We start from the raw sequence: 139,096 nt of genomic DNA on the forward strand, positions 1-139,096 counted from the left end.
AATAGCAGATCCCCCAACATGCTGATACCATCAGGGGTAAAATCAAGCACACTGTGGTGTTTATTTGTGGGTTTGTGGGCGCTGTGGTGAGGAAGTGGGCTTGTCTGAAGAAAACTGGGTTTAATCTCACTGGTATTCAGCAGTAGTGTTCGAGGGGGGGGAGCTCAAAGATGAAGTGGAGCTGTATTCAAAAGGGACAAGAAAGTGTTTTTCTATCGGTGTCAGCGGAGCGAGCAAAAGGCTGAAGCGAGGGGGAGGTTGGAGCTAATACGGCTGCAGAACTTTAACAACCGACATTGTTTTCACGGGTCCAAAGGAGCAAAGAGAGTTTCCGAGGTGGGACGAATGCCCTGCAAGCTCGGCAGAAAGAGGCGGATGATCGGAGAAGAATGAAGGCCACAGAGACAGCCCCCTCTGCCTGGTTTCTTGTGCTCGCTTTAAGACGCCTTTTCTATGCACACTTTTAAAAGGTGAATAAAAGAGCTTGTCAGGAGCGACAAAGCAGAGAGGTAACTCATGTCCTGTGTGCCAGAGTTAAAACAAAGAAACACCTGCAGTGGAAAATGAGTTTTTCTCTTGGAAAACAGCTCTCCCACTAGTCCAACTGAAGTAAAGACAGAGGAGTTAAAGGATAAGTTCACGCAAAAATGAAAATTTCAGTCTTTAACTGCTCACCCTCATGCTGATGGAAAGTCCACAAGACATTTCTGGAGCTTCACAGCAAAACAGCGATTCTCCTAAACAAACGGTGTTGGGGTAACGCGCTACGAACTAACAAGTTACAGTAAAACATTTTTACTTTAAGCAGTAATAGAGTAATATAATCACGTTTCTAATAGGAGTTCCAGTATTATTGTTACAGTTACTGTGTCCAGTACTGTGTTACCACCTAAAATGAAGTGTTTATGATGTGGCTCCAAGCCCAAAGTTTTTGCAGTGAGGTCGTCTTTTTCCAATTGATTTCTAAATGCAATGAGTTGCGAATAGTAATATTGTTAAGAAACGTATTACTTTCAAAGGATAGTAACTAGCAATATGTGATACATTACTTTTTTTTTAACATTTTAAAACAAGTCCCCATCTACTTGAGTTGTTTAGGAGGACGCTGCACCGCTGTTTTGCTGTGAAGCTCCAGAAACGTTTTGTGGACTACGAAACTTCACCTGACTTTCCCTCAGCATAAGGGAGAGAAGATAATGATTCATTTCGGGGGCAACTGTTCCTTTAACTCCTCTGACTTTACTTGTATTTGCACTAGTCAGATAATTGTTTTTCAAAATCTTTTTCTCAGGGAAAACTTATCTCCACTGCAGGTGTTTCTTTCTTTTTAATCCCGGGCTGTTTGGTGGACTTTCGACATGAGGTGAGTAGATAAAGACTACATCTAAATTTTTGAGTGAACTTTTCCTTCAGCTAGAGAAGCAGTGTTGTGAATGTAGGGCGTGACTCAGACTTTGCCTCATACACCTTAAACAACATTGACTTTTGGGGAGTTTATCACAAAGGTGACCTTACACAATATCTGGAATGACACCAACACCATGTGTGTTTTCAGCTGCCTTTGTCCAAAGCAAAGAGATTTAACCTCATACTTTGGATTTAGTTAAATTCCCTCAGATTTTATTTGACCAGACATTTGTTTGATTCTGAACCGTCTAAATCTGGTGGTTCCTGCGAGTCGGTGGGGGCTCATTGTGGCTCCACCAGCTGCGTGTCGCTCTGCACGTCTTTTGGTGAGCGTCCCGGCAGCAGACGGCACTCGGTTGCGAGAGCCAGAATTTGAATAACAAGTGTTCAGGAATGGGCCAACTGTTTGGAGCCCTCACAAGGTCAGCGAGGAACAATAGGGGCTGTTTTTTCTGAGCTCACAGTCGGCTGGATCCAAACGGCTTCACAGGTCTGACTGCAGCTTCAGAGCTCAGAGTGTGTGAGTGATGCAGGTGCGGCTTTAACACACCTTTCCTGCTGTTTTGTTTTCCTTGGGTCAATCTTTTACTCACACTATCTCCAAAAGCCAAACTGAACTACATGTTAGTGACACACAGAGAGTCACGACCACGCCTCTTTGCTGCGTCACTGGCCGGCATGCTGCGTTCAAGGACCTCCCACGAGGCGTGGCCAGCGTGGAAGCTTATAAATGCCCCTTCTTTTCTATTCATCCATATGTGATTGAGCCATGCACCCTGACGGACGCGTCGTTTAAAAGGAAACATTAATTAAAAAAGCACCATATGGACTTTGCTTTGGAGTTTCGTCGCGCCGCTTCATAGTTTTTAGTCTTTTTTTTTTTTTTTTTGGGTTTAATCATGTTGAAGAATAATGGAAAGAAGACAGCCATCACTGCAGCCAGCGCAGCCTGCGTCTGCCTGCTGCTGCTGGTGGTCGCCGTGCAGCAGCAGCATCACCGGGCTCAGCTGGATGAGGAGCCGAGCGCGGAGCAGGACGCAGGGACGCGCGCTCTGCTCCAAGAGGAGGACGCGCCGGTGAAGAGCGGGTTCTCCGCCTACTTCACCAAGCTGACCCGGGGCCGCAGGGAGGTGGAGAGGCCCGCACGCTCCCCCGCGTCCTCCGCAGACCCGCCTCCAGCCGAGGACATCAGCGCGGATGACATCTTCATCGCCGTGAAGACCACCAAGAAGTTCCATCAGTCCAGGCTGAACCTGCTGCTGGACACGTGGATCTCCAGGAACATGCAGCAGGTAAAGGACGAGTGCAAAATCAATTCTTGAAATCAGTCATGTTTTGTGCACAAGTAACTGTTGATGTGAGGGGATGGCGAGGAGGTGATGTGTGTTTCATGGCTGCATTGTTCCTCCTGACACACTGCTGAGTTTCTCCAGCTCTGTCACTTTTTATTCTCCTCTGAGTGATGTCCCTGAGAACGGAGGGAGCAGTTTCAGCTCTCCCTCTTCTCCCTCCCCTCTCTCCCCACTCTCTATTATCCCTCCTCCTCTTTGGGTGTCCCTGTGAATGCCCCCGGTGCAATGGATGCTTCACAGCACCAAACTCCAGCGCTGTCCCCCTTCCAGGACTAACAAAGCGTCTTTCTGAAGGGGGAAGAAAAGCTTTCCCAGCCCCTTGTCTCCCCTCTCTCCATGGGAACGTGGGAGCCGAGTCTGGGTCAAGCTTTGCTGGAGGGATGGGAAAACTGGGGGGCTTCGTTAAGGGGATGCTTGGGGGGACAAAGGGGCGCATCTATAGGCAAGTTTGTGCCGGGAAGCGAGCTGCACAAAGACATGCTCGGCTGTAGTCAAAGTGATTTTATCCAGCACCCAGAGGCGTCACATGTGCTTCTTTCTGAAGTCTTTTTAATTTGCCTCGGGCGCTGTCACACACAGGGTTTCTCTCTTTTATCTCGAGCGCCACTAAAGTTTCCTCTCTGGAGGATAATCACAGGCTGTCAGTCCCCGATCAGACAGAATCACCTGCAACATCTGCTCACACTGCACAGGTTGATGTTAAGTTAACCCACCCAACAGCAGGGCTCACGGGCAGGGAGGCAGCTGGCGGGGTGGCTGCGTGGACAAAAAGGACAGACTGAGCCCACAATGCAAGAGGGAGTTCCTGCAGGAAGGGTGACAGGTGGTCAGGAGAGGGTAACAAAGGACGGCCTTAATGCCAGCCATATGATGCTCCCAGTTCCCACAATGTACATATGGTGCATCCTCAGTGTTCAGGTTTGATTCTCACGCTCAGCTGACGAACATCTGCGGAGTTTGGATCGCTTTTAGAGACACAAGGGAGAAAAGTATTGTTTCTGCAAAGACTCTGTTATTTCTCACTGCTGTTGGTGAGATCCCTTCTCCTGTATGCAGATGGAGCTGCTGCTATCTGCTGCTGTTTGCATGAGAAGAGGGAGGGAAGATTATCTCAGTGATAGCTGTGTTGACACAATAGTGCCTGTGGCCTTCTTAATCTTTGAGCCCATTCAGAGAGTAAACAGCATTTATGTGAAAAGATCTCCTTTGTGGCGAGAACCAAACCCAAAGACTGAAGTCATTTTTTAAAATCAGTACCTCTTCCCCAACAACAAGGCTTCAGAACTGTAAAACAAAAGAACAAAATTGCCCGCAATACTTCTCGTTCCACAGCGTTGATCGGCCACAAATTGATCTCTAAATCTGGCAAGTAGCAGCTGCTTCTATCAGAGCGTGAATTCATTTTGCAGCTGGCACCTCCATCTTCATGGTGTGCCATGCATTCCTCTCTTAAGAGTATGATAATTAGCCAGCAACCCAACAAAGAGCGCTTTTAGCGTTTAGAAGAAAAACACTTGGCCGAGTTGTCGAGTTAATCAGAAGGATTCAGAAGCCTGGGGTCGAAAAAAATCTGTGCCTGCTCTTCATCCTTTACTGTCCGCGCTGCGGCCATTCAGGCACTCTGATGTCCATTTCATTTGTCCTGATAGAAAAATGCTTTGAATTTCTTGGACAGAAGGGGGAAGTGTTTGATGGAGGGAGGGGAGCGATGCCCTTCCTTCCCGTGGAGCTGGAGACAGCCAGCCAGGCACCACGTTCAGCTCAGACAGGGCCGTGCCAGGCCTTCCTGTGGTCAGGAGTGCAGCCCCCTCCTCCTCCACCCTGTCGCCTCTTATCTCTGCTTCAAACTCTTTCTTTCTTTTCGGTAGGAATTAGTATTCACTCAAAGTAACTGTTCTTTTAAGTTTCAGTTAAGAAACAAAGGCGGACTTTCCCGGGAGGTTTCTCTTTAGTTAACTCCTGCAGCTGTATGCAAATGCTGGCAAACATATTTCGAATTTACCCAGTGGAGACTTTACCCAGCATGAAAACTCGCAGCATTGTTCTATTCAAGAGGCTCTGCTTGGAGGGGAGGAGGGGGGGCAGGATAGAGGGTGAAGTGGGGGTGAATGGCCACACATGGTTTTCGATTTACTAATCAGCAGTGAGACCCCCCCTCCTCCTCCTCCTCTCTCCATCCTCCCTCCCTCCCTCCCTCCCTCTGTCAGTGCCCTGGCAGCTCTGGCAGCTGCCTCAGTGATTAGGCTGTCTATTCAACGGGCTTTAAAGCAAACAGCGCCAGCCTCTGATCCCTTCACCAGCGAAAACCACCACCCTTCCTTAAACAAATACAAGCATCGAGCTACATCTGCTGGGAGTTTGCTCCACAAATAAAAAGTTTGGGCGGAAAAGAAAGAAAAAGCATGAAAAGTGGCCCAGCAGCAGCACCGTGCCGAACTTCTGTCAGCGAGGGGCTGAGGCGCCACGACCTGGCATGTAGAGACACGTGGCGTAGATAAGGTAGCGTGATGCTCGGCAGGTGCTGCCTCACCTGAGGTGAAGAGTAAACACACCACTGGCGGTTACAAAGCTCAGCGCCGGCGGCCTTTTCATCATCACCATTCAGCAGCTTGCACCTGCTCAGTCTAATCTCCCCCTGCTCCTTTTGAAAGTGTGTTCCCGTCTCTTTGTTGTTAACTCCTTTTTATGAGTAGCTGCTACATTTAACAAGCGCCTGCAGGCTCGTGGTTCAATTCTTGAGTCTGTCAGTCATACAGCAGCGAGCACACACACAGAGGATTGTGTTGCTGGTCTGTCAGACCTGTTTGCTGCTGTTGAAGCCCGGCAGCAGGTCCAGCAGAGCGATGGGGGCTCAGCCGGGGGATGGGGCGCATGAATGGGGTGTGCGTGGGGGCGGACAGTCTGCCTCCTGCTTTGTTCTATGTCTGGGATGCTTCGGGACGGCTGCATAGTTGCCATGGAGAGAGTGAAACACGGGACAAAAGGGCTTTATTAGAGCCGGGGGTTGTTTAACTCGACGTGTTTTCCACTGCATAAAAGGCACGTCGATTGATGCTAATCGCACCGGGCTGGATGCGAGGAGGAAGGACTTTGGAAGCACTGTTGAATGTCATCGTGTGATCGCGCCACATGATCACCCAAAGTCGTTTTGATTTTATGGATTTAAAGAGCAAGTGCACTTATCTGTGTTGTCTCTTTGTTTGTTCACAGTCGTACATCTTCACAGACGGAGAAGACGAGGAACTTAAAAAGAAAATTGGTGAGTTTCATGAGGGGGATTTCATGTTGGGAACAGAGAGGCGCTTTGAGAAACTGCATCACACGTCATTAACGATGATAAAAATTTTGCTTCGAGCTTTTTTTCTTCTGTGAGCCTCCACTGATATATCTCTTTTATCGTCGCCACAGGGAGTCATGCAATCAACACCAACTGCTCTGCAGCTCACAGCCGGCAAGCTCTGTCTTGCAAGATGGCGGTGGAGTACGACAAGTTCATCGAGTCGGGGAAAAAGTAAGCATCTCCGACGCTTGATTTTTATTTTTAATGCTGGTTTCTTCATCAGTCTGGATCTAATGAGTCCTCTGTGTCTGCTGCGTAGGTGGTTCTGTCATGTGGACGACGACAACTACGTGAATGTTCGGACTCTGGTGAAGCTCCTGTCCCAGTACCCTCACACCCAGGACATGTACCTCGGTAAACCAAGCCTGGACCGGCCCATCGAGGCCACAGAGAGGCTGGGCGACAATAAGATGGTACGCAGAAGATTCTTACTTTTGGTGTCAGATCATATACATTTGTCAGGTTATTTTGTGTTGACAAACTTATTCTGTGTCCTTCTAGAAACCAGTCAACTTCTGGTTCGCTACCGGAGGAGCAGGCTTCTGTGTGAGCCGGGGCCTGGCGCTGAAGATGAGCCCGTGGGCCAGGTGAGACACAGATACAGATGTACTTGCTTTTCAAAATAAAACTGTGTTCAGTCTCAAGAATAATCAGCTCTAACCAGATGTCTATTTTTTCGTCCCTCCAGCGGTGGTCACTTCATGAACACGGCAGAGAAGATCCGCCTGCCCGACGACTGCACCATCGGCTACATCATCGAGTCGGTTCTGGGGGTTCCTCTGACCCGCAGCAACCTGTTCCACTCCCACCTGGAGAACCTGCAACAGGTGTCAAGATCTGAGATTCACAAGCAGGTGAGAGGCGTGGAAGCTCATCTTTCTCCCCAGGATGAAGTCATGAGTCAGGTGTTTTTTCTGTGATATTTATATTCTGTCTGTATCTTATCCTCCAGATCACTCTCAGTTATGGGATGTTCGAAAATAAGAGCAACATCATCAATTTGAAAGGGGCTTTTCCTGTGGAGGAGGATCCATCGAGGTGAGAGACTGTTCTGTATTTAAAGGGCAACTCCACCAGTTTTACACGTTAAAGTCCGTTTACAGGCGACAAAAGTAGCATAAAGCCTTTTGTGTCCTGCTGCCTACATCACCCACAATGCAACTTAGCCAATGAGTGACATCACTGGGGGCAATTTATCAGATAACATGCAGCTTCCTCTGGAGCCACAAAAGTGCTTATACTACTTTTTTCAAATATGCAGTAGTTCTCTTCACGACTTGTAAACTTCATTGTAAAATTGGCGGAGTGACCCTTTAATGAAGTTTCACAGATTTAATCTCAGTTTTAAGACTTTGCAGCAAATCTAACTCCAACTCTCTCATCTCTGTCTTCCAGGTTCAAGTCTGTGCACTGTCTCCTGTACCCAGACACCCCCTGGTGTCCCCCCCAGGTTGCCTTCTAGGGCGACCGCTCCTTTCTCATCCTCGTCCCCGTCCTGCCTCGGTATCTGAAAGGCTCGTGGGGACCAGTGTTTGGTATCAGACCGCGCCGCTGCTGTATTGCAGTTGTTTGCGGTCTTTAATAGTTTTACTGGGCTGCTGTGCGGCCCGCCTCGGGACTATATTCCTTCCTGTCCTGGAGCCTGGACCTCGTCTCCAGCTCCCGGCAGGAAGTAGCTTTCAGCGCTAAGCTTTGCAGGCAATCAGTTGAGCTTTGTGATGTATATGTTGCTTGTAAATGTATCTGCAATTCTCATAGAATGTATTGTCATATATTCAAGCCTTTTTGCCAGCTTTACATTAACATTTATTTTGTTTCTTTGCGCTTTTTAAAAGACGGTCTTCGCTTGTAGGCTTTTATCACATATAATTTGGCGATTTTTGTTTCACTCCGATGACTCCGGACAAACGCTCTAATATGAAGATGTTGTTGTGCTTTTGAGTTAACAGTGTTATTTCTCCCACAAGCTGAGCTGGCAGTAGGCAGATCTCCAAATGCATCCTTAACTGAAGCATATCAGGACGAAGCACTTTTTGATATTTTTTAGCAAACTGACCTAATTTACGTCCTTTAACGACATGCTTCAGATTTGTGTCCAAACTAACGGAAAATTAACTAATAACCCCTCAAAATCTCAATATCTATTCTAAGTTTTATGTATTTAATAAGACTCCTTGCATTTGTCACAATCAGGGAAGAATAACGAGTGGAAGAGATTTTGATTTCGGGGTTGCAATCAGCTTTGAAAAGTTTATTTTTGTTTTGTTTTATAATTGCACAGCTGAGTTTCAAATGAGCTGGTATTTGCTCCTGGAAAGACGCTCACCTCACGAGGCTCGACAGTGGCGAATTAGTGACTTTCGTCTCGGATGTAAGCCAGTTGGCATCTAAATAATAACCACATGTGTAATCTGAGCCGCAGTCTATAATAGTTTGCACAAAAGACTGATGTGCCTCCTGTTATTATAAAATTCATGTTCTTTATTTACACACAACACTGGCTGGTTACTGTCGAGGCCTGCGAGGTGAGAACTTAACAAGAGCAACATCAGTGTTTCCACATGGAGGTGTCTGTTCCCTCCGTGTCCTCTCTCACCCATATTGGGTTGCGCTGTACATCTTGATGACAGTATTGTGTACTGTGTTTAAATTCGTAGTGATTGTATAATGTGTAGAATGTAATTCGTGGTTTACGTACGCTTTTAATGACCTGGACATGATTTTTTTTTTTGTACTGCTTTGAACTGTGTTACATGACTGTGGTGTTTATTCTCCAGTATCTGGAGGGTCTGAGCAGTTCATTCCCAATACTGGCTTCTCAGGGATTATGAGCTGATCCTGGTATTAACTACCATGGGACCCACGGTGGGACCTAAAACTTTGAATAAAAGTGCATAACCACTGAGAAACATTACATATTTTGTCATGTTTTTATTTGCCTGTCTTCTACGCACCTTTCATATTCCACAAGATTACTTTTTTAAGTTACTGGTTACTTACTCCACTACATTTCAGTGGGAGTTACAGTACTTTTTACTTTGCAGTTTATATGAAGGGTTTAGTTACTACTAGTACCTTTTGTAACAATAACACAGCTACATTTGCTAAATGTGAAGCTACAGCAAGCAGCCAGGGCGGCTAACAAGCACCTCTAAAGTTCAGTATTTAATACATTATATATAGTTTATTAATATGTTATAAAACAGTAAAGTGTAAAATCGACTTGGTGTTATGTAGCCTAACTTCCTGGAGTTACTAATTATTTACCTTCTTAAGATTTTATAAGCCGGGGCGCCGTTAAGCTCGGTTGGTAGAGCAGGAGTCCCATGTACAGGGGCCCCGTCTTCACTGCAGCCGCCCAGGTTCGATCTGTGGCCATGAGCAGGTAAAATCAACTCCTGCTAACATTAAAAATGCTGTTCACATCAACACATAAGTCTAATTATATAATATATGTAATGTCACTCTGTCAGGAATCCTTGTAGACTTTTACTTGTGATGGATTATTTTTACAATGTGAGAAAAATGCTATAAATTTTAAGACTATAAAAGCCTCTTGTAGGATTTTACACTCTTATGTTCTGGTGAAAAACACTGAATACTTGTAATTCTTCTAATTGTTATCCTCAATTCCATTAAAAAAAAAAGTTATTAGTCTGAAAGCACGCTGGATGAACTCTAGCAGACCCAGAGCTGAAGATCCATCACCAAAGCCTCGCATGGGAGACAAATTACTTGGAGCAAACATCCCCACCACAAACCATAATCACAGCTTTGCCTTCCAGAAATGTATAGTGGGAAAAACGGCAAGTCTTTTATGTGTCTAAATCTCATGTTCAAACAGACATCAGTCATCTGTGCCCCTCTTTCTTCTCCCAGATCACTCACAAAATGTTTCCAATTAATCTGTACGGTAGTTTCAAATCATACAGGGTACGAAATAGCACAAGAGGAGCAGTTTGATTGGTAGCTTTAACCATTTCTTCAGCCTCAGCCAGACGGCTAACAAGAGGAAGAGACAGATCCCTCCTCTGGCACTGCACCCATGGGAAAAGAGGGCATGTGGCTTAAGCATAAAACTCTTGTATTATTAAATTGGCAAGCTGTGAAAGTGCAAACAGTAATCGGATCAGCAGCAGTTTGATCTTTTCCTACAACAGAGGAAGGTTTTTACACAAATAAATCATTAGTGTGTTGGTGTAATCTGCCTCTTTTAAAGCTTAAACTCTCAAAACTGTCTCTTGTATGTAACATTTTTAAAGTCATAACCAAAGAGACACTATCAAATGGTTAAAAGGTAACGAAGCATTGCAATGAGAGGAAATAAAGGAGGCGTATGAGATTTAAATTCGCCTATAAGCATTTCCTCCAGCTTATTTATAATCCTCACGCATCAGTGATCCCTTAAACATACCAGTCTGTCACATCTGTGAGCAACTTTGAATGAATTGTAGTTTTTCCTCTGTTTATTTTTCCTTAATGTTTGCTGTTGCAATTATGTCTGTTCCCATACAGCAGCTGCAGAACAATAAATACAGTGAGACTGAGCTCTAAAGTGTACGCTATCAGAATTTCAATTTACACCCCAAGGCTGAGGCCAAGATTTTCAGGAGACAGTTTGGACAGATTACAGAGAGGAGGGACCACTTGAGACACTAAGAGGGACTTCAGATCTGGTACTAACGTCCCTCCTGAGTGATGGGACAAACGGGACAAACGGACCTGATGTTTCTTAAACAAAGAAAGGAATATCTGCATGCTTAGCATTTGCCGTATTAACAAGACGGCCAAAATAGTCATTTGTTTTTGTAAACAGCATTTAACAGAGTTTATAAAGTTCCTCCTGATGCAACAACTCTCAAAATTGAGCGTTTTTTAAAGGGAGTCTGGAGACTTTCTCACCTGGAAGCAAAGAAGCTGCCTATATGATCGATGTTTACTGTATTTGTGAAATTTGACGTTTCCTGCCATTTTGTGTAAATGTTGGCAGGTAAAGACACACTTTAGACACAGAGGTGGACTGGCTGCTACAGCGCTGTCACAACAAACTGAACATTTTTATAAGGAAAGAAACAACTTAATGTATTTCATTTAATGCCGAATTTACAGGAAGGTACAAATGATTTAGAATATGCTGTAGCTGTCTCACAAGGTTTGTTAAGCTCCTCCTCACGCAACAACTCTTAAAATCACAACATCTGTAAGGGAGTCTGGGGTTGTTGCCGTTACTTGTTCAATGATTATATCAGTTTGAACAGTGTGTCCATAAAAAACATCTGCTAAAATCTTTGGCAGGTCTTTAAATAGGAAGTCAGAAGGCCTATCGTGATTGACTCAGGTGTAACGTCTGTTGCTCAACTCTTACAGTGGAGTGATTTCAGTAACGCAGTTTTGCATATGTATGCTGTGGCAACAGGTGAGAGACTACAAGAACACAAACCTCCAACTGCAGACTTCCACCACGTGTCGACCGTCTAACTGTCAGTTGTGGACTGTGGTGAAATATGACTGGAGGCTGTTGCTGATTATCTTCCAGTGATAGAAGATCCCGTATCCAAAATGTCAATCATGTTCTGTTTACAAAACATAAACGACCTGCTTGATTTGTTTCTGTCTGAGTCATACCACCTACATATTTTCCCCCCAGGGAGAAACCAAATTAAAAACCACAGAGTGTCCTGTCTGCCATCCGCGTACTGACCTGACAGCCTGAGCTGAGAGCCGTTTTATCATTGTTGTGACTACAGCTCATATATTTCTGGATGGTAAAGAGGGCTGACCACCCCTGGTAGTTGTCTTATTTGTATCATGGAGGGATTACTGAACAGACCTTTCATTTATAGACCCAGAGCCCCAGGAACAGAGCCGCTGTACGTTTCTGTTAACATTTGCTGTTGGAAAGTAAATCAAACGACCACAAAGAGACGCAAAAGAGCTACAAACCGACTACAAAGTGACACAAGACAACTTCAAAAAGACACAAAATGACTACAAAGTGACACAAAATGAAAACAAAGAGACACGATACAACTGTAAAAAACAACAAAACGACTTCACAGACATAAAACGACAGCAAAAAGAGACACAAATCAATGAGATGCAAAACAAGACACAAAATGACAACAAAGAGAAACAAAAAAACTGCCAAAAGACATAAAGCGACTGCAAAAAGATGCAAAGAGACTAACAAATGGTCGTTGAATTACTAAAAGAGACACAAAATGATCACAGAGGCACAAAGTGACGACAAGGAGATGCAAAATAAGATGCAATGACAACAAAAATGACACATAATTATGAAAAGACTACAAATAGATGCTCACAAAGAGACAAAACAACAAAATGCAAAAATATACAACTGACTATAGAGTGACACAAAACTACATCAAACAGATACAAAATGACTTCAAAGAGACACAAAGTGACACACAACTTCAACAAAGTTACATAAAATGACAACAAAGAGACAAAAAACAGAGAGACACAAAACAAAGTACAAGGAGATGCAAAATAAGATGAAATACTCAAAAGAGATATCAAATTCCTATAATTTCTATGTAATAAAGTGTAAGAACATGTTTAAACTCTGGATATTTGAGGCCTCACAGGTCTGAACAGTGACATCGTGTCAGCCCGTCTGAAGGTGACAGGAAACACCGCTGCTTGTAATAAGTCTGTTAACAGTTTGAACCCTGCTGATTAAAACACAAACACGTGGGTGTGCCTTCTTGCACCTCCCATCAGCGCTCTCAGTGGAATATGTGAAGTTTCACAGCTCTGTAAAGTCGCTCTCTTTGTGTTTGTCCGGCTCTGAAACAAAACAGCGGCTCTGACTGTCAGTAAAATGAAAACCCCCTGAGTGGGAGGTGAGGAGCTGGAGTAATCTGGTGAAGTCTGGACGGCTGCCACAGAGGGACATTCCTGAGAGTGCAGAGGATTACAGAGACGCTGGCCACTCACACATTGTCTTCATGACTGGCCTTTGCTATATCAGTCAGTCTCCAATTAACAGCCTGCATTGTCTGCAGGATTAGGAGCGGCGGGACAAGTCCCACTGGCCCACAGAGAGATCTCACAGCAACTGGCACAGACATTAATCCTGCTCAACATGTGCTCTACAGGCAGACGAAGTGGCTGTTTACGATAATCCAGGTATCACATATCCCCGCCAGAGAAGGACTTGAACTTCATAGTAAGGAGCACTTGAGTGGAGGACTTGAGGAATGTGGAGGAGGACCAGCCTGAGTGGCTGAAGCTGACCAGGAGCTTTTTTTTTTCTTTTTCTCAGTTGGTTTGCAGGAAATGTTTGATTTTCACATTAAAAGTCAGTTGATCCTGAGTTTTTGGATTATTTTTAACATTCAAGTGTTTGTAATTTTACAGCATTTTACACAGTTATAACTCTTTTAGTGAAGATATTTCTGTCATATTGTCATTCATTTCCTGTTTTGCCTCATATTAGTACTCATCTACTTCAGTTGTTTAGGAAAATGCCACAATGCTGCTTTGCTGTGAAGCTGTGTTTTGTGGACAATGACATTTTGGGTGAACTGATCCTTTAAACTTGCTGCTAACTACCTCCAAAATCACTTTAAAAGACCCTGTTTCTGCTAACAATGACATTATAGCACATTTTAAACCATTTCTCAAACATTTATATGCTTCAAATGACTAAAAAAATAGGTTGTTTTTCACTTTTAAAAACTTTTTATGTCAGTAAAAGGTCAAAGTGTTAAACTGACAAAGCGTTTATAGTTTAAACGGCAACATAAAATGTATTAAATGAAGGTAATTTGCATCAAGGTGGGATAACTGAGTCATGATGCTTGACAGAAATGCAAATCAGGATGCAAATGTTGCTGGAGAACCTCAGGCAGTCGTCACTCATCACTATTATTATACAAAAAAGGAAACATGGACTGAAAGTACTGACAGACTAAAGCTTTAATGCAGCCATTTAGATTTACTTTAAAAGAACAGGGAGGAAAGTTCTTGAAGCGTCGCGGTGAGCAGGAGCAGGACAGCTCCATAAATCCTTCACCGGGTCCTACGTGCTCCCTCTGACTGGTCCGGGTGATGAGCACAAAGGAGGAGGTGAGGTGTAAATAACGTGAGCGGTGACTCCCAGGACACAGCTGCCTCCCTGTGAGCCCCCGGCCACAAAGGAGACAAACCAGGCACCCTGTCTCCTCCACTCCCTCTCCCTCCCGAGCATGGCAGCACACAAAGCAGCAGCAGTTCCCTCCAGAAAATGAGACACAAAGGTGCTCACGTCCTGCGTTTGCATTCAGGGTTCACCTGCCTCATCTGTCCTGACATGTAACAACCGCTCTTTCTTTTCCTTGGACAGAACCAGGACGGCCATGACATGATCCTTTCCTAACCCCGATCAAGTGTTTTTTGTGCCTAAACCTGAGCAGACCATAAGCCCCCAACCTAAATACACATAAAGTTGCGACACAATGGAAACGCCGGGTTTCAACATATCCGTTGGCTTGACCGAAAGGTAAATTCCCAACATTTATTCCAGTGGTTGGGTTGTGACCGTCCACTGTGAGTGTCTTTAGTTTGTTGGTCTCATGAAAGGAGTGGAAGCATGTAGTAGTCAGAAAGTTAGGAAGTACATCTAAATATTTATGGCACGCTGTTTAGGAAAATGCCAGTCAGTAAACTTACGGTAGACATGATTTATATCTGCTCAGTCTGACTCATCGTTTGTTGTGGGTACGGAGACCAGAATTTCATCTGCACGAGGAGTCAGAACCCGCAAGGTCTCAATTAAAAAAGGTCTGTGATGTTCCTGGCCTCATTAAACGGGTGCATTTTCTAATGGAAGTCTGGTGCAGCCCTAACTCTCTCGTGTGTCTCCTGGCCGTCATGCAGCTGCCTGGCAGTGAGGAGAAGGAGAGCCGTGGTCTGACCACCTGGCAGAGAGCCTGGCCAGACTCAGGAAGTGTCTGTGTGTGTGTGTGTGTGTGTGTGTCCTCCCCCCTCCGCCTCCCCTCCCTCTCCATTCAGCTCCTCACCTCAAAGCATTAGTAATGCATTCCTCCAGAGCAGCAACAAGCAGGGTAATTCAATTTCCTCGACAGTGAGACCGTGTGAAATTTCATTTGCATCTCTGGGCCTGTGTGTAAGACGGGTTGTAAAAACCTCTCTGCCTCCATCGCGCTTTGTTTACTGCTTTGTTTAGCTCGGCCCACACAATAAACAGCAGGTAACCTCGCGGGATGCTGTAATCTCTGGATTCATCTTTTGAGACAGAAAATACCCTGAAAGATTAAAGAAAAATGTTGGATTTAGAGCCAAAAACATGGTGGATTTGGGATTTTTTAGTGTTTTGTTTGTAGGTTTTACCCAAAAGACTCAAGTTTAATGAAACATTTAAAGCCTGAACAATCAAAATAGATCAAAATCAAGAGTCAGGTGATAAAAACAATGTTTTAAAGATAAAGGAAGTCGACTCCAACAATCTTATATAATATAATCCATTTTATCCCCCAGACTTCCTCATGAGACGTCAGTGTTTGGGGGCGACAGCAGCTGGCTGGCGGTATGAAGGAAGTTGACAAAACCAGACTGGTGGCCCGGTGCTGACACTGACCTCTCGCCTGCTGTCGGCCCAGAGAGGTCACAAACACAAAACTGCCTTTCTGCTCTGCTCAAAGTCGTCTGTAGACAGGCCTGAGGTCCGTGTCTGCACTGCAAGACCAGCAAACACCAACATACACATCTCCAGGAGGAATAGCACCACTACCATCTCCAGGAATCCAACAGATTCTGCATGAAGTGTTGACAAAATCAATCTGAAACCTTTAGAAGTAGAGTTTCTTCAGCTTCTAGTTATGTGATTATGCGGCTTATGTTCATGTTGAAGTAATGAAGTCAGACATAGTGACATTTTCTTTGTGTTACAGGCCCCACATCATCTACAGATGATCTTCTGTTTCATGAGGAACAGAATTCATTGTTTAAAATAGTCACGTTTTGTTGGGCTGAAGCTGTGATTGTTGCAAAATTTCAAGTTTCACCTGTTTTGCTGCCATTTTGATCAGGTCTCTCTTGTAACAAAGATAATCTCACCTCTAATGTATCACTGGTTAAAAAACTATGATTATTCATTGGATCCCATTTGTCATCTGTTATACACTCTCTCTATTCTGTTTTCATTCTCATTTTAAAGGATACATTCACCCAAAAATGAAAATTCAGTCATCATCTAGTCACCCCCATGCTGATGCTGAAGTCAGGTGAAGTTTCGTAGTCCACAAAACATTTCTGGAGCTTATCCGCAAAACAACAATGCAGCATTCTCCTAAACAACTGAGGTAGATGGGGACTTGTTTTAAAATGTAAAAAACAGTGAAAAAAAGCTGCTACAGTAAAGATTTTGGCCTCAAAATGGTGTAAATAACATTTTTTTTCAAATCAATTTGGTATCTCAAGGCTTCCAGAGACTTGGATTACACCGTATGAGCTGTTTGGAGCCATTAAATGTGTTTTTTAGTTGGTTTTTTAATGTTTTAAAACAAGTTCCCATCCACTTTAGTTGTGTAGGAGAACACTGCAACGCTGTCTTGCTGTGAAGCTCCAATATGTTTGGTGAACTTCAAAATTTCACCCGGGGGTGAATAGATAATGCCTTAAATTTATTTATACGTTTTTGGGTGAACTGTTCCTTTAACTATTATTATCAAGTCAGTTTTCTTCTCCGTCGTATTTCATATCTTCATTCATTATGTTGTTTTTATGTGAAGCACTTGGATGCAATTTCATTGTTGCAGCATGTCTTGAGGTTATTAATCATGTGTATTGGTTTTCATAATTTTATATTTTGTATCGTTCAACTTGTCAAGAGTTGTAATTTCTGTGTTGCACTTGTTGACCCGATCATAAATAGCTTTAATAAAAAACAAAGATGACCAGTTCACCTCTGCATCAGCAGATGGGGGTGAGAAGAGAGCTGCAGTGGAGTTGTGCTGCTCCCTGGTGTCTGTCCCAAGAAATCCACAGAGCAGCCGCTCTACAGTTAAGGATTGTTTAATTTTAAAACACAGCATTCAAGCTCAAGATAACCACAGGTTTAACATGTACACATTTTAGAGACTGCAAAAATGATGTAGAAAATAAAAAACAAAATACATCTACAGTGATTTTTTCCAGAAAAAAAAAAAAAAAAAAAAATCAATGAAAATTAAAATCTATTAACTGTATTCACATTAATGAAGCAACACATTGTGCTTGCTACAGATTCTAAAATGAAATAAAAAAAAACAACAAAGAGCAAATCAAATAAAAAATCTTTTTTTTATCTTAAAAAAAGCCTTTTAAGAAATTAAAAATGAAACGTCGATTTCAGCCACTTTTTTTTCTTCACTTTGTAAATGTTTATCATCTGTACAACGGCCTCGCGTCACAAACAACAAAGAGAATATGACTTCTACCCTAAAAACAGAAAGATTGCGTCGGTGTAATAATGTTTTACAGAGCGTAAATGATGTGAAAAAGTCAGGCTCGTTTTCTCGTTTGACTGTCGACTGTACAAACTGGCCTCAAGTAAAGACATTGAAAAAGATATTCAGATAGTAAAAGAGTTTGTGCTTCACACAGCACGGGGAGCAAAAAGCACAGCTAGGGGAAGAAGCGAGTACAAACATTTCACTCCACGTTTGAAGGATCGTCATGCTTCAACAGGAACGTCGGCAGAATTCCTCTTTATCGCAGAGAGAGCGGAGTCATCGCAATCCCTTCACAGCATCCACTCACTCTTACCTACTGCTGTTTTAAATGCTAAAACACATTTGTGAGACACTGCATTGCCAATGCATCATGTTTCATATGCATATTTTCACATACACTTGCATTAAGATTCTTGTTGGAATAATCAGGGAGAGGAATTTCTGCTGCATTTGGTCGAGAAGATCAGAGTCAAGGGTGTGTGTGTGTGTGTGTGTGTGGACAATTCCCACTTCTGTTCAGGGAGATGAGGCTCTACATCTCAACGGGAACGTGGAGAGACTAACAAGCAGTCTGGTGAAGAGGCAAATTATCGTTAAAAAGCACAAGTCTGTCCTCTGCGTCAACATCGTCTTCAAAGAGCTGTAAAAACAACGTTTCTGCTCCAGTAGTATAAAATCTTCAAGCTCATGACGGTTTAGTTCTTTTCATTTTCTCATCCCGCTGATCTTTGTCCTCGTCAGATCCTCTGAGAGCATGTGCCTGAATTATCTTCACAGCTTCGAATGTGTGGAATAGTGGCTCGTCAATGTTTATTTGATTTTTTTTTAAAAAAGAAACGCCACAGGAAGTAAAAGTGTCCCAGTAAGGGAAAAAAAAAAAAAAAAAAATCAGTTTCAGACCTGTAAGATGTGCAACTGTGCAGGAAAACTGGTCCCAGACATTAGATTAAAAACAAAAAACAACAACATCAACTGGAGAATAATGTAAATCTTAACTTGTTGCATTTCAAGTCCCACAGGCAGAAATAAAACCTGAAGAGTTGTTGCGCTGTGACATTAATCTATTCTACAGTTCGACCTACGCTGACTGTGAGAAATAACGCTTCTGAAAACAGCTGATTCCTCTCGAATTTGTATGTAAGGCATTTCTCTGAATCTCCCACAGCGACGAGATGAGAGACGCAGTACGGTACTTTACAAAATAGAACAACAACCAGTAGTTATCATCAGTGTTAGTCTGTGAGCACTGCCGGAGTCCTCAACACTGCAATGCCTTGTTAGGTGTACATGTCGTGGTGCGTTTGTGTGTACAGAAACATTTTAAAAAATAACGTGTGGAGTGTAAAAGTCGGTCCAGGCTCGAGTTTCAGATGAATTCCCAGCACCTGTGATGAATCTTGCAGTCGAGGATTGTGGGTATTAAGAGAAAAAGCACGTCCCGATGTCCTAACGAGATGAGTTGATGATCTGCAGGAAGTTTTGCTTCAACCAGCCAGCGAAAGCACATTTGGTTTTTTTTCCCATTTTAAGTCAAGTGACACGTCGGAGGAGAGCAGAAGAAGGAGAAATAACGACTGGAGGACTGGATGAGTGCTCGGTGGAGTCCAGTGTGGTCTACTGCGCAGGAGGGTTGTTGGGATCGGGTCGGCTGTTGGCCAGGTACTTGGCCCGCATGCTGGAGGTGTACTGTGGAGAGAAACGGACAATGACACACAGAAGAAAACATGAATCATGACTTCACTGTTCAAAGCAAAAACAGCTCAACTCAAAAAAAGGTTAAAATCGCTCCCGTCTTTTACTTTATAACAAATTCCCTGTAGGATTCTCTCGGCCTGGAATAAATATAAATGTTGGCATATCAAACAGATTCAAAGGCTCAGTGCTTTGTTGAGTAAGATGAAAAAACTCCTTTTAACTGAAACATCAAAAGCAGCAGCGGATAAATTCAGTCCATTTATCAGATCAGAGAAAATCCTACAGATTACCTTCCAAACTATTTGCTCCAGAGTGCTGAAAACTAAAGGGGTCGTAAATTATTCAAGTACAGAGAGAACATGACAGAAACAGCTACAGAGGACGAGGACATCATAGAACAAGGAATTGTTTAAATATACACCAGTTTCAGAGGCACTTCTTTCCATTTGCTGTTTGCAAAAGGAGAATCCTGGTATTTTTAAACCTGGGCCCCTATATTTATATGTTTTGGTATGTAAATAATTTATTGTTTGGGATTTGGTGCATTAGATCACCTCAGCCAGCAGCTGTGACCGGGCTGCAGTGGTTGCAACGTGATCCTTTAGGGCATCTCTGACCGTCAGTCACGTCCACTAACTTTATATTTGACTTTTTGCCACCGATAGGCTGAATTTGTTAGGATATGTTCAGACTGCAAATCAGAGTGTCCGCACTGTTATCTGCAAGTGATTAGATCACTCTGAATGCAATCTGGATGTGCCAAAGATCAAATGTTGGCTGGCAGGCTGAACATAGCCTCAGTGTCTGACAACTTTACAGGAACGACTGCTTCAGAGACGAACCTTGTTGTTAAAGAGTAAGATCCTTGACAGAGCGATGACAGTGGAAATGTGAGTCAGAGTTTGAGAGAGGAGTTTATGTCCAAAGTCAAGGCTGAATATTCAGCGAGTCTTAAGTGGTGAGACAATCTAGATGAGACAACAGCTGGTTTGTTTCCGGTTGTTGCCTCATCTAGCTAAATATTCAGCCGTGACTTTGGACATTAAGTCTTGTTGGCGATTCCTCCGAGTAAACTCCAAACTCCTCTCTCCAACTCTGACTCATGTTTCCACTGTCGGCTTTCTGCAACAACTTACCTCTCGCAAGATTTCAGAGTGAGACTTCTGGTTACATCATTTGACAAAAATCTCTCTCTCAGGAATTGTTTCCGTAACGAGCTGCCCCAGTAGATTATGTTGCCGTTGCGAGCCGAGACGATCTACTGGGCCGATTCATTTACACTCCTAAATATGTAAACATGAAACCCTGGTTTAAAAATAACAGATTTTCCCTTTCACCCTTGTTGCACATCGGCATATCCAATCATTCATAAACATTTAGGATGCACCCATGCATTTTGTAATACAGGCGATACAAGCACAAAGAGGCTGCAATTCAAACTCATACGCAAACGTTTAGTTGATCTGGTTGTTTTTCAGGCATATGGTATATTTTTTATATGTTGCGATCAACCTTCAGAGCCTCTCATACGGGCTCAATGAAACAACAGACTTACCTCGGATGTTAACTGTTCACGGACTCCAGATTTTTAAATAATAATAAAACAAATTGGGCTAATGTGTGTTGCTATCTTTGTAGATATATCACAAAATCCAGTGGCAGACACCGACAAAAAAAAAGGGACCTCCCAGTGCCACACACCAAAAAACTGAATCCTACACACCCCTAAATATTTGACTCTTAACCCCCCATGAGTTCAACCTCAAACCAAAGAATCAAGACAAAGCAGATCCACATGATCAGTGAAAAAGTGTAACAGCTTCTTAATCTGACTCGTAGATCCCAGTGAGCCCCGGGGTTCACATGTTCCTCCCAGTATATCTGTGGTGCAGAGGGGTCAGGGAACATGCAGCCCAGGGCCACAGGAAACAAACATCAGGTGAGACACCAGGTGGGACACTAGCAAGAGTCAGGACAGACGGGGAGTGGTGGGGGGGAGGAGGGGGTCCAGCAGCCCTGGTGGGACCTTAATAGAGGGTGAATAGAGCTGGGAGTTTGGGAGGTGGTACAGAGGAGGAACAGGCCAGCAGGTGGAGGAGGCGGGCATGTTTTGTACCTGTTAGGATAGCAGATGAGGTTACCAAAACGATCTTGAACTCGCCGAAGGCTTTAACTGCCAGCTCTGACCGCTGTTACTGTCGGCGGCAGTCAAATACAACTGTATGGATCCGCAGAAACAAAAAAACGACAAGAAGAGAGTATAGAGAAGATACACAAAGCAGCGTCTAGGTCCGGGCAGACACACAGACACCAGGGAGGGCAGGATCTCTGGTAGAGGTTCAGGCTAGGGGGGCAGGAGGGAATGACTGAGGCTCGTCCCGAATACATATGAAGTCTCTACCTCTGAAAACGTCATCGTCAACTGGTAACAGGTCGAAATTTCCAAAAAAGTTCTCGCCCACAGCAACAAGATCAAAAACACTTAGAAAGAAAACAAAGAATCCCACACATCATCATTTGTGGCCCTTTTACTAATTATTTATAGGCTCTCACCAGGGAAAAAGCAGGCAGAGACCACCAGAAACACCCCCCAGTGAGCATACAGTACAAATATAGTTTTCAAATATAAAAATAAAGGACACTGAGCTCTTTTTCCTGGGTGAGAGTATATCATTGCTGTCTGTCTGTAAGACCTTTGCTGGCAAAAACATTATCAATAACATGAAAAGGTGATTGACAGTGTGCAGGATTATCTATTTTCTTTCCACCATGACCACAAACTGCCATATAAAGATACGTTTCATGTCAGGTGACCGTCTGACACTATATCAATTTTTGTTTTGCATCCCTATCGATAACAACGATCAAGAACAGTGCTGCCAAAGCTGGAAGAGGGTCAGTGTGTCACTGTGTTTAGCTCATGGAAACAAGAGCTCTATACGACGAATCCTAAGTACTTAAAGGATAAGTTCACCCCAAGATGTAAATTCAATTACCCTCTACTCTTCCCCATGCCAATGGAAAGTCTGGTGAAGTCAGAAAGCATTTCTGGAGCTAAACAACTGAAGTAGATATAGAAATGTTTTAAAAAATAAAGAAAAAAAACCCCAACAGTTGGAAAACATAAAATGGCTCCATACAGTTCTGCTGGTGTAATCCAAGTCTCCAGAAGCCCTGAGATCCCAAAAGTGATTTTTAAAAGACAGTATTTACTCCCACGTCGAGCTTGTGCACCAACTTCAGACAGAATGCGTTCTAACGCTTTTATCTGAGCGGCTACAGTGTTGTTTGTGACTTTAAAAAGAGTGTGAATAACTTATTTTCAAATCAAGTTGGGCTCTCAGGGCTTGGATTACACCAGATGAACAGTATGGAGCCATTTTATGTTTTTTATCAGTTGTGCCAACTTCAGTTGTTTAGGAGAATGCTGCAACTCTGTTGGTTGTCAGGCTCCAGAAATGTTTTGAGGACTATGAAACTTTACCTGATTTCTTGATAATTCAGTCATTGTCCACTTACAAGTAGACAATGACTGAATTTTCATTTGTGGAAGAACTTATCTTTAATATGTATGCTCTTCTTATGAAGTACAGTGATACACAGCAGAAAATGGGGCTCTGTGTTGTTAAATAGGGCGTTTACAATGCAGCAACTTTCCTTGGAAACCAAGAACCTTTGAGGAACTAGAGGAACTAAACCCGTGTTTCAACCAGAAGACTAAATTTGGTTCCAGGTATAAAAAAAAAAAAAAGATTCTTGAGATATTGGAGCTGACTGTCACTGATTGGTCCTACATGTGTACCACCTCATTCTCAAAACAAGGAAGTACTAGGTGTTACTAGTCTCGACATTAGGATGAGGGGCAGACATCTACTCACGATCATTAACAAAACAAAGTGAGGCTTTGAGAGACAGGAAGCTGCGGTGGAGTGAACTGCAAACAAGGTGAGTGAAGGCGAGTCATAAACAATTTTCAGATGATTTCATGGTGGTTATTTTCTAAAACAGAAACAAATCAGATGATCTGAAACACAGATCAGATGATTTGGACTTTCCAGCCTCCTTTTCCTCCTCTGCCTTTCTACTTTGGATTCATTCATCACATCAAACTCAAACATCAAAGTCACTCCACAGTTAACAGGATGACTGTGTGCCTGTGTTTCAAACACTGACGCTGTTCTTTAATCCGTTACGAGTCTAATTTGCCAAATCTTCACGGTTCTTCAGATGAGGTGGAAGCAGCAAAGTTTAGTTCCTGAGTTAAGTTCCTCTGGTTCCTGGAACGCTTTGGTCTCAAAGGGCTAACGGCCAGTCCCTCACAAAAAGAAAATGCCGAATGAGCCAGAGGTGTTCCTATAGCTCTCGTGTTTTGCACAGGAAATGCAACACTTACCGAGGGGGGAGGAGACTCTCGTCCTATCAGAGGCGTGTTTTCACAGCGAGAGTTCTGAAAGTTGGCGTTCTGAGCCCTGTTAAAGGCAAGGAAAGGCAAGTTTATTTATATAATGCCATGCAGACACAATTCAAAGTGAAAATTTTTACAATAAAACGAGAGTAAGCGAATAAAAAAGAGAGAACAAGACAGATTTAAAAGAGATGAATGTGATTATTTAAAAGCCACAGTGAACAGTAAATGTTTTACGCCCTGATTAAATGAGTTTTAGTAGACCTCAGGTATTCATGAAGCTTCTGAGTAAGTCAGTGAGTAACCCTGGATGCTTCGTAATGTACAAGTTTACCATGAGACCATTTAGTATTTCATTGACAAGTAATAATTTTTTATCATTTTAAAATCTATCCTTTGACACACAGTGTGCAGTGATTTAAGCTCTGGTGTAATGTGCTCTATCTTCTTGGTGTTAAACAAGAGGGGAGATCAAATGAAACATGTATACATGAAGCCAGTTTTCTGCATACCAAGGCTTTACGAAACAAGGGTACCCCCTCCCCCAGTTTCTCTACCACGGAGCTTCACTCATGAGGCAGAGAGCGTTGTGTTTCATCACAGCTGGAGAGCAACAGCTGCATTTTCTGGACACTGCATGACTTTCTATAGGAGGGCTTAGCTCCCATAAAAACTGGCTCCCGAGTACATGTGGTATCTAATGTCAGCTGCACTGTGAACAACCCGGGCTGGGTTATGAGAATAAATCATCAAACACTTGTGCCTCTCACTTAGTGCAGCTTTCTGTACACATTTCAGAGGTGGGAAGTACAAATACTTTGTTACTATACTTAAATAGATTTTTCTGGTATCTGCACTTTACTTGAGTATTTATTTTTAACTTTGCACAGAAATGGCCGGTAAAAAAATATCCTTTAGAGGAAAACTTTGTACTTTTATACTTTAAGTACATTTCAGAGCTTGTACTTTTTTACTTTTACTTGAGTAAAGACATTGAATCAGTACTTCTTCTTTTACTACTTACATGTACTCAGTGACAGGTGCGTTGCTGACGGTGTGGGCTGCAGCAGGGATGGAGGTCTCGCTGCCGTAGCTGCTACCACAGCTGTACAGGCTGGGCATGTGGACCCGGTACAGGTTATCGTGGTTTTGCCTTCCCCCGTGGCTCAGAGACTCGTCCTCACTGTCATCATCCGTCCTGCAGACATCACATAACACTGTAACACCACCACCACCAGAGGGACCCCCTGTCCCATCTGACTGACAACAAAGCAGCAGAGAAGCTGCCATGTGGTCACATTTTGTTCGATGTTTGATTCACTTTCCTCACTGCCTGAGGGGGAAAAAGAAGATGAATTCTGTGCTGTGAGAAGAAAAGATGACGCAGTTTTTCACAAAGCCGTTAAAAATAGCCTCCTGCAATCGGTTCAGTGTCTGCAGGAGAATTAGAAGCTCTGCTTTTGCATCGGGACAATAAACACATCCATTCATGCTGTCAAATCAGTATCTTTTTTCTCTACACCAAGATGCAATTCCACTTGATTCTTTTCTAACAATGAAGCTCGAGAGTGTTAGTGAGTTAACAACAACATACTGAACATGGTGGGTCAAAACAGCAACAATGACATGACATCATGGAGCCTGTCTCCCTCTAGTGTTCATCTCACAAGCTGTTTCCTGCATATTCAATCAATGAGATCATTGAATTTCATTCAGAGCAACTTTCAACATGTATTCACCTCAGTATACATATCAGAGATAGGAGGTAATAATTCTTTAATCAATTAATGATAATACTCTAGAAATGTCAACCTTGAATTTAATCCTAAACCTTTTTATAATAGATCTGTATGCTTCTATCACTACAACAGTAAAAACAGAACATCCCTGCATAGGGATCACTAGAACAGCAGCCTGGTAGCGTGTAAGCCTTTGCTTTACAACAGGAAGCGCCAGCTGAGATCAAACTGATAAACATGCCCCCCAATGGTTAGGAGGGATCAGTTAATTATGTGGTGCAGCTGAGCTGACGGCTGTGCCTGAGAAGCCACTTTCCCCCGTTAGCCGTCCTGCAAACCTTATCTGCTGCCGATAGGACAAAGTAATCAGAGTAATTTCACCCCTCAGCTGCAGAAAAAGACACCAGCTCCGGCAGTGGTGGTGGTTATGATAGATTTAGGCCAACTCGGCACAATTAGGGGGGATAGCGGGAAGCAATCTATTTGAGGAAGCAGCTGGAGCCTTCTGGACAACTCCCAGTGGTAAACAGCCAGTCTTTGAACTCAAACACAAAAACAATCATGTTTCTGTATCTGTGTAGATTTATCTGAAATTACTTTGTCTGCTTCACTCCCATGTCGCGTGAAAACAAGTGCTGTAGATGCTATAAATTCATAATTAATTGATAGGCCTATCCTCGTGAATTATTTCTCACTGTATACACACAGTCCTGCATACAAACTTGGCTTAAAAGCTTTTGGTTCCTATGTTGAGTTGATGGGTGTATATGCAGCCATTTACCTCTTGGCGTTCCACGTGTGAGGGACACTGCAGACGATTGAGCTGAACATGAGAGCAGTGACGAAGGAGAAGAAGACGAGGTAGATGAGGCCTTCCAGTCCGTCATAACACATTCCTGTCATGGCCTGGACGTAGTCCTGCACAAAGGGGAGACATGGTTTTATTTATAGCAGGTAGAATCAGATCAGAGTCTCAAACATCTAATGAAGAGGAAAGAGCAGAAATGTCTGAATGTAGATTTTAAGAGGGTCTTTAAAATGCATCTGCTGTGATTCTTCATTTAATCTAGGTCAAACCAATGAGCTCAGGGTTGGCAAACGAGAAGGAAGTCAGTGTATTTTTACCCCGGTTCGTTCCACAACATCATGATTGAAAATCTTCATTCTGTATGCTCTGCACAGCAGAAACACTGTTTGTATTCTGCTGAATTCTACTTTCATTTTCAGGAAATAATAAGCTTTGGCACAAGAGAGGCCAGAGCAGAAAGTGCTCCACTTGCACGTGTGCACTTAGAATTTGGAAGCCGCTGAGGAACAATCCTCCAAAGCGCTGCGATGGCCAAGTACTTGTCATTCAGGCAGCTTCATAAATGGAGGATAGCCAGCATCAATTGGACAAGAAGTCGCATACAGGAAGACAAATGTTATTTATGGTGACAGGTGTAGTCAGCTGCACAAGCATAAAAGAGGGGTTTGCTTTATGCAACTAAGCTGCACTACAAAGATGTCACAATAAATCAGTCTCCATCAGACATGGAGCAACTCCACAGTCGTCTCCTCCTTGCTCACCATGTGCAGGCTACGACAGTCCACCAGAGCGGTGAGCTGATGTAGACTGATCTCTGTGGTGTTCAGGATCCCCTGGATCTCTTCCAAACTTCCCTGGAGATGAAAGAGGAAAAAAATGTTGAAACAGGCTTAACTTGACATCCAACTTTGGCACCCACAACCAACTAAAACAAAGCCGTTTGGAAACAAAATAAGTGACTATTATCGTCATTGTCTACAAATGCAACTAAGTGTTAGTTTCCTACGGTTGAAGGTGTAATTAATAAAATATTTGCCAGAATTCAAGCTCCAATAATAGAGGGGGCAGCATATCACCAAAGTAACCCACAAGTTTACTAGCTATCCTTGGATATGGCTAACGTCCTCTAGCTAATTAACTCATGGCTCAGTTAGCTGTGGAGCCAGTCGTGCTTCAGTTTGCCTGGGCAAATTATTTGCAGCTGCTCAGACCAGAACAATGACTTCTGGGACGACAAGACCGAAGACATCGCAGCAACACGGTACGTAGACGTCTTAGACATAGCATCAACACTGAAACACATTTTAAAACATCTTTTCAACTATAATTCTGGCAATATCTCACGAATTGCTCCTTCAAACAGTGTAAATATTACTAAAAACATTTGCAAAAAGGAAGCAAACTGCAATTTTGTGATTAACTGATTAATTCACTGATTCTACATTCCATGCACGCTGGACACGGATGTGTCTTTCATCAATATTCAACAGTACACAGCAGGTCCAGCTGAAAAAGCAGATTTTAATGTACGATACATTTTAATTTCCTGTTTCCCTTCTTCCTCCAGTTCTCATTACAGCTCAGACGGAAAATGCGTCTGATTGCCTGATAGAAGCGTTTCCACCACCTCAGCACATTTCTCTGTGTGGCTATGTGAAGTGAAATATGCCCCTCTCTATTCCCAATGTCAGCTCTCATTTGTGCCTCTGTCAACACAGTGTAAGGACCAGCGCCAGACAATACCACAGTGTTGTATTGACAAGGGCCAGTGAAAGCCTAATGCGGTAAAATGGACATAATGCAGGTCCCAGGTGGGCTGTCAGCAGATCTTTATGTGGACAGGTGCACTTCACTTCTCTGCAGGTCGGTCGTTTTGGTCCCTTTCACTGAGATATTCTGTCATCACAAATAATACAATAGTGCAGGACAGCTTGTGGCCTGGAGGTAGGGGGTGTTTAGTAGCTACCCTGTTATGTAATGTAATGTAAAGAGTGCGTTTGTGTTGATGGGGCTGGAAACATACCTTAGTTTGTTTATACTCTCCAGTGGCAGAGCGCAGCAGTTCAGACACGTCATCCTGCATCTCCACTAATGCTTTGTGGCTCCCGGAAAGCTTCTGAAATAAAGTAGGAATACCGTAGCAGCCCAGCACATCTCAAAAGCATTTCCATTTTTTGAATCATTACAGAGGGGCTTCAGTTGTCTCCCTTTGTATTCAAGTAGACATCTGGTGCTTGCAAGCTGACAGTTTATAGATGAGAGCTAAAAGGCTTACATACTTTATATAGCGTCCTTTTCTTTATAGTCGTACTAACAATAGATGCCTGGACTTCAGCAGCACTCAGAAGTTTTGATTTATTCATGTGGTTGGTGGGACAATATGCAGGTAGTCCATTAAAGCAAACTATAGATTCACAATAAAAGTGGCATTCTGCTTCTCTAAGCTTCCAATGAAGCGGACACACAAGAAAAGCTGCTCTGCATCAGTTTTCCTGCTGGCAGAAAGGGAAGTATTGTACTATTGCATGAAAAAAGTCCTTCCATGAGGCAATGGGAGTGACTCACTGTACCCACTTAAATTCCCACCAATTATAATGTCATACATCACTCAGACATCGAGCTAGTAAGCTACAAGTCAGACATCTTATTGGTATTCATCTTAAGGACAAACGGTTTGATTTAACATGTTACAAACTCAAACATGCAGAAACATATTTAGTTATATATGCAACAAACCTGCTGGAAGGGGTTGGTTTGATCCAAACTGCAACTAAGGTAGTACTGCAGGATGTCTGTGAATAAAAGGACAGAATGTGTTAGCGGAGCCACATAAATTCACATGCAGGCCTGCAACTGGAGTAAAATACTGTATGTGGCTGACAAACACTTAAAAAAAGAAAAGTGATGGGGTAGGACGTTGACAACAAATCCACCGATACCCATATAATCATCCAACTGATCAGGTTCAAGTCAATATTTTTCATTTTTGCTTGAAAAAAATGACAAAATCCATTACTCTATCAAAGACGTTGCTGATTTTTCTGTTGTGCAGCTGACTGAGAAATTCACCAACTGTGTAATCAAATGAAAGACACCCACTCAAACAACAGCCAAGCTCACGAAACATGAAATTTGTTTGACCCGTGAAATCTCAACTACATCATGATTTTGTTCGAGGCTGGGCTGGTTCTGTCTTTTCCAAATGCCATGACATCTATACACAGGATATGTAATTTCTATTGTGAGAGGTCTCTTTATCAAAACAAAAGAGGTTTGCTGAGTGATGTGTGGGGAGGGGGGCACAGCCAGACCTTCTGGAGAAATAAACACCCAAACACAGTGGACTCTGTTCTGATCTGGAGAAGTTTATGACTGGAGGAGAGCTCAGGGATTCCTGTTTATCAGCCTGACTGCAGCAGGCGGCAGCATGTTCTGTTATGTTGACTGCTGACAGGAGCTGGAGGGGAAATGTACGCTACATCATGTTACAGAGAGGAGAGGGCAAAGAGAAGACAGCGAACCGGAGTGACTGGTGAGTGCTGAGTCCAGTGATCGACCTGAATTCAAACCCACAGATACACACAACCTCTGTGTGTCCTTGCTTGCTAGCTTACGGCTAATGTGTAGTAATCTGGCTGTTATGCGAGTACTGCGAATAAACACAAATGATCCCGTGGCCAAACTCAAACTTCTAAAGAACCAGCACTGCTGATGAAAATCTATCTGACATGACTCGGGCATAGTTTGTCTCTTATTTCACATTGCATCGAGCGCTTTAGTCATCACTGTTTCGGTCTGGGAAAGAGCCCAATAAGGCAAGCAACAAACTGATGCAGAGATATTTTTAATTTTCTAGTTCTGGCTTGTCGTGTTCCCTGCCGCCCTGTTAAAGCTTGACTGCTTTTGTAACAGTGCACACGCTGAGCTAATCCTGAGCTCTGACGGCGAAATGTTCCCAAAGAATAAAGTTCACACGTGCTGTAACAGTCTAAATGAATGTTTTTTGCCTTTAACGCAGCAGCAAACGAGAGGCTTAGGTATAACCCTTCTTACTGCACAAAGACGGTTACATCATCTCCGGAGTTATTGTTAAATAACAACATGACCAAACTTGTCTTCTGTTCACAGTACACCACAAACCTAAGCAGATTGTAATTAAGATTTTGGACTTTGCTATTACAACCCACTCTCGCTACTTTTCCCGACTCACAGCAGTGAGTAGGAGTCGATGAGAAATCCTGAGGGACTTAAAAGCTACTGCAACATCCACAAATACAAGCTGTGAGAACACCACCGCCAACTTAACACACAGTGTAGTTAACGTCCACACTCACTGCTGTGTCAGGAGTTTGTTTCCCACACAGTTGAACAAACTCATGGGAGGGGAGGAGGATTTCCGGGGCAGAGAGGCACATATCGAGCAAGCTTCTGTCACACATACGCCCACAGACATAACTACGAGGAGGAGCAGATTTCTTAGAGTCTGACTTGTGGTAATGGAAATACTGATGCCTCATCATGGGGCCGGGTTCAGTTCTTGTGCCAAATACAGCTAATTTATTATGGATGCACCAATTGCGTGGATACTGATGTTTAAAAGGGACAGTTCATCCCAAAATCAAAAATGTGTATTTTTCCTCTCACCTGCAGTAGATGGCACTTGTCTTGTGGTGCTCAAAGCGCCAAAAAAGAGATTATCACTATTTTCTTTCTACCAATCTACACCCACCAACTGTATCACCACACAGAAGGAAACATGCATCTACTCATGGATATGAGGCTCGTGACAGCGCAGGTGGTAAAAAAATGATTGCCGTCCTCCTCGCCTGACCTATAACGTTAGCTAGACACTGGTCCATGTGTGGATGGATGCTTCGTTCGGTGCGGGGGAAACAAAAAGAAAAGTTTCTACATGAAACTGCTCACGACAAGAGTCTGTGGATTATCTTGAGCAACCCCGTCATGACTTCTGTAAACGGACACTCCTGGCGAGTTTTAACATCACATCTAGTTGCATTATGTTCTAGAGAAGGCAGACATCTCTACGACTGATAGCTCAACTCAAACCTAATCTGTATGATTAAATAGCGCTACAGGTTACAGTCAAAATATGTATTTTTAATTTTCGGCGTGAACTGTTCTTTTAAACACCTGTATCTGCCAAGAATTTCTAAATCTGTGGATTCCTACCCTTTCCCTTGTGCCAGGGAAACAAAGAAATCTTAATTAAAATGAAATAACTCAACAGTTTTAAAGCACACTTGCAGACTGATGGCAGAGATGCCACGAGCCGCCACGAGCCAGCAGCTCATGAATGTGCCAGCGCAAAATTGATGTGACACATCAGAAAAAAACATTTCCCACAGCTATTGGTGAATGTCATCTTTTCAGTAGCAGTCAACAAGGTGAATATCATCTAATACATCGCTGCATCCCTCTAATTAATGGCTCATAATGATCAAACAAGTGTCAGGAAACAATTTATATACTGTCATGCATGGTTTCATGTAGACAGTGAAGAATTTGTTTTGCCTACAACTCAGGTAAACCTCAGCGCAAAGCTTCAGTTACAATGACTTGGACGACACCAGAATATTGTTCTGTTTCACAAAGGGATTGATTAACTGTGAGCTGTGGTCACAAGACTGCTTGTGTGCTGGACAGAGATTTGGCAGCACATCAGCCTGCCAGGTGGAAAGTTTGGCAGGGTGAGGGAGGCACAATAAATCTGGTCCCAGTCCCCGGAGCTTCAGTGAAGTTACTCTCTGAGGATTTTTGTTATCAAGCTGTGTGTTGTTTTGAAAGCATGAAAAACTGTGACGTCAACCAAAACAGGCTCAGAGGATATAAATATTTTAATGTAGCTACCTTCAGTTTTGAAGTTTTACTTTTTTCTAAGATGCAGATCATCTTTGTCACTGCTGGTATCATTTCAGTATTTTCCAAAGAAAGCCACCGGAGTAACAGAGAAATACCGGCTGCAACATGACAGATTTCAGACACTAACTCTCACTCTATGTTTGGATTAACAGCATGTGTTTGACACTATTGTGCAACAAGGAGAAAGCGAGGGGAATGAGAAATAAGAAGGAGGGTTGTTGAAATGATGCATGTTGGAAAAAATATAACAGCTATCCGGGGGAGGAAAGCAATAAATCCACTGTAGTAATAACACTCTTCATCCTATCTAGAGATTTGTCTGCTGCAATTTTCAGCAAAGAGCTGGAAGAGAAAATATACAAAAACTGAGTAAGATGCTCCCTTTCCAAGGCCTACATCTGGCATCTAGCATGAACTGAATTCAATTGTCAACATAAAATAAAGGCTTCTTTCATAGCTGAATAGTTAACATGTGTTAGAGGGAAAAAATAGAACAGAAAACCCCCATACTGCATGAATCAGCCTGGAGGCAGAATAGTGCTTCAGCTGCTGCAGCATAATACAGTTTAGTGCATAGAGTTAGCTCAGATAAAATCCCAGCATTTACAGCTGATGCTCTGCCTTTAGCAACTAAAATCTTGAGCAATTCAGCAAGTATCATATTTTCTAGAAGACCGCAGAAAAGACAAACTGTGAAGCTGATGGTGGGGGGAAAAAGCACATTTCTAAGCACCATCTTCTGTTTTTTTTCCAAGGGCTGAAGACAGATGCAGGAAATACATGGTGCCTCTGATCCTCTTCTCCACTGCTCTTATCTCCCTCATACACTCGACTTCACACACACACATGCACACAAGGCATGATAGCTTCTTCCATTACACGCATCCCATCACGGGACAGATTGGACAATTACCAAAACGAGACATGTCAGAGAGGCGTCTGTCCTGCTTTAAAAGGCAACCAATTGCCCTCTTGACACTGCCGCAGATGTGGCAGTAATTTTTAGAGGCTTTTTTTATGGTCCATGAACAAGACCAAGCCCCTCTCTCTTTAGAACAATGTCGTCTCACTGCTGCACAGTAATCATCACTGAGCCCAGGAAGGGGGAGGAGAATCAACAATTCAGCCGTCCTCTACAATTTGAGATGACTGATATTCACCATTGTAAAGGGTCAACATGCTGAAACCTCAGTACCATATGAATTGTACTTTGTGAATGTGATTCATACCTTGATTGACGACGCCATACTGGTTTGCCACTTTGGTGACATACGTGTCAGGAGCAACGCAGAAGTCACTGGAAGTCTGGAAAAACAAGAGAAACAAAGCCTTTAAAATGAGTAAGAGACAGCCGAGTCTTTAAGGACACACCACTAGATGAGGGTTATTGATCGCAGCTTTACAATGTGGCAGGCTGACTCCGTCTCAGCTGAGAGCTATAACACAACAACAACAACTAAAATGGGCATCAGTAAAATAGCTATTGTCCAAATTAGCCACGTTGCTCTGTGTTGCGTTCAATGCTTGTCATGTAAATAACAAACCCAGGCACTTAACAGGACATAAAGCCCCAACACAGACAGTAGGTCCATCCCTTAATATCTCTTATTTTTACACTACGTTTTTACTTAAAGAACTTTGAAGCAGCATGTCAGTTCACACGACCCAGACACCATTTCCAATTTTTTGTCTGAACTAGGATTTGGGTCCGGTATCCATGATTTAATCTGTGGGGGATCCTTCAGGTTGTATTCACAGCTTTGCATTACATCATTCCTATTTTTCTTTACCAACATCCTGACTCCTCGTATTTAATGATTAAGAGAAACAAAATGGTTCTACAAAAGGCCAAATCCTGCAGTCTTTGGCTGTGCACACAGAAATCGTGTTATCCAATAATACATAATTAACGGTGCAGTTCTACCTGGAAAACAGGATCATGCTCTGATGGAGACACTTACTGCTGAGACAGCCAACTCCAGCCCCAGGGAGACCCAGCTGATTACCAGAGCCACCACGCCAAACAAGCACACCCTGGAGAGAGAGAGAGGTGATGAGAAAGTCAAGTACTTTTAACCTGCAGTGTTAAAGCTATACTGTTCATATTTACAACAACAGTTGAACTGATAAAGCGTAGAGGGGGAAATGTTTAAGCTGATTAAGTTGGTCCTTTAGTATGTATCAAGCCTTCTCATGAATCACATTGGACCAGTTTTCTTTTCTAAGTGAAACACTGATCTGATTTCCAAACACTGTAATGACATTGCTTGTAGATTAGTATTAACTTACTATGTCCAAATAAATTAAATTATGCTTTTATCTGCTACTAAAGGAAAAAACACTGGGTGGTCTAAATGAATGGCTTTCTTTGGCAGACTTTATTGCATTTACTGAAATTATTTTTTCTGTCTATAACATGCAAATTGAGTTTTTATAGCCGTTCTATTATTCAAACGGAAAGCAAAAGTATGAAATCAAATCAGTGTCATTAGGATAACAGTGTGTGATGCTTATTCTAACTGAACTGTGGGCTGATATTTTACCAGACATCAATTCATGCCGACTAAACTGTAATGACAAGGTGGCCCTGATCAGTTGAAGGCTTCATGTGCAGCTCAAATAATTTCTCCCGAGCAGCAGACTAATTTCCCCTGAAGTGACCATGAACTCATGATGAGACTCACCCTACAAGCGTTCCCTTGGAGTTGCGAATGAGGCCGAACAGCACCAGAAGGCAGATGAGGACATCGAACAGTAGCAGGCCTATGTAGCCCAGCCACCTGTGAAGACAAATGTCATTAACGACAAATGGCCAAGAGCAGCACAGCATACCATCTCCCAATGCAAAAAAGAGCCTCTTCTTTAGAGCAAGCACTAAAACACTTAGCTCATAAAGCAAAGGTCTTATTCTATAAAACGATGCCAAAAACATAGGCATACAAGTGAGCAAACTCACTACAGCCCAGGCGGATTTAACACGACTCTTCTATATTTTCTACCTAACAGGGAAACTCAATGCAGGTCTTAGATTATCGGAGAGCCAGCTGCCTAATGATATGCTGAACGAGTACGACTCATTCCTTGTTGTCTGTGCTCGCATTTGCTTCCCGCTTCAGATTCACTCTGAGATTTTCATTCAAAAACATTGCAGCAGACAACGTCTAGGGAGTAACTGACAGCTTTTTGACAACGTATAAACTCCTGAAGAGTGTGCGTCTCCAATGAAGTTTGTAGATGACTTAAAGGACTCACTCTGCAGCATCAGACAATCTGTGATCATTTGCTAATACTTTTTGACATATACTCAATTTAAAACGGTGCAAAGACAATATATTTAATGTTTTACCTCATCAGCTTCATTGAGTTTTGGAAATTTATGCTTATTCTGAGTTTGATGCCAGCAACATGTCTCAAACAAGTCGGGGAACAAAAGGAGTTCACGACAATATTCTTCACAATAATAATTATTTTTTTGATCGGGGTTGCATTGTTTTGTCGGGCACTCTTTTTGTTTGAATGACTGCTTGATTACTGTCTTACCTGTACCAGTCATACAGCTCAATCGTGACGGCCAGTTCCTCCAAGGAGATGTTGGTGTTGTCCCAGAAGGGAATCTCCACCATCTGCCTGACCAGCTCATCCAGCTGGCCCTGCAGCTTTTGGACGATGGACAGGTAGTCCGCTTGCTGTGCGTATTGGCCCTCAAGCTGTTGCAGATTGTCTTCTACGGTCTGGTTCAATGAGGATGTACTGTCATATACCTAGACCGGACGCAAACAAGGTCATGATGGAGTTGCGGGGAAGAAGAAGAAGGACTCACTACACTACACAGCTTTCATGTTAGGGGAAACCGGGAATGCTCATGGCAGAAGGGCGATGAATTATTAAACATGCTGGTACAGTTTGTGCTCTCAGTCTTACCAGCTTCTGCACCCCAGTGATTGTGCGGTTAGCATGGCGCAGGGAATACGTCAGCCGATTCACTCCATCACAAGTCTCGCCGTTCCCATAGAAACCGACAGCAATGCCAGCGCTGAGGGGAGACAAAAGGAAGGGAGGGGAGACAGGGTGGTGAGGAGGAGGGATTAGCTAAAAAAGACACAGAGAGGAGACAGAGAAGAGAGCGAGCGAGAGGGGATAGCGAGGCGTGTGAACTCTCCATTAACCCTGTCGGTTCAGACCCCAGTCAACAGGCTCCTTTCAGCTGCGGCAGAAAGACCCCATACAGAACCATGGAAACACAGAGGAATGGACCAGCTATGCCGCAAACCCCACACTATGGCTGACAAAGGCTGTACTGAGGCAGGAGATCAGCTCCCATTTGCTCAGACAGGCCTCAGGTTGCAGGAAAACTGTTCTGGCAACTGCATGGGAAACAGTTGCTATCGGTTCATTGACCCAATATTTATCAGTTTATCAATCCTATTTCTTTACAGATAGTGGAGAGTTAAAGCTACTCACAGGGATATCACTTTGTATGTTCTCCATATTTTAGTGACATAAACAAACTCCCTTTCTGTTCTCTGAGAAGCAGTCTGAAGTAAGAACTGGTATCTCCTCCCGTCTTGCAGCTGTTGGTCTTTTTGCTGACCCTCATCTAGTGCCAGGGCAAATAGGATGACGATAAAGGGAATCACTCCAAGTCAAGTCAGACTAAGTCTAACAGCCTTTAGCCAGCAGCACTCAGTGTATCAATGGGTTTTCTCTCTTCCTGGAGGGCTGCTAATCTCTTCCTCTCACAGTCTGCAGTGTGAAAAAGGTGAACAGGGGCAGAGTCACAGCAAAAACAAAAAGCAAACTCCCCGCTGAGATGTGAACCTGTGGAAACTCTCGACTGCTCTTTCAATATTGGAGGAAGCAACAAACCGCACAGAGATAAAAGACAACATAATCTCATTATCTTTAAAAGCGGTGCAGCGCAAAACAAAACAAAGCATAAATATGTATGATCTCTACAACTGGTTCTCCTGCTTTTACCACAACAAATTTGTGTGTGGATACGAGCACACACAGATACAATGATTGGGATTCAGTCCTTGTACTCATCAGGTCCCCGAGCTCTTTGTGCAACTCTGATTCAGCCGTGATGGCTCTCCAGTGGCCCATCAACGGGACGAGGAAAACAGGAAACAAATGCAGTGTTCAAGGATAGAAAGCATGTCCAGATGGTACAGTTCTCACACTGTCTACTTCAAAAATAACAGAACATTAATCTGAAGCCAGTGTATACAGCACCCCTGTAGTCTGTGCACTTCCAAGTATACATTCCCTCACAGTCCCAGCAGGACTGTAGATTTTGGAGTGAGCAGAAGTTTTCTTTAAAAATTGCAAAAAAGCTGATATCTTACTTCCATCTATGCAATTTTGCAGCAGTCAGTCTGGCTGTACAGTACGTCTGGTCTTGGATACTTTGTTTATAAAAATCTGTTGGGTCACAGCTGAGAATCTGTTTTATTGTAATGTGATTACAATGTGATTTGAGCTTAGATCATTTTGTGTGGTAAACTGTGGTCATTTGCCAAATATGTAATCATGTTTTTGTTGGCAATTTATATGAAATATTAACTGGATTGGACAAAATGTAAAAACTCTGCAAATGTGAAGATTTACTAAATTTAGCCTATTATTGAGATTAGAAAACTGCATGTTCCTGGAGTTATTGCAGGTTGGCATCTTAAAAAAGGGGCCTGAAAACAAAAACAACCTCTGTAGAGATGAGCACTTTAAAAACCCACACTAACACACCTGAAAATGCACATCACATGGTCATTCACCACAGCCATTTCGTCTCTTTTCCATCATCGTATTATCAATATCTGTTGGTGACTTTCTAAATAAAGACAATATAACACCCTTTCCATCAATGTAAAAACTCAAATACTCCATAATATCATACTAGCCTCCACAATCCAAGTTTACATTTATCAAATAATGCACAGATAAGACCCGGCTAATCTTGGTGTCTGCATCTTCGTTTCTAAAAAACGTTTCTGTCCAGACACAAACACTGGTCGGAGTTTTCAATGATCTAAAACCACATTTACGTGCATTCAAAATGTCAAAACATAGAACAGCAGAACAAAACATAGCAAAACTTCATGTTAACAAATATCTGTGTATATGTAGACAGGGCCTCAGACTAGTTTGTGCCCCTCTATAGATATGTAGCTTCTTATTGTGTGCAGTGCTGACCGCATTATTTACATATTTATCCAAGATTTCTAAGCTGTTGACGATCTCTTCCTGCATGTTTATGTCTGGGTGAGTGAATGCAAAGCAGCTCACATCACCAATACGACTGGTGAGCGCCAATCTGATCCCGTGTTTACACTGACCTGCAGACGAGTGTTGCGATGATGACACACCAGGCTGTGCAGCAGCAGTCAGCGTTGGGCTGCTCCTCATTTTTGTTCCGCCGGCAGCACAGACAAATAGAATAAATGAACAGGAACAGCAGGTCGAGGGCCAGACAGGCGAGCGCCACACCTCCCAGTAACAGGATGGACTGGAGAACAGAGAGACGGGGTTATGGAAAATTCAATGCTGATACAACTTTCGAGTCGTTAACAGTCGGTGTAATGGGCTCTCCAAATGTCCAACAGGGGACACCACACAGCACACTGGAATCTTAATGCAGGGTAAATGATAAATAAATGATTACTTAATTGATTTGTGTGCAGAGGCTTTAATAAATACATTACACTGGTTGCATTAGGTATGTGGAAGACTTAGGTGGATGTATTTGGCAGGTTTTCCCTCAAGTAGAAGTTTAAATTTCTCAATAAAAAATATGCACTTTCACATCGTCTGGGATCATTACTATTACCATATCTGTGTAGGAAAAGTTGGAAAAGCTAGAGCAGTAAAAATAAGACACAACATGCTCAACTCACATAATAACTTGCTAAATCCCTCTTGCAGTGAGGTAGGCAGAAAGACTAATCAAGGACAGCACTCACATGGACATTTCGGGCAAGACACCCTTCTTCAGCGTGTGCTTGGCAAACTCACAATCAACCTACATAGGCGTGTTAATTATAGGTTACCACAATCTGCACAACAGGTACGTCCCAATACAGGGAGCTGCATCATTTTCAATGAGAGCACATGACTAAAAAGACTGGAGCAGATAACGAATAAACAAGACCAAAAAAGTCCACTGGGACCAACAACAACTGTTAGATCAGGGGAAAGCCATTTAGTTAGTTTTGATGCTGCATCCAAGCCTAATATTTTTTTTAGTTTGCTTTATACTCTTTGCAACACAGGAGCTTACGACTGACTTCATTTTTGTCCTAAGTGAAAATGAAGGCTAATTTTGTGCACAGGAGAGTGGACGATGCTTTATAATCAGGAGAAAACATCTCTAAAGTGAGACGTCTCGGCTTTCTCTGTGAGTTGAAAAGAAAAAGCTCTTTGATTTTAATGAAGTGCAGAACAGGCAGTTAATTTAAGCACAATAAATACGGCACTAAACATGGACTGATCTCTTTGAGACAAATGAAAAACAACAGCGATATTTTAAAGCCCTACTTTAAGCAAATTAAGTACTACAATTTAAAAGTAAAAGAAGAATGGCAGGATAAATACTTTCTGAAAAACTCAACAAAACTGCTAATAGCTGCTACATATTACAACTACCAACATTACACACTGGCAGCATTTCAAAGCTAGCAGTAGAGGAATATACCGCCACAGTCGAACCTCTCAGCCAACAGCAGCACTTCCTATGTAGGTCAGACAGACGGCCTCTGTGTTCACTGTATACTCCTGAGGATTCGCGGCTGGGGCAGATTTCTATCCTGCCACTTTTGTTTAGGAAGTACACGAGGTCGTTCTATTCGTTCGGTCTCCTCAACGATGCATCACAGTGACTGACACGCCCTGATGTAGTGGTTGTCTGTCTGTTCATGGCAGCGAGTGAACTCACTTATAGAACAATTGCAGGCTCAAAGCACCAGTCTTCTCGACAACATAATATTTGGTTAAACGCCATTTAGTGACTGACGCTAGGAGTAAAAAACTGCACATCAGCTGCGCAAGAGGAAAGAGTGACAAATGAAAAGGCCCACAAGGCTGCATCATCCTGACGTAGACCTATAGTGAGCACCGCTGACAGCTCAGCCATCTGGACAAGTCTTCTCCTAAAGCCTGAGTGAGAGCGTTTCATTGACAATAATTACCAGCCTGTCATCACAGTGGGTTAATAATTATGGTTTAGTGAGTCGGCCTAATGATTACCTCTCTTGTTTTGCTCTTGCTGTGTCATGTGTGTAAAGGGAGTGATATCATGTGCTCCAGCAGTGGTATGCATTTTAATAAAATGTCCATTATTCTATATAGTCTGTTTCCAGTGAGTATCCTTTTAAGAATGATGCCGTTTGCATTGGATTTCTAGCTGTACACACTTGGCTCAAACACATACAGCTGCAACCATTATCCAGCCAATGAACCCTTCCTGTATCCTCCCAGGAAACGGCCCAATAATACGTCAGAGAGCTGGACAATAACAACTGTGTGTGGTACAATGATGATCCTTTTTAGCTAATGGACTCTGGTGAAACCTCAGGTAAACAATATATTCCTTAAAGTCCTTTTTTTTCTTTTTAACTAGAGCTCAACCTTTCTACTAATTCATGGATGAACTAAAGGAACCTAAAAAGGAAACATCTGACAACATTTGACCTGTTAGATTAGGTTTATTTTCAACAGGCTGATGCATGTCTGGAACACATCTTCCCCTTTTCTCAGGAATCAAGATTCACTTCTTGATTTTCTGAATCATACTTCCACAGAAAAAGAGAAGCGCTGTTACCTCATGACTCCCACCCATGTCTGCCACTGCCAATTTTTACTTTTGTTAAAATTAGCCCAGTCACTGCGAACCTTTAGAGAAACCACAGCACCATAAAAGATTTGGTGGTGACGCATTTTTAAAATAAAAAGACTTCAAAGATAATTGTTTTGTTTTTTTAGGGTGAAATGCCTTCAGGACATTTGACTCTTCACGCCCATGACATCATAAAAAGAAACAAAAAACATCCCAGTGCACAAGACAACAGGTCAACTTCCCTTAACTTTAGACAGCGTGACATTCACAGATGTTGGAATATCTTTGTTTAATTTAAAACCAAAAAGTCGATCACATTTTTCTCTTTTTCAAAAAAAGAAAAAGAGGCAAAACTTTGGCCGACTAAAGGAGGATAACAGAAACCAAAAGCATCAGGATAAATGAGAGCATAGCGAGGAAAGCTAAGAAAACCAAGTATCACTTAACCTAAATTTAGAGATTCTCTTTAATGCCGCTTGTGTGTCAAATCCACCGAGGTCAACATAGGTGGCTTGGATCACACTACACAATGCCAGCTGGTTGCAGTCTGACAGAGTTCAAGCCCTGGATGTAACAGCTAGACACAGATGGTGACATGGATCCTGAGGTGAAGAGACATAACATGTGCAAACAGGTCATCTGTCATTGAGAAAACTCTTAATCTGTACCTTAAATGTAAGGCTGCAGACTTTGAGAAGCACTGAAAACAATCACATTTCCCTTATTATTCTGCTCCTGAATCAAACATTAGCTGTAAACACGTCTTTTTGATGCCTGGGAATCACAACTTCTTTGGTAATCTGACACAATGCAAAGTAGGTCAGTGGGGTATTGTTACCTGTTGATATGTCCAGTCCTCTGGTTGGAAATCACTGCTCGTTTGCTCGAACTTAAGGTTGAAATGGGGAAGTCTGTGCAGGAGGTTCACCCACCATGGTGGAGAGTAGCTAACCACAGCTGCCATGGCGAGTAAATGTCAACGAGATCCACTCACCGGGCAGGCAAGCAAGCGAGGATGCTCGAAACTGTAAACACAGAAGGGAGCCCACTTCAGAAAGTCTCACTGTGTCCGGGGTGAAACACAAAAACAGACGCTCATCTAGCAGGAGAGGAAGTTAGCAAGCTAGCTAGACATACTAGTAAAGCTGACTTATTATTATGATAAAGCCAATTAAAATGATTACATTCCACTTAAAGGCAATCAATCAATAATTTAAAGGCGTGTGGTACTCTATCTTATCGCTTAAGTGCGACCACAACGACTGCTCGCTAACCTGACAAACACCGACTTAGCTAGTAGCTTGCTAACATTAACTAGTAGCTGTAACCTCTGCGACCTGAAAGCTTAGTTAGCTTGTTAGCTTGTTAACCTCTCAACTTAAGTCAATGTTGCGTATCTAGCCGGGACCCTCCTATACCGTCACCGTGGTCCATTTACATTTTGTTAAAAATAAACAGTGAGTTTTTAAAAGCTGGTTATACCCGTGAAGTAGCTAGCGTTAACTCAGCTAGCGTTAGCCGGTTTAGCTGCTGGTTAGTTCAGTCCGCCGAGACTCTGGCACGGAGGCGAATAACAAGAAGAAGTCTCTTTTATTCCACTTGACATTCTGCTCTGCGGTTAGTTACATCCTGTTTTGCTCGGCTGGTACTTCCTCACTTCATCTCCCGCAGTCTTCTGCCACCGCATCCGATAAAACAAGCTCCTCCGAGTAGAAAAAAAAAAATCCATCCAGTTATCAGCGGAGTGTCGGGAGACTGGAGCCAACTAGGCGGCCGTCCACGACATCCACTCAGCTGGCAGTTTACCCGGCCCCGGCCCGCACACAGCCCACCTCGCCTCACCGGCGGAAAGATGGCCCCGCAGCGCCATCCAGAGGCGCCATGTTGTTGGGCTGGTGGGAGGTTCAGGGGGTGTCGGAAATATCAATGATAGATAGATAGATAGATAGATAGATAGATAGATAGATACTTTATTAATATACCACACATACAGAACACAAATGAAGGAGTATACAAACAAAATGGGAACACAATATAAGGATAGAAATATTAACAGGAATATAATAAAAATGATGCAGTCCGATGACACAGTGCAGGATAAATAAAAGTATTTGTCGAGTAAAAATGGCTTTTTTTATTGTATTTTTTCCATATCTTGTAGCTTCATTTCTAATCTGCATACTCTTATTGTGGAGTGTGATGTATTTAAGACTTTAGAAACACAGGAGTTGGAATTTACGAGGGGTCCTTCAAGGCAGCGTTTCTTTGGTTAAGAAGAATGAGGAACAAAATCAAGTGAAGTTTAACTCACACAAGTGAAACAAGGAAACAAACAGGTATAAAAATAAAAACATGTCTCTTGAGTATTCTGTGAAATCCAGACCTCGTGATCAGAGCTGCCGATTCAGAAAACCCCCCAGCGCTTCTTGCTTGTCGTCACCTTTAAAGATTTAAAAGTTAGTATTACTTCAGGTAATGGCAGACAGTCATTTGCTCCCAGTGCATCTGAGGTGTCAGGTTTTTTTTATTGCCCTCCTCCTCCTCCTCCTGACTTGGACTTTACCCAGCAGCTCGCTACAACTTTAAGAAATAAATTACTTGTTTTTTCTTTTCTGCAGGAAATCACATGGAGGTGCTCTTGTGCTCACATGACAGTCTGAACCATGGCTGGAGAGATCAATGAAGGTACAGTACGAACAAACTTCTCGCTCTCCTCTGAACACAACGCTGTGTTATCGTTTCGTTATTGCTTTTGCTTTTTCTCGTTTGGCGTCGCGTTGTCAAACCCGGTGAAAACTACAGTAGCAGACGTTTTTTTTTTTTCTTTTAAAACGTGGATGTGTTTGCGTGGTGAAGTCCCGATGGGAGCTGACCAGTGAGAACTTTTGGGTACATGAAGATCTCATGAAGCTGCTCCATCTAAAAACCGCTCATGAGTGATTTATTTTCATTTAATCTCCTGTTTATGCCTCCTTGTGCTTCAGTAATAGTGAATGTTATTGTTAGAGATGATGCAAACGGTTTATTAAAGTTTTTTTTTTTCACCTGCCACGTGATAAACTGTCACTTGTGCATCGCAGTGTTTTTTTTAAGCAATCTATCCTGGATTAATGACTTAATCTGATCTACTCCTCACTGCTGTAAATCTCTGATAAGGTTACTGAAGCTTTAGTGTTGTCTTGGAAACTCTAACATGTTTTTTTATACCTTTTATTTTTAAATGATCTGATGTGTGAGGGATGATATGAAGTCATGTGATTGGAATGAAATGAGTAACTAAGTCCCATAAAAGGTGATAAGATCATCTAACTCAGCTGTTAGTCCTGCTGACTGACTGACCTGCTCTTTTATTAAACGTGATGTGTGATGAGGGGGGATGCTGCTCTTGTAAGCCTGCTTGTGGGGTTGTGATGCCATGTAGGTGTTGTTCCTCTTTTAGGCTCAGTTCCTGCCTATTACAGGGAAGTGTATGAGGCCATCCGCTGTAGGACAGATGAGAGAGTGCAGGTTGAAGTTTTTCTGCGGTTGCTCCAAAGGACCGATCTCTCCAAGGTGGTGTTAGGCCAGGTGAGGGGCTCATACTTTACTTGTGCTGTGGGAGCAGGGGGGCGGTTTGATTCAGAGGCACCATAAAAACAACAATAAATCACATTTTCACTGTTTCAAAGTAAGGCTAACTAAGGCTGAGACTTGTGTTTTTCTAATCACGAGGGATCCATTCTCAAGTTAAACACTTGACTATGTGATATCTTTGTGCAAATATGTGTTTAATTCTGATAAGACAGTATGTGTTGGGACTTAACTTATCAGGGGACTACAGATAACGTGGGCCATGATATAGTTGTGATATCGACAGGATGTTAGAAAAGCTTTGTGGGGGTTAGCAGGTTGTTAAAGGGGCTCTGTGGACCTGGAACTTTTCATTTGATTATGTTAATGGACTCTATTTCTGTTGTTGATATCTGAGAAGCACCGAGACGAGACACTCGTGCTTAAAGTCACATCCGTTGTATTGTCACGGAAAATCCGACCCGAGTCCTTCTCAAAGAAATCCACAGTCCAGCAGCGTTGAACCGCCAAACAAATCATCCACAGGCTCGTACAGGAAACCCATAAGGACTCATTCTTCATGTCAGTTACAATCCGCTCATGTATCGCCAATAAAAAAGTGAATAATACATGAAAATTGTTACATAGAGCCCCTTTAAAGACAAAATTCAGTCAGTATCTCCTCACCCTCCTAAACAGCTGAAGCAGATGGAGACTTGTTTTAAAATGTAAACAAACAAAAATGAAACAAAATGGCTCCACACAGCTCCGCTGGCTTAATCCAAGTGTCCAGAGGCCCCGAGATCCCAGATTGATTTAGAAAAGACAATATTTATGCACATACAACCACTTCAGTTGGTGTGTGCGCTAGTGCTTTTAGCTTAGCAGCTACCATGAAGATTTCTGCTCTAAAGTGTTGTTAATGACGTCTTTTCAATCAATGTGGGATCTCGGGGCTCCAAAGACTTTTACATCTTGAAACAAGTCCCCATCTCCTTCAGTTGTTACAAGAATAACAAGAATTACAAGAATGTTGTGACACTGTTTTGCTTTGAAGGTCCATAAATCTTTTGTGGACTACGAAACTTCACGAGGGTGAAGTATTTAATGACTGAATTTAAATTTTTGGGTGAACTTATCCTTTAAATAATTGGCATCTGTCAGATTTGCCCCCTGTAATGCTGAGATATCGTCATATGTTACAACACATGTCTTGGGAGTATTTGAGGGCCAGCTCATAGTTCAGCAGAATTTCCCGTTTCCTGACTCTTCAGCGTATCATCGCCTTTGTGTCTAGTGAGCACTTTTTGCATGAAGGAATGCAAACCACAGTTGAATTTAGATGCCGCACTGAAAAACGGTGACCTTTGACGTCATGTTGTCTCTGTCCCTCTCAGATTGCTGAGCATGTTGACTCCACAGATGGATTCCTGAGCAAGTTGTCCCTCTATAAAGCGCTCGCTTTGATCGCTCTTGCTCAGCAAGGGAAGCAACCCAGCCCCAAACTCTTGGAGAACTGCATACAGGGTATGTGACAGCAGAGCAATAAAGCTTTTTGCTTAATGAGTAGCTTGATCATAACCTCCAAACCCCAGTCATCCCTCTGCCGCTATGATATGTCATCTGTACGGGGCAAATGTCACTCTTTTATTGGCTCATGTATACAAGGTTTCATTTCTTATAGAGTTTCTCTATGACAGATAACCAAGGATACACCCACCTAGTGTTATAAAGTGACAGGAGGACTTTTGGGAGTATTTATATAAAAAGAATTGGTACAAAATATACATCTTCTCCCACACTTTTTGTTTCTTTTACAACAGAATAAAAGCTAGAATTTGATATGATTAAGCTTCATTTGTTTTGTTTTATTTTATTTTGGTAGAGAAGTGCGCTATGTTTAAGTGTTGCATTCTTTCACTAGTCTGACAGTGGGAAGATGATAGAGGGGAATTTTATGGTTTTCATAGAGGTAGCCATTATGCTGGCTTGACTTAGATCCATTCCCAACCTTCTGTGATTATTTAAGGCTCTCTGTTATTTCAGGTGTGGCTAGTATGGCAGCTTGCTGCATGCCACTTCCTCCTCTGTGCAAGAACAAGTTTTCTGCGTTTGTCGCAGTGCATTACATTCAGATTCATGACCTTCTTGGAATGAATAACATAACATGGCGCAGGAACACCAGGCACAATACTGAGCCGACTAGAGACAAATAGAGCAAGACACGTAGTAATCTGTGGTTTTAACAGCAGCATTCCTCACTGTGAGGAAATTCATTTCATTCTAGATTTATCATTAACAAAACAAATATTAGAAGATATTCAGTGCTGGTTTTGTGCTCGACAGAGTTTCCAAAACCTCAGCTCGGGGAGCCGAGGGACTTGAGTGCGCTGAGGATGCAGCCGGCTCAGGAGGACGTACTGACGGTGTCCCAGACGCTGGACAAACTGCTGGTCCAAGACACAGTCCAGGTGGAGCTCATACCTGAGAAGAAGGGCCTGTTCCTCAAACATGTGGAGTACCAGGTCACCAGCCAGGCAAGAGACCCCAAACATCATACTGCATTCAAATTGTTGTGTTAGAATAAATGTGTTGCAGTATTTTTGTTTTACCCTTAATCTTTCATGCACTAGCCCATTTTCTGATCATTTTCGTCCTTTGCTTCATGTTTTCTAGCGGTATAAAATATCAGTTTACCGACGCTACAGCGATTTTGACGTCTTCCACGAGGTTTTGCTCCAGAGATTTGCCTACAGAATGGTGCCGGCACTGCCACCTAAAAGGATGTTGAAGGGAGGTGAGTTTACCCTGAACTCTGACATCCACACAGCTACGATTGTATTTCTTTGTTTTTATGCATTTCCTCCATCTTAGATTCACTACTCCGAGCCCATTATTTGAGATTATATACTTAACTGGAAGGTCGGCTGTTAATATCCAGGGGGTTCTGGTAGCTCGGTAGTTTTATGGCTGATAAATAATAAATGTTCAATTTTAATAGAAACTGGTATTCCTGCAGGTTCTTTTGTTTCAAACACAGTCGTCCCCATTCATCAAAGTTATTGCCTGAAAGAAACAGGGAAACTAGTGATGTGTAAAATGAGGCTGTTTCAGTTCACAAGGACTTATTGTTGCTTTGGAATGATAATTAAGTCAACACACACACACACACACACACACAGTGAGGGATCCTAGCAAAACACTTCATTAGACAGATCTTCATCAAGTACAGAATATATCGAAAAAGATACCAAACAGATAAATCCAACATCCTGCCTACTGTGCTGTTTTCCTCTGATATGTGCAGCACAAGATCTGCTTCAATATGTGCATATATAAGATTATTTCTTGGTTCACTAATTGGCACACAGTGAGAACATGCTGTTCTTTGAAAGACTACTCGACCAGTTTTAGTATCGTGCTTCCACAACATTGTTAAAATCACAAGTGACATCACCGGAGGCAGTTTATCCGATTTCACAGTACAATTAGTGGACGGAGCTTCCGTGTCCATGCAGAAGTGCCTTGAACCTGCATTCTTTCTACTGACCAGCAGGGGGCACCTCCACTGGTTGCAAAAAGAGGAACAATTGTATATAAGCTTATGAGAAAATGACCCTACTTCTCACTTCACCTGTCACCTTAGTAAACAGTTTCCTAATGAGTTTACGGACTCAATCCATAGTTTAAAGTCGCCTTCATTACAGAACGATGTTCATTTTGTAAATTATGGTCCCATTTAGTGTAAAATATAGGATCAAGCAGGGTATGCTTTAGGGGGAATGCTTGAACGGGATGCTACCAAAGGTCTTTTAGGCAAGTCTTGCCACTTGGCGACCATCTTGAAAACGCATAAATCTGATTAAAAAACACTTAAAAAGTTCAGTGACTTCGCCCCAAAATAAGGTTTGAAATACTCAGTGCAACAATACAATTTGCTGACATGTTTCCCGGTTCAGCAGACAATTGGCTTTTGGGGGGGAAGGGGCAGGATATGTGTCATACAACCGCCAACTCTGGCATTACAGAGGTTTCTATTCATGAAGCTTTAAGTGGGTTGTTTCCCCTCTTATAACGTCTTTGATGCTACATTATATAAATTGGCCTTAAACAATGATTTCAGTTTATTATTTATCAGATTGCTTTATGTGTCCTCGCGGTCCACTTATTTCCCACTGAAATGTATCCAATGGTTTTTGTTTCTCTGGTGTCCGTCCACAGTCCTGACCAACGTCTCTGAGCGCGAGTTCATCGAGGGCAGGAGACGCGCTCTCGGCAGATTCATCAACCTGGTGGCGCGGCATCCCTTCTTCTCAGAGGACGAGCTGGTCAAGACCTTCCTCACCTTCAGTGGCTCCGTATGTGGTACTTTTGTAACTCACTGCTGCCTTGCTCTGTGGCTGTTGCGCAATAAGCATTATCGTCACGATGACTGACAGTGAAATGCTTCCTGTTCCAGCTACTCAGTGTCTTTTTCCACTCACACCTCTTCCCAAACAGGATGTTCAGACTAAGCTGCGTGACACTTACAAGAAAACCGGCGATGAGTTCATGACCAACAGAATCGCAACCCTGGCAAAGGTTTGTCACGTGAACAATGGGAAGAAAACCCCAAACTGTTACCACTTAACCAGGTGTCTTTAAGAGCTGTGCTGTATCTGTTGTGTAGGAATATCTCCCCGCTGACATCCAGGCTCAGTTCTCAACAAGCAGAGAGCTGATTAGAAATATTCACAACAGCTTCCATAAGCTGCGGGACAGAGCTGAGAAAATGGCGGAGCGCTCGAAGGAGAATGCAACTGATCTCCTCATGTTTGGCAAAGAGCTCAGGTATTTCATTATTATGGATCTAACGTTGAAGTCTGTCTCTAGTTTCCAGAGCTTTTGGACTCCGAAAACAAATGTTAATAAGACTCCAAATCCTCTGTGTTGTTGTGTCTCTTCATGGTTGTTACCTTGAAATGAGTTTGGCAGCTCAGACAACACAATGTTCCTTTCTGCCCCTGTAATAATGCTGTTTTCCTCAGTACGCTGGGCTCAGATGCTTCATCTCTTCCCTCCTTGGCCTCCTCACAAAGCACCTGGGGGACCCTGCGTCAGTCTCTGAAGAGTCTGTCTGTGGAGTTCGCCGTGCTGTCTGACAAAGCTGCTCAGCAGGTACAGCCCTCAGTCCTTCATCCCCACCTCCTGCTGTCCAAAACCGGCACTGGGTAGTAAATGTTGTTGTGCTAATGTCCTCAGGGCAGACGGGAGGAGGACGATGTTGTGGAAAAACTCAATCTTTTCCTGGATTTGCTGCAATCGTACAGAGTGAGTCAGTTACACCCTTTTGAGTTTTTTGAGTCCACCTTCAGGTGTCAACAACCTCTTCATGACAGGTGATTTTATTTTGACGTTTGCATGTTTCTCGTCGCAGGCGTAATGATACTGTAAGTGGTCTGGAGTCTTTTCTTTTTCATGCCACTCTCTACTTCTACTCTGCTGCATTTCAGGGGGAATTTTTGTACTTTTTAGGTTTCTTGTTACACAAAACACATGAACAGTTTTTAAAATCTGATATTTTTACAGATTATACAATTACAGCTGAAACAATTAGGCGATTAATCAATTAGTAGATCGACAGAAATCAGTTGATTAGTGGAGAAAATAATCAGCAGATTCATCCACAATGAAATAAAATAAAATAATGGATCTAACTTTATGAAGCACTGAGACAGCATGAGATGCTGTGTATTCAAGTTCACGCCACAAGACTTTATCCCTGATCTTCCACTTGCTGAAGATTTTTGGGGATCGCTGACAAAAAGCCCGAAATCAGAGGCAGATTGTTGGAGCTCCAGTGAATGACAGTTGTTATGTCTGAACTGTTCAAATGAGCGATGTGCGCCGATGTCTGCTGGATATCTAGCGGGATGAATATCTGGTTAAATTGCTGACGGGTCGAGCAACAAGGAACGAGCTTCAGCCAATGCCACTCGTCTCCTTTCTCCCTCTCTCATCTGCTGTCATCCACAGCAGCTCTCTGAACCCGGTCTAACCAAGCATCCATTTGTATGGAACGAGCACATCAGAATATAAACACTGTGTCGACCTCGCTGAACCACAACACGAGCAGGCAATTTTTCAGTTCAGTTCCTTTTCAGTGCACAAATAACACGGACTGTTTGGACTGCGTCTTGGGTGATCTTCTGATCTATGACCATCCGTCGCTGATCAGTCGTGGACTGTGCAAACCACAAAGACCTCAAGACTCCCGATTACAAGACAGGAAGTAATTAGTAACTAGATTCAGGATTATGTAATACTAGAAGGGGACTGGTGGGCAGTTAAAGCCGCGTATACCACAATCTATTAACTCCGATATATATGGTCATTTCATATTTTGCACAAACAGTTCTCCCATCATCCTCGGCTGTTGTGCGTGACTGTTCTGTCTATATCCGTTGCCCTTTTGAGGCAGTTGAGGAGAACTGCATGTGACTGCGTTTTGTCTCCAGGATCTCTGTGAGCGCCACGAGAAGGGCGTCCTCCACGAGCACCAGAGAGCTCTGCACAAGTACAGCGTGATGAAGAGGCAGATGATGAGCGCCACAGTGCAGCCCAAAGAGCAGGCGTCTGTGGAGCAGCTGGAGTCACGGATCGTTCAGGTGACCCGACAGTTTCACATTTTATAAGGCTTCCTGACCGTTTTTAAGTCTTTCAGCACTTGATAAATAAAATGTTAAATTGGCCTGAGTGTATTTACTGCTAACACACTCACACCATCCACTGGGTGTAATTAATACCAAAATATTCTCACACTATCAGTAACCATAAAGTCTCTTTTAATTGAATTTAAACCGTTGCACATTTTCAAGCACAAACACCTCTCATGCTTCAGCATACTTCCTGTCCCTGATCGTCTATTGAAACGCTCGACGCAGGGGGGCAGATACGATATTATAACTGAATGAATAAGAGCAACTTTGAATGGAGCGAATCGCAGTTTCACACATGGGTGGAAACATGAGTCACATTAGGTTTCATATCAATTAACAGCATTTGTCAACTTGCTGTCTCCCTGCTGGTTTCATCTTGTGACTGTACTTCCTCTCAGTCAGTGTGGTTTGTCCGTGTTTGGCGTACGTGGTTAGAAATTGAATGAAATTGTTTTCTGATCAGTTTAGCTTCAGTTTTTTTTTTTTTTTTTTTTACACATTATGATGGTTTTTTGTTAAGTGTGTATGATTATTCTGTTAACAGCAAGAAAACGCCATTCAGACGATGGAGCTGCGTAACTACTTCTCCCTGTTCTGCCTCCATCAAGAGACGCAGCTCATCTTCATCTACCTTCCCATCACATCCCACATTCTCGGGGCTTTTGTTAACTCCCAGGTCCAAGGACACAGAGAGGTGAGGGAACCATCTTCTCTGCAGTTTCTTCTCTGTCGCTCCGAGAGGTCAAATCAGCTTTTAAATTGGCTTCCAGTGAAAGGACTAATAATGATGGATGGTATCACCGGAGGAATAATCTCCTCATCGAGGGTTCCAGCTTGTTTACAGTTCACACGAACAAATGAATGTCCCACACAAGCCTTTGCCTATTTATTTGTTTGTATTGAAATATTTATTTAAAAATCAAATGAAGCAAACAGGTTAGACGCCTCTATCTGAATTTAATCTTTTTCACTCAACCGCCAATATGGAAGGGCTGGGCAATATATTCATGTGTCATTATCGTGAAAATGAAACTGTATATCATCTTAGATTTAGGATATCATTTTATTGTGATATGACATAAGTGTTGTCTTCTCCTGCTTTCTCTCCAGATGGGAGCGGTGTGGAATGAACTCCAGCCGAAGCTCGGATGTCTCTTCGGCGGTAATAACGGATTGAAACGTCCCATCTGAGACCTAAAAACACACAAGTGGAAGGAGGGAAACGCTGCAGCGGACGAGGATCACAAACTGGAAAAGAACTTAAAAAATGTAGAGTGCACAACTTTTCGTCGTCTTATTACGCAGTATACATTCCATTCAATAAGAGGATCGTTAATGTAAATGGATTCTCAACTTCTCGACTTATTTCGGGTTTGATCATCGACCATGTAAATGGAAGACACAGTGGGCTCATAAATCTGCCATTTCATGCTCCGCTTGATGAGCAAATTATTTCCTTTTCCAAATGAAGGAGGGAAAATCCTCTAACTGTTATTTTATAAAGGGAGCAGTCAGCATGTCAGCCTCGAGGATGACGGCAAACTCATGCATTCCCACTCATTTCCTGAAGCACCTGTTTATAACTTTTTAAGAGGTTTTGTACACTAAGATAGCTGAGGAAGAATAGCGCTGGACAGACAGTTTGACTTTGTTAAAGGATGGGATTATTTTAAATCTCCAGTCATGAAGGTTTTTGCTGAATAACTTTAGACCAATGGATTTTTGATACAGATTTGTAGTTTATGAAGACGTGTCGCAGCATACTTTACATGTTTATGGACAATTGTGCTACTTCTCTCACTGTTATGGTATTTACTTCTTTGCTTTCTCCGCTTACATTGTTTGAAGACTCTCAGTTTTATTTTATAAGCTACTTTGAAAGGCTTACACTCAGAGGACAAATACTACAAAGGGCAGATATTTGAGATTTATTGATTAAAAAAACAACAACCTCTGGCACTAGTGTCAAAAATAACACTATAAGCTATTGATTTACTACCAAAGATATATAATATAAATTCACTAAAACACACAGCTGTGCAATAAGTCATTTAACGAGATTCCTAAGCAGTTAAAATTTAATAATCACTAACTTTTTTTAAGACATTTGGCCAAATCACCTTATAGAGTATTTTTTTCACAGTTGCAGATTTAAATTTGTTTAATGATGTGTATCAGGGCAAAGAGACGGTAGCCCTGAGCGGCCATGGGTAAAACATATTGTTTCCTCTTTTTTCCCCATGATAACGAAGTGAATTTTATTTGTTTTCTCACAGTCATGATAAATTATCCCATTATTTGGGGAAAACAACTTTGCATTAACTTAGCACAGGAAAACTGAGAAAGTAATATGTTTGACTCATGTCTCTTTTGGGCTTCCGTATCTACCGAAACAGTCAAGATTCAAACATTATTTTCTGTTTTTCTCTGATAACAAGTTATTTAACTTTGTCATTATCACAGAAATAATTCCAGAGAAAACAAGCTTTTTTTTTTTTAAGATAACGACAAAAAAAATCCGTTATCATAAGAAGAAAAGCTTGTTCCCTCTTTTGACTTATAGCCTAATGTTTATTAGATTATCGGTGCCATGATTTGATTTCTGTGAGGAAATGATTCACCTGAAAACATCTCGTGTTATCTCATGATAGATTATCTCGCTATCTTGGGAAAACAACATTTTTTATGATGTGATGATGGCATATAAAAGTTTGTTTTCTCCAAACCTTGAGAAAATGATCCCATTGTCTCAGAAAAACATTTTTACTCTGTGATAATGACATGAATAACTCATGATCTTGAGAAACCAAAAATAAATTTAACATGTTATCATGAAAACGAGGAGGAAACACATGTCTGACCCATGGCTGTTTCGCGCTTCCGTACAAAGATCCATAATATTACTACTTTTTAGATATTTGGCATGAAAACCATGATACATATTTGTGACTGTACACATGTAGTTTATCAGAGCATAATATATATATGGATACATATATTTTTCAATTCAAAAGGGACAATTTGCCACATACGGGCTCATGTTTTTAAAGTTACCTCACAAATTCTCATCGAATTGACTGTGTTGAAATGAACAAAGCCGGAGAGTAAATCGGGACGTGCACGTAGGTCAACTTTTATTTTATAAAGAAACTGAAATATTGTGCATACAGTATGAAACACATTTGAAAAAAAAACAGTATCAGGAATCAGGTTGACTTGCACAGAATATGAACCCAATAAAATTATGACTGTAGATATTGTAAATATTTTATCTAAGAAATCCTTGCTGAATTGTGTAAAATCAATTATCCTGAAAAATAAAAAGACAGAATGGATTTTTCTTTCACTGTATTGATGCTCTGCTTCTTTTTTTCCATCCGTAACAGTTATTTTACAAGTAAACACAGTAAAAAAGGAACAAACAACAATCACTGAACACTTTATAAAGATATCTTCAGCATTTAAAGAAGAAATCTGGAAGGCCGATACTTTTAATAAATGTCCTCAGAAACGCAGTTCCTGCCTCTCACAGTCGCTCCACCTCCTCCAGTTTGTGGCTGAGGATCACATCGTGACCCTGAAACTTAAAGTAGCCAACGAATTTCTTCTTCTGGAGCATCAGCGGGAACCACAAGATGTCATCTGGCCACATTTGACTGAAGGGAATCTGGTGACATTCAAACCACTGAGGCCTCATTTCTGGGAAACAGCAGAGAATAATTAGCAGACCTCCTAAAAAGCACACACTCATTTTAATGAATGAAGTGTTGCACAGTACCGAGGATTACGAGTATTGTTTTGAGACAGATTTAAAAAAAATGTGAACCTACCCTTTAAGTTCACTATATTGACGCACAATTCTTTCGAAGTAGGTAAACAACTGAGCAGATTTAAGATTTTAGAAACGTATGAAAGACATCAACCTTTGGCACCACGGCTCGACTTCTCCCGTCACTACACTGTTTAAAGACACGTAGCTAACTTTCCTCTCCCGTGGATGAAGTAGAAAATCACCACTTGCTGAGACAGCTTGTAAAACTTTAAAGCCATACTAGTATTGACGGCAAGTTTCAGCACCATTTCTCTCTCCTCCCGCCGGCTGTTTGACTCCTCCTGCCCTCCCTCAGGTCCAGTGTTAACGTCTGACTCCTCGACGAGCTGCACTTTGCTGTGCCTCCACTTCACCCTGTTGACCTTGACTAAATTCTCAGGAAGCGCAGATCACTGCAGGCCTCTGCATTCCTTCCTGTGAGGGCCTCTTCTTTCCTTTGTGAATTTACAGTCTTTTAAACTTAACTGCTGAGAGCATATTCATCGATTCCTCCCCTGAACTCGAGTGCTCTCGTTGCTCTCAGCCATGTCTGTGAAAAAGTTCCCATATAAATGTTTCAATTATTCACTCAGTGGGATCGTTATGGTCTGTTTTCTTTCAAAGGTGATTTCCAAAAACATGAACTACACACTGTGAACCGAAACTATTGATTCTCAGAAGGCATCGTTATCTCAGCTTTAAGGACGAGACTAGAACTCCCACAAAGCCTGGACTGGTATTGAGATAACAATAATAATAGGAAGTTCGAGATTAAGGAGAACCAAAAGTGAAAAGGGAATTTTATTAACTGGATAACGGTTTGTTTTGTTGGTCAGTTACTTGGAATCTTGTACAACAAAAATAGACGTTCCTCTTTATCTTCTAAGTGCATGCATCGTGATGAGACGTGTTTCCCCCACGGGAACTTTCCCCAGGGAAGAGAAACATTTGGAAGAACCAGGGTCCTAATGAAGTTCTGGAGATACAGTATCAGGCATTTTCAAGTTCTTAGACCAGAGAACTGTGAGTGATATAAGTGTAGAGTTATTGGTTGATGTCAGGAGCTGACATCAAGTGCTGGCGAACACCATTTTTAAAATCCTGCCAGCTGTGCGAAAAAGTAAATGAGAGCTTGTAAAGAAAAAAGCTGGCTGGCTTATGCACTTCATGGTTCCTGTTTGCAGTGTGAATGCCACAGAAAAAAACCCAAAACAAAATCCAAAACAAACATCATTAAAAGGTGTATTGTTCCTCACTGGGCAGTTCCTCTTGGGGAGTACCCACAACTGTCTGGTCGGGGAATGCCTCTTATTTGACCCCTTTGCTTGTGGGGTGGTACTTTCCAAAAGCACGGGAAATGTGGGGGCGGGGCTTGAAGCACTCAACAGCTCTGATAGGTTGAGCAACTTTATTTCAGCAACCATTTAAAAAAAAGTGCAGCTGCAAACTAGTCTGCAGCTGCAGAAAAAAAGCACATGACTGATGACTTTTTCACGGATCTTTGACCGCGATGAGACAACAACGGGCTCAAGGGACCTTTTATTCTCTGAAATGTAGTTCTGGGTACTTTTGGTGGAAATGCGGCTTCAGTTGTTCCCCTTCACCTCCAACGTTATGACACGTCTATTTTCTAAGTCATCGTTTTAAAACTATTTTTACATTATGAGTTATTGTCATTAAAAGATGCCAGTGTTGTTTTGAGCCGATACAGTAACTCTGTCGTCCCACAGCTGTCTCACTATTTCCCTATTAACATAAAACCTAGGTACAAACACACTGGAATTATCCTTCACCACTACCCGCTTTCATGTCCTCCAGTTCAGCGTGTTGCCGTGGAAACATACCCTCTGATTCGGTCGGTTCTCCGTTATAATCGTCGGCTCTGAAAATATGGACGTCCAGCAGCTGTGTTTCTCCAACAAATTCAAATTTGATGTTTCCGACCTTCTCCAGGGCGTCCACCGTGAGGCCGCTCTCCTCCAGCAGTTCTCTGTGGAGGACATCGTCACATGAATATTTGATAACGTGTCTTTTAGAAATAAAGTCAGAGTACACTTCACACAGACACTAACAGCAGGTTCAGATTGTAAAGTGTTGACACAAAGTGAGTCAACCACACTCACCGATGGAGGCAGGAAGTGAGAGACAATCTAGTAGGACGATCTTTGAGTTTGCAAAATCTTTTTTCTTTCACAGATGTTCACACGGCTGGAGAATTATTAATCGATTATAAAAAAAGTAGGCCATTGATTTTATAGTTTACAGCTAGTTGATTAACTGTTGCTGCTCCAATGTTTGCAATAAGACTAATAAGGTAGAGCTAAATATATTAATCAATAATACTACGATTCAAAACATGAGATGTTTTCACATCACAGTATTTCATGAACTCCAGCTCAGAGAGCTTTTGTTGAAAAGCTTTTGAGATTTTTCAAAACTCTTTACACACAATGCAGGTCCGCGATTGACCCCCGAGAGAAAACAGTTTGGGACTCGGCCTGATTGCTTTCAGAACTTCCTTCCTTTAGCTTGGGAACAAACATCCTGCTGATGACTGATGATCACACACACTCCAGACTCAACGCTCATTTATTCTGTCAAGCCGACAAAAAACATTTTAAAAAGGCAAATATTTCATCTTTCTTCTGTCCTGCAGAGTGATTTTAAATGCACAGATCTCCATCTTGTTTTCATGAATACATGTTAGAGGTGTAATGATGTCTACCATGGCTATGTCATGTCTTACACAATGTACAGTGAAGATTTCAACTTGAATAATTTGTTCATCAAGACCTGATGTGTGAGTAAAGTGTTCCCTTCATTTTTTTGAGCAGTGTAGCTATGACTTCTGACCCGTATGTATGTTTCAAAGTGTCTGATAACCATGTTTATAGGATAATAGCAAAAAATCTGTGCAAATCAGCTGTTGTCAGAATTTTTTTTTTTACTCGTTTTATTCATGTTTACTCACTTATGGAAAAGGTTTCTTTTATTTCCTCATTGATATTGTAAAGAATTAAAATTCTGAGTTTGTATTTCTTCTCTAAAACTACATAGTGCCCCTTTAAAGCTGATAAATGCTTTGTTTTTCACGCTTCATACTGACGGTAAAATAATATTAAATTCATTACAGCCTTTACTGCTTGTTTCCCTTCAGACTTTGTCAGAAATGTGTTGTGGACCTGCATCACACCAAACACACACTGTCTGCTCCTGTCTGACTCCGTGTGCATCACACTGAACTTCCTCAGTGCAGGTTCATGGAGACAGACAGCTGAGGAGATGACTTTACCTCCGTGCACCATCCTCAATGGTTTCTCCTTGGTCAACTTTGCCCCCGAAGCCGTTCCACTTCCCAGCCCCGAACCCTCTCTTCTTCATGCCGAGCAGCACTCTGCCGGGCCGGACCACCAGCACCAGGGTCAGCAGCTTGGGGCTCATCATGTCGCCAGTCTGACAGGAAGAGAGGAGGCACAACTTTACAGAAACAAGATGTCAACACCGCCTGAGCAAAGCACCGTGAGCTAACACCCTCACCTGTTCAGTGTCTGCCTGTCCCTGCACGTGACTCTATAAAAAGCGCGAAACTGGATTAAAAAAATAAAAATGAAGGAAATGATGAATAACAAACTCCCGCGTGCAGCGTCACAGACGTGATCACATGACGCACTGATGCGTGAGAGCCCGGATCGGTCTGAACATCATCAGACTGGACACAAGAGTCCCATCATGTGTTTGGTAAATCTGTTTAGGTCTGTGTTACTTTCAAATATGTTCGACTAGAAACTGCAGGCGTAATGTTTATCAACGTGTCATTCAGTCACACAACTGTTCAGATGATCTACGTTGTGATTAAACAATGGGGGGAAAAAGTTTAAATATTGTATATTAATATATATCATATATAATGTGTCAATATATCATGACAATTTCATCTTCTCTATCCAAAGCCCCTGCAAATATAACTGGGGAAAAGTGCTTTATTATTATCATTATTATTATTATTATTAATTGTTGTTATTTGTGGTAGGTAACAAAACAAACATATAATGAAACTCTTTGTATTTTCATTACAACTAATCTTGAATATAAAAATATAAAGTATTGATATATATGTAATAAAAAGTCAAAATTATGAGTTAAAAAATAAAATATTTATGTAATAATTTTGACTTTTTATTACATAATTATGACTTTGTAACGCATCATTTCACCTTTTTCATAATTATGACTTATGGGAATATTTTTTTCTTTGACAGACAGAAATGGACTTCCATACGAAACAGCCACGATAACAACGTCATAATTATTTTTTCTATAATTAAATTGTACTTTATTTTATGTCCCTCACATTGGTGGTTTTTCATTTTTCTGCTCTCAATTATCTTTTTTTAAAAATTATTATTCAGGCCTGAGCTTGATAGAATAATGAACAGATAGACCTACAGCACATGTAAAGCGATTTAGTAAAAGAAAAAAAGGACAAAATGAATGGATGAGCAGAAAGAAGCATGACTTCCTCAGGTAGGAACTATTGTTGTCAGTCTTCACAGTGAGGGGACATATAAATGTGTTACGCTCAGAGTTCGTCTTTGACCAATCAGGAGTTGTCGTTCCACGCAGGCGCAGTTGACCGTACACTGCACATGACCTCTCTCAGTCAAAACAATGTGGTGGTCGCCCGTCCAGAGGAGAGGGCTGCACTGCTCGTCCTGTCTGATGAAGAAGCTGAAGAGTAAGACTCCCGCCGGGCAGCGCTGGCTGCAGCGGCAGCTCAGAGACCCGTACGTCAAGGCTGCTCACCAACAAAACTTCCGGTGCAGGAGCGCCTTCAAGCTGCTGGAGATGGACGACAAGTTCCGGCTCTTACAGCCCGGATACAGCGTGGTGGACTGCGGGGCTGCACCTGGAGCCTGGAGCCAGGTGGCGGTACACAGGGTCAACTCAGCAGGGACAGGTGAGACAGGAGGCTGAGGACACACACACACACACACACACACACACACACACACACACACACACACACACACACACACACACACACACAAGGGTGGACAAAATAACAGAGACACCTGACAGAGCATGATACAAAATCAGTGCAGTGTTAATACCTGCAGTTCATCACCTGTGGATTTGTGTCACATGACCATATTGCTGTGTTAAGTAACACGTTCAGATACCACTGAAACACCTCCTAGTTAATTACAAAATGTTTTCCTGCATCCTAGATCCAGAGGTACCGTGTGGCACAGTTGTTGGCATTGATCTGCTGAACATACCAGCTCTGGACGGCGCCCACTTCCTGTCCTGTCATGACGTCACTGACCCCGCCACACACGCCAAGCTGCTGCAGCTGCTCCCCGACGGCCAGGCTCACGTCATCCTGAGCGACATGGCGCCCAACGCCAGCGGTTTCCGAGAGATGGACCACGAGAGACTCATCACGATGTGTTTGTCTTTGGCGGACTTGGCTGAGAAGATTTTACGGCCGGGGGGCTCTCTGCTTTGTAAATACTGGGATGGGATCCTCGCTCATAAACTCCAGGAGAAACTCTCGAGTGTGTTCGGGAGTGTTCAGACTTTAAAGCCAAACTCCAGCAGGAAGGATTCAGCTGAGAGATATTTCTTTGCTAAAATGTACAGAAAGGCAGTAAAAAGATCATAATTCTTTTTTATTTTTCTACATTGTGTCCTAAAATGAAGATGATGATGTTTTCTGGAGATTCATGAGCTGCACACACACACACACACACACACACACTGTGTTTTTGATGAGTGAACATGAAGAGGAGGCTTAGTAATGACTTTGATCAAAAGGTGGCACTGTTGAGGCATCAGAAAGGCTCCCAGCTGCAGACACAGACACATTACATACTGTTGATGCTGTTTTTTATCCATTCAAACTTAACACAGCAGCGGCAGTGAATGTGTAATATGTAAACCTATGCAAGAATCATCAGTGTGGTGTTCCTCAAGAGCCCAGTGATGCTGTGTTTCCTCTCAACTTATTGTTTGCCCCTCTGTTTGTTCTACAGAGTCGGTTTGGTGTTTGCTTTGTCACAGAAAGTCATTTACCAGTGCTGCTCATGCTAATAATTTGCACTGGCAGCCATGTAGAAATATGTAATCATTCTCTCAATGAGAGCTTATGAAGGGAAAACCTAATACATAAGAGTCACATACAGCATGACTAATGGGAAGTGGGATGATGCTGCAGCTTGGCACGCAGCGAGTGTTGCCGGGCTCTGCTCTCCGACAGCGGAGAGATGTCCATTTCCTGGGAAAACGTTTTCAGCCCGGTAGACAGATTTTCTTTAAAGATTCCTCTGTAAATGACGGTGCTGAACACTTTGGAGAGTATTCTTTATTTTTTATTTTTTGGGTTTCCGTGCTCTGTCATACTGATTACCGTCTTGTCAGAATTTTGAAACAGTGGCAATGAAATAAAAGGATGTTTCCGTTCCGTACATTTTAAAACACACACGTCGTATTTTTGCTGTCACAGAAACCAATATAGGGATCCACAGTATAGTTCTTGCTAGATAACATAAAACCCTTTATTCCAAAAAAGTTTGGGTGCTGTGTAAAATGTTAATAAAAATGGAATGCGATCATTTGGAAATGAGTTGTGTTGACACAGCGGTTTGACGAAGCGTTTAATCATCAAACGTGGTGAACCTCACCCCATCCTTGCTTGTGAAAGACTTTGAAGGACGCCCCTTTTATACTCAATCATGAAACTATCAACTGTGAGTGTGAGTACAGTTACATTGCTATTACAATATTACTCAATTACGATTAAAATAGCTTTTAATGAAGGGGTTTGGTTGGACTGGGATCATAAAACAACTATATTTTCTGGCCTCTACCCTGAGAAAGTACTACTGCATTTCAAAATAAAAGACAAGATTCGACTATAGTCCTGATTGAAAGTTCTGGCTCATAGTGCTCACTCTTTTGTTGTAAATCTTTCACTGTAAAGTGAAGCAAAAGTTTGCTGACTCCACTGACTCGATGAGCTCACTTTTGTCTCACATCCTCAGTAATGTGGGAATATGGAGCAAAGGGGATGCTAACCTAAGCTGCTAACACTAGGTAGCTAGGTTCAAGCCTCATGCTAAAACAGGTGCAAGCAAGTTTTTTCGAAAGACGGATACATAATTTAGAGTAGTTTCCCCTCAAAATATCTTTATTAATGTCTTGTTTTCTCTTTGCTAGCCTACTTCAGTTGTTTGAAAGACAGGTTGCTTGAAGGTTTTCACTGTAAAAGCATTAGTGCTATCACCATGGTTTCCAGTGGACTAAACCATTTGCTGCTTCTAAAAGGAGGGGGGGACGGTGAGAGGCTCAAACTTTGTTATAGATTAAATGATAAACAAACAAAACAGACACTCAGACTAGTATATTGAGCCACAGATGATAATATACTAAAGAGGCAAACCACGTCAAAGTGTCAAAATGGCAGACACAAGCAAAACCAGAGCACTGCCCTCCCTTCTTCCATTCACAGATTAATAACAAGCCTGATCAGAACAGTGAGGATGTCTTGGTCTATGGATGCTGTGTATAAATGGAAACCTTTTTGAGAAAAGGTGAATATAAATGTGTATCAGTCTTGTGTTTAAGAAGTAAACGTGGAAGAAAAATCATTAAATATTGAATTTTAACTCAACAAGCATTTGTGTTACATTTCAGAGTTGCCCACGAGCAAATAAAGTCCCTTTTACATTCCCAGCTGCTGTGTGTAATTGGAAAATCTTTCTTTTCTTATAAACAACAAACAAATTAATGATAAATTATCATCGTTATTGAAATCATTATTCCTAAATTGCTGTTTAAAGTTTGATCATTCCACAAAATGAAAATTGGACGCCTAATCAAGACTGAATTTGCATGTATGGCAGCAAAGGAAGAGATGGCTCACATGAATAAATTAAACAGGCTGCTATTTAGCCTTTCTGTCTCGGGAGTGATGAGCAACACAGTATGAACTGAGACATTCATGCCTCTTGGTAAAATTAACTGCATTGAAGGGGGACTGACCTCCAAAGATGATTGTTTGGAGTGAATGGGAGTCGGCCATGCCTGTTTGATGAAGCTGATAGTGAAAGATGTGAACAGATGACCAATTTTACTTCTCATTACTTGTTGATTATTCAGCCCTTTGCTATTTAGATTTAAATTATTCTAAAATTACTGCAGGATTTATGTAAATTCCACTGTGGCCGAGCACCCGGGCTCGGGATGAATGATGATTCATTCACAGGTTAATTCATTCTTCACCGGCCAGCTGCAGGTTCAGATGTAAATATTAGTAAATTAAGAGGGAGAATCTGATGGAGAGCTGCAGATATTAAATTCAGATTTGATGGCTCTATTATCGTCTGCGTTTGGAAAACAATCTACTGCACCAAAACCTCTTTTAAATGCTTTTATTTTGTTGTATTTTGTATGGATTTATAAGATGAAATATTTCTATACTTTTTTTCAAAATATCACAAAGCTGCCTCCCTGTTTTCTGCCAGTTTATGTGTAAGAAATCATTCATGATCAAATTACGAGGAAGAAGACGAGTATAATCAGCCACCACTTAGTGTCAGCGTAATCAAGTGTTACCTGGGAATTTCTCAGCATTAACTCAAAAAAAAGTGTGCACTTGACTGAATTCTTATTAGTCCTGTGTGCTCTGACGTTATTTGCTGTGGTGTCACAGGTCTGCAGAAGACATAAAATTAGAAAATGGTTTGAAATCCGAATTGATTTGTTCCACCGCATGCGGGCTTTTATGAAAACTGCACGCCTGCTGGCCTTTGGAGTGATTTTGAAAATGTCATTGTAGTAAAATGATGTTTATGAGATGCAACAGGGCTCTTACACTGGGCACATTTTGTGATGAAGGAATGTTTTCTTTTTTAAATCATGCTCAGTCTCAATAATAAAAACAAACCGACTCTCTCTAATATTAAGTCTCAAATTGACAGGAAATTAAAGAAATGGTAATATCATTCCTCACCATCGTCCCATTCATTCCCTTGGCTGACCTGAGTTGCCAAAATGAATTGCTCGTCTGACAACATTCATTACTCCCTGAGCCTGTCTGCGAATGTTAGCAGGCCAAGCCAAGCAGCCATTCACCGACACAAAGTAATGACTACTATTATGATGATAATTTCATACCATCCACACAAATAAATGAATCTGAAATCTTGGGATACTATGATGACTGCTACTCTGTTTTTATCGGTACCACTCTCAGTTTATGATGCGGATGTTTTGGGGAGACATTTGACATAATGAAAACTGGAAATGTCCCTGTAAACAACCGAGTTTCTCAGAAAATGTGGGAGTTTAAAAAACGAAGCGTGCAATTAAAATATTCATGCCTGTTCAAACATGATATTGGAGGTGCAGCGCTTCAGTGCGTCTCCCTCCATGGTGTGCTAAAGTCTGCCAAAAACTTCCAGGTGTTTTGTTTCTGCCTCTCTGGCGCTATCATACAAAAGGACACATGTCAGTGAATAATCAAGCAATCTCCCCGTGATCTTTGCTGGGTTTTTTGGGGTTTTCTTTTTTATTCTTTTCCTTTTCAATGTTGCCACAGTCCTGCGGAAAAATGTCAGGAACATTACTGCAAACAAGGTGAAGGATGGCTGTGGGAGGAGGGTTACAAAAGAGACAATGGAAAATAAAAGAAGCAGCGGCTACAGAGAACAAACAAAGCACATGTTGCACTCAGTGGCACCGTTTTCCATCCTCACATTAGCTAAGCCTGCCATTTATTCAAAAGTATGGAAAATGACTGCAGATTGAAACTGAAAGATAATGACCTTATGTTAACATTTGGAGTTCCTTCTGGTGATTTTTAAGTTTAGAAGGATTTAGCATTGAAAAAGCGTCTTTAAATGGATGTGTGGTAGAAACAGAGGAAGAGGAGGAAGGGGATTTTTCTCCCATTGATAGATTAACTAGTCACTACGGTATAATCTGATGAAACTTGATGTCTGAAAGTGGCAGCTCCCTTTATCACACCCTTCAAACATGAGTATAGTTTTAAACCCTCTGCAGCTCATGAATAGTAATTCTTCATTATCATCGTCAGCTATCCTTTGAAGACCAGAAAGACCACTTATCAGTCATTGTAAACACCCCAAGCATCTATAACTGTTAGATCTTAATACCATGTTTCCGATGAATCAGCTAATGTATGAATTTGACTTGCTCCCTCTTTCGCTACACTCAGTTTTTCTTGTGAAGGCATCGTCCGTACCTAATCTGTGTAACACCAGATGACTTGTCTTTTCAAGATGCTGATTTTAGTTTCTGTACTTCATTTACAACACCATGCAGGAGGGCAGTCAAGAGTCAACTTCACAATCAAAAAACAGAACGAGAAAAGCTTATCTAGACAAAGACCGTGCCCGTGTTTACTGACGTCCAACAGTGAAGCACTGCCATTTCAGATTATGCAACTTCTATCTCGCTGTGTGGGGCTACATTTTTAATCAGCTCAGCATCAGCTCAGAGCAAACAGGTCACTGGATCACGGGTGATGTCGAGAACTGAAGTGAAATGAGACACAAAAAGCTGCATGAAGGCTGCTGCTGGTAGTTTTCAGAAATGGGTGAATCATCTGGATAACAAATAACCAATCTCACTCCCTTTTTTGCTGCACTTCAGCCCCACCTATAAATATTTAGATTCAAACTACCTGACTACTATGTTTTTTTAAGAGCCAAGTCAATTTTGTACATAAGGCACAAAATCACAAACCACAATGCCTACGGGGGACTGTAGAGTGTGTGACACCCTCTGTCCTCTGACCCTCGACAGACCAACAATATCACAATTTCTGATGTGAAGAATATAGAACCAGGACGACGACCGAGCAGCTCGAGGTGTCACCTGGTTGCGCCTGCACCACACAACCTCCTCCCCACCATGGTGACCTGGATGAGGACAGGCCGCACGAAGAAAATGAGCATGCGATAGGATCACACTAGCCATGTCTCCTGTCAGCGTGTTCACCTTGCGACCTGTGAGTCCTCAGTAGTAATTACTACATAATTACATGGTGATTGAGGCGAGAGTCTGCCAAGCCAGTTACTGCAGTTCCAAACTGAGTGTACAACATTTGTAAGTGAGACACGACAGGATATTTCTGAGGCGACCTCACGACAATTTCCAGACGTTTTTGTGGTGACAAAACCAGATACTTTTGAGGAGACCTTGGGACATCTCCAGCAGTGTTAATGTTAGTGTCTGAAACAGGTATTTTGAACCAAATATCTGTTAAAAATTCCCTAACCAAGTGGTTTTTGTGCCTAAACCATTTCTTTCTGGTGATTGGGTTGCATATAAACAACTGGCTAAGTGCTCAAAACTGCTTCTGTGGTAGTACTTCCACTGCAAAAGCTGTCTCCAAGAACACATTTTGACATAGTGGCACACACACACACACACACACCAGCCGACACTGGTGCGGCTGTAACAAATGTCGATGACAAAAAAACAGATATTTTCTGACTGGAAAACACAAGTGAGCGATGATCCATGACAGGGCTCCACGGGGGGCGACGATCCAGATCCAACATCTGTACGAGACACTGACATCCAGGAGAGAGAGAGCGGTTCCTGGGCAGCCTGTGGTCCAGCGGAGAAGAGCCTGAGTGAAAACAGAGGAGAAGGAGAGGGACCCCGGGTACAGTACACTGACACCTCAAACAAACCTCTCCTTCAAATTTCTTTCAGTTGTAGTTGTGACAGGTTTTTAGATAGAAAGATGAAAACACTAACAGTGTTACTGATTTAGATTTGTCATTTGTTGACTGTTGTCTTTTTCTTAATATGGTCTTATTTCTGAGTGAATTTGAATCAGGGAACAAAAAAGTATGATGTTTCCTCATAGACATGTTTATTGTTGATCTGTGTACCAAGGCAGTCATGCTATCTGTATGGGTTGTATATTCAATGATAAAATACAAATGGCATTGAAATTCTCGACAACATTAATAACATAATACAGAATACTCAGTCTGGGCAAGATTGGGTTTCAGGATTTCTCCCCGTCTGTTCATTCAGCTCTGTTCCATCTGTGTTTTTTTTTTTTCACAGGGTCAGAAACCACTGATGTTGTGACTATTTCTGCCTTCATTTTGACTGTGGATAGTAGTGAGGTGACAGGGACTGAGGAAAAAAGAGAGGAGGGATGTCATGCAACAAAGGTCTGCGGTCAGATTGGAGCTGGGGATGCTGCGATCACATAGTTAGAGAGTCTTTAAAGCCCAGAGCTGTCGTGACACTCCAGTGTTGTTGCTCCGCTGAGACATTGTTTATGATTTTGGGCTATACAATAAACTTGACTTGAGTTGACATGGCTGCAGCGATTGCAGTTTCATCTTTCTTTTACATCTCTGCAAATTCCACTTTGTTTAGTGGTTGTGGGGCATTTTTCTTACCTCACCATGTAAGAAACAAATCGTTTGTTGTGCTGGTTCTGAGCGAACGACGTGCCTGACGATGAATCATTACCGTCTCAGAGGACGCAACAGTAGAACTACATGCATGCAATGTTTCTGTTTAAGTGCTCTGTAAATAAAAACAAGCAGAAATCTAAGTTTTAATTGGGTTTTTTCTTTTCTTTTCCATTTAATTAACTTGTCATGGGACACATGGGGAGCGGTCTTGTGGGAATCGTGCGGCCGATCTGCTTTCTGCTGGATAGAAGAATGAGAGAAGTGCAACTGGGAGTGAAGGCTGGGCAGAAGACAGATGGTGCAAGGGCTAATTGTATGACATCTCACTTCATGTATCTGTTTACATATTGGACGGAGGAGCTTACATCATCTGTGGTAACACTCGAGTGGCTGATTTGGGGAAAAATACTGAAAATGTGAATTTGGGAAAAAAACAGTTATTATTTACTCACACAGACACATTTTCTCTCAGCCAGATTTAATGTTGAAAAATGTTTTAGTGGTTTGGGCAAAAATACACTTGTGTCTCCTCTATTTAGACTGTAATTATATAAATTAAGATCAAATCCAAGACTTTGAAGTCATATTCACCCACTTAGCGTCTCAGGTGATGGCTGAAACCCCCCTGGATTACTTAGAGAGCGAGCGAGGAAGCAGGGGAGTCTTTTGGTCTTTTTGCTCATTAATCTTTCTGAAGATGCTGAAGGCTCACGTTGACATGGTTGTGCAGCGGCTACCCCTTGGGTTCATGTCAGCGCTGTGTGGAGAGCCGCTTGTACAGCCAGAGGCGCTGTGTTGGGTTTTGTTTTTCTTGGAGACGGATGGAGCGAGCTGTCTGCGTGCTCCCACAGTGCTCCACTGGCTGTTATGGTCGACTTGTCTCGTTCCTGGAAGGTGCAAAACTTCACCTATTGGGGGAGTTGTCATTCTACCAGCAGGAGAGGAACACAACACTTTTGGCAAAGCATCCAAACACTCCCTGAGACTTGAGGAGCAGCGGGAGGTTGATGAATGCGAAAGAAAAACATCTTTGTTGTTATGCAAGAAGACTGAATTAAAGTTGTTACTATTTCAGAGTTTTGGTTGATTCAAGCTGCGATTTTAAATATTCATATAATTTGCGACGATTGTGTGTTAACATGGAAGACCTTTCCTTTTCAAGATTATCACTATCTGTGTTGACATGCAATAATCTACCAAAACAAACACAGATAAAACAAAAAATAAAATCCAGCTCATTGAATGACTTAAAGCTATTTAATGTGCTTTATGTGTGGAAAAAAGTCAACTGGTTGGCCTATTTAAAGCCTGTTCGCATGGGACTACTATCACCAGGGACCTCATGTGAGTTAGACATTACATCCCCCCTGGCAGGATTGTATTTCATGTAGCGCATTAACACAGTGAACTGTATTTATTCATATTTACTGACATTATCTCCTGGATATGCTGTCAAGGCTCCATGTAACGTCAACTTTCAGAAGCAAAGCGGCTGTTCTTCAGCAACCACCTAATTAAAGGAGACTTATTATGCTCATTTTCATGTTCATAATTTTATTTTGCGCTACTAGTAGAAAAGGTTAACCTGCTTTAATGCTCAAAGAACACATCAGTTTTGCCATACTGTACCGTACGTACTCCCGTCTCTTTAAGGCCCTCCCTCCTGAACACCCAGTCTGCTCTGATTGGTCGGCTCACACACGCCTGAGCCAGCATCGCTCACAGTGTCTCCGTCGGCTCTGTTGTGTTTTCTGAAGGTCTGAGGTCCCCAATACACGTCCCATGCAAATAGGGCTTTAGAAAGTAAAAAAATAAAGTAATAAAGTATTTGTATTGACCATAACAAGATATTATTCTTAGTTAGAGCCAGTAGCTGCAAAAAGCATAATTAACTGCTAATAAATGAATAATAAAGTATGTATTAAACTCAATAAAGCAACAGAAAAAGCTTAGTAAAGGTTAAAAATGACATATTAAGTTAGTTAAAATCATAAGAAACTCATAATGTTCATAAGCAGTGCTTATAAATGTGTTATAATAAAACAATAAACCTGTTAATGATGCGATAATAATGCTTACATATTCGTATTCAGTAAGCATCTTCTTATTGGGTCTTATAAGGGCCTTATTACCTCTTCAGCAAATTTTCAAACACATCAATGTGAAAGGAATGAAAATGAGACAAGAAAAAGATGGATGTGTGTGGCGAGCAGGCCGAGCTGTGTTGTCGGTCAGGAGGCGGGCAGAGGTGAGGGGCGGCCTGATGAGACAACGAGCAGCACCTGAGTCCCATTAAGTCTCTATATCTGTCGCCGTCCTCCTGCACAGTCACAACCTGTCGCCACTGCTTCACCATATGGTGGCTTCACCTTTCGCTGCACAGGCTTCATTTAATGAAAATAGGCTTTTACTGCCGTCCTCTGCTTCAGGTGCAGGAGAGCCTCAGCAGGGAACACTGTTTTGAAAAACTTCTCCTTTGTGACAGGAGTCGCCTCCAGGACGAGCAGTCGCTTTGTTTCCGGGTTTATTGTTCTGATTTTGTTTCAGAATGGCTCTATCATCCATTTTCCTCAGCCTGCTGTTAAATGAATTAACATTTCCTGCCATGGTCCTTTGGTTTTGTGAAATAAAAGAGGAAAGAAAGAGCAAAGCTCCGGCAAAAAGAAAACATGTTGCAGGGAAAACAACTCTATGGTACTTTGAGCTTATTGCTCTGTGCCTCTTTTCCCAGGGGCATCATTGTAGTTTTACTGGGCTTAGTCAAGGTTGCTGAGATGGTAGAATGGAAGAGAAGGAGATGCCAGGAGCTAGGTGGTTACTATCAGGAGAGTTGTAATATGGGAAGCTGTATAGGACATAATTAAACGATTGTCATTTTTAATCGTGACGCTAACTTACCAAACATTAAAAAGTCTGCATCACCTCTCCCTCTCCTCTAACCTGTGGCAATGACGGATCAGGGCTGAAGACAGGGTCCCCAAACCCCACACAGTTAAATACATTTTATATTTTTACCATTACAATAGTGGCAACTTTCACAGAGGAGCATCCTGACTGAAATCATCACAAACAGGCTGGTTTGTGCACGGCCCAGGACAGAAAGGCTCTACAGCAGGTGATTTAAACCGCCCAGAACATCTTTGGTACCCATCTACAGAGCATCAGTGACATCGGTATCCGCTGTCATACCACCAGACTACAGATCGCACACAATTTTTTTTTTATTTCTTATGTTGCATAAAGGGACTTTACATTTCTCTCTACAACCCTGGTGTTGTAAAATGACTATTAAATTAAACGTTGACCCACTGGACGGTCGAATAATCTTTTGTTTGTCAAGAAATACATGTTTATCCAAAACAAATGCATTTTTATTAAGTCTTATTTGTGTATTATTATTTTTCCAGCAGCTTGTTTGTCAGGCTGTTTACCCTTTTTTTCCTTGTTAGTTCGTTATTTCCTTGGTTCCCCCTCAGCTTCCTCTGTTAGGACTGTTGTGAAACCACCCCACCGCCATTTTTCACATGCTGAGATAGAAATGATGCTGTATAATTTCCATGATTAAGTCTTAAACTAAAACTAATGGAGCCTAATGGTGAAAAATCACCTTTGTCAAGGCAGCCAAAATGAATCGATCTTTCATCAACACAATAACTGTACAGGTCGCTTTGTCCTTGCCTTATTCTGCCGTCACGTTCCTTCCAGATAAACTGGGACTCTCACATATATTCAGTGTACTGTAGAGCCTCCTATATTTGCATGATTATCTTTCAGGATTATGTGCCTGTATTTCATATTTCCTCAGTCACTTTTACGTTTGAAATGCTTTTTTTCTGTGTATAGTTTTCCAGGAATTACTTCATTTTAATGTCTGCTTTTGAGGCCTAGATTTTTTTTTTCATGTAACATAATTGTGTTGCAATTTTCCCATGGATCCTCTAAAAAAATGACTTTAATCTCAAAAAACCTGGGCAAGAAAACAAAGAATGAGTCCATAAAGACAGCAAAGATCTGTCTGCACCAACATAGTCATAGACACCACAGGCAGAGGTTTGTCTGCATGAGTTGCAGCAGCGTAACACCTCATATCCCTATTTTATAATCGATATTGTAATTTGCAGTGTGACCACAAATGATTCTTCCCACTTTGACAGTAATATGGAACAGGATTTGATGCATAGAAGTATCTTATCTCCTGGTGAAAATGATCCCAGACCGGGTGAATAACAAACTCCCTCAGAGATTGAATTTCCTGTTCTTTTATGCAGCAGGTGCAGGAAGTGGAGCCTGGGTCCTGTCTAAGGTTTAGTGTCCATACTGCTTATTAAGAGAGGTGTGATTTAATATTCATACGAGTGCACGGCTGTGACACTACGGCCACTACATGTGATGCATCAGAATGCCTTAATTATCATCATAATCAATTCGGATTTCTTCTACCAGCGACTCGACCATATATATTATGCAATGAATATTAAAACTTAAATCAACCTGGATAACTTCAGCCAGATACCTTTGCTGCTGGAGCAGTAGCATTCAACATTCAGGTCCAGACTGAAAAATCTCACCAACTATTTTAATGATATCTATGAAATTCTGTACTTGTAGTACTCGAGATCAGTCTTGGTCTGAGGGTCACAGTCTCGCTTCCGACTCTCTGACAAAGAGAACTCTGGATTTTTATTTCAAGACCAGTCAGGAACACGACTGCAGGGATATATATCAGTGTTTGACACCGTACCTACTTAATGATGGTTTCTACGAGACAAGAGTCGCCTGAAACGCTTGCACAAAAAATTGTATTGTGTTACATGGATGGTAAAACATGGAGAAGGAGTGTTGAATAAAAACTGTTTCGTTAATTTTCAGCTCCTCAGGGTTTGTTTGTATTTGTTGCTCGTGGAAAACAAAGCAAAATTCCCACACATGAAATTCAAAGTGATTATTTTATCAAGACACATACTTATTGCGCAACCCAACCGATTTTTGGGGCCAATACCAATGACGACATGAAGGAGTAGAGAATTCTGATATTGATTAATCAATATGATCAGTGACGTTGTATATTGCGACCAACTAAATATCCCTCGTCTCACCCTCCCCATCAGTGGCTGCTGAAAACGCAAACAAAATGAATTAATAAAAACGATTGTCAGTGATTTGTTTGGCCGATCTCAGCTACTGTAGAAACATGTCAGACTCTGCTGAAGAGGATTGCCTCCCTCTGTAGATGTAAAAGCTCATTCTAAGGTAACGAAAACACAACAATTCTTAGTTTTAGGTGATTGTGCACTCATGATAACATACTTATGAATATTATATTCCATTTTTGCCCCTAAATGACACCTAATCCACACACTGGACCGCTTAAAACAATTAATTTTTGCAGTGCGACAACAGTATCTTTTAAATCACTTTGTTGTTGTAGTATATCTGGAAAAAATCAATATAAACTGTATATCAGTCGTCATAAATGTGTGCAGTCGTCTGCTGACTTTCCTTGAAATAATTCCGGTGTTTAATCGACCGTGTCAGGAATAAAGCATTTCCTGCATTTTGTTGGTGTTCATGTGGAACAATTGGCTGTTTTTCTCAACGGGAGATGTGGTTTGATTGTATATTAATGAAAACAAAAAGTGACTAATGAAGCAAAAATTTTGACCTCTGCTGAGAAAGGCCCCACGTTTGTCTGGCTGGGTAAATGATCGATGCAGGCCTGTTGTCAGCTTGCGCCCGCAGACTTGATGGCACGCTGCTGGAGACCAGAACACTGACGTCTGGCGAGACTGTTGAGAAGTTTAATCAGATTCCACTGCCTGTACATCAGTCTCTGATGCCGTGTGTGGACTAATACATCTTAACATTTCCATTACTGTGGAGCCACTGCTTCAGATTACGGGCTACCTTGAAACCATGATAGTTATTGTTGGAAGAAACCTCAACCACAGTAACCATTCCTACCAGGCTCTCAGGCAGCTCTTCCATCCATCACATTAACTGTAGCTGACATTCACTGTCAATGCCGCAGCTTACCAGTCCAAGTGAGATTTGTGTCTCTGCCGTTAAGAGAGAAGAGCGGTCCACTTTCCCTCAAAAGAACTACATCATTTTGAAGTGAGCTCGGCCTGAAAGTCATGGGAATAACATGTCTCAGTTCTTTTAATGAAGGGGGCTTGTCACAGTAATTGGCCAGCTTTATTTCGTCTCTATTACAAAGACGTGTAGTTCATCAGTCGACTACAAAGAGCCAAAACTTGAGATTCCAAAAGATTTAAGAGCTTAGAAACGGGAACGTGAATACAATGGTAAAGCTTTGAATTAAATTAAGTGGTACTGATGCAATTTAAGCAGATTATGAGGGCACTTTTGGTTGCGTAATGTTGAAAATATAGTCTCGCAGTAGAAAAAGCATGACAAGCCTCGCCACAAGCCATCTTATAATGTATACTAATATGTTTTATAGCAGACATGCAGAATTTACCACATAATCTGGAATCTGCAATGGCACTACAATAAATGATCATGTTGTCGGTGCTAAAAATACAACCCAGGATCATGTGACTGTTTAACAAACAGAGAGGGTCATCGATTGAGGCGAGGACGGAAACAAGCCCGTGAGAGTAGATCCAAATGAAGTGAGTTAATCAAAGGAGCAAGTTGCGGATAGAACGTCCATATTATTGACGTTCCATAAATAAGAGGCATATATCTTAGCTTCTGACAGGCTTCCTAGTTACTGAGCTCTTTCGGATCAGAACATCATTAGAACTGGACAGAATATGATGCTAGTGCTACTTGCAGACATGAGTTTTAGTACCGATGGTTTTCTCTACATGTTTGGAGGAATGTTCTTGGCAGAAACCAGTTTGATATTTGGTAAAAATCCAAATGAATGGGTGTGATGTGAGACAGTGGGCCCCTTATGCTCCTTTGTAGATGCTTGGCATCTCTTTGTGTTTCTTTGTGGTTATTAGCAGCCACAACAGTGTCGGCTGCTAATGCTTTCACTGTGTGTGTGTGTGTGTGTGTGTGTGTGTGTGTGTGTGTGTGTGTGTGTCTCATCATGGCAAAATGTGGTCCTGGAGACACCTTGGAGCTGGAACTATACCACAGAAACAGATTGCTAGGTCTGTCTGTGCAAGATACACTCACAAAAACATAACAGCTGTGTAGCTGAGATCAACGTCAAGGCCATGTTCAGAGATGAGTGTGATCCGACACATGAATACTGAGCACTCATGGGTCGGACATGGGTCAACATGTTGTTCATCGCAAGATGGCCTCTAGTTTAGCTTGTCTTATCTTTGTAGTTGTTTGTGACTCTTTTTTGTATCTCTATGTAGTTTGTCTCTTTGTGTCTTTGTAGTTGTTTGCGCCTTCTTGTGGTCATTTAATGTATCTTGTAGTTTTGCATCTTTTGTGACATTTTGTGTATCTCATCTGGTTTGCATCTTTGTGGTTGTTTTGCATCTCCTTGTGGTTGTTTTGTGTATCTTTGTAGTTATATCTTTGTGGTTGTTTCACATCTCTTTGCAGTGGTCTGTGTTTTGTTTTGTGCGGTTGTTTTTTGTGTACGTTTGTAGCTGTTTGTGTTTTCGTGTTTTGGAGGCATAGGCAAAACTCACAATACAATATGAGGCTCAAACAGAAAACAAAGTGTGTGAAATAAATCATGTTTGCGAAAAAGCGGAGGGGGTCAAGCTTGAACTGAAGATTCCTCCCATTATGGATTGTTGGGTGCGCAGCCTTCACTTAACAAAGGGCTGAGCCACTGTACTGCCGGCAGAGCAGAGAGAGAGCGATGAGCCTTTCTAATCACGTTGTAGCAGCTCCAGCCTTTCCCTCGGGTTAATGGTCAGTTTTCATAGGTGGGGGAGGAGAGAGGGAGAAAGTCTAGGTGAGCCACAGTAAATCCAGGATGTCCAACATTGTTCGAAGATCTTGTTATGTTCAGCCAGAAAAAGACTCACCTGAACAGACAAGCTTCTTACAAGCCTCTGGGTAGAAATCCAAGCAATGCGGGTTGCTTGCTACTCTTTTAACAACTAATTTGACGGCCTGCTTGTAAGCTTGCTGAGTGAATCTCTCCCCTGATCACCTGATGGGCTGCTGGTGTGACCACTGCCATGTGCTCAGTGGCTGCAATACCTCTACTGGACAAAACTCTCCCTCTATCACCTCCCCCAATCTGAGTTTGTGGCTCCGGCTCCAGTACTAACTGGACTGTTTCCTCTGGTTTGCCTCGCTGTTCCTCTTTTGTGGTCATTTTGTGTATCTTTTTGTTTTGTTTTGCACGTCTTTGTGGTTGTTTTGCGTCTCTTTGTGGATGTTGGATCAGCTATCTAACAAGAAGTGTTAGAAATATTAAGAAATGTCACTTTATGGAGCAGCTCTGGTCTTTGGGCCCCTGGACATGTGCCTGTTAAACCCATTCAGTCACCTATCTGTGGTTACAGACGGTGTTGGTGTGGAGCATTTTTGTGCACATGAAATCAAATTTGGAGCTGTTGGACAGAAGCTTTTCCAAAAGAACTTAATAGATTCTCAGAAACAATGCTGCATATCTACTATACAGAAACCAGACTAGCAATTTTCAGTTGTACAGATTTATGTAGTTTAGTGCTCCTCATGCATCGAGCTGTGGACAGTGATGCACCTTCAGCCTGATAGTCTGTTAAAGGAACGGCCTCAACTCTTTTCATTCAATGTGACCAATTGAGGCAAGAATGAGGAAGCCAGAATCCTCTGGGACCCACAGCCTCGAATTATGTTACATTGTTGAGAACTGTGCTAAAGCCCCGTTCAATCCCTCATTCAGGACGTGAAGAGACTGTTTCCAAACAGTGGCTGTGCTTCTCTGGAAAGAAGCAGGCATTGGCTCGCCTGCGTGTTGATGAAACATTGCAGCCTGGGCCAGTGATAGCAAACACAACAACACGATTTGCCTGATTAATTTGAAGCTTTATTACTCAAGAGTGAAAGTTTATATTGCTTGCAGTCATGGTGATAACACAATTGCTCTGCTGCCGCGTGTTAAAATAAGGCTTTTCGGTCAATAATGCCGCATTTGCCCCACATTTACATCACAAAAACTCAGTCAATAACAGCAGAAACATACTGATGAGAAAACAAAACAAATAAGTAAAAAACGGTGTTGAGTGTAAAGTGAAAATGGTCTGTATCAGTGACCTCACACACACACACACACACACACACACACACACACACACACACACACACACACACACACACACACACACACACACACACACACACAAGAGCCACGGCTCAGTAGAAGGAAACGGTAAACAACTACAGGTTGTTTTTACATGGCTGGTTTGGAAAAGTCATTACTGTTTTGAAGTAAACTGTTGTGTTTTATATGGAAGCCAATCTAGCAATATTGACTCATGTGAATATCAAACAATAATTTAACTACAAGCTTGAAAGCACCATTGGAGAAAAAAAATAATGCTGCTGTTGACTGAGAGTTTGAGGATAAGGTGACTGAAATGTAAAATACTGAAAAAAAAGAACGAAAGCAAAAGAGATGCACACTTACTCAAGTGAGGATCTGGCTCATGGATGGTGTCACATTCAATGCATTAAAGGTTGAGCCTGCTTTTTTGTGAAACAACCCTGCACTTCTTTTGTTGGCAGAGCCCTCTGTGTTGGCACCATGAATATCTGCACAACTCCATCCAGTATTTGATGAGATATTTCAGTCTGGACCACCGTTGCATCTCACATTGGTTTGTGGACTGCAGCTTTGAGTTATCATTACAGCCATCGCCATCTTTGTTTTTTGGAGCCAGAAGTGAAGACATTTGAATGAGACAGTGGAGCTGGGGAGGATCCTGATTGGATCTAAGAACCCAGAGGACACAGCTGTCATGTTTCCCTCCTGTATTCCTGTGCTCCTCCCCCAGCCCATATTTCTCTCCTTACCTGCCCTACATCAGCTTCGTTAGCACTGCCCTGTTCCCAGTGTTCGTGTATTCCTGTGCTCCTTCCCAGCATGCTTTTTCCTCCACACCTGTCTTACATCCTGTTTGTTAGCCCTGCCCTGTTCCCAGTGTTCGGTTTCCCTGCTGTGTTCCTGTGCTCCTTCCCAGCCTGATTTTCCCTCCCACACCTTTCTTACATCAGCCTCGTAAGCCTGCCCTGCTCCTAGTTTTTTCCCGAGCTTATCAGCTCCTACCCTGCTTTTCTTTTCTCCAATCATTCCCCTAACCTGTGTTTCTACGCCTCTCTCCGCCTGCATCGCATCCCCTCGTTATTTTGTAAGTCCAGTCATTAGTACCGTCTTTGTCGGGTTGTCTGTTGTGTTCGCCTGTTCTGTTAACAAGCTCCTGTGATTCCTCTTGAATAAAGTTCGCCGTCGATCTACCTAAACCAGAACCTGATGTTCACAGCAGGAGGTGGAGAGGATAGCTGTGTTTGAGGGGATAAAAAAATCATATCCTTCAGTCTTTTGACAAGAAGTTGGGACATCTCAGTAAAATGTCCAGCCATATTTGTTGCCAACCAGAAGATTTTTAAGCCAAAACATGACCTTTTCCAAACTCCAACCAAGTGGTTTTTGTGCCTAAACCTAACCAGAGCATGAGCACAGTGCTGTCACAAGCCAAAATTGAACATATTTGTGATTTGCAGAAACATTTTTTGCCACCGTTTAGTTTCCACCATGCTAGATAAATGGCACACTATTTTCACATTAGCTCTAGACGTTGGCATCAGAGATAGTTCGTTAAGTGCAGAGTCACCCAGTACTAAGAAATCATTTCAGAGGAGACTGAACTGGCTTGTTCCATATTTCCCTCAGTGACAGACTTGAGACTGACAAATAACTTCTCATCATGGAAAGAGTCCGTTGAGCATTCTGACTGTCTTAGTGGCACATAGCAATATAACAATCAGGTCGGCCGCAGCGGCGGACTTGAAAAGAGCTGCATCTTCTCAGCAGGAGTGTGGGCAGATATTACTGGTTGTCTACCGGCAAAATAAAATGAAAATAAGTGCAACGAGCACTGCTTCTTCCTCTGCAGGATGCCAGCACGATTTCAAGACACTCAACTTGATTCGTGGCTGTAGTGGCAGAGCAAACTCATTGATTATTCTCGGCCCAAAGTCTTGTGTGTTTACGTGAAGCAGGAAATCTGTCTCCAGCCCAGCGGTGCATCGGCGTTCAATGAAATCCTGAGGCTGTGTGTTCATCCAAATATGTCAGTCATGTAGCTGAAAGTTGTTTCTCATCACCGGGTCTGCAACGACCCGCCGACACACAAGCACAAACACGATCCTGCTGTCCATCTTGTTTTGTGCACTGCTGTTTGTTGTCTACATGTTCACACTGTAGCACGGAAAGCAATTGGAAGTTATGGAAGAAAAAAATGAAATGAAGTGTCACTATCAATCAATGTAATTGTGGACGCTGATAGAAGTAGAAGAAGAAGATAAAACCGATGATCTGGTGCCAAACGTGGGTGTACTGGTGCTGAGCTCGAGTCAGTACGCAGCCACGACACCGTGTGACTCCTCGTTTATGATACCAGTGTGTATTTGTTTTTAAATACCCTGTCAGGGATGATTTATTTGTTGGTACTTTGATAGATGTTTTGTTGAGATCCAGCAGCAGAAAATCAGGTGGCATTATCCATGTCAAAATTTAAATTAGCTTATTCTCAATCTTCACACTGGATGTGCAATCACAGTGACAATGGATGAGTAACCTATCATCAGGAGGCCCGTCTTGAACTGGGAGACAAAAACAAATCTACCCTGGATGAGCAATTTTCTGTATCACCTTAATTGCATTCCTAAAACTTGCGAGAAGTCAAGTCGCTCCTGCCAATATTTTAAGACTGATTATTATTTAAAACATTGAAAATGTATGATTGATATAAACCCACTTTCAGTTTCACGACTGTTAAATCACGTTTAGACTGATCTTGAGGGTAATGAATGTTTGACAGTGATTATGTGATTAGTTTTGATCTTAAAGTGAAAATAAACTTTTTAAATCCCCCCTCTTAGCGTGTCCCTCTTGTATTACTGTTGCAAAGACCGCATTAGCAAGATGGCTAACGGTAGCAGCCTGGCTACTGTCCAGAGCAAAATGGCATATGGTTTTGAATCATCTCAGACCCACTGGTAAGAGGAAACACATATCAGCAGGGGAACAGACTTTGACACAACACCGGCCCTCTTTATGAGTGAATGCCTGTCCGTTCTCTTCTTTGCCTCCTTCATCAGCAGGGTTCTTTGTCTTTTGCATTGTAGAGTTTCCACAGTTGTTCCAGTTCTTCCACCTTTAACTGAAGATAGCGACCACGGAAAACAATGCCTTTTCCTTCCTTTGTGCCAAAATACAACCTTCATTTTTAGGGGAAAAATCCAGCCCGATGGCAGACTGAATAGCTCAGTGAAAGCGTGTTACAGTACATCTGCTTCTGCTGACACTCCCACAACGTTGCCACTTCCCCAGTGTCTCTCTGCCTCATCCTGCCTCAGTAAATAGCCTACGCTACCAGCCATATTATACTGTTTCCTCTTGCCTGTGAACGTGACGTTTGCTCAGATTTCCTCTGTCTAACCCTAACCCGAAAATAAACACGTCATCGATTGAAGCTTCTGTGTTGCACTGGAAGCTGGTTGTTAGTTTACGCTAGCGGACTCCATTTTTAAACTAATGTTAGCTACTGTTGCTCTCTGACAGAGGAGTGGAGAGAGGCACTGGGACGAGGCACTCGAGAACGTGCATGAAGTCACATCTTTGGATTTGTCCTTCACAAAGAAATCCACAGGGCAGCAGCATTACATAACTTAGACAAATGGTCCACAGACTTATAGGCAACCCAGAGAAGGTCTCAATCTTCAAGTCACGTTGCAATCTGCACACATGTGGCCAATAAAAAGGAAAGCTTTATACATGAAAAATGTTACATAGAGCCACTTTAAGTCTATTCACGTCTGTCACTCGATTTCAGCCTCCTGGACTGTATTCATCCATTTTGCTGAGCCTACTTTAGTCTTAAAAGGCTCTCTCTCTCTCTCTTTTTTTTTTTTTTTTACAATATTCTGCCTGAAGCGGTGCGAAACTGACAGAAAATGCTCAAAGTACAGTCTGTCCTTTTCCCACAGCACAGCCAAATTCATCACACGGCTAATTCAGGTCAGCAGTCAGGCACTCGTCCCATGTATCTTTGGCGGCGACTATAAGCGAGTGGAGCTCTACGTGTTTCAAGGCATGTTTAAAACTTCTGCAGATAGGTTGCATTTGCAGGTGACCTATGAGCTGCAGACTGTCCGATAGACCTTCAGCTGAGCATGTGTTGCATGTTGTTACATCTCTTTATGCACTGCTCTAACCATTTTTACTCGTTTGTGAAATGTTCCCCCAGCTTCACCAATTAAATTCATTCTCTGCCTCATTTTTGACAGGAAGCAGGCAAGCTGTTTTCAGTTAAAAAGCCCAATGTCCAGCACCAAACAGCAGATCAACACAGTTAGGGACTAAGTGGTAAAAAGTGGAGCATTTAGCAGTCATATTGCCAGATGTTTCCCTCAAGGATTGTGAATACTTTAGTTATATTTGTGAGATGAAAACACATGCTAACATGTGCCAATAAGCCACTAATTGCTGACAAGTTTGCCATATGGACTTCTGTTTAAAGCTTGTTGGACTGCTAAGTGACCAAATACATCAGTTAATGCAAGTCTGATTTTTTTGGTACAGGATATGATCAACTTAAAGCCAGCCACACAGCCAATATTATATCAAAATAGTTTCATTTTCATCAAAATATGCAAATTACATAACATTTTATGGGGCAATAAAATGTGGCGAGGAAAGGCAAATTTATTTATATCTCACAGTACATACACAAGGCAGTGGCAAATAAAGTGTGAACAGACAAATTGGGAGATATTACTGATAAGAAATGAAAATAAAGACATAAAAAACAAATAAAGGTGATGAACAGCATTAGAAGGCAGCAGTAAATAACACGTTTTTCTTTTTAAAGTAAGCTGAAAACCCAGAGAGTCTGGTAATTGAATTTAAAAGTCCCATCTTTGTGCTAATGTTTTGAAGAGGATCCAAAACGAGAAGTTGTCAGTACATGAGCAAGGAACATTATCTGCATTGTGATGTCTTTCCATGTAACTGAACCAGTAGTCATGGTGTTCTGCTTGAGGCATAATCAATAACTACATCCATCATACTGAGGGGAAAGCCTCAAGATATCCCTGGTTGCATATTTGTGGGTTTAAGATAATCTGTAATGTTATATTTTGGTTTGATTTCCTTGTAACTTGACAATTTCTGAATTTAGAGGATAATGGTGCAGTGCCTGCCCAAAACATGCTGCTCGGCCCACATTATGTGATGGGTTCACAGATCCAGTGCCTAGACTCATCGGGTCCACCGGGATAATATCAACCATGATTGATATTTATGATTTTAAAAAATGGGTCATTATATCGGACCATTACTGCTTTCTTAGAGTCATCCTTGGGCAGCTGACGGTGCTGCCAAGCAACGGTAAACGTTAGCTGGCATACTAATGTTCACGGAAAAAAAATCTCACCTGTCGTTCTTGCTGAAGAACAGAAAACCCGTGTTGACCGTGCCTCCCGACTTATCCAGACTCGTTTAACTCTTTTCTTTTTTTTTCTGACTGCAATGTGTTACTACAGAAAGTTGCCACAAATCTACATGGTGTTTACGTCTGCTTCACCATGAGATCACACGAGAGCCCAGCTTCAGTCTGCAGAGTGAAGCCAGAGTGCTGCGGCCCATACTTGCCAACCTTGAGACCTCACAAGTAGGGAGAATTTAGAAACGGAAGTGTGTTTCTGGATACCTTGAGATTCAAGCACTGTGTTTCCTGCGTTCTGGTGACATTTAAGGAAAGAAAATAACAGCAACATAAGTCAAATGCAACAGCATTTTTATGTCAAACTTGGATGTACTTTGAATTCTCAGAAAACGCTGCAGAATAATTTGCCCTCTGGCGTAAACTTGTGTAAAGCTTTGGCATAAAGTAGTATTTATCACTTTTCATTCATTTTTTGCCCCTGCCCTTTAGAGAGTCGCGTCACTGCCCTGTGTTTGTCAGCGTCTCGATGAGGATTGATAGGGCATCTGAAATTTGTTTAAATATTCTTTCGCCTCTTTCTTCTCTGTCTCTTACTCAACTGAGGGGGACGAGGTGCAACAGTAAAGCAGTAGGTTATGCACGCTGAACGGTGCCAGAAACTGGTTGTGATAACTAAGAGGGCAAAAGGTGTGCAAAATTGTCATACATCAGGAGAAATATGGGAGAATTGTGAAATGAAAAATGCAAAACAGGAGTCTCAAGGGAAAATTAGGAGGGATGGCAAGTCTGCTGAAGCCATGCCCCCGCTGCTGCACAGAGCAGTGTTCGCTGTCAATTCAAAATCTATTAATATTGAATGTGTCACGTGTCCAAATTGCACCAAACTCGACACTGTGGTCGCCTCGGTCCTCAGCAACAGACCTGCCAAGTGTGAAGTAGATCAGGTGAACGGTTCTTGAGCTAAGCGGATAACATCCAGACAGACAGACAGAGATTATTTCCTTTAGTTTGATATGGGAGTTCAGAGAGTCGGTGCTGAACCCACACATCAACTTCACGAGTTGCAAAATGTTAAAAGACAGAACACGTAACTTTATTACTAACCATTTTTCCAACCTACACTGTGGGCCTGCACCAATTCTGAGCTTGTTCAATGAAGTCGTGGAACCTGTAACTCATCTGGAGGGCAATAGTCTCATTATATGAAAGTTCACAAAATAGTATTTCTCCTCCTTCTTTATGTGATTTCCGCCGAGGTTTATGACTGGAAGAGGCGCTGATCCCCATATTACAGAGATAGATTTGAATAACTGCCATGTGCAGTCATTACAATGAACCTAATGGTCGTGTTATCTCTTATTGTAAAAAACCGGAGGAGGATGCATTTTGAGCACTCGCTGTCTGAAGCATGCCACAGCTCCTTTGGTCGTGGCAATTTATGACTTTTATGTTTTACACCGAAATCCAATAATGCCAGAGATTTATACTTGCAATAACAAGTGGTTCACAAAATGCTGCACCTTCACAAGCATCTATGAAACACTTAGCTATTGGCTAAATTGGACTATAATTAAAATGATATGAAATAAAACAGTCATCAACTCAATATACAGCCCGTAATAGGTTTGGGGGTTAATAAGAGCACGCCACAAGTTAGTAGAACAGCACTACTTTCACCAATTATCTCCACAAACTGAACAAATAAAGGCTAATGTACATCATAATTGGTTTGGATTCACCAATAAATATGCTGCTGAAAAGAGAGAAAACAAATAGCAACAAAAACGTATCTTCAGGCTGAATTTAAATGGGGGAAAAAATAATGAACCAAACCTGCTGCACTTGAATGGGATCCGTAGTTAGAGCAGTTATGTGCCTAAATGTCTACCAGGTGTCTACCACATTACATAATCCTTTATCTATATTAGAAGTGACATGATAATCTGCCGTTCATTAAGCCGCAACAGGGTAGTTAGGGATTATCCCCGGTTTTTCATGATGTAGCAGCAAATTGCAGAAGGAGTCTTAAATGGATTAAAGTTAATTAAAGTGAAAGATAAAGTGATACCTACCATGTTCCTGAACACTCTTTATTATCATACAGGCACGCTTTTTTTAAAACCTGGCATTTTTTGTTCGATTCAATTTAAACCATCAATCACAGATTGGCATGTCAGTTATGATTTCTTCATTGCGCTGATTGAACGTTGAGGTGAAGCTGAAAACTTTGGTCCCTCGCAGAGGAAATGTTGGCTTTAAGGATATAAAAAACAGTCTGTTGACATACACATAATTATTTCCTTATCTTTCAGATAGGCGCTCAAATTTACATCTTTTCTCTCCACACACTTCATATTCAGCGGAGCTTGAGACAAACATTTCACTTACTTTCGGTGGGTTTATGTGACAGTTTCTTTACTCTTCCTCGTATCGTAATCGCATCTAAACCGAGCTCCTATTTTATGGTACACAGTACACGCAGTGCAAGCTCCACTATTCGACAACCTTAATCTTAAAGTCATGTACTGATGGTCATCTGCAGCTTATCATCGCTTCATAACATTTCATGAGTGAAGAATATCTGCTACAAGACATGAATATTGAGATGCAAATACCTGCTTCTGCTGCTGCATATCAGGTCGAATCTGGTGTTTAGATTTGTGTGCCCGTCTCTCACACGCTAACTTCCACTGAATGGCTGTTTATCTCGGTTTTTAAGGCAGTATTGTATCTAATGCAATATTGGTGGGGATTTTATTATGGATATTCTAATCTCTCTGCTATGCTATGCTTGGTGTGTGAGGTGAATGAAGATGGCAGAGCCTGCAAGCCAAATATCAATATAGTACTCTGTATTCACATAACAAATCCAGCCTATATGAGCTGGCTAATGCAGTTAGCTACCAATATTTTATTAAATACAAAAATCTCTTTAAGAACTTTTTTCCATCAAAATTAAAGCAAACATTAATGTGTTATACCGCTATATCTATATATCCATCGTGCCTATTTCTCTACAAACATTGACTGTAGGTGCAAGTATTAATGTGTAACTTTACTGTGTGTTTGTAAAGGTCTCACACATGCAAGTGTGCAGTTAATGTCACACATTAGTGTGCAGTTCATTTCTCATTACCAGCAACCCAAAGGTAGCTTCCACTGCAAAAAATAAAATTAACGCCATGGGAGAACTTTAAAGAATTTATTACAAGCAATAAAATCCAGTGAAAATGCTCGTAAGAGAAGTTTAAAAGCAGCCACTTAAAGATACCAAAATAAAAGACAGCCAGAAGCATCAGAATGTAGTTAAACAGGTTAAAAATGGTTGAATTTACCTAAAATGTACCCAGGATAAAAAAAAAAGAGTAAAAACACTAAACCATTTCAATCAGGAGAGACTCGTAATTTTCTTGAGCGAACATGAAGATTTATTGCCATGTGTACAAAAAAGAAAAAGACAGTTTGGCGTAATATTTAGGGAGGTGATGAAGCTGTGCGTAGAATAGGAAACCCCCTGATGGCGTCTAGACACTGGTGGTGGTGATGGAGGAAGAAGGATCCTGGAGATCTGACGACGGGGGAGTTGATTCTGGTGAGTAGGACCTATCAACTAGATGACAGCTGACAGCAGCAGAGAGGAGAGCTGTTTTAAGTTTGACAGCAGAGACATGATTGGCTGATAGTGTTTGTGGCAGAATCTAATGGAGGGAGAGTACATGAAGAAACACCCACGTCAGGTGAATGGAGGGAGCAGGGAGAGAGGTGAACTTACGCTGAGCTTCATGCAATATTATCAAACTAGTCAAACCAATCTGGAACAAACTGTAATTTCTTCCATTCCAGTGTTGCTGCAGTCGCAAAGTTTGCTCAGATCAGTGGAGAAGATACTCTAAATGTGGTTTAATGTAAAACTTTGGTTTCGTAAGTGTTCAATGAAGCCGTCGTTATGCTTTCATCATCGGCTCCTGACGGACTACTGAGAGCTGCCACAAAATTGCTCCAGTCGTCGCTTTGAAGAGCAACAATGACTCATGAAATGTGACAGAAACAACTTTAAAGTCTCCTCGACGTTATAAAAGCATACTCGTGCCTTTGGAGAATTTCCTGCGGAAGATCTCAGACGCTGCGATGATGTGGGATATCACACAGAAGTGTCAAACGTTAGAGTTTCACTTTCATCTTTAAGTTGGTTTGTGGGCGATGTTTCATATTCATTTGTCAGAATGAAATGCTCTTATGTATGAAAAGTGGAAAATGACAACAACCACATTATCTCTGACTCATAATTGTTCAATTTTATTTTCACCACCGCTGGAAACTACTTTGTCCTGTTGCTCGTAAACGTATTATGTCGATGCATTGACAGCACAAAGGAAATATTGTGGATCTGAAAAAGAACATTTTAATGAACTACATTTTTAACGGTCTCAGGACATTTCCCTTGAAACTGGACAGAGGAGACTATCACTAATGGATCCAACAGCAAAATATACAGTATTCAGTAGAAAACAGAGAACAGCCTGAAGGATTTGTTTCGATAATTGCCACCCAATTAATGAGCTAACTAAAACAGTGTGTCCTGCAGCAGTTTCCTCTGCTTTGTCCTCAAATTCGAGCCCTATTAAATTGTGTCTAAATTCAAATGACACATGTCCTTTGAAAGATAAACATTCCCTTTATTAGTCGACGCTCCTGGCCCATTAATTCCTGCTTGTTGTTGTGTGAAGCAATCCCCAGTGTGTTTCTCCGTCATATCAGACAGCACCCATTTCATATTTTCAATTACAAAATATACGAAAAGTCTTTTTAATAACACATTTGTAGTTTAATGAAATGGTTCAGCACAGAAATTCCTCATCCATATTTGTTTAAGCTCCACGTTAGAGGCCAAAATGTTAGAAAAGTGACGACAGAGGTCTGCTGGTTCAAATCTGCAGACAAGCTTGGAATATGTGTGGTGGGGATTGAATGGATAACACTCGTTGGCTCTACAGATAAAATGTTGATTGCCAGTGACTCCCAAAATGACATACATCGATCAGCCACAGCAATTAAACCACCTGCTTTATATTGTGAAGGTGCCTTTGTGCAGCCAAAACAGCTCTGATCTATCAAGGCATGGACACAAGACTTCTTGGGTTGTACTGTGGTGTCTGGCATTGGGACGCTGGCAGTGGATCCTTTGGGTCCTGTGGGTTGGGGGTTGCGGCCTCCATGGATCGGACGTGTTCTGGCAGGTCCCACAGATGCTCAATCAAATTGGGAGCTGGGGAATTTGCAGGCCAGGTTAACGCCTTGAGCTGTTTGTGAGGTTCTTCCAACCATTTCTGAGCAGTTTGTGTGTGGCAGGGGGCACTGGCATTGGGGAATGCCGCTGCCAGGAGGTTGTTTACTTGGTCTACAACAGTGTTTTGGTGTGTGGTGTGTGTCAACTGGAATTCACATGAATGTCAGGGTTTCCCAGCAGAATATTGCATTGCACTGGATGATCAAAGTTGTTTTACTTTGCCTGTCAGGGGTTTTAACGTTGTGGCTGATCGCTGTATATCACCGTTCCCAAAACAACAGCGTGTTTGCAGCGTACCAGCGACAGGAGTACCTGACCTTTGTCATACAGTCACAGTTGATTGGGTTTAGGCACTAAAACTACTTGGTATAGTTTAGGAAAATGTTGTGGTTTGGGTTAAAATAACATCAGTCACTTTAGTAAGTTACTAAATGAAAATAACTGCCGTAACACGAACAGCGGTCTCGTCGATGAAGGGCCTCCCACTTTTGTGGTCTTTAAGTTACTTCACCTGGCTTCCTCCTTTGCTGCCATAATACTTACTCCGGTCACTAGAGGTCACCCTCTATGGTTAGTATGGGTCGTAATAAGCTGCTTTCACAGTCGACCTATAACGTTTTCCTGATGAGGACGGACTGCAACAGAGCCTTGCCTGGCCTCTACTCAGGCATCTGTTCATATAGTGAGACTTTATTACTTCACATAACTGTTGTCTTCCATTTCGTCTCCTCCAGCAGTCACGTACCATTTTCGGTTGGTCTGTCCCAGAAATTTCACAAAGCTTATAGTCATCTTTGCAAAGACTCAGTATGAGTGATTGTTTCAGTTTCTGCTAGAGAAAAGTTTGTACCCCAGGGATGATACTTAAAATGATAAAACAAACCGCATCTGCGGTGTACCACAAAATCTGGTAACCCTGCGAGTTATAATGCAGAAATTAAACCTCATGTGTAGGTAATAAGGAGGACAAATAAATTATTCAACAGTCCCAAGATATTACCATTTCTGCTGGAAACCACATAAGTGCTGATTGTACACACATCTTTACTGACAGGTAAACTGGAAGGTCTGAAATGATGTCAAAACTCTTATGCAACAAACTAAGACATCACTTTCGGCACTGGGAAATTATGATGAGCATATTTTGCAAATACTCGACAACAGCCAAGTCATTCACAGAAATGTTTTTAATTAGCAACAGCTAATATGACCTGCCGCTGGTGACGTAATTTTAACCAGCGAGAGCAGCACTCGGTGCCATCTAATAACGAGAGTCTGCAGCTGAATGTGTTGGACTCTGCTCTAATGAAAGAGTAGAGAGATAACAACTTTGTTCTCGTTGGCGCTTGTAGGGAATCCATATATTTTGCCAACCCGGGTGTCAGAACAGAGTCAATCACCAGTGTGTCCAGATCATTTTACACATTCACACACACTAATTTTTTACCCGCATATGCAGCCAAATGCTCGCAGTGTCAAGCCTGGTTGCTTCAACTGAGAGAAGTGCCGCAACAGGCTGAGGTGACTAAACACAGAAGAGTTCAGTAAAGAACAGATACGATTTTGATTGGCTTTTTTTTCATCTACTTTAATATGCCTGGAACGGCAACAATCGGTCCGGAGGGATCAGACTGGCAGTTGAGACAAATCAGATATTGTTAGCTTGCCTACAGGAAAGTGTGGTGTCTGGGTCGTACAAAGCAAGAAATGACTCATAACATGTTGTTTTTTTTTGCTTGTTATCTACTTTTTAATGAGAGTACATGATTCCACATATACAGTCAGGCAAGGACACCAGCATTGCACAATAGATGCTTGTCTTGAAGCTGTGTTAACTTCTATTTTTCTGTCATTTAGAGCAGGTCAGTTTATCGACGGCATGCTGCTCTGTATGATTAAAAACCCTCAGCCACACTAGGTACCTCAAGTATGTCAACAGATGCATGAAAGACAGAGGTTACAGATCTCTGTCTGCTCTTTATGCCTTGCAGCAGATAAAACTAGGCAATTTTCTGCCTTATGGAAATTCAGTGTTGGAAAGTGGGCTTAATGACATGCTGCACAATGTTTTTATTACGTAAAGGGCTTTTACAGTCCAGGGTTATTTTATTAAAATGTCATCATTATAGAACTTCATTGTTCCCCCACTAGATCGATGACAAACGCAGGTGGAGGTGGATGAAAAGGGAACCCACCTGTTGCGTGACATTTACCAGTTAACGCTTTCGCTTGTTTTGTGAAGAAAATGTTTCATTTCTAACTCGTCTTTTTAATTTACCACAAAGCTGAGTAAGCACCGAGCTCCCTGGGTGGAAAAAAACATCTTCCAGGCATTCCCACTTGGAGCGAGCATCTACAGTAATCTCACGAGGTTGCCGCCTGTCATATTTCTGTAATTCCTTGATGGGATTCGCTCGCTGCAAACTATTCAGATGGAGCGAGGCAGTTCCCAAAAAACTGCGACATCAAAGCTAAACGCCTCAGCTCCAACACATCCGAGTTGAGGTTTGTACAATCCCTCTGAGATGTTGAGCATTTCTCTGTGAGCTGACTGACACAGGCCTGCATCACCTTTCTCAATTGTGCCTAAATATGCTTCTGTCACTTATATGACACCTTAAAACAGGGACGCTGGAAGTGAGTCTCAGCTGGGGGAGCTCAGAGGTCAGTCTACGCCACCATTTACGCTGATAACACTCATGTTTATTTGTGTTAATTTGAATGGCCAGGAAAACTTATATCTACCTGTTAATCTACAAGAGTTTGAGAAGATGTTTCACTATGCTGCAAACTTGAACACCAACAGACTATAGGTCAAAGCAGCCACAGTATCTATACCCAGACTCTGTTAGAAAATCGCTCAGTTTCGTGAGTTGTTGTGTTCGAAGGAAACAAACAAACTAACAAACTTGTTAAAAGCTCTCACTGATAAATTCTTACGTATTTGGGCCTTCTTGTAAATTCAGCTCATGTTACACATTAAAGTGCAGCTGCCTATGTTAAGAATTTCCATATGTTAAGTCTTACAGGTTCCTAGTTATAGATTTGTCTGTATACTCTGCTCACCCAGGTGGTAGAGTTGGCCTGAGGTGACGCTTTGGGTCATGTTCCTCTGCACAGCGGAGGATTGTTATGTGCAGATGTAGAGATATGATGCTGCCTCTCAGACAACAAAGGTCACATTCTGTTCCTCCAGCATCTTAACCTTCACTATACACTCGAGAGTACACACTGGCACCATGATTCACGAAACTCCATATTCTCCCATCAAATGCAACGAGACTTAGGTAGGCTCCTTCAGAACTGGCAGCATTGCATTGTGTCACTACATGTATTGATGAGCTATGTTCTCCTCGATCGAGCTTCATTAAATACTTCGAGGTAAGGCCTCACGTCTCCTTAATCTCCTTTCTCACCTGAGTTAATCAGATCAACTGCGTTAGTAAGAATTGGTCATCTGTCAATTTCAGACTCAAAACAAATGGGCGGCAGCACATCACCAGACTAACTGCAAACTGCTGCTAACTGTAGCTGCTCCTAACTAGTTAGCTTAGTTAGCAGTGCAGCTAGCAGTTCAGACTGGGAGCTTGGGGACCAGAGGAGTGTTAGGGCCAGTGTCCACATAACGCTATACAAATAAACTTGCCCTGCCTTGCCTAGGACTAGCTGGTTAGCATGCTAACTTCAGTAGATATCTCTGCAATACAATACATAGACAAAATGCTATTTACTCAGTTCATTTTTGAATGTTAAACACTTTTTAACATTTTTACATATAGCCCTGAACATTGTGTCTGTTTGTCCCAGTCATGTATGAGATTATTTGCATATACAGTAGAGTGGTGAAGTGAGATTCGCATGTTGATGCCAGGGATAAACAGCCTCATAGTTCATGATAATACAGTGTGGTGAAGATTAGGCATGGAACTAAATAAATAATAAAATAATAAACTAAAATAATTGCGATTCATGATATTATCCTGATTATCACCAAAATATGCTTAAAACTCTTAAAATGGCACTTAAGCATACTAGATCACCGTCACAAATAGGACACACATCTGTGGTTGACATCTGTGTCTTTGAGTGAACATCTTTTATATTAAAAAACACGGTGTGATGGTGAGCCATGGTGACAGGCCTAGGATTTTGGAATGACTTGAAAGATACTGGTTTCCCCTGTATGTTGTCGAGCTACATAGCTTTTTCGAGCCACACGTGAGAATATTCATGATAATCCCAATAATGAAGATTCACCATGTTCAACTGAGTATCTGGATCTGCAATGAAATCGTACATTCTCCCTAGTGAGGGTAGAGATGTTTCAAAGAGGAGGCAAACGTATTTAACGTGGATCTACCTGTTTGTCCAGTCTGCAGTGTGGTTCATAGGCCTGACTGATAAACCACAGACTTATAGAGTAACGTCAGGCTTCACGATCAAAGAAAGTTTTGTGGACACTTCATATTCTCACAAACTCTCTTTCTCCGCTACGAGTGTGCACCACACTTCTTCTGCAATCAATTGAGGGTTATTTTAATGTCTCGTTTTCAGGGGTGCTACAGACCCCCTCAGCAACCATACTTCCCTGCCTTGAAGTGCAACTCAGAAACACAAAAGTGATCAGATGAGGAAAAGTTTTGCCTGATATAGAGCCCTGGGATGTAAATGACTTTGGCTAATTGCTGCATTTAGACACCCAGGGTGGCTTAAAAGGGGGAGAGTAATTGGAAGGAAGGCATGAGCTGCAGGTGCAAAGGAAAAGGATGAAGTGTGACGTCTGTTTCTTTTGTAACGAAAGTGCAATGTACGATTTGTATTTCAGATAAGATGATGTCCATATCATCATAAATATATATACCGCAAACTACAGCTGTTACTCCTGTTAAACCTCCATGCTATTAAAAAAAAAAAAAAAGTCTTCTTGTTTCTCGAATTGAACACGATTTGTCAGAGATGGCGTAGAGTGTTTGACAGTGTTGTAAATGTCAGCTATGTGTTTGTCTGAGGATAATGTGTGCACCAGAGAAAATCCCCTCAGCTGGTTTTGGTGCTCGAGATGTTTACAGAACGCGACCGGCGCAGATGTTGGAAAAATACACAGTTTCAACAAAACGGTTATTTATATTCACACAATCTTCGTGGCACATTGACTGGCTAATGGTAGCCTATTTGCTGTGAGCAGGAATAAGAGAAACACAGGCCCTGCGGTGAAGAGTGGAGTTTTTCATTTCCAGCTTCTTATGTTTTCAGCTCACTGCAGTGGTTCGCAAAATTAAAACAGGTATCAGCGAGCAGTTTAGCCATTTAGATAAATGATTGAGTCACACCTATTGGACCCTGGAGGTTCAATTACGTAAAACTATTAAAAGTCTAAATGAAAAAGTATTGATTGAATTGACGTTAATATAGGGATGTGAGGATGTCCTGCGGAAAGTTGCCGCAGAGAGAAATGAGTCTTCGGTGGTACGTGGAGCAGATCACTCAGGTTTGAAAGTTTTCTTTCCACAACTTGGTAAACAGGAAGTGCAAGAAATTAACTACTTTTCTACTTGGACACACATAAGTCAGGAAATTTGAATATCCCTCATTATTGTTTCTGCTGGCATTTGCCGAACGCAAGAGGATAAGCTGCCGATCCTTTGCAGCAGGTTGTGTTTTAAATTATAACAAAGTGCTTTTTGAGGCTTTTGAGAGTGTACATAATGCCTAATCTTCTCCTTGTTTGTTAGATTCCTAGACATGAAAGAGAAAAGCACTTTGTTAGACTGAGGGAATATGCTCCGTCTCTTATAAGCGGATGTTCGCTGGCCTGACAAACTGTAGGTTTAATGAAATGTACTTCTAGCTGAAGGAAAAGAAGACGCTGGCATTGTTTAGGAGAAAAAAAAAACAACAACACAGTTTCATCACCTCAAGTCATCAGATTATTAGGGAGCTATAAAATGTAGAGGTATAAACACAGAAATAGACGCCTTTCAAGGTCGTATTATCGCCTTTAATCTGAATAAAGCCCGCATGCTTCTGATTTATCGGCTTTGTTCTCCACTTCTGATGCCTACGTAATTGGGATGAACTTGGCTCATTAAAGACACAAGCAGTCACTTTACGCTTTGAGCTTGATGACTAAGTGCTACTCAAAAACGGCACGTCTACAAGGTTAAAATCACAGCAGCCTGGAGCCTGGAAAGTGTCAGAAAAGAGGCGATTAAGGTGAAGCAGAGGTCACAGATATTGACAGGCTGGGATCTAGAGAAGGAAAAGTATACGGCCAAATGTGACAGAGCCTTAAAACCGTCTTTCAGCTGTTGTGGCGAACTTTACCTTTCACCACCTAACTGAAAAGTAAAACCTGCATTGATTGATTTTTTTTCGGTCACGTAGCTCAGTTAGCTGTGCGGCTAGCAGAAGCTTCGCTAGCACAGGTCCTTTTAAATGCTGGGAGGCCTTGGGCTAGCTGGTTAGCATGCTAACTTCAGTAGATACCTCTACAACACAATACATTTACATCTTTGATTTCTTCACATTTGCTTAATTTCAGGATGTTTTAAACTAAACTTCTTACATATTGCACCTTTAAAAGATGATGATTCTGTATCTTTTGTTCACAGCCTTTTTTTCTGCTCCCCCAAAGTGGACAAGAACTCAGTTTTAACAGCTTTAAAACGTTTAACATCACCATTCGATGGATCTAAATAAAAACAATGGTTGTGTTTATCTCTTCAAGAAACAATCTTATGTTTCAAATGATCCTTCATTATATGACAAACGGAGAGAGTTGCATAACCTGCAGCGATGTCTGTTCCCGTTATTCTTTCTGAGGATGTGTAGGTTGTGTTTATTGTTGAAGGACAAAAAAACCCCATTTGAAATAAACAAAGCCAGATTTCACAGAAAGTTCCAGGGACTCCTTTTGTACGAACTGTATCTAAAGCATGTCGATATGGGATATTAGTACATATAATGCCTCAATGTCGAGCATGTGCAGTGGGCGCTGTAAGGATACAGGAATGAAAGAAACTGTGTTCATGGATAAACTGGAAAGTAAAACATTTCAGACTGTTCCAGACTAAAATTTGTGTCTGCAAACCTTTTATACACAGAATCACAAGTGTATCATTAAGTGGCAGGTCCCTCCAATATATTATCACACTGGTGGAGTGCTCTGAATAGATTATTCATAGTGCCTGATAACTGTGTGGGATGTCTGCGTAGGAGTGGGGATAGAAGCAGGATCCACTGAATTACCTCAACGACTGGCAGCAGCTGATGTCTCCATCACATTTACAATAGAGCTTTATTTGAGCAATCGTACATTTAAACAGTTACTTCATGTTCTACGACAGCGCAGGTTTAACGGGGGAAAAGTAAAACGATAGAAGGTCCTTCAGTCTGCAGTCAGGGTAAAGCGAACAAACTGAAGAGGTCTGAATCATTCGTCTCTGCTGATAATCAACCATCGTATTGTGTATTTTGGTAAATCGTTTTATTTAGAAATGTCAGGGCTCAAGAATTTTACCTTTGCAATTACATAAAATAGAGAAAACACAAAAAAACATCAGCACATTTGAGAGGCTGGGCTGAGTTAATGTGTTACCCCCTCTCTGGATACACAACTCAGTGAGTAAAGTCATGATGCCACAATCATTACAACACATCACACTGCAAATAGTCACATCTCAGGTTAGCTAATGTTAGCAAAACACTATCTAATGAGCACTGTGAGACCGGTGTCTCCATATTTCAGATTGTCAACATCCCATAATAAAATGTTGGTCAATATTAAAGGGTAAGTCCATCAATTTTGTACATTAAAGTGTGTTTACAGGTATGGACATGTCTATGTGAAAAGAAAAAGTAGTGTAAAGCCTTTTGTGGCTCCACAGGAAGCTGCATGTAATCTGATAAATTGTCTCCAGTGATGCCACTCAGTGGCTAAGTTGCATTGTGGGTAATGTAGTCAGCAGGTTTTGAAAAGGAATACAAAAGGTGATATGTCTCTGCTTTTTAAACAGTCCATAATGAGCCCAGCAGTGTTATAGGAGTGCAGTGAAAGACCAGTGGACTGCTTTTCAAAACCTGCAGCCTACATTACCCACAACTGGCCAATGAGTGACAGGTAATCAGATTACACACAGCTTCCTCTGGAGACCCCTTACTTTGTTATATAGGAACCTTAAAAGTTGTCTTTAAAAGAGTTATGACTAAGATACAAGAGTCTCAATAGTTCAGTAGATCAAGAAAACTCCGACTACAGCAAAGTGACAAAGCTTTGTTTTACTAAAATGTCAACACTATGGATAAGTGACCAAAAAGTTTAAAACTATTTCTTATTACATCATTTATTTCTTGGAATGTAAATATTTGAAAGGATGTTACAGTTAAATTATAATATTAGTAATATTGTGAGTAAAATTTTACCTTTAATGACAACTCTTTCTCCTTCAACATCTGTATGTATTGCTCATTAGTATTCCTGAAGCACTGTGGAGAGGCTAAAGTCTCAGTGTGAGATGTAATCACGTCTAAAATTAACACAACAAAAGATTTAAGTATGATCGTCATCGGAGGTCAAATGGAGACACTCCCTGGAGATGAAACAGGCACGTAAAGGCGGCGGGTGACACCAAGAAGACCGTGTAGGTGCATTGAGCCGTATATCAGGAATGCTAATGCTAAACAGCGCCCTGAAATTCTAATTGCGTTCCTGTTAATCAACAAGACTGACAACAGGCAGGGGCGAGCTCCAGAGGCCCGGGAGGAAATCTATTAACATACAATATGTTGTTGTGCTTGTTAAAATAATGGGAAAGCTTTGGGGTGGGGGTGGCTCAGGCAGATGCATTGTTCTCCTCGCCGTCGCTTTAGTTAATTGCAAATCCGAACCCTTTAAAGCCTTGTGGAAGTTTGTGCAGTTTGACAAGCTTCACGAAGACTTGAACTCCACACTCCCAATGAATTGTGTCTCTGGATAATCCTAATTGAACATATATTGGCCGTGCAGCTTACGTTGTTTTGGCACTTATTAATAGCACGCTGAAGGAGAATTCTAATGTGGTTTCTACATTTGAAATAAGAGATAAACAAGAGTCCAGATCTCTTTGGCCTGCCGAGACCAGTAATGCTTGACTTGTCACTACTGCTGCTCTAATTGGGCCCTAGGTGAAGACAGGACGGGGCTTTAGGGACCGGCTGGCTTTATTTTTCAGATCTATTCTTATAAGCAATCGCGGTTGAGATTTGAATGTCTTTGCTCTCTAATAAAAAACACTATGGATCGCAGTCGGGTCTTGGAAATTAGTTTCACCAGATAACAGGGTATCTGCAAGTCTTAAAAGATTGAATCAGTTCCTCAACAAAAGGCTTCGAATGTATCAAAAAGTCTGGAAATCAGTTGTGTCGAATATGTTTCCCTTTCTCTTTCTTAATTGATTGATTATACTGCTTGGAGTTATTCTGTACACCTGGGAAGTTCTGACGGATGCAAAATAATGTCAGCAATTAAGGCATGTACGATGACGATACTGATAACTGATAATTTCACGTTTTTATATTTATAAAGTTCATAATTTGTAGTTTATGCACACCTGAGAGTAAGAAAGGCTGAGATGTAATGAGCAAAGATGGGTGATTTAATAATCCACGGCTCCAATAAGATCTGCTGTATTAAAACCTCTAGACTTTTCCCTGTTCTCTGAATCCTCATGGAACATGAGATGCAAATTACAATCGCGTTGTCTTCCTCAGAAACTGTAGAAAACGTCCACTCTGACGACGACGTATTTGGTTCTTTGGTGTATCACGAACCAACTTTCAAGGTTTCAAACAGCCTCCGACTGTAAAGTTTGGAAATGCTGATCTTGTTCAGTCATGGAAACCAATTTGGTTTCATATTATCAGCTAGAATTTCACCGATACCAATAAATACCAAGTAACATAAATTTCCCAATATTGGGCTGAGCAATATATTGATATTATATTACTGTGATATGAAATTTTGTATCGTCTTAGTCTTGGGATATCATTATATCGTGAGTGTTGTCTTTTCCTGGTTTTAAAGGCTGAATAACAGTAAAGTGACTTCATTTTCTGAACTAACCAGATTGTTCTGATAGTCATCCCTGCAATATTGGTGCAATACCAACATTGAGGTATTTGGTAAGAAATATTGTGATATTTGATTTTGTCACCCAGTCCACGCATTTATTAAATACTTTTGAGGAGATTTCAAAATATGTAACTATTGTATATTGTGTATCGTGATACAGATTTAACAGAAGTCCATATCGCCATGTTGGATTTTATGTACCTGCATGGACGCACCAACTGGACGTGACGAGTGTGTAACTTAGTAGCCATGTTGGCTGTTTTCAGCTGAAGCTACCGTCTAACCACGAGGCTTACAGCGTTATTCAACTTGCGTACAGCCTGTCTGAAAGCTGCTACGTGAAAATAATATTTGTGTCGTGTAGAGAACACTTGTAATGCGCTGCAGAGGGATTTCTTTCTTTTTTTAATATTGTTTATCTACCGAGGTAAGACAGGTACTGGTTTTGAAAAGATGCATTTTTGATCCTGTAGTCTGACACTTGAAATGACTTTCTAAATAAAAAGGGAATTTAGATTTAACTTACTGCCTGTATTAAATAATAAAAAGTAACAGTGTGCAGTAATGGAAAATTGATCATGCCGTACATCGAGTCGCATTGAGAAACGTGCATTTCAGTTGCTGACAGCTGAATCGTTATTGAATGGTGAGGCCGGTGAAGGTTCACTCCTCTATTAAATGGCGTGTCATGTGGTATTAAAAAGGTCTCGAAAAGTCTTCCATTTAATTTGGTAAACACATTAAAGGATGATAAGAGTAATTTGCCACACACTCCGATTTTGTCCACATTTATTGCCCGTTTCCTCTGAAACACCAGGTGGGAGATTTCTGAAAGTAGGAGGCGAACTTTAATTAATTCATGTCTGATAAAAGGGAAACACACAGGCTCATTAAAGCCTCTGCTGGATTATATGTAACAGAGCAAACTAAGCCTGACGTGGGTGCTCACTGCTTGTGACAGAACGTTCACAAGCCTCGGTCCCAGGGGTGCAGCGCAGAGCGGCTTCAGTGCCGTGCCTCATCCTCTCAGTAGACACGGACAGCAGAGAGTGGCAGCCCCGAGGGAGGGCCACTCAGTCCTGTCTGCTCGCTGGCCAAGGCACAGACATGTACTGTCAGATATGTCTTTCCACTGGGTAGCCAAACTTTTGTGGTTACATGAAACTACATGACCTTTTTCTTTACCCTTATCTCTGTAGATTTTTTTGGAAGGTTTTTGACGTTTTTGTACCCTCGGGTTCACGTGCGGAGAGGGGAAGTGTGAAAACTGTCACAAAGGTCAGTTTGAGGCCAAGATAAAAGGTGTGCCGATGTCCCCTCTTACCCCCTTTGGTCCACCCAAAAATAGCTCTATATTTATGACAAAACAACATCCAATTACTAAAAAAAATGCAACCATCTGCGTTGGTGTGGGCGTGTTGCGACAGGTACTGGGTGAGAAGATGAAAATCAATCCGGGAGGACCAGTTTGAGAAATGGAACGATGAATATTAAGGTTGAACAGATGCCCAGAACAGCAGTTCATAACACAATAAGACAGGATTTTAAAACTCTGGAAAGAAAACTTCTACTTGAACTTACAGCCATCGAACAATACATACAGTATAGATACACACAATACATAGTTTGGTTTAGTTTTGTAACTTGCAGTTTATCAACACTGAATCCTCTTGTATCCTTTCAAATCTCTTATCATATTTACCGCATGTACGCCTGATTAAAACCACACAAATATGAAAAGTCCATGTTGACACTGATATTCAAATAACCCATGTTTTGCAAGATAAATTAATTTTCTCTGATACATATTTAGGCAGAAGAATACAGATTGTTAGCTTCACAAATTGGGGTGATTTCACCCTCACACTGGATCCAAACTGGTACTGACCGCCTTGTCTCCCCCATGCCTTACATTTTGGGCCACTACCCTGGACAGTTCAGGCTGTGCGTTTCAGCTATCCCATGCATTTCATTAATGTCACTCCGGTTGATTGAACTGCTCCACTGTCAGGTAAAAGTAGTACATGGTTCCTGGTGTGGCTGTCTGAAGTGTTGTAAAAGTAGGGCAAAGGCCTGAGGAGGCTAAGTGTTTCATTAGGGTTGTAAAGTTGGCACCTCCATTCAGAGCTGGTTCACTGACTCGGGCCCACAAGCCTCCTGGAGGCTCAGCATTTAATTCTGCCACGTTCATACCCGCTCTGGGCACTCGTTTGAGTTGTACTGTACTTACTGCAGTGTTTATACCTTAAGAATTAGCCCACAGTGTCGAAATCTAATAATCCCCAAACTCAGCATCATTGTCAGCAACAGTAGGCCGATGGGTAATGGGCTAATGGCCTTGCAGTTGGAAAGGCTCCAGCTGCGACTGTTGAGTTTCCACTTGAAAGTGGTTGCTTCAGCTGTAATTGGAATGCTGGTTTATGTTTTTATAGGTTGAAGTAGCTCATCTAGCGGGTCTGAAATTGCTTAATACGAGCGAGCAGTTGGCGGCTAGAAGATGGAAGGCGGTGGAAACCTATTAGTTTCTGCCAACACAACTGCAGCATCAACCCAAAGCCAGATTAAATGTTAAACAAGTTAGTTTATGCAATACCACGAATAACTTTCCCTTTGTTTACAAAAAACACTTGGTTAGGGTTAGGAAAGCATCATGGTTTGGCTTAAAATACGCCACGAATATGGATAGAGATTGTTCCGGCTTCCCGTGAAAAATAGCCGGTTTTGACGCCACAGGAACAGACAGAAATGTCTCCACAGCTCCTTAAAAAAACACCCGGTTGAACAGCTGGAAATGTCTCCAGGTGTCCTAAAAAATATCCAGTGGTGTGACTCAAAGTCCTGTCACCCATTTAGCTGCTTTGTTGGCTTGTAATAACACTTCCTCTGTCGCCCCCCACTTCCTGCTGTGACAGGTGGCTAATAAGCATATAATTAGAACGTGATATGACACTTTTGCTACACATGTCAACCTCAGACTTATCTTGGATTGCAGAAACATTAACTGCTAACATAGCATCCTGGTGACTGGGCTGGCATCAACGAGACTGTACTCCAAGAAGAGCAAATGTCCCCAAACCAGACAAACTGCACTCTCTATTCACTTTTTGGGTGTCCGGGCCTTGGCTAAAACTTTGATGAAGTGTTTAGGATGTGTACTCATAACTGTCCAAGCATTTCTGAAAATGTACTGCTCATGCATGCACACGGTGAGTGGCAGGTTCATAGCCCACGCAGAGCAATGTCGGCGCGCGGAGTGCAGTTTCAGCGTTTTTAGCCTTTCAGAATTTTGTTTCTCTGGTTGTCAGTTAAAAAATCTCTGATATGTAATCTTGCCAAAACCAATTAGGCTTCAGTAAATCTGTATCTAGAATTCCCACATCAAAATGGAAGCGCTCTTCCGAGACACATGCCAGGAATGCAGAGTTAATTAATCCCTGCAATCAGAGGTCTGATGAAATAAGAGCTGAATGTTGCCCCTCCCAAGACAACTGTTAACAAAGCTGTTCCGCTCTTATTAGTTCTGCAAACTGCATATCAGACAGCTCCAGATCGAAAGCCCAGCACGCCATTTTCAATCAAGTGTTATTGCTCTTAGGAATTGCACTGAAAGTGTGATCGTGACCCAAAGTATTCACCTCAGGGCCTTTGAAGTGCAGCCCTGGGGGAACTGCATTGATCAAGGCAGAACATGAAGTGCAAGTAGCACTGGAAAGAGATGTTAATTGCGAGGGCACCTGGAGTCTATAGTGTTGTTTCAAAACAATGTTTTATTTGGAAATTCTCTTCAACCGGGATTGTTTTCGTGACTTCATTGTTACTGCGACAAGGACTGCATTAAAATCTGTGATTGTTTAATCTAGTCGACGAAAAGCTCAACGGCGCCACGTTTGCCCCCTGAACATTTCAACTCCAAGAAAGTCTCAACAAAAATCAAATGCTGTACGATCAACGGAAAAACAGCGGCTCAAAGTTTTTATTGATACCAGTGCCATTATTGATTCTAGTTAATGGTCCAATTTTTATTGAGTCCTGATCATTTTCTGTCGAGCTAACTGTAGCAACAATCTTAAAGTCATCTTAAATGGATGAAATGAGATATTTGTAGAGCCTTCAAGGATCAGCTTAGCCTGTCTGTGTGGCGCTGATGTTATTATAACACAAGATATTTATCCTTGGTAACAGATGTGCTTGTACATAGACTGTACAAAACAGGACCCAAAAGCAGAACACCAAGGCAGGCGAGTTAATAACTACAAGTGAGCTGAGCTGAGAGCTGATCCAAAAATCCAAACATATGAAATACAAGCAACAAAAAAAGGCTGCCATCTAAAGAGTAATCCAAGGGCAACAAACTAAACTCAAATGCAAATCAAAAACAAATCAGCATAACATGAAGGACATGGACCGCAAAGCTGGTGACACAGAGCACAGGTGGAAGACAGGGCCGGGGAACAGACGAGAAACACAGGAACAAGGGGAGTGGTCTGACGCAAGCCCACAAGACGCTTCCCAGCATTGCACACATGACCAAAACAGGCTCCACCCTCCAACAACCACGCAGAAAAACTCACTGGCTAGATCTGATTGGACGAACACCACTCGTGGGCCACCGCCCTGGGATTTCAAACCGGACCAACATGGCGGCTTGTTTGGAAACTTTCTCTTATGTTACAAAAGTAGCTCAGTGAAATAAGTAAATGTTTGAACCAAACAACACAGACAATTGTATCCACAGAAATGTTCTGTTCTGTGAGAAAAGGACTTATGATAGCCAATAACTCCAATTATATTTCATCATGAGTTTTATATTCATGCAAGGAATCATTTTTATTACACAAAGAAAGGTGCCAATTTTCGCAAATGGTAGATATCTCTATTTGAGCAAAACTATTCATGAGTTAATATCAGCAGATTATGGACCTGAGTTTATTGTAGATAATTTGGCAGCAATAGTGTTTTTGCATTTAGCTGCTGTAGCTGTGTACTGTATTTATATTGCAAAGCAAAATACAGATATTCATTTTGATTGTGTTTTTTTTCATATTGCATTGCAATGGCCTGTTTAAAGTGATCATACTATGAACACTATGACAGAGCCAGTTTCAAGATGTTGAGGAGATCCTTCAAAAGTCACATCAGTCTGTTGTTTATAAACTACCCTCCCCTCACAGTGTGACCGGGGCAAAAGAGGTTAACAACCAGATGAGAGTGCCAACTTAACATCCTATCATTTCAATCATGCACCGTTGGGTGTTATAAATCAGGTGGCAGATTTGCTCTCTAATATCGTTAAATGATGAAATTGATGCCAATGTATTCGCGCACTTGCTGTGAGAAGTGGGGCCAAGCGTCACTCATGCTCACGACGGTCATTAATATAAAGCTCCAACAGCAACATAAATTTTAAAGTCTGTCAGTGATGCAGGCTGCGAAAGAGTCTCCTTCCTCGTCATCTTAACATTAACTCCGCTCTCTCGCCCCAGACCCAGGTGCGAAATGTCACAAACTCTTTCTGTAAATGTGCTGTCACGTCAGAGGCGCATTAAAGTAGAAATCACACATGTCTGACTGATAAAAACCCATTACTGTAACAGATAGATGAATCCAGCCATGTTAGGTACTCAATGTCTGAAAAGATAATTAGATAGTGTCATTTTGCACATCTTGAATGAGCTTGTCGAGTCACTTGTTGCTGAAGCCTGCGTGCATATAGACTTTTGAAGGCAACTCATTTGCAGAGAAGATAATGTTCTGAAGTGCGGCCCGTTTGAAAGCCACCTTTTTAGGAGCTGCCTGTGTTTCTGTCAGGTTTCGGTTGGTTCTTCAATCACTCTTTTCAGCACCGAGCCGCTGCACATAAAATAATAAAATAACAACAGCTTGGCCACAATGAGACTATTCATACTGAAACAGAGAGAGGGTGGGGGCTACGGTAAAGCAGCAACTCTGTAATCCAACTCGCAACTATAAATCACTGTTTTACATCAGTATTAAACAAACTGGGAGGCAGTGTTAATGTAGTCGTAACTGCAGGTAATTTACTAGTAGCTTGTAAACTTAATTGATGACATTTTTGAAGTTAGTGCTCCCTGACGTTTAGTGTCATGTGATTAAATTCACCGCTGCTCACGGTATACTGTAGCAAAAAGCGGCTTCTGTGTCGCTCTATAGATAAAAGATCTGAGATGATGGATCGCTGAACACAAAGCTTATCTGCTTCTCTGGACGTTCACACAGAGCGTGAGGGCGTCAGACAACACAAAAACTCTTGGACCAAAAAGAAACTCTATTTCAATTACAAACACGTCAACAAATGTGTGTCGTAACGGGCAATTAACATCATTCCTCAGCTGTAAAGTCTGCCGATTAGCACTTTGATATGACTCTTCAAAGCATGATGAGCTGACTAACCATGCTTCAAAGAGGCCAAATCCTCTGTGTCAATCGCAGGTGCATCTGTTAAAATCCTGCTAAATTATTTAATGTGTCAAGGGGGGAAAGTTTTAAACATCAGGATGAAACTAAGCCGAGAAAATCAGCATCCCCGAAGAGGGACAGGAAGTTACAAAATACTGTCAGCGATGATGATGATATCAAATAATGCTAATTGGTACGTGGCCTAAAGGCAGATACAAACAGGATGCATTCAGCAGAGAGAGGCTTATTGTTGGATCTACTCGGTACAAAAAAGACCACTTGCAACATCTGAGTCAAATAAAAAGCAAAAACATTTCTTCCAATGAAGCTTGTTACATAAATGACATTTTCCCTCCTGTGTTCGTGTGTTCCTGTGCTCCTCCCCTGCCTGACTTTCACAGTGACTTTCAAACGCCACATAAATTGCTGCAGTTGACTGATCCAATAATAACCTAGAATAAAAATGTTAACCAATTAATTCAGTAGATCTCAATAATGAAACTTTAACCTCAATAATGTTTTTATTTTCCATCTTCAGTGCAAAGAGCACTTTATTTTTCTACTGCATTAACTTTGAGTGAGATAATTAGACATTATATTTTTTTGGTAGTATTGTCTTCCTCACAAGCTGCGTACAGCCCCAACCAACCACAGTAGATGATGACCAGACTAAATGTTTGCAGTGAATGTTTCTGAAGACCACAGATATTACAGACATATTACAATATTCAGTTTTATCTTGTGATTAGGTTTAGGCACAAGAACCATTTGGTTAGGGTTCGGAAAACATCATGTTTTGGCTTACAGTCCCCGTTTTGGTCGGCACAAACACGGCTGGAGATTTCCCGAAGTCTCATGAAAATCACCTGGTTTTGTCGCCATAAAGACGGCCAAAGATGTCCTAACTCTGTGTTAAATGTATCTGATTTAGTTGCCACAAACATGGCTGGAAGTTGCCCTGATCACACACAAAGTTTCACACAAAGAAATGTTGAAACGCAGTCTTGAACTGTGGTCACTGGCTTGGCAGCCTTCATGCCTGTTTCTCCATCGCCATCCTTTTCACCTCCTGATATGAAAGGCAGGCCATAAACATGTAATGTGAACGTGATATCACATGATTTATATGATTAAATATCAATATGATACGTAGCCTATGACAGTGTCAACATATCAGTGGTTTGCAGAAACATTAACCGCCAACCTGGCGACTGTGCTGCACCAACAGCCTCCACAGAGAAGGTGGGCCAGCTTGTATGCTGCCTGAGAGGCCTAATCCGGAGCAAAACAAAGGTTTGAAAATCATTTGCTACTCAGATGAGAGCATTAACATGTTGCTCACTTCAGAGCTTTTCCCATCTGGCCTTGCTGGTTTCAGTTTAATTTGCTGGTGCCATCATACCAGTATAACCACAGTCCTCGCTGGCTACAGAGCAGCTCAAGGTCTGTGTGTCGCTCAGAGGCACCTGACTAAAAGAAGGAGCTGGTGTCCCTTTCACTTTCATCGCGCACATTTCCCATTAGAGACTTGTTGCCGAAGCACAAATAAAAAATATCGCTAAAGCAAATTGCTGCCGGTGGTGCATTTAAAAAAAGCCTTGTGTTTTGTAAATGACTGTTCGCTTCTATCTCCTTGAACAGCAGTACAAATCTTAGTTGTAAATTACAGGCTCCCAGAAGATCATAATGAAAGCTTGTGAAGACTATGTTTAGTCTCGTGCCCTCATGAGGCCATGCTTTTCACATGTCAGCAGGCTATTATTCTGAGCGTAATTAGGATAAAGGTGGATAGAGACATCAATATTGGGCGTGCACGCTGAGAGGCAACAATAAAGCTCAATGAGCAACATGACAATGATAATTGCTTCTTTTATCACTCTGCCACTGTTACGTCTTTTGATGTATTAGGCCAGATTCCCCCCTCTATTGTTATTTTAGTGTGATTATGGGACCGACACGAGTGAGACGACAGAGTTGAAGCTTAAAACAATGTTCCAGTCAGACATTCCAAGAAAACTTTGGAAAGTGAAACCACAACATTTCAAAGAGTCTCTTGTTTCTGCCCAGGTCCCCTCTGGTGGATCGCTGTGTTGTACTTGTTATGTTCTTCCCCCTACAGAATTTCATTGTTCATGACATGAAGCACCCGGGGCTAAAGACAGGTATTTTGTGTCCCATGCGCTTCGACAAGGGAAAAGTTTCTGAGCTGCGATACAGGAGCAGACGAGAGTGGGTGTTATATTTTTACAGAACTGTTGAATCCGTACAGAGCCGCTTGAGATGAAACACTTTCGAGCGAGGAAAAGTACTCTTTGATCTGGAGCGCAGCGGCACAACAAAAATTTAATAAACATCATACTACTTACAGCGTTTGTGCTGTGTTTTATATCACCTCAAAAATGTGACAACAAAAATGAAGGCGATTGAAGAAATTCAAGTAAGTGTTGTTCATCATCACCACACAGTATGTTTATACTGATATATATGGCTGGGGTATGTGGTCTACTGAGTGCCATTCTAGATGACTTGCTATATAAAAAACAAAGTGTGAGTGAGAGATAAATACAATAAAATTCAATTAGTGTTAACATCTGTGTGATTATATGTGCAGACTGAGGTTTGTTTACAAGAAAACACAGCTATGCTTTGAGTGTTTAGATTCCTCGAAGTCGGCATTACGGCCGTTGACATCTTATTTTTTTTAGCCAGAAGTGACCATATTTGGACATAAAGGTGGAGCTGGGGAAGATATATACTGCCACGCCTCATTCCTGATTGGATTTGACTGTGGTATCGACTTGTCAATCACAAGCTGGCCACGCCCCAAAGCATACCCAGCTCTATCGTCTATATTATTGTAGGTGGCACCGTCATTTTGTAGTTGTTGAAGAGGACTGTAAACTGTCCTGGGTTTTGTTTAGTTACAATATCTCCTGTTTAACAATGAAAAAGACCTTCCTGCACTTCCTGTCTTTATCTTTTTCCTGCCTGTTTGGTTTGTTCACCTGTGTTTCATTACATAATCAGTCCTTGTGCTTTTAGTCAGTGTATTTCCTCCAGTCCTGCATTTGTTGCTCATCTCTCATCAGTATTCCTGCTTTGCTTTGCTTGCGTTTTTTTTTTTTTTCTTTTTCTCTCATTTAAGTTTTTGTATTTGTCTTCAGTTTTTTGGATCTGCCCCAACCTTCTGTTTTTGTTTTGCCAGTTTTTGTTCTTTGGATTTCAGCTTTATGTCATTAAAGCTCACTTTTTGTTTCTTCAGTCTGCTTTGTCTGGTATGTGGGTCTTTTTTCACTAAACTGAACAGAATCCAGCAATTAAGATATAATTAAGATAAAGAATAAAGAACGCAGGTTTAAGGCACTGAAACTTCACTTTTCAGACCAGGATTAAACACAAAGTATAGCTGTTGTTAATGATAATAACTTTAATTTTGCAGGTGTTTGGCCACTTCTTGTGCTCAAACTAATGTTAATGTTCTTCACCACACCTGGATGTGAGTGAACGTTTGTTTGCTTGTCCTTTGCTCAGTCATAGCTCCATTTATTCTGCCATTGATTTAACCACTGACTCAGCTGCTTCATCATGTTGGCAGGAACCTGTCGCTGAAGAGGTGCTCGGACCCTCATCCCTCCAAGTATGGTGCATGCATTAAATTATCTTGATCCCGACAGCTCATTTGTCATCTCCATTTAGTTTTGACGCGGCATGACAGCCATGACAAACCATTGTCTGTCTTGTAAATTAGCAGCCAGTGCTCTTGGAGGAGCAACAGTTTGAGGGCAGAGCGGTAAGACTAATCAAGGAGCAATTTGTCCAGAAAGAGATCAGGATTATAATTCAGACGTAGCTTTTGGTTGGACAAAGTAAATTAAAATTAGGTCACGGTTAAATTGGTTCAATGACAACTTTTCAGCAGCATGGGAAGAATTCTGATGTCTATTTTCACTGAGTATAGCCCTTTTCTTTAATTATCTTCATCAAATATTTATACATATCCTCATCTATGAATTTTAAGCCTGCCACATTGCTGTTCATTTTGTCTTGTCATTTTCTTGCCGCTGGCAGCGTGAGGCCTCAGTAGGGGAGAAGAAGCAAATCCTGCAGTCCTGCCTACGCTTCAAGAAGGATGAAAATCAGTCACTAAAGGCTCCCTCCAATGCTTATCCTGTTTATTCAATCATCATCCATTTACGCCAATGTGTTTAAGTGTTTGCGGTTCGACTTAAGCTTACTATAATATCATCAAGGGCATTCTAAGCTTTTTTGTATATGATCATCCATTGATCTACACCACTATAGGCAGAGGAGCGTGAGGATCTTTTCTGGTCTGTGTACACTGTGTGCATTTCCCTATTTAGGTCTCTGTGGTTGGGAGAGTGTTTGTCATAGTCAGATTAGATTTGCTTCACCATAACATAGTGCAACACGAAAAAATGCCAAACTGTTCAACTTTCCCCCCTCCGAGTGCATCCATGTGGTATCACTGTTGGAGCCACTGACGCAAACACAACGCTAGCAACATGGCTGCCACCAGCTACTGTCCATAGCAAAAAGTTTCTGCGTGCAGGTGCCCTTTTTATTTTCTTCACCCCCAGCCCCTGAAACATCCCGACTCGGCCACTGACTAGAGATGTCCCTGATTTTTGGTCCCAATCCCAATTCTAGTTCATTAATGTTATGAAATATGTATCCTACACATTGAAAGAACAGCTGAAGCTACTTAAAGCTGGAGCTTTTGTCACAAGCTACTTCCGCCAATAATAAGGATCCAGACCCAAAACTATAAAGTTGATGAACTTAAAATTATTAATATGACATGGATCAAAGTGAACATGACTCCTGAAACTTGAATATGAAGAAGTCTGCTTGACAGAAAATGACAAAAGTTTTAGTTTGGCCTGTAAGGTTACTCACAGAATTAAGTTAATTAGTGACAGCTGATAGGACCTACCGCCTGACATTTGTCATTTTTACCGATAAAAGAGACGGCTATTAAAGCGAAGCTGAAAAGAGGAGTAAGCTTTGCTGACGAGAGAGAAGAGACAACAGATGTATTACTGTCTGAGCTAATAGCAAGTGCACCCAGGTGTCGGAGCAGTCGATCACCGGTGAGACCAAATCATTTCTCACATTTACACATTGTAATTTTCAATCGCTTATGGAGTGAATTGCTTTCAGAGTGAAATCCAGCTCAAACTATGGGGCCTCTTGTGGTACAAAGTGGTTAGCATGCTAACTTAGATAATGTTGGTTCATTTTTTTATGTTTTAAATTAAAATTCTGTCCATATCTTACAAATTGCCCCTTTAAAACACAGTTGATTGAGGTAATTATTTCTGCTTTCTGGGAACGGAAACTGAGCTGCGTGTTTTTAAATACAAAAAAAACTGAAATGTCATATCTTAAAAAAAAGTGGCACAGGTGAAAGCAGGAATAAACAGGTTGTAAAAGAACAAAGTGTAACATAGTGGTGAATTTAGAGCAATTTTTGCATAAACTACATTCAGAAAGCTGAATTAACATATGGAGTAGGCGTAATATACATTATTAGAGAGCAGCGTTCTGTCAGTGAGTGAGCTTTGACCAGATAAATACAGGGTTTCTGATTACAGCTACAATTTCTGGTACTTGAACGCGACTTTGAATGAACTGTCGATGGAGGAGCGCCTGATTTCACACCAAGGCTCTGAAATGAGTGTGGCCACAGGAAAATGTGCAAAATATCACAGGGCATTCCTGTTATCAATACACTCCTGCTGGAGAAAAGATTGCAGCTTGATTAAGTATCAATGATCATTAAACATATTTGATTTTAATTTTATTTCTTTGCCACTTGCAGTTTCAGTGTTTGCACTGTTTCACTCTCTCCAAATGACTTCACCTTAGTTTCCTCTGCGGTCTGTGTATTCTTTCTAAATTACAAGGAATAAAAGTCGCAGGTTAAGACGTACTTTGGCTCTGAAGGCCTCGTGAGTCACGATTTCTGCTCTGACATGATAACCAGCAGAGCTGATTGAGGGGGGGTGACCTTCACAAATGCTTATCCAGGGCTGCTGCTCAGGGCAACCTAATATTGGCATTGGATTATTCCTACTTTCCTAATTAGTGCGCTTGGGCTTTGGATCAAGCAACCTCCATCAAGGAGCATCCAAGCAATTATATTTATCACAGATCTAAATCTAAACTGGCTGGTGGACATAAAGGTTGTTTGTTAAGAGAGCATTTGGAAAAGGTATTGATCTTCCCACTGAAAATCTTCCCAGCGGGGCGAGTGCTGTCCATTTTGAAACATAATTCAGTTTCTGATCTGGACCCCACATCCCCCTTTACTTCCTATCATCATTCAAGTCCAGGATTTTGTCAGAGGTTTTAATTTAGAGATACTGCACTTTGAATTTCCTTCAGAGAGAGTGCAGCTTTCAGTGGTCCCCTCTAGGGCCGGCATCTTGGAAAGCAAAAGACAAAGAGCTCAATTGTGGAGTGATAGTGAGTCTTTGGCCAGAATCGCTCCGACCACAAACTGAGCATTATCCCGGATCTTCTGTTGTTGCATTCTGAAAAAAAAAACAGGGAATTACATTGATGAGCGATCAGCAGCGAGTTAAGATATCAATAAACGCATTCAACATCCGTCCTTAAAGGATTAAAACAGGATTTACTGCAATAAAAGCAGAGCTCCTGCCATGTGAACACCACCATGAAGTGAGTTTGAGGGCTAAATCTGACAGGATCTTCCCTGTGGAAAAGATGTCTAATGAGAGAGGCCTAACTCATACAGCGAGCAGAGCAGAATCACATACACTTGACAATGTGGGGCCATTCTAATGAGAGGAACCTTTGAAGAAGTGGACCAGCACTCCAGTATTTCATTAAACTTAATGATTTCCTTTAATTGTGCTTAAAGGTTGAGCAATAACACATTTAATCAATGGGATATCTTACCAACTATTAACACTGATGCTGGGAAAACAAGTTTAATCCCACCGCTTTAAAAAGACAAACACAAAAGCTGAACTGGATGATAGTGATGGTAAATAATTAAAATGATCTCTGTCGAGCCACATGAGGGGCAAGACGGACTTAAATTGATCAGCTGTTTAAATGACTTCTCTTAATACCTCCGCCAGGGACTACAACTACTGAAGGACTTTCTTTCTCACTTTCTTTAAAGATATAATATGTAGGAACAATGCATTCAAATGTCTAAAAACAACTAGACACTGTGATATATATATTAAAGAGTTGTATACTTTGATTATCCTCAACAAACAATGTTCAAATCCAGAGAAATCCACCAGTTTACTCAACGTAGCAGTGCGTTGGTCGCCTGACGGTACTGGACAAGGACAAGGACAACTCTCAGTGAACTCAGCACTCACCAGAGACTCCGGTTCTCCCGTCTTTTCTCCTCTCCTCTCTGTAATGCCATTCGTGTTGCGCTTGCAGCAGATGTTACAGCATTTTTGTTTTGGAATGCGATCGCTGTTATCCTTCACTTTTGTTCTTCTTCTCTACTTTGGTCCACAACACTGAGCAGCCATTTTAAAATTATAATCCTCACCAGGGTTTGCATTTGACAGGAAATTTGTCAATGTACTGCAGCTCCCAACAGGTCTTTGGCGGCGCGTTACGGTGTGAAAGTGTTATGTCAGATGTAAAAAAGCAATATTGGTTTCTTTCTCAGATTTATTTTCACCACTCTTCTCACTTGGTTAAACTCCTGAAGGATAACCCTTTGCATCCTAGGAGAGGCAGTCTTGCATAAGATCCGTGGACCTTTGATCAATGTTTGTCAGATTGACTGTGTTAAAAGTCGCCTGCAGTGTGCACCTGCGACCTGACTGCAGAGATGATTCTACGTTGCTGTTCATTAAGCCAGAACCGTTTAAACCAGCAGGACTTGTTACATGTGACTCTGTCTGCTCCAAACATATCGCTTCCCTCATGCATTTAGCTGCACACCACACATGGACATCACATTTAAAACTACATTGTCCAGCAGTGACTCTAATGAGTTCAGATGAGAGGTGTGAATCACACGGGAAGCTTCTGCAATCTTGTAATCTGTGTCCTTTTATGATCTTCCCACGCCTGAAGGAGTTTCATGTGGGTGCTCCAGTCTTCTTTCACCTTTTCCGTGTATCCTGCTGTAGATCTTGACCAAGGTGCTGGTAGCAGAACCGGAGCTGAAAGGAAATGTGCTGTGGGTGCTCGCTGCTGCTGAACAGTCAGGCGGGTGAACTTTAGAGCAGGATTTTTCCCATGAGGACCAGTGAAGCAGAATAATGCAGGGAGGGCTTTGCATTTCTGAGAATTATAAAGAAATTTGTTGGTCAAAATGGAGCTTGAATGATAAAATGTTCTTGAAGGAAGCTTACAGACTGTTTGGTAGATACGATCAGTCGGCTTGAAGAGCAGCAATCATTATGAAATCTAAAAGTGTAAGTCATTGTGTAATGATCAGTGTCGAAAATTATCACATAAAATTGTTTTTACCAAATAAATTTGAATGTTGCCGCAGTCTAGCATCAGAAAACTGTATTAGTCCCTCGAGGGGAAAGCAGTTTGGTCATGCATGTTATAAATCACAAAATATACACAAGTCAGACTGAACACAAATGACGACATGTGAGTCATGTCCTGGTGGCCCCGTGAACATGTGAGAGCAACATCTACAGTCCCATCGGAGACCTTTAGTTGCATGTTATCAATCTCCGTTCGCTTAAAGTGACCGAGATTAAGTACGTTTTTTTTTACTGTATTGATTTATTCATCTGACATCCACAATAAATGTTCGTTCCCCTCGTGTGAGAGGGAACTCCACAGACCCCCCACTTAACACTGGATGACACTTTCACAAATTCAGATTATAGCAACACTAACACAGTTAAAGCCAGGAGATCCATTTTTAAAAGTATTTTATAGTATATTTCTACATTGGTTGGCCGTATTTCCAGGTTTTAGGACTCACACGCTTTGGCAACGACAGACTTTTTTCTGCAGCTAACGTTAGCATAAAAGCACACACCTGCAGCAGTGAGCAGCAACTGCCGGGCCAAGTAGCCTTTTAGGATTGAGGTACGTTCATGATGGCTATTTTGGTGGTTATATGAAGTTTAACAGAGTTGTTTATTTATGCATTTATTAGACTAAAAAAGCTAAGAGAGATTGTGGAACGTAGCGAATGCGTTATTCACGACGTCCGAGCTGTCAGCGTGGTCTGAGTGGAGTGGCTTTGAGAGGGAGTGGGATTTTTTTTCCCGGTTGGATGCTTTAAAAATCACGCTTGCCCTTGCTGGTTTCTCCGATGTAACTCCAGCTTAATCTACTTTATTTAGGACACAAAGAACAAAACATGCAACTATGTTTACACACTTATTGAACTCACAGTTAACCTCTGGAGGGCACTGTATAAATTTGCATCAATTATTGAGCCAAAAACAAGTCTTAAAAATAAAAGCAAATGAACTCCCGCCTGGTGCAGCGGCAGAATGGGTCAAAAATCTATGGAGTCCGACTGCACCACTGTGCAGCTCTCTGATAAGGCTTCTCTGTAACTTTCTGTTCTTGGAAAAGTGTCTATTTGTCCGTCCTCTACATCGCACTTGTTATTTTTACTTGAGGACTGTGCGCTCCCTTTAATTTGTAAAACTCCACCACACTGTCAAACACATCCTGGCGTTATCTCTTTCCATTTCACAGAGCTCCCTCCTATTGTGCCCATTGCAGTAAACATCTCTGAGCTGTAACTTGGAGTCTGTGCTCTCGTAATGTGCAACCAGGGAGCAACTGCAAATTGCACAGCACACAGTTGTTTCTGTTGTTTTAATGTGATTTTGAGCCATTCTTCACCAAGGATACGACCAATAAATGCAACGTCAACAAGAGTAATAGTGTTATTAAAAGCTTATAAATATATAAAGAGATGTTTGCCTTTGATTTATTCAATTAATTGACTTGAGCAGATCTATATTCAACTTTAGATTCCATGTGAGGGATATAAAAGTCTGGGCTCAGATAGGTCCCGGCTCCCAGAGGAGGAGAACAGTTGGTCTATGGTTTGAGCGCACCACAGAGGATTAGATGAAAATCGGTTCCCTTGGAGCCCAAATCTCCTCTGCCCTGTTGGAAATATATCATTAGCCATATATTGCGTGACAGTAAACCTGTTGAAGAGGCTGTACAATGAAGACATTCGCTGCTTAGCATATGTTGTTTTGCCCGTGCTCTGGACTTTAATGTCCAGAGGCCTTGTTCCAAAAGATTGGAGTACCAGACAGCCGTAGCCCCTCCGGCTGTGTTTGCTTTTGGATCTAACTCATGTGAAATTGATGTGTGGGGGACACTGATCCATGCTGAAATGGGACAACACCCGAAACGAATGTCAAAAACATTCTCATCCATGCCTCCCTCTAAGCGCCATAGTTTTCCTCGTCCACATCTCTGGCAGCTATGAGAGGTCAGGCATTCAAATTAAAGGGGCACATAAAGAGTAAAGGGCCCAGTTGTAACCAGCCCGGCATGCTTCATGGAGCCCGGGTAAGCCAAGCACATAGATGAAAGAGGTTAGCTTCCTCCCTTCGGGGACATCTGGCACACAGAGGAATGTACAGCCATATCGTTCTTCCCAGAGGAGCCTCTCAGCTCCTACATGAGTATTATAGTACAACTCAACAACAACATGACATGTTATTTCTTCATCTTGTCTGTCCTTACGTGATTTCTCTTTTCACAGTCGAGGGGTGGGCATTACACCCCAAATCTTACAGTATATGATATTTTATATAGATAATTTTATATAGACAATATATAGATTGATAATATATGGATACTTGTTATATATATGTAAACAAATATGTCTTTGTGTAGAGTGTGTGGAGGATGATCCATCCCCCCCGACCTGTCGTCCTGGCTCCTCCTTGCCGTAGCATGTTTGTTGTACCTCATCAATCTCTAGTTGTGATAGCAGTTTCCTCTTGCGGATGCCGAACATGGTAAAATACCTGATTAACATCAGGATTGTTAGCGAGCATCGTGGGTTGCTGACCTTGGCATTTAGCTCAAACACAGCCTCTCAGAGCCTCTGGCACGGCTGTTTTTCTTCTTTTCTCACTGAAGCTTTAACCTTTTCACCATCTAAACACATGTTGAATAAACACCTCAGTTTTTGGAATATATCTGTGTCCTTTATGTAAGCTCTATTAAAATGATACTCTATCCTTCTCCCCCTCACAGTCTCCTTGTGCTTTATTGTCTAACTTTTCACTCTCCACCTACTGTACCACTGTTGGCACTCGGTGACCCATACAGAGACCCCTATCTCTGCATCTGAACTGACTCTTTACCACCTGACCGCTATTGTTTAGCCCCGTCTCAATTTCATCGGTGCAAGTAATTGATACTCAGTCTGCAAGCGTCCAGTGGATCAAAGCATATAGCAAAAGAAATGACTCACATTATCAGCAGCTGGAAAATGTTTTGTTTTGCCCTTTTAGAGGTCAGAGGTCATGATCCGTGTCAGACAAGAAATCTTGATCTGGCTCAATGACACTGCGGCAGGTGAGACTTTCCAACATGGGGACCTGGGCAGTACGGTTGATGATGTATATTGTACTAATTTAACCTCATGGAAAGTCTCCAAATGTCAGTTTTTTCCCTTCAAAGAAAATATCACGTTCATGAAAGTCGTATTGGTGAAGGGTTTTTCTCTCTAACCCACCTCCTGCATGCATAATTTATTATATGTTAATGAAAATAATGACAGGCTGCGAGACGCCATGGCCACTGCTACATAGTCGAGAGAGAGAGAGTGAGAGAGAAAGCCGTCTTTCCAAAATGTGGCCCGCTGTGTGGAAGCATTATCACCAGCTATCTCAGTGCATGGCTGAGTTTCCTGATGAAGCTGCCATTGCCTGAGAGCAATGATGCAGTTTGCTGGAAAGCAAGCTTTGATGTGATGGCCGCTGTATCAGCGGGCAGCAGATGATAATCTTGCCGAGTCGACGCTGAAAAGGATAATCAACTCGCTTATGGCCATCACAAGGGGAAACAATACAAGCGGAGAGACGCTGAGCCTCTTTAATTATTAATTCTGTGGCAGCAGCCTCTTCCACGTGGGCAGCGTTAACCTGCTGCTCGTCCACTCATGGACAGAAAGACACCATAGGAGGTTCTCGTGGTCTAATGTGCTCTGTAAAGTGCGACTGCTCAGACCACAGAGAAAACCCATTTTCATCATCATTTCAAAATTCTAGCTGCCCCAGACACTTGTAAAATGCCATCTGGCCTAGTTGTCATCGACTCAATGCATAAATAAAAAATTCATTCTGATTTCCTGTTTTCTTTGTTGCGCTCTCTTTGTTTCATTTTGTTTTGAAGCCTTTGACATGTCATCTTTGCAAGTATACGTATTTACATAATAATCACAATATTTACATAACTGAGCTTTGGTGAGATCCACACGATCTGAGTCCTAGTTTTACCAAAAAATGGTGCTACAGTAAAGGAGCAACAACAACAAGTTTCCATGAATGAGAAAACAGAGGAAATTACAAATTGGATAGAAGAGAAACCATTTCACTCACCAGTCCGTTTGCCCAGTTCTGCTGTTTTTTAATGAAGTGAAAGAATCTGCAATTCCAATAAACACAACATAAAATTAGGCTTGTGCTGAAGTCTACTGAAGCTTGGGGAAATTAGAGAGCAGAAGTCCACAAAAGGTCATGCTGAACTGAGGAAACACACTCACATGCAAACTGAAAATCAACAGGCAGCTACACACTTAAACATCTATTGAATAAAGTGGACTACAGTCACCGCGATAGGTCCCTCCCTGATAGGACTGTCTGAGAACAAAGAGGAAAAGAAGCAGGTTTTACAGATGGCTGGGTCTGCACACAGAACGCGATGTCAGCGAAACCAGGGAAAACTCCCAAAACCAAGGAAAAGCTAAAGGTGATCGGTGGATATAAAACAGCCGGAGGCAGAACAGCGGTCGGTGCTCAAGGAAGAAAAGAAGTGAGGTCACAGGCTGCGAGCCAACTAAAATGGCAGCTGTGGAGTAAAGTGTGTACAGTTTGTCTCAGTAACATACAAACATCTGTCATGTGACAGTGTCAAATCCTTCTGGCTCTGAATGCAGTCTAGTACCATGTTTTATTCACCTTCGGACAAATGAACATGATAGCAGCAGGGCTGGCCTTAAAATAAAATCATGGCATTTTTAGATTATATCACGATACATGATATATAGCGCAATATTATGAAATGTCCTCAAAAGCACCTGATAAATGCTTTGATTAAGCATCAAATCACAAAATATATATATATATATATATATATATATATATATATATTTACCAAAAACCTCGATATTATTATTGTGACAATATTGTAGGGATGACTGTTGGTGCTTTCACAAAACATTAGCACAATGCAACTTCTGATAAATAAATAATAGACAGTAATATGGATATAATGACTCAGTGGGTAAAGTATTAGAACGAATTAAACAATTGTCTGGTAAGTTCAGAAAGTCAGACACAAGAATGACACAGAGCATCCGGTCAGTTTTCAAAATAAAACAACCGGTGCAGACTGAGGATATTGAGCACCACAAAGTTGGAAATATTAATGATAAACAAACTTAAAACAGACTAACAGCTAAACCATTTAATGACTCACTCATGGTAGAAGAACCAAAATCAAGGAAATATGACAAAATAATCAATAGTCAATGATATAATGCAGGCGCGACTCTCCGCTTCTGAAATGCTCCTGGTACAATATGAAGCTGCTTGGAGGACAGAACAAAACTGCGTGACCCCAGGCAGGTAACTCCATTATTGTTTTATTTAATTTCTGTCTAGAAGGAAACAAAACTAGTCCATCCTTAATTAAAGTGCTCTTTACAGAAACACAAACATTCGACTACTGTAAAATCTATAGTAGTGAGTAGAGTCTGTTGGTAAGACAGAAACAGATAGGATCCTGAGACTTGAAGTGAGGATGAAGCAGCTGTCACACCGGCTGACCCTGCAGGGTAGCAGGAGGCCCGGCCCCTGAGGTTAATTAGCCTGGACAGGCTAGTGGTCTATCACAGGAGTTAGCATCTCTCTGTCTCCCTGACAGCAGTCTGGCAGGATATTGACATAAATACACATCAGGATGTCCTTTGTTGTAAACGGTGTTAAAGTAAAATACAATACAATAACTAAAGTCTGAAGCGAGCTCGAGGAGAAACATGAAAACCTTCGCGACAGCTCAATTATCCACACATCAATCAGCAGGGGATGTGATTGGTTGTGTAAATGGAGCTGGAGTGATGTGTTGTGGTAGATCGATGGCCCAGCGGTCCGCTTCACAGACAAGTCTACCGCCGTCATCATCACCTCCACCCCCCTCAGAGCTGCTTGCATCCTGATTCTTAACATGCTGATGACTTAAAAATAATGCAGATTGTGCAGAGTGAAAAGCTTTGATCGCGTTGGTTTGTGTCAAAATTATAGAAGTGTACACAGATTTTTTTTTTGTAGTGTCTGCAGATCTGACCATCATGCTGACATTCAAGGTAAAGGGCCTATTGGCTGCACCATTTACATGGTGTTTTTAAATAAAAGTTTTTAAATAAAAAAATCAATCTAAGGTGTAAATACACACGTGTGGAAAATGTGTTCAGCAGGAAGACGAACGCATCAGAAACTGGGCTTTAACATATAAAGACCCTCTTTTGATTAGTGGCACATAGTGTTGCTTTAATTGTCCTCCTCATAATGAACGCACACTGGCTTGCCTCGCGCTTCTGTTTCTCTCAGTAACATTATCTGCTTTCTCGTCTGCGTTTCCGCTGTCATAACAGCAGGTGAGTTGCATGTGGAAGATCAAACCGACGTGCATCGGACGACGTTGCAACGACAAGGAGCAGTTACAAGTTTGCACAAAATCAGCGATACTGGTAGGCCGATATTAAATAGAAAAGGTCACATCAGAATCAGTGTGTTTAAAGGAGGGATGTAATACAAGAGAGCATCTCTCTCTGTCCGCGGAGCATGTGTGATCGACGGGAGGTAAAGAGCGAGGGCAGATTGTCACCTAATGAATCGATTGCAGAGGGCTTTGTTCTCGCGGAGGGATTAAGAAAAGTAAAAGCCTATAAGATACTTAAATTGGCCCGCCGACGTAAACTGTATGTGTGAAACACTGCACGGTTTGGTTGGGTTGAGGACAACATCACGGTCTGAGTGAAAATACCAACGTTTCTTGAACTGAATGTAAATTCAGTTACAAACATACAGTTACTTACAAAACTTACGCAACTTCACAATGTTAGTAAGTTAAATTAAGTCCCCACTGACACGAACAGCGGCCTCCTCAATCAAAGTCCTGTGCTTGTTTCACCTGTTTGCCTCTTTTCTTACATCTCACCTGACCTTCCTGTCCTTCTCTCTATGTGGACTTTTCGCTCTTTATATTACCTAAACTGAATTCCTCCTTTGCAATTACTACACCCACTAGAGGTCGCCGTCTAACATGAAGTCTAAATATGGGCTGTAATAAGCTGCTTTAAAAGTCGACTTATATGGTTGTTTTTCTGATGAGGACAGGAGCAACATTATCATTATTTGAAAAGTATTTATGAACCTGTCATTAGATAGTGTCATAAAAATGAACTCTACACGATATGAATAACTTTCTTGCAAGTGTTATAATAACAACGGTCCAACCATCATGGAGTTTTCTTTTGTGTGTTTACTGCTTTGTTGAGAGGTTGTCGAGTGGTATAAATGTGATGTTTACTTATCGTATGAAAGCCATAAATACCCAAAATGGTGCCCTTGATGGAGACAATGAGGACGATGTAATAGCATAGGTAAGAGGCAGAGCTATACGTACTAATGATGGCAGGTTGGTTGAAATGCCATTAGTCTGAAAATGGAGAGCTCTCACTTCTAATTGTCTGCTCTGAGCTCTCTCAACATCACTCTGATGTCCTCTCCTTCTGCACATCACAGACAAGACAGGGGTACTTTTAAGGAGTAATTTTCTGTTTTCTGTTATTTCATCCCGGACTCGGCCTGCTGTGACCCCAGGCCTTCTGCCTCTGTCATCCAAATTGTCTTCCTGTTCACGATGATCTCTGATAATGGGGTTTTAATCAGAAATTGAACAAATAATTCACGTCTCCCCACATTAGTCATCACACTCTTTTGCTTTGAATGCGACTCCTCCCTGTTAATCAACCTTGTTCATGCATGACGCTCCATCGCTCAGCTGCTGCAATAAGATTGGATGTGTAGAAAATGGCCTCATTACATTTTACAAAAGTCTCCATCACTGGCAAAACAAAACATCCACATCCAATTTGAAAACTTTGTTCTCGCTCCTTCGTCTGAGAAAAAAAAACAGCAAGCCTCCCCCTCGCATAATAGAAAATGTTTGGACAAAAGTGTCGCGGCATTACGGAGTCGTCGTACCTGTTTATAAAGTTTGGGGATGAAGATTCTGATTCGGCGTTCAGGATGGTGTTTCCGCCTTTCTGTCGATGATAATCAAATGCAGCAGGTGGTGAGGAAATGTGCATCTCAGCAATCATCTCCATTGACATGTGTTAATAGCTCATCAGACTAAATTGTACTAATAACTACTTTCAGGAATCATGATTGCACATACTTCAAGGTTGTGATGCCTAATAAGGCTGTGTTTAATCCCCGAGCCGTGCATCTATAAAATGTTTTGAGAGATAACTGAAATATAATCATATACGGCGAAAAGTGAAAAGTGGGGCTATTTTTGGTGAATGGATAAAAACCCTGGCTCACAATAGTATTGTAGCAGATGTAGATTAAATTCTCCTCCATTCCCAACAGCTGTCTACTGTATTTTCACTCAATTTAGTGGCTACTGCACCTGAATCTGAATTTGGCCTCCAGCTGCCAGTCCATGCTGGAGTCGCTGGCTGCTTCCTCGTGGCTGCGAGCTTCACATGCCTGTTTTCGGATGGACCAGAGCTGAGGCACACCGCCACATCCTGTCATTCAGAACTTCCCTTTGGCTTTTCTGGCTGTTTCTACAGTCAAAATAGAGAGTTGGAGAGTGACTTGAATGCCGGCTGCACACAGGTTTGATCGAAGGCTTTATTTAGCGTTCTGTGGGCGTCACGAACACAGAGATCTGAGTGAGGAAAGAGAGTCTTACTGCAAATCCTAGATGAATATAAGGAATTCCTGCGGGCGCGTTTTAAGACGTTTAAAAATATATTGCTTTAAATAATGTTTACCGTATACTTTTCCTACTAAATATTGCCATTTAAACATTCTTAAACCTGCTATAGATGATTTTTTGGCCACTTTGGGGAAGCAGACACAAGTTGTAAACGCAACACTAATAAAGCTCATATGCTGAATCCGTCACTTAGCTGTGTTCAGCCTCAGAGCGTCAAAACAAAGTTAACTCACTAGCTATACTGAGAAAGCTAAGCTAACGCAAGTAACAACAGGACGAATGAAAGAAAAGCACTAACAGCGACCTGCGACTGTTCAATCGAAAACAACAGTGGAAGCTACTAACGACGTTTGCGTAGATGCTGCTACAGCATTGCGCTCCTTTCCCGCCTACGCTCATCAACATGTGTATATTGATATTTAACACAACGGCTTCATGGCTTGAAGATCTGAATGTTTCTCATCTCCTCTTTTTTTCTTCAAAACTGGGAATAAAACACATTTCTCTGCAGTGCGCAGGATACTCCAGAAACACCGAATTAACTGAAAAATATAGAATATGTCAGAATAACTTGATCAAATCCCAAATCTAATATTGTGAAGTCATATTTATTCAATATTAGTTTTTTCTCTACAGATCGCCTTCAGCCCTGACATTTTTACATTTTAAATCAGATGAACACTTTCTGTCGCCGCTGTAATCACACTGCATCACAGCCGGGTCTGCCGCAGTAGAGGAGCTGTGTGCAGTTTCCACAACAAGCCAGTTTTCTCACTTCCTCAACACATCCCTTTATATCTGCAACAGAGGCAAACTGTTCAACTCCTCAGCCCATCTGCTTTCATTAAGACCGAGTGGTGCTCTCCCCTTCCACAGTAATTGACATGTGGGTGAGCAATGACTTACAGTGGAGAGTTTCACAGACAGGCCAGCTGAAGGGAATATCAAGACCAAATCAATATCGATAGCAAACAGCCCAAATTAGAAGAGCAGACGGCAGGAGAGGGTGGGGGGTCCTGTTTAACAGTCTGCAGGCGAGGGGCTCAGAGACATAGTGGGGAGCACTGGGAGTTTTAATAACACGGGATCAATGAGCACTGCCCGCAAACCTTTCACACTGAAGTTATTAATTGGAGAATGAGCAATACAAAACTGTCACGGCAGAGTTGTGGGTTTCCAGCGATTTTAAACAGGCTCCATTTACCGAGGCAGAAAGGGTCCCTGCCTGCTTGGTGCTAATGTTTTTGTCTTAACCAGCCGAGCTATCCCCCCGACCACGTGCTCTGCTCTGTCTCCTTTGGATTTGGAAGTGCTGGAAAAATTCAATCCGCGGTCTCCTGTGTAGCATGTTGCTGCGAGAAACATCCAGCGGCGCCTCGTTAGCGCTTCACACGAGACGGAGGTTACGGAGTATATACGGGAGCTTTGTCCTCTGTCAACGCAGCATTACTCACCAAACAAAGCTGCGTGATTTATCGCAAAATCTATTATCAAAATGAGTAGGCAGAAACCAGGCCTCATAATTCAATTGACACTTTATGATGTTTGTTATTGGGAGCAGAGGGGTGGGAACACATACAGATGCTGAAATATGGCTGCTGACAGAGTCACTAATAGAGCTACTGCCCTGCAAAGTTGAAACACACACACACACTCACACACGCCGAGCACGCCCTCACTTTGAAAGTAGCCCGCTGAGCGTGGATGAAAGTGACAAGGTAAATGATCTGCTGTGGTGTGTGTTTAACAATGCACAGCGCGCGCACACACATCTTGATGGACAGGCACTCGCAGATGCAAATGAGGGGGAGATGATATTTTCGAGCACCTTCATTCTGTGCGTGTCAGCTCGCGACGCAGCCCAAAGAAAAATTATTATCCCCTGGCATCTTATCATCTTTATTGTCGGGTGATCTGAAATCCTTTTAACAGTTGACCATCTTTGAACCGCCATTATTTCCCTCGTTTCGTTTGTCACATCGGATTTAAGGGGTCTCTCCGGAGGTCTGCGGGGTAGAAGACGTTCACTGTAAGTTTCTCTCCAAGGTTAGACTCCATTTAAATCGTGCTCGCTGAGGACAGAGCAGGGTGGTTGACTTTGTGCTTGAGATGCTGTTGACAACACACAGAAGAAGAAGAAGAAGAAGAAGAGGAGGAGGGTTAGTGGAATATTTTGTGATCTCATGTGCAACCTTCTACTCTTATAAAGAAAATTCGCTTAAAATCATTATCAATGGTCACTAAACTAACAAAACAACCAAATGCATTAAGTAGGTTACTACAGGTTGAACAAGTGGAGCTACACATAACTGTGTGCTGCTGGTTCCTTCTGCTTTTTGCACCACTTTCACTCTACATTAGCCCGGCACCATCTCTGCCTATTATGCTACAGAACTGTAGCATAATAGGTAACCTACTGAATGGCTGCGTGCATTCATGCAGCATCACCACCGTGTCTTCCTCCATTAATCACAGCAGATTTGGTCCAGACTGTGAAAAGCGAACTACCGGGTGTGAGACGGGCTGAAGTTGCATTAGTTCTGATGAACGCCAACAAAGAATGAAGTATGATGCGAGAAGAAGAAGAAGAAGAAGAAGAAGAAACTGGCTGGCAATACATTCGCAGCTACAAGACTACCTGCTTGTACCTTAGTTCCTGAGGTGATTTTATTTGACTTAGCTCCACACCCCATGACGTCCGCTAACACTATCTACATTTCTTGACCTCCGATGTTTAACCCAAGTCCAGCCTCGCCAAACTCAGCCTGAGCTCTTTCCATTGCTCTGAAGTGGCCGATGCTTCCTTGTGAAAATGTGGCGTCACAGACTTCTGAGGAGCAATCAGGGTTTAGCAACATTCAAATCAGACTCCGATGACATTTTGGGGGGTTGTTTGTCGATATGTGATCAGATCACCTTCACACTACATGAGCCAGGCACCGTCTCTTCAGGGGCATTGGGCTTTACGCCTCAGTGGGTGATTTGTTGATCAGTGAAGCAGATTGAGTATTTGAGAGTTAAATCATTGAGAAATAAAACCTTTTGAACTTTGAAGTGACTTTTCAAGTAAAGAAATATTATTAAATATTAAATATTATAGAGTTTGAAGCAAAGTTTTCTATTTCATTTAAATCAAGAAAATACCAAATGCAATATTATATATATATATTCCATTATTGTCATTGAAAGGTACTCCAAGGACCATTTGCACACTATTATTGGCATACCTCAACATAAAGTGCACAATTATATGATATGAACTTCACTGCTGCAACAGTTTTTTTCATTACTGATTAATCTGCTGATTATTTTCTAATTAATTGATGTTTGTCAAGAAATTGCAAAGAAAAGTAGGAAATAACGTTTTCCATAACAATTTCCTGCTTGTTTTGTTCAATGAGCCCATTCTAAACCCAGACATTTTTCATTTTACGATCATGTAAGACAAAGAAGAGCAGCAAATTAGCCCATGTGAGATGCTGGAACCAGAATATGTTTGGGCATTTTAGCTTGAAATAACTTGATATCGACTTATTGTTGCATCTCTAACTAACTCCATCTCAAGAATTTAAAAAAGGTCGAAAGAAAACATTCCCAAATAGCAGAGGAGCAATAGCGTCGGTGCTTTACGATATCACGAGGCCAATAAGCCGATGGCCATGTGCAGCCTGTTTTGACGTATCTATCTTGTTTTGCTGCAGCCTCTGGTGTGAGGACAGCATGTAAATAGAGTAGATGCCTCTGTAAATGGAGCAGACACTCCCATCTCAGTAATTTCAAAGACTGATTAGGGATCTGTTATCTCATGTGAATCGTCCATTAACATTAAAGGTGTCCTGCGACATAAATCACTTTGCAGACAATCTCCCGACGACCCAATCTCTTCAAAGAGGCCTCGAGATCATTATGAAGAGCTGTGTCACTGTGTTTATGTTGTTGCGTGTTGCTTTGTTTCCTGACTGAGGTGGCGTTCACCATCACGGCTGAACCCATTAATCTTCCTGAGTGCGGTAATGAATGCAGCCTTGCCCGTCTTTACTGTTTGATGTTCAAATAATTAGTGGGAGACAACGAGTGAAGTTCATGAGGCTTATTAGAATCACGAAATCGAGTATATATCCGATGCACTTCAGGTTTCACCAACGCTGACACTTGGCATTTCGTCAGAGCCACACGTTCCAATCTGGTGTGAGTGCAGGTGTGACGGCCGCCTCGCCCGTGTCAGCTGCTGTGCGGGAAGCCCGGTGAACTAAATAAGCTTCAGGCGTCTGTCACTGTTGCAGAGAGAGAGAACCAGCAGAGGTGAGACGGGTTACGACGAGTGCAACCGAGTTCAAATCCAGAGCTTAGAGTAGAGTTTGAGCATGAATTAATGCCACTGTGCTTGAGGGAATATAATATAAATGGTTTTCATGAGGGCTGAAAAGGTCATCGTGCAAAATGTGGGCCAGCTGTGTGATGTTGAAACAACCTACAGTGGTAATTTCCTGAGAGACATTGTGCTTAAATGCGATGTGAATGTTCCGATAGTAAACATAATCATATTGGCAGATTTGAAATGACTCTTGTGTAACTCAGAAGGCTTAAAGGTCCCAGGAAATGAAAAATGTCTTTTCTGTAGTGTGACCCTGTGGGCCTATAGCTGTATTGTTCTGCTGCCCATCATTATATACCAGAAACGTGAAAAAACGCACATTAGGGTTTTTCTCTCAATCAAACCTTCTTTCTTTCCCACGCCGAGTATTTTTTGGTTCCAATGACTCGAGGACATGCATATAAAAACCCACCAGTTTGATGTAATTATAGTTTATCAGACAGCTATTTTTTTTTAAAATACCAAACGGCACCAGTTAGCGACTAGCTTAAAATTCATTTCACTACTTTAAATCAATCTGTTGCTCTTTAAAAAAAACAGAGAAACTGCTCGCTTAGTCCAACACATTAAATCTAAAAAGCGATGATTGTGTTCACAGCTTGTTTCACCGCCCCCTAGTGGAAAGAAAATCAGTTGTCGTAGGTTTAAATGTCACAGCAAAAAATAGAAGACATGTTAGATTCACCAAGAGAAACCAAATATCACACTGAAAGACCAACTCAACTTGCACATGCATGAAAATGATTAGTGAGAGGAGGAGGCACATGTCCAACATGTACAGACATGCCTTCCACCTCAGGTGTCACGTAGTGGATTTGGCTGCCAGACATCTGCTGGGTATGGTGGGAAAACCTGCCGCGCTCGTGTCCATCAGGAGCCACAGAGCTGGTTTATTCTGTGGCTGTATTAACTGGGTTCATACAGGGCTGCAACTGACGGTAATTTTCATCATCTATCAACCTGCTTATTATTTCCACAACTAACTGATTCAGCTTTAACAATAAAACGTGAAAAATTCTGGTTAACAGTCAACATTTTATCCATGACGAATAGTTTCAGCTCTGTTGACATAAAGTAATATTTGCTGTTTTTGAATGAGTTTTACCATAAATATAGTAGTTTGAGATACTGGAGGGGATTGAAGTGTTTTCAAGTCAAGGACAGAATCAAAAAAATATTTATGATGCTTTTTTTTTACAACACAAAGTAAGATATATCCCCCCTCCCCACCCGAATCATTTCTGTACAGTCCCTTATGCATTGAATTACTTGTGTGATCATTTATTTTAATTTTATACAAAAAGAAAATCAGTTGTTTTGGTTTTCTTACAAACCAAAGTTTTTGTGCCCTTTCTTTAAACAGCATCGAGGTGAATAATCGACATTTACAAACAGTCACATCTGGGATCTGCCCAAGAGAACCATCGCTTTCTTGTGTCTACTTTAGACCAATTAGCAGCTCCACTGGAGCAGTTAGGGACGTTCATACTTTGCTCAAGGGCACTTTGCCAGTTGTCACTGACGAAGAGGAGAGGAGAGCACGCCTCCCCCCCCTTGTTTTTATTGTAACAGGCTGTGTGTGGATTCAAATGTGTAACCTCCTCTCTCGCCTGTAGCTTCCTGCTGCCTCCAAATGTATTATAGAGTATTAGGGACAACTGGGGAAAATGAAAATTCTTATTATTACGCTTCAAGACACAGAGTATTGCACAACTAAACAAAAACACTAAAACCTCGAAACAATGACATTATTCTAGGGCTGCAGTGAAAATAATATACAGTATGAGCTCAGATTTTCTTCTTACATTCTGCGTCACACATAGTGCTGCTCTGATTTTAATGAAAACAAACAAACTAAATAAGGTTGAGTGCTGAGTGTTGAGCCATCTTTTACATCTCTTTCTGGTGGGTCTTGATTGTCACATCTCCCATCTAGTCAGTCAGGTTTACAGCTCTGCAGCTCACACTGAGAGTAAGTGATGCCAGTCAAGCTGTCATTTCAGTGAGAGGAGTGAGTCCAGTCTGCCAGTCACTGTCGAGTGTCAGAACTGCTCCGCTATTTATTTTTCATATATTCTGCTGTAGTTTTATGTATTTGATTGCGCCTTACAGAAAGAAAAATAACAGTTCAGGCACCCACTGACTGCGGAGAATAACAGAGGAGAGGGTCATTTTGTGTGTTGAAGTATGAAGAAATGTATGTGTTTAAAGATATTGTTGACCCGCCACCCACATGAAACTAAAGCCTGTATTTGCTTAATTCTGGATTACATGCTGCATTGTTTTCAGCGGTGGGCAATTTTAATCCGCCGCAGCAATGGCAGACTCTACCACTAACGATTAAAAACTATTTAGAAAGGTAATTACTGAATAAAATTACAGTGAATAGCTAATGCTAAAACATGTAGACAATAGACAAGATCAAAAACAGGTGTTGATTGAATGAAAATCTCAAGGATTATAACAAGATAATGGATCGTATCAGATAAAATAGAGACGATAACAAATTTGACCCTTACTTTACTGCATCGTGGAGTGTTTTGTCCATCCGTCTTCTCTCTAACTAACACGTCCTCATACCTGAACGACTGAAGAAGTCGATTGCCAGTGACTGGCAAACAACATGATTGCTGCAGCGTACCAGCAACAGGCTACCGGACCTTTGTCGTACACTTGCAGTTAGGTTTGGTTAAGGTTAAGAGAAGATCATGTTTTGGCCTGAAATACCTATTTTGGTCACAACAAACACGGCTGGAAATTGTCCTGAGGTCTCCCTCAAAGTATCCAGTATTGTCACATTTACAAATGTTGGAACGCCATGGTCCTACGTCAAATATATCCGGTGGTGTCACACTTAAAAATGTCGAAACGCAGCCTCCAGCTGCAATCACTGGCTATGCAGCCTTCTTGCACGGCTCGACTTCCTCCTTTGCTGCCATAACGACAAACATTTATACGGCTCATAATAAGATGCTTTCACAGTCGACCGATATGGTCAGTCTGATGAGGACAAGCTGCTCTAGCAGACCGCCTCATGTTGGTTTCAGGAGGCACAAATTTCCATTCGTCATGTCAATAATTTAAGTTTATTGACTGTTTGAATCAGGACCTTCAAAATTGGATCAAGTAGCTCGTGAATAATAAGGTGAGTCAGATATTAATCAACATTCATAAGCGCTGGATCAGCAGATCAATATTAAAGGACTCAGATTGAGATCAGAGCCAATAAAACTTGATTGAGAAGTCCTTAAGTTTAACTTTAAGTCAAACAACTTCTTGTTGTGGTCAGGGAACTTTTTTGTTTTTTACCGTGAAAAGGAACCAGTTTTTCAGGTCTGGAGACAGAAACAGCACTGCCTCCAGCTTCAAAGTCCCATGTTTTCATCAATCATCCACCCACCCTCCTCCCTAACTGTTACTGTGGTGGTGTATCAACGTCAAGCCTTTCCATCCACCTTTGCCCCGCCGAACATCTGGGGCTTTGAGAAATGATCAATACTGTTGTTTCTCCGGAGAAGACAGACATCCACTACACAGTAAGCATTAAAGAAGGGGCAAGACGTAATTTTGTATGTGCACGCTGCTAAGTTAAATCACTGCAGAGTTGAGTGAGTCTTTGGCCTTGTATTCTTTGGCTCTCTAAAGTGTCGACCCGAGGTCATCTGCTCAAATATAAGAATCAGACAACCTTGTAATTTTTACTCCCCAGTCAGTTTTTGTTCTGTAAGCACAAGCTGCCAAGCCAGACTTTTACAGCATAGAGGTTAGAAACTGATTCAGTCAAACAAGGTCATCTTTCCACCACATGCGCTTAAGCAGTTTATTTTACGCAGGGTAAAATAAACACCGCTGTGCCTTATCATCAGATCTGCGAGTCAGAGTCCCATCCACCAGCGCTCGCATACATCCTACAATTCAATATCCTGGCCTTTTATTATAGTGGGTGTTAGATCATGGTACAGGAGCCACGAGGGAGACGTGGGAAGTGACCATGAAGCAAAAGAGAGAGGCTGTAAAAAGGCAAGTGAGCACAGTCCGTAGCCCCGACTGGTTCGTGTCAGACCGTTAGATAACGACTATGAATCTTTACAGCTTTAAATGTCACGGAGAGAGAAGAAATATGATCCCTCTGCCTCGAACCATAGCCATATGTGTTAGCAAACATCTGGCCGAGACAGCGACTCTATCAAAGGTCATCCCACATATAGACGGTCTGTAATCACCCCACGAGAAACACTCTCACAAGTAGAGCTTCAGAGAGTGGGTGGACTTGTTGTTGTGCTTTTATGCTTTTATGCCTCTAATGGCCTTTCATTATAAAGCCATGAGTACTTTGACCGTCTTGTTAGGCAACATGCTGCGTGACGCCACGCTGTACATGAACCCCCTGTAGATCGGAGCCAAATGAAGTGATGCATTTTAATTTAATTGCATTCTCATCTGCAATAAAACATGCATATTTGTTCACACACACTTCGATCACTAAGGCCTTCATCAGTCATCTGTCAGATATGCAACTTGTAAGATGTTATTGGAAAAGCATGAAAACATGATTTCTATTTACTTTCGCTACTTATGAAGTTTTATCTGTTTTTAGAATATTTCACATATTGAAGCCACTTTCTTTGAAGTACATTAAAGTGCTCGAACCAGTGGCGGACTGAGGATTTTTGAGGGGCAAGCTGTAGTTACTCCTCTAGTGCAGTAGTATAAAGAGCGAGACAATCTGAACTTGGGGTGATTGGATGGGTCATAAATCGAACCTTCCCCCCGGTATAACAGGGTTGGTCTCCTGTTTGTGACCAGGAGTCAGGATTGATTTTTACATTATGTTACGTAAGAAGGAGAAGAGGAATTGCTATTTTTATCACATGTACGATGTACAACGTGGTGAAACTGGTTCTTTTTTAATTTAACCCATCCTGGGGGAGCAGTGCCAGCCGACATACAGCACCTGGAGACCAACTACAGATCGAAGTCGAGGGCACTGACCGGAGAATTAATGTATTTGTTTTTGAAGTAAGTCAACGCACATAAATAATGTTTCATGCTCCCAAACAAACCCTTACCCACGGACAAAACCTACAGTACATAACAACTGCAAGCTCCAAATTACACAAGACCTGTGACAGAAAAACAACAGACCTTTCTCACTCCCAATGCATCAAATACAAAGCATTCATCCTGCCTTAGAAGATTTTAAAAATGGCTGCCACATTGCCACTTCTACACCATGATTTCAAGCAAAACAAGACAAAACAATTGTCATGATACCCCCCCGGTTTCTGTGAGCTTGTCTTGAAGCTATATGAGACGGTGTTTATGGGTGCCTATCAAGGCTTGAAATTAGCACCAGCCCACCCTCTAAAACATGTTTAAAAATTAATTTCAGTGGGTAGAGTCATCAGGTTACTAGCCAACTTGGCAGCAGATGAATAAACTGCTGAAACAGTGTCCACAACAAAGTGCACAATACACTGAAATGAAGACGAGAGTCATGTAAAAAAAGAAAAGAAAAATGAGTTCAAGGTGACGTCCTTAAATGGCTCCAAGATATTTGACTTAAAATGATACTGCACAGCCGTACCAGCCCATCTGTTTTCATGTCTGAAGTGCGTCTCACCGCCCAACAGCTGTTTGACCACACTGTGTTAACTGATTTCACTGTTTACACTAAATGCATCAAATTGACAGTAAACATGTCAAATTTTACAAATACGGTAAACAGTGACTAATAAAAGCAACATTTTTGTCATCTGTGAAGAAAGTCACCAGACTCCCTTAATAAAATGCTCAATTTTGTTAGTTGTTGCATTAAGGGGACCTTTATAACCGTTGTGAAACTCTGTCTATAACAAATTTTTAATTTTATGGGTCTTCTTGTTAATTCGGCAAATGTTAAACATTAAGATATACCAGAAAAGAAAAAAAAAATTATCTGCTTGTCCCTGTGATGTATTTGCACATTGAGCGGGGAAGTGAGATCAGATCATAAGTGGTCACTCGAGACGCATGTCAAGACGTATGTTAATGTCAGGTGTCTACTCACGATCCGATTACTCAGGGCGGATGATAGTAACAGGTCTTAATGACTACAATTTTATCTTGATCTATAAAAATATTACTTTCTTTTGTTTAACAGGATTTAAGTGGGCCTGTCAGTTTATATAATGTTGTAAATTACTTAAAAAGTCTGTTTTGCTCAGTGTCTGCACCGGCATTACTGAGAGCAGGTAAATGTACCGAATGCCTCCAAACTTAACAAATGTTGCAAACAGCCCTAATAAGAGAAGGTGGTTGTTATTTGTACAACCTGGGCAGATCCTGCAATCCTGTCTTAACGTCAGAAACATAGGCATTTCCTGGATTCATACATGTTGCTCCACAGGCCCTTGCATCAGCACGATGGCTTCACAGCATGCTCACATCACCAGTAATATAGAAACAGTGATAAGACCACTCCATCAAAGCTATATGCTGTTATCTGAAATTAATCAACATCCCTCGAGTCATTCAGAATTGAGTATTCGTGACGGCCACGGTATTAAAGTGTAATGAAATTTATTAGATCTAAAATGGGATGTGACCCTATAAGAATAATACCAGAGTTATCAAGTTTTTTTCTGCACATTTCTGAAGATAGAAATGGCTTTTTATTCGCCGCAGACATTTTTAGTTTTATTCACTGCGGCGCCAGAGGCTTTGATCTGAGATGTATTTACCTAATATCTTTCCACGGTGCATTTGAAACATTTAGGAAATGTGGGTTTCTCAGAAGTTGGTTCTGGAAACTGCTTATGAATTCAAGTGCGCTGTGCTGAAGGTGAAAATCTATTTTGATGTGTGCATTTCGCTTGCTTAAGACTGAGGAATACAGAGTGCATTAGACGGAGCGACAGTCTTTTTCCCTGTAGTTACATTTCAAATGGTGCAGAGGCTGGACTGATCGCTAAAAGCATCACATAGTCATCACATTCTGGACCTCAGTCCACCTACACTTTTTTGAAAAGACTGAGCCAAAATATGAAACTATTCTGTGGAGAGAGCTGACAGGCGCGACAAAGCTGTCAGAGCTCCTCGGTGACTCACACTCTGACCCAAACAATGAATTAAAAGCAAATTAGCCGTCCATGGCTGTGTTTTGGACGCAGTTGACGTTAATAAGGAAGACTTAGTCAATAACTGCACATCATATTAGCAGAAGTCCAGACTCAGTGTCATTGTTGTTAATTAGCGCGACCAGTATTGACCGGGGCTGTGTTGGAGTATTCCTGTTGTTATTATGATGCACCGTGTGGTGCATCTCGTTAAAATGCAGCACAGTGTGTTGATCTGTAACTTTGCTTAATGGGTTTTGATTTTAGATATTACTGCACACGCATATCATTCCCCATGCCAGTTACTCTCAGTAATTGCTGTAAACAGTCAGGATAAAAATGTGATATTTAATTATGTTGAACACAGAAAAAAGTCCAAGAAAGTTCCCGTGTGAAGTTTGCAATCTCTGCTCATGTTTCCTCTCAGTACAAAGACCTGCAAGTCAGAGGTGCTACTGTAATCCATCTTCTTGCTCTGAGACGCGAAGGTGAGGTATTTGTCTTTGTTAGCTCTGTCACTGACTGGACATGTGTGAAGAGTGTTTCCATCCTGTTGCCCACTTTGTATCAGTAGTAGGTATAGACCGCTGTGAGGCTGAAAACAACATTTTTTTCAATCCTTGAATTGGATTTCTGACTTTATTTTAAGGTTAAACCGGCGGATCCCATCTACTTTTAATGCAGGAGGCCACAAGCTATTCACAAAACACAAAAGCTGAATCCATCTCAGCATTGTACGAGAAAATGATATCATCATCGTTGTCTTTATTTTTCTTTATGACTCTTAATGAAACTTAATGATATACTTAAGGAGGGTATTCCTGAGCAAAGTCAAGGTTGAAACCTTGCACATATTGCTGCTAAGTATCACTTCTGTTTATTTTGGACGGTACAACTAGTAGAACAAGCATCGTTCATGATGTTACATCTTTTAGCAGGTACTCTCCGGGGAAAACAGAGTGGCCTTGACTGTAATGCCTCCTGACAACTTATCCACTGCTCTTCGTTTGCTTTACTAACAAGCATATGTCAGCTGTTTGAGAGTCTCATAATGAGTAAAAACTCCAGCAAGGGCAAAATTCTTTTGTGCCTTATCGTTTAGAAATGCAATAATTAATCCATTAATTACAAAAAGAAAAGTAATAGCCAACTATTTGATGCTTGATTTATCGTTCCAGTCATTTTTTAAGTAAACACACGCTGGTTCCAGTTTTTTAAATGTAAGGATTTGCTGCTTTTCTGTCATTTATGATAGTAAACAAAGAGTTTTTGGGTTTTGGCCTGTTGGTTACAAAAAAAGGAGGAGGACTTCAGAGACTTCACTTTGGGCTCTGGGAAATCGTGACGAGCATTTTTGACATTTTATCAACCAAACCAGCCAAACAATGACCCCGTCATTGATACGATATGTGATGTGTGCCGATGTTGTGTTGAAGTCTGTTAGATATCAAATATCTTGTGTTTCCTGCTCATATCAATGGAAAAAAAGGCTTCAACAAAACACCAGATAAAAATACGTCAGATCAGGTAAAAATAACACGTCTTCTACCCCGTTTAATCAATTGTCATGACTTTTTTAATGTTAATATTAAATCGAACTTTAAAACTTTATATTTATTTAGTGTAGATGACCTGTCGCAGCCCACCTGCAGTACTTTCATTGCCCACCATGGTGCTACGACCCACAGCTGTGGGAATCACTGGACCAGATGATTAACTGTTTTAATATAAAAATAATGAGCAGATTAATCAATAAATCAAAGTGGTTGTTAGTAGGAGCCCTATTATTAATACATATTTAAAACACATAATGAATCAATGTACATTAAATATTCAATCTGATGTAACTGCTGTTTCTTAATCCCTTTACTGCAACAGACAACCAGCACACTGAGACCTTGAGGTAAAAGGGAAGATTCATGTTGATCTTCAGCACCAACGCTCCGATTTTCATACAATGATTTTGGTATTCAAGGAATGTTTGTAACATTTGATGTGTTATTTAGAATGATGGATTTTGACAGCCGATGTCACTGAGATGTTAAATAAATGTGAAAACAATGGGACCTTATTTCCCTCTGGAGGAGATCAGACACTCGCTTCTTACTGTGACATTTACAGACATACAGTACACTGTGGGTTTAATTCTTACCTACACGTGTGATGGATTGCTTCTGCACAGGAAGTGAGCGTTCGACTCCGTGTTCTGCAACATTAAAATATAAATATATGCTCGGAACTGACCAGGAGTACAGTTGTAGAGGAAAAGGGCTGGACGACGCTGTGACGACGGCTGCGTCAGTGGTTTTTATTCTGCTCAGCACGCCCCTCTGGCTCCGTCTCCAGCCTCTTTTCACTTTTCCCACCGGCCCGTTAATTTCTGAGGAACCTTCACAAGCTGCCTTCTCATGCCTGACTGTAAGCCTGTTAATTTGACGGCTGATTTTGTAATTTTTCTTCATCCTGTTCTGGCTCGGTCTATGCATGAGGTCCTCTATTCTGCTGCTTTCAACACTTGCCTCAATTGAAAATGTAAATAATGTTGCTTGAGGCTGTAACAGCTTCACGGTTTTCTTATGACTGGTTGTGTAATTTGAGCAATATGTTTACATGTTGTTGTTTTTTTGTTTTTTTTTAAGTATTACTACTATAGAGGCAGCTTTTTGTGTGCAACATTTGAGTCCAAGACAAATGTCTCTTTGGGGACAATAGAGTATATCATATTGTATTGAATGCACACAAATCCTTGACATATGCTGTGTCTAAAGAAAGGTACAAGTAACAAGTAAAGGTACAGGTAAAGGTACAATCAGAGATGTGAGGATTACTTTATCGATTGCGGCTTTGAAATGACATTGTTTAGGATTATAAACTATATTAAAGCTGGGAATAAGATAACTATAACACGGGTTACAAGATCGATGATGAGCAAACCTACAGTGGTGTTACTTAAAGACAAGTTTAAATGTAAGGTTCCACTAACAGTCTCCTATAGATGTAGCCCCTGATAAGAAAGGATAATATTTCTGCGTCCAGAGGTTTGCAGGAGAGGCTACGCAGATGGCAAAATAACAAAAATTGAGTTTACAGGTTTGCAGGATAATTGTCAGTTTTCATACCACAGTATATTGTGAACTCTGTTACCTGCTGCAGCTCTATGCAGGGTTCTGTTGCGTAATCGCTTAATCCTTTTAGTACTACATTAATGTGCCATGAAACTGAATGAGAATCTGCTCATAATGGTAGTGCTAGAGGGTGATCTTATTCCAAACTGTAGCTTCAATGAGCTCAGTACGTTTTAATGACAAGTGACTGTTTTGGATGGAAGTTGCTACTGGAAAGGTCATTGGATGACCCCAAAAAATTAGGAGAAATCATCTGGGGACCATGAATGTCCTCAGCAGATCCAGCTGTTTGCTTTCAGGGCAAAATTGGAAGCTGGTCCTCCTTCCTGCAGCTCTCCCCTGACCTGTCTCGCTGCTCTGTCCATCTGTTTCTGATAAGTAGCCAAATCAAGATCAATCAGCCGAGTCGGACACACTACTGTCTGCACTTCTTCAGTATAAAGTAATTCTGGCATGCTTTTACTGAATATATCCTCCTGCAGCTCGATATCTGACCCACTCTCTCAGCTAGCCCATCTTGGGAAAATTGGCTTGAAAACAGAGAGGAAAATAAAGGAGGGATAATTCAGGAAGACGGGGATCAATCACTGGGACTGGACAAACACATACAGGAGCTGGAGGGTATATGATTCTCAAATGAAAGTCAGGTAGAGGCTGTTTTGCCTGCAGCCTCTAATCAGTGAGTGGTTGAGTTGGGGATCATTGAGGACAGCAGAGAACAGGTGGATCTAATTGTCTTAATCACATCCTGTGCTACCCTGGCACCAGTGACATTGAATAGTTTTAGTGTTTAGATTGTTATTCTCACTTTCTTATGTACGTGACAGAAATGCAGAAAGGAGTGATGTTTGTCATTAACTGAATCTATTTTCTCACAGATAAACTTTTGTCTCACACGTGTGGCAGGAAAAGCACAGGTGTGACTGACAGTGTTAGTGATGGTTTTTGGTGGTGTTACGTTCAGGTGTCTCAGTATTATATGTTAATGAGCCAGCGAGGAAATGAAGTACCTAAATGAAACGGAGCCATGAGTCATGCTCTCAACCACAGTGTACAAATGGTTAGAAAAATGACTTTTGGGCAGTATTCACTGGATTGTTCTATAAGTACTAAATGTATGGTGGCCCTTATGTACCAAAATGAATATATAAAATAAATAAAGACATACTTATATAGCTCAGTGGGTAGAGCCACTGTGCTTTGGTGCAGGAGATTGGGGGTTCAAATCCTGACCAGGTGCATTTCAACATCTAGCCAGCGCCATTTAGCTCCATGGCTAACTGCCCTACATGCTAAAGGCAGCTAATTGTTACAGCAAAGTATATAGTGAGCAGCAGTAAGAGGTTTTGGTGCCCCTGACAGTTTAGGAGCTACCTTCAAATTAAACTTTTTTAAAAAAGGTTGATACTCTATAACTTCAATATTAATAAACATGAGTATTTCCCCTCTGCAGATGGCACAGCCACTTCTAACACTGAAAGTATAGAAGACTCCACTTAGTAAGTGTTCCCATCAAGGTTGACCATGTACTCATGATTTATTTACACAAAGTGTTACCTTCTGTCTGGAGGAGCTTTTATTTTTGTTAAATGGCCTCTACAGGATTGTTTACCATCATTACACAATCTCATAGGTACGGATAAGTCTTTCTTAGATGGTTACGGCAATATGGCTATAATCAACATCCTCCTTCAGAATATAAAAGGGATTTTCACTTCCAGAAACTCACTGTTGAGCTCTATATCTTCAGCGGTGATTCAGTAATGTGCTGCATATGTTTACAGAGATTTTAATAAGTTCCTGTCTCATTAGCATGACACAGTCCCAAGAAATGCTTGGCCTGCAGCTGTTACAACTTACAATATTATAATATATTTACATTAATTTGATACAACTCTATAACTACAATATTAGCAAATGTGAATCTTTCCCCTCCGCAGATGGCACAGCTGCTTCTAACACTGAAAGTATCTGGAAGACTCCACTTACTAAGTGTTCCCATCAAGGTTGACCATGTACTCATGATTTATTCACACAAAAATGTAACCTTCCGTCTGGAGGTGCTTTTTTTATTTTTGGCTAAATGGGGAGAATGTTTGCAAACATAAACAAACACAAAGCTGCAGAGGTTTTGAAGGTAAGTGGATGATGAAGGTTTATTGTCAGCTGCAGACTTTGACAACTGCCACAGGGGTCCAAAACTTGGACAGATGAATGAGTGATTTGTGGATGCAATTTGGATAGTGTGTAATTTGAAAGGTTTTCCATGACATCTTCAAAAATTATTTCTCTGTGGCTTTTAAAGGAGACACATTATGCTCATTTTCAGGTTCATCATTCTATTTTGGGTTACTACTAGAATAGGTTTACATGCATTAATGCTCAAAAAACACATCAGTTTTCTCATATTATCCTGTATTCCCCCTCCTGTCTCTTTAAGGCACCCCCACCCGAAAACCCAGTCTGCTCTGATTGGTCCGCTCACACACGCCTGAGCCAGCACCTCTCAACATGTCTCCGGTCAGCTACGTCATGTTGTCAGTTTCCTGTTAGATTCACTTCTACCTTGAATATTGGTGACGTAGTGTGATGTCACGAAGTTGTGAAATTAAAGGCGGGACTGCTGACGAGGCATTTCAGGAGCAGTGTTTTCTGTAGGAGAGAGGAGCTCTCGTTGGTGCGGACTTCAGGATTTTTATCTTTCAAGACCTTTTACTTGCACAAGAACCCATATAACAGACTAAAGGAAAGGAAAAAGCATGATAGGTCTCCTTTAAGTCATAGAATAAGAAGATGTATAGAAGTTGAGCCGTCAGTACTCATTTTCAACCTTGAGAAAACAAACGGTGGAGTGTGGAAACGTTCTTTGTCTTCCGTGAAGGACTTTTATGATAAAATAACAAATGAATCTTGACAGTTTATCTGTGTGTGATGCACTCACTGTAGACAAAGCATTTTCAGATATTGTAGATGGCTCACACCCTTCCTCAATCCATACCCACTGATTTTACTCATGGTTGTGGGGGGTCGGAGCCTATCCCAGCATGCATTTGGTGAGAGGCGGGGAACGCTGCTGGAGAGGTCGCCAATCTATCACACGGGCCAATACATACAGACAGACAAACAAACACATTCACACTCACGTTCACACCCACAGGCGATTTAGAGTTTCTTTCCCCTGACCTGCATGTCTTTAGACTGTGGGAGGAGACCAGAGCAGCCATGAAAACCCATTCAGACACGCTGAGAACATACAAGCACTCAGGCTCACAGCAAAGGAGACAAAATAAAACAAACTGTCTGACTGTGAAACTTGACTTTTGTCCCATTATCAATCAAAGAAGAGGGTGAAAAGCTGGAGGTCTTTTCCGCCTTTGATTTCACATCAGCATCATTTATTTCTGATCTCCTCTGT

General features: G+C 41.6%; 5 protein-coding genes across 8 annotated transcripts; 3 read left to right on the plus strand and 2 right to left on the minus strand.

Annotated features, from left to right (window-relative positions):
• Positions 1-2,180: 2,180 nt before the first annotated feature.
• lfng (LFNG O-fucosylpeptide 3-beta-N-acetylglucosaminyltransferase) lies at positions 2,181-9,013 on the plus strand. Its single transcript, XM_084371375.1, has 8 exons — positions 2,181-2,699; positions 5,970-6,018; positions 6,168-6,270; positions 6,359-6,512; positions 6,601-6,686; positions 6,788-6,953; positions 7,052-7,137; positions 7,495-9,013. The coding sequence occupies exons 1-8, from the start codon at positions 2,307-2,309 to the stop codon at positions 7,559-7,561; spliced, it is 1,104 nt and encodes a 367-aa protein (XP_084227501.1). The 5' UTR covers positions 2,181-2,306; the 3' UTR covers positions 7,562-9,013.
• Positions 9,014-17,123: 8,110 nt separating this feature from the next.
• Positions 17,124-42,745, minus strand: ttyh3a (tweety family member 3a). 2 transcript variants are annotated; one of them, XM_084372008.1, is made up of 16 exons: positions 42,398-42,745; positions 41,754-41,940; positions 38,421-38,590; positions 36,007-36,118; positions 35,626-35,846; positions 34,770-34,865; positions 34,047-34,119; positions 33,315-33,390; positions 28,942-28,997; positions 28,229-28,321; positions 26,967-27,059; positions 26,179-26,315; positions 24,683-24,856; positions 23,647-23,722; positions 21,370-21,471; positions 19,159-19,244 (listed from the first exon to the last, which is right to left on the minus strand). In XM_084372008.1, exons 2-15 carry the CDS (start codon positions 41,877-41,879, stop codon positions 21,391-21,393), a joined length of 1,584 nt encoding a protein of 527 aa, XP_084228134.1. In that variant the 5' UTR covers positions 41,880-41,940; positions 42,398-42,745; the 3' UTR covers positions 19,159-19,244; positions 21,370-21,390. The 2 variants fall into 2 exon arrangements, with proteins under 2 accessions (XP_084228135.1, XP_084228134.1); XM_084372009.1 differs by lacking the exon at positions 21,370-21,471 and having other exon boundaries at positions 17,124-19,244; positions 42,398-42,743.
• A 570-nt stretch (positions 42,746-43,315) lies between these two features.
• On the plus strand, positions 43,316-54,513 carry snx8a (sorting nexin 8a). Of its 2 annotated transcripts, XM_084372498.1 has the most exons (14): positions 43,316-43,371; positions 43,534-43,600; positions 44,337-44,482; positions 45,862-45,991; positions 46,811-47,001; positions 47,141-47,261; positions 48,686-48,822; positions 48,965-49,045; positions 49,134-49,294; positions 49,492-49,621; positions 49,706-49,774; positions 50,962-51,111; positions 51,707-51,856; positions 52,273-54,513. In XM_084372498.1, the coding sequence occupies exons 2-14, from the start codon at positions 43,579-43,581 to the stop codon at positions 52,351-52,353; spliced, it is 1,569 nt and encodes a 522-aa protein (XP_084228624.1). In that variant the 5' UTR covers positions 43,316-43,371; positions 43,534-43,578; the 3' UTR covers positions 52,354-54,513. The 2 variants fall into 2 exon arrangements, with proteins under 2 accessions (XP_084228624.1, XP_084228625.1); XM_084372499.1 differs by lacking the exon at positions 43,316-43,371 and having other exon boundaries at positions 44,355-44,482.
• nudt1 (nudix (nucleoside diphosphate linked moiety X)-type motif 1) lies at positions 54,272-58,723 on the minus strand. Of its 2 annotated transcripts, none has more exons than XM_084372501.1 (4): positions 58,511-58,723; positions 58,266-58,450; positions 56,818-56,963; positions 54,272-54,861 (listed from the first exon to the last, which is right to left on the minus strand). In XM_084372501.1, exons 2-4 carry the CDS (start codon positions 58,415-58,417, stop codon positions 54,689-54,691), a joined length of 471 nt encoding a protein of 156 aa, XP_084228627.1. In that variant the 5' UTR covers positions 58,418-58,450; positions 58,511-58,723; the 3' UTR covers positions 54,272-54,688. The 2 variants fall into 2 exon arrangements, with proteins under 2 accessions (XP_084228627.1, XP_084228626.1); XM_084372500.1 differs by having other exon boundaries at positions 58,266-58,426; positions 58,511-58,722.
• Positions 58,724-59,588: 865 nt separating this feature from the next.
• On the plus strand, positions 59,589-61,724 carry mrm2 (mitochondrial rRNA methyltransferase 2). Its single transcript, XM_084371034.1, has 2 exons — positions 59,589-59,930; positions 60,202-61,724. Exons 1-2 carry the CDS (start codon positions 59,642-59,644, stop codon positions 60,636-60,638), a joined length of 726 nt encoding a protein of 241 aa, XP_084227160.1. The 5' UTR covers positions 59,589-59,641; the 3' UTR covers positions 60,639-61,724.
• The last annotated feature ends 77,372 nt before the right edge of the window (positions 61,725-139,096 follow it).

Source organism: Pagrus pagrus (assembly GCF_965226575.1).
Source record: "Pagrus pagrus genome assembly, chromosome: 13".
NCBI lineage: Eukaryota > Metazoa > Chordata > Actinopteri > Spariformes > Sparidae > Pagrus > Pagrus pagrus.

Bases quoted from the DNA above. Each gene is read 5' to 3' on its own strand.
- snx8a (XM_084372498.1), top strand. From the start codon at position 43,579: ATGGCTGGAGAGATCAATGAAG. The intron at 44,483-45,861 runs GTGAGGGGCTCA...TGTCCCTCTCAG, and splicing joins CCAAGGTGGTGTTAGGCCAG to ATTGCTGAGCATGTTGACTC. The intron at 49,295-49,491 runs GTATTTCATTAT...TGTTTTCCTCAG, and splicing joins ATGTTTGGCAAAGAGCTCAG to TACGCTGGGCTCAGATGCTT.
- ttyh3a (XM_084372008.1), bottom strand. From the start codon at position 41,879: ATGGCAGCTGTGGTTAGCTACTCTCCACCATGGTGGGTGAACCTCCTG. The intron at 33,391-34,046 runs GTAAGTGTCTCC...TTGTTTTTCCAG, and splicing joins TGGAGTTGGCTGTCTCAGCA to ACTTCCAGTGACTTCTGCGT. The intron at 28,322-28,941 runs GTTTGTTGCATA...ACTTTATTTCAG, and splicing joins AAACCAACCCCTTCCAGCAG to AAGCTTTCCGGGAGCCACAA.
- nudt1 (XM_084372501.1), bottom strand. From the start codon at position 58,417: ATGATGAGCCCCAAGCTGCTGACCCTGGTGCTGGTGGTCCGGCCCGGC. The intron at 56,964-58,265 runs GTAAAGTCATCT...TGTCCTCCACAG, and splicing joins ATTGAGGATGGTGCACGGAG to AGAACTGCTGGAGGAGAGCG. The intron at 54,862-56,817 runs GTATGTTTCCAC...GCTGTTTCCCAG, and splicing joins AGAACCGACCGAATCAGAGG to AAATGAGGCCTCAGTGGTTT.
- lfng (XM_084371375.1), top strand. From the start codon at position 2,307: ATGTTGAAGAATAATGGAAAGAAGACAGCCATCACTGCAGCCAGCGCA. The intron at 2,700-5,969 runs GTAAAGGACGAG...GTTTGTTCACAG, and splicing joins TCTCCAGGAACATGCAGCAG to TCGTACATCTTCACAGACGG. The intron at 6,954-7,051 runs GTGAGAGGCGTG...CTTATCCTCCAG, and splicing joins GATCTGAGATTCACAAGCAG to ATCACTCTCAGTTATGGGAT.
- mrm2 (XM_084371034.1), top strand. From the start codon at position 59,642: ATGTGGTGGTCGCCCGTCCAGAGGAGAGGGCTGCACTGCTCGTCCTGT. The intron at 59,931-60,201 runs GTGAGACAGGAG...CCTGCATCCTAG, and splicing joins GGTCAACTCAGCAGGGACAG to ATCCAGAGGTACCGTGTGGC.